At 41.5% G+C, this 123,863-nt stretch overlaps 8 protein-coding genes, 3 long non-coding RNA genes and 1 pseudogene across 17 annotated transcripts in view; 10 read left to right on the top strand and 2 right to left on the bottom strand.

Moving 5' to 3' along the window:
• The first annotated feature begins 6,534 nt into the window (after nucleotides 1–6,534).
• On the top strand, nucleotides 6,535–41,121 carry LOC117477051 (NXPE family member 3-like). The gene is made up of 9 exons (XM_034123764.1): nucleotides 6,535–6,622; nucleotides 7,268–7,339; nucleotides 32,883–33,001; nucleotides 34,408–34,428; nucleotides 36,634–37,077; nucleotides 37,229–37,524; nucleotides 39,739–39,807; nucleotides 40,128–40,336; nucleotides 40,420–41,121. The coding sequence occupies exons 2-9, from the start codon at nucleotides 7,306–7,308 to the stop codon at nucleotides 40,968–40,970; spliced, it is 1,743 nt and encodes a 580-aa protein (XP_033979655.1). The 5' UTR covers nucleotides 6,535–6,622; nucleotides 7,268–7,305; the 3' UTR covers nucleotides 40,971–41,121.
• LOC117477050 (NXPE family member 3-like) lies at nucleotides 7,470–20,462 on the top strand. Of its 2 annotated transcripts, XM_034123762.1 has the most exons (7): nucleotides 7,470–7,576; nucleotides 12,279–12,299; nucleotides 13,203–13,637; nucleotides 13,820–14,115; nucleotides 16,296–16,366; nucleotides 19,482–19,688; nucleotides 19,772–20,462. In XM_034123762.1, the coding sequence occupies exons 1-7, from the start codon at nucleotides 7,496–7,498 to the stop codon at nucleotides 20,320–20,322; spliced, it is 1,662 nt and encodes a 553-aa protein (XP_033979653.1). In that variant the 5' UTR covers nucleotides 7,470–7,495; the 3' UTR covers nucleotides 20,323–20,462. The 2 variants fall into 2 exon arrangements, with proteins under 2 accessions (XP_033979653.1, XP_033979654.1); XM_034123763.1 differs by lacking the exon at nucleotides 12,279–12,299.
• LOC117477052 lies at nucleotides 25,870–28,895 on the bottom strand. 4 transcript variants are annotated; one of them, XR_004555307.1, is made up of 5 exons: nucleotides 28,511–28,895; nucleotides 27,746–27,824; nucleotides 27,557–27,665; nucleotides 27,280–27,368; nucleotides 25,870–26,849 (listed from the first exon to the last, which is right to left on the bottom strand). It is a non-coding gene; the product is annotated as an uncharacterized LOC117477052 (long non-coding RNA). The 4 variants fall into 4 exon arrangements; XR_004555308.1 differs by having other exon boundaries at nucleotides 27,746–27,798; XR_004555310.1 differs by having other exon boundaries at nucleotides 27,746–27,798; nucleotides 28,458–28,518.
• Nucleotides 29,050–32,876, top strand: LOC117477054. The gene is made up of 3 exons (XR_004555312.1): nucleotides 29,050–29,077; nucleotides 31,758–31,939; nucleotides 32,539–32,876. It is a non-coding gene; the product is annotated as an uncharacterized LOC117477054 (long non-coding RNA).
• A 6,083-nt stretch (nucleotides 41,122–47,204) lies between the features above and the next one.
• LOC117477053 lies at nucleotides 47,205–50,948 on the top strand. Its single transcript, XR_004555311.1, has 3 exons — nucleotides 47,205–47,271; nucleotides 48,689–48,709; nucleotides 50,921–50,948. It is a non-coding gene; the product is annotated as an uncharacterized LOC117477053 (long non-coding RNA).
• Nucleotides 50,949–50,992: 44 nt separating this feature from the next.
• On the top strand, nucleotides 50,993–55,627 carry LOC117477010 (annotated as a pseudogene).
• Nucleotides 55,628–60,505: 4,878 nt separating this feature from the next.
• Nucleotides 60,506–69,708, top strand: LOC117477037 (NXPE family member 3-like). The gene is made up of 8 exons (XM_034123748.1): nucleotides 60,506–60,540; nucleotides 61,486–61,604; nucleotides 63,014–63,034; nucleotides 65,237–65,680; nucleotides 65,832–66,127; nucleotides 68,343–68,413; nucleotides 68,734–68,940; nucleotides 69,024–69,708. The coding sequence occupies exons 2-8, from the start codon at nucleotides 61,524–61,526 to the stop codon at nucleotides 69,572–69,574; spliced, it is 1,671 nt and encodes a 556-aa protein (XP_033979639.1). The 5' UTR covers nucleotides 60,506–60,540; nucleotides 61,486–61,523; the 3' UTR covers nucleotides 69,575–69,708.
• Nucleotides 69,709–74,213: 4,505 nt separating this feature from the next.
• LOC117477046 lies at nucleotides 74,214–83,751 on the top strand. The gene is made up of 10 exons (XM_034123758.1): nucleotides 74,214–74,369; nucleotides 74,687–74,912; nucleotides 75,019–75,292; nucleotides 75,382–75,562; nucleotides 75,686–75,760; nucleotides 75,855–76,035; nucleotides 82,192–82,440; nucleotides 82,608–82,779; nucleotides 82,896–83,044; nucleotides 83,281–83,751. The coding sequence occupies exons 6-10, from the start codon at nucleotides 75,882–75,884 to the stop codon at nucleotides 83,526–83,528; spliced, it is 972 nt and encodes a 323-aa protein (XP_033979649.1). The 5' UTR covers nucleotides 74,214–74,369; nucleotides 74,687–74,912; nucleotides 75,019–75,292; nucleotides 75,382–75,562; nucleotides 75,686–75,760; nucleotides 75,855–75,881; the 3' UTR covers nucleotides 83,529–83,751.
• On the top strand, nucleotides 76,511–78,630 carry LOC117477047 (putative nuclease HARBI1). The gene is made up of 2 exons (XM_034123759.1): nucleotides 76,511–77,109; nucleotides 77,899–78,630. Exons 1-2 carry the CDS (start codon nucleotides 76,539–76,541, stop codon nucleotides 78,228–78,230), a joined length of 903 nt encoding a protein of 300 aa, XP_033979650.1. The 5' UTR covers nucleotides 76,511–76,538; the 3' UTR covers nucleotides 78,231–78,630.
• An 11,482-nt stretch (nucleotides 83,752–95,233) lies between the features above and the next one.
• LOC117477042 (P2Y purinoceptor 14) lies at nucleotides 95,234–109,902 on the top strand. The gene is made up of 4 exons (XM_034123752.1): nucleotides 95,234–96,152; nucleotides 98,829–99,088; nucleotides 106,222–106,551; nucleotides 107,690–109,902. The coding sequence occupies exons 1-4, from the start codon at nucleotides 96,033–96,035 to the stop codon at nucleotides 108,048–108,050; spliced, it is 1,071 nt and encodes a 356-aa protein (XP_033979643.1). The 5' UTR covers nucleotides 95,234–96,032; the 3' UTR covers nucleotides 108,051–109,902.
• Nucleotides 109,903–111,011: 1,109 nt separating this feature from the next.
• On the top strand, nucleotides 111,012–120,556 carry gpr171 (G protein-coupled receptor 171). Of its 3 annotated transcripts, none has more exons than XM_034123757.1 (5): nucleotides 111,012–111,135; nucleotides 113,657–113,909; nucleotides 115,575–115,781; nucleotides 117,685–117,813; nucleotides 119,728–120,556. In XM_034123757.1, exons 2-5 carry the CDS (start codon nucleotides 113,751–113,753, stop codon nucleotides 120,280–120,282), a joined length of 1,050 nt encoding a protein of 349 aa, XP_033979648.1. In that variant the 5' UTR covers nucleotides 111,012–111,135; nucleotides 113,657–113,750; the 3' UTR covers nucleotides 120,283–120,556. The 3 variants fall into 3 exon arrangements, with proteins under 3 accessions (XP_033979648.1, XP_033979646.1, XP_033979647.1); XM_034123755.1 differs by having other exon boundaries at nucleotides 115,572–115,781; XM_034123756.1 differs by having other exon boundaries at nucleotides 111,065–111,135; nucleotides 113,748–113,909; nucleotides 115,572–115,781.
• A 2,241-nt stretch (nucleotides 120,557–122,797) lies between these two features.
• LOC117477043 (P2Y purinoceptor 14-like) overlaps nucleotides 122,798–123,863 on the bottom strand; it is a 14,877-nt gene continuing 13,811 nt past the window's right edge. The window contains 2 exon segments of the mRNA XM_034123753.1: nucleotides 122,798–123,089; nucleotides 123,091–123,688. Of these exon segments, the coding sequence (XP_033979644.1) occupies nucleotides 123,027–123,089; nucleotides 123,091–123,688 (661 nt within the window). The 3' untranslated portion in view covers nucleotides 122,798–123,026.

The following is a 123,863-nucleotide window of genomic DNA, read 5'->3' as shown; positions in this document are numbered from 1 at the left end:
CGGTTAGTCAAATCATTCATCACCTCCTCCCTCCCTGAATCTCTGGACCCCCTGCAGTTTGCCTACAGAGCAAACAGGTCCACAGACGACGCCATAGCCCTCACCCTCCACACTGCCCTCTCACACCTGGACCCGAAGAACAGGAACACATATGTGAGAATGCTGTTCATTGACTACAGTTCAGCATTCAACACCTTGTGCCCTCCAAGCTGGCCATCAAGCTCAGAGACCTCAGGCTCAACAGCGCCCTTTGTGACTGGATCCTGAACTTCTTGACGGGCAGACCCAGGCAGTGCGGGTGGGAAATATCACATCCTCCACCCTGATTCTCAACACCGGTGCCCTCAAGGCTGCGTGCTCAGCCCTCTCCTCTACTCCCTGTTCACCCACGACTGCGTGGCCACACACAGCTCCAAACACCATCGTGAAGTTTGCTGATGACACGACCGTCATCGGCCAGATCACAGACGATGACGAGACGGCGTACAGAGAGGAGGTCGAAAACCTGACATCTTGGTGCCAGGAGAACAACCTCCATCTCAACATCAGCAAAACAAAGGAGCTGATTGTGTGGAACAGAAGCAGCAGGGGAGGGGACACGCCCCCATCGCCATCAATGGGACTACGGTGGAGAGAGTCAAAAGCTTCAGGTTCCTTGGGGTCCACATCACTGAGGACCTGACATGGTTCTCTTCACACCACCACCATCACCAAGAAAGCTCGACAGCGGCTCTTCTTCCTCAGCAGGTTGAGGAGGTTCAAAATGGATTCCAGGATACTCTGCAACTTCTACAGGTGCACTATAGAGAGTATCCTCACTGGCAGCATGACGGCCTGGTACGGCAGCTGCCACCGACCTCGATCGTAAGGCTTTACAGAGGGTGGTGTGAAAACTGCACAGCACATCACCAGGACGGAGCTGCATCCATGGAGGACCTTTACTCCCAGCGGCTCAGGAAGAAATCACTACGGATTATCAAAGACCCCCCATCACTCCCAGCCACAAACTGTTCTTTCTGTTGCCGTCTGGCAGACGTTACCGCAGCATCCTGGCAAGGACAAGAAGATTCGGAGGACAGTTTCTTCCGCGGGCAGTGAGACTGTTAAAAATTGAACTGTTGAAACAACTTCAAACATTCATCTGCTACTCAGTAGTATGTATCTAATACCTAATATATATATAATATCATTCCAATAACTTGTATATAGACTCATACTGCACTATTCCACATCATAACTTTATTTCATTTTTATAACTATTATTATTTTTGTATTGCTCATGCTCTTATTGTTATTATGTTATGTTATTATGTTGCATTGTTGGAGAAGCCTGTGACATAAGATTTTCAACTGCATAATTACTCTGTAGCTATGTCAGATTGACAATAAAGAACCTTGAACCTTGAACCTTGAACCATGAGGAAGCATGAAAAGCCTCACGATCTCAGAGTAGGGAGGAAAATAAAAAGTGTTCATCGGTTCAAAGCCTCAATCAGGTTCATGTTCTGGGGTTTTGATGTGGCTAGAGTAGGTAACCTGTGATTTAGGATTCAAAAAAGCCCAGCTAGCTGACGTATTGCAACAAATTGCATAGTGACAATAAATTAGCTCACATCAACTGGTAGCTAGCTATGTGTGTGTAGCATGAAGGGGCTACAGATTTATTTTCGTTTTGTAACCCTCTCGTGTAAAATGATAAATACATTAGCTAAACCCAAACTTAGCTTTCATCAAAGATTCTTAATGAGAGGTTGAAAACCGTCTCTGCTTTCATGGAAACCCCAGAAACTGGTTGACGGCTGCTGTTCTTTACTGTATGGTTAGTATAATCCATGTAGGGTCCAGTTATTTGTATGGGCCAGTGTTAGGTAAGTGCTGGTTTTGTACCCTACATCTATGTTAAGCTGTTCAACGTTCTACTAACACTATTTTATGTAGTTATAATATAATAATAAGATAATAAATTGAGACAGCTGAGAGAGCTGAAGTAAAAAGATATGATTCTAAACTGTATTGAAGTAAACATGTATTATTTGAATTGTATTTTAGTGAACATGTATTGTTTGAACTGTTTTAAGTAATCACATATATAGAAATGATATTCTCACTTACAACTCACTGACCCAGAGATCCTGTTTCACACACACCTCCTTTTCACCAGCGCACACACATGTTCTTCTCAAGGTCCTTATGGACATCATTATATTTGTGCACAAAGGTTTAATTGTATGAGAAAGAATAGTTTATGTGAAAAACTCCCATGAGAAAGTAAGGGAGTGGATATCGGGGCAGAGATAAGATTGACTTTGACCTTGTGAAACTTCAGAATCTCACGTTCTGGTCAGAACTCTGATTCGCTGTATTGAACCCGACCAGGAGTGAATCCAACCAGTAAAAACACCTGGGGGATGTGAGCAGCTCATACAGCTCCTCCTCACGGACTCTCTCATTCGCTTTGGAGTAAAAGGGGAAGGGAAAAGACAACACATCTCCGCCCCAAAATATGATTATGAATACTGTTGTTTTTTAATGTAAAATGCTTTCTTGTTTGGTGAGTTGGCAGGTCCCGATATCTGTGTCCGCATCGCATCACAAACCTGAAGTCAATTTCTTCTTGTTTGATGAGTTGGCGGGTCCCGACACCTTTATCCGCATCGCATCACAAACCTGAAGTCCGGAGTACTCTGTATAACCTGTATATGTGTTTGGTTTCCTACCAGTAAACTCAGATAATTGTTATAACTTTTGATTCCGGTGTTTTCAATTCCTTTCTTTATTTAATAGAGATCAGCCTCATTCAACGAACGGCGCGGAGGGGGGGGCTATCAGCCACCAGATAGGTGTTCTGCTCCAACAGAGCTTATCTGTTTGAATGTCCTTAAATTACAGTATTCCAAACAGCAGAACTTCTGTGTATGTGATGTGACTGATAACCTGACATGGTTTAGCCTTTTCCCACACCTACTACTTGCCTGATCAGCCTGCTCTCAGCTTTCTCATTTTTCTGTGTTGTATTGAAGCAGTGTTCTAAATGTAAAATGACTGGCATTTTGTTTTAATGTGTAGATTGTCTTTGAGAACTGCTCACCCGTGGAGATTGCAGTGGCAAAGTGTTCCTGTGTAGCTGGAACAGCACTCTGCAACCACAATGTTGCACTGCTGTTCCAGACCGCACACTACTCCACACTCAACCTGGCTGCTGTACCCCCTGTCCTCAGCTGCACTGAAACAGAGCAGCGATGGCACAAGCCAAGAACCATGGTAAGTACAGTATGTGTTCACAACCAATCCACGGTTTAATGAGTATTTCCTTTGTGCCAAGAGCTGATCTAGTATGTTGCATCAATGACCATTTCAATTAATTTGACAATTCTTTTTTGTAATTAATAGGGTGTGAAACCAGGCAGAGTGAGTGACATGGTGTTCATTTCCACTAAGCCAAAGCAGTTTACAGTTGCTGACGGTGTAAGGTAATATCTATTGTCCTAAGTAATTGTATGTAGCCTGCAACAACTTTGTGATTGTTGTCTGAGTGTAAAATTGTTCTTAAAGTCCTAATTATTATATAAACATGTTCAAAGGAGTACATGTTACAAGGCCGTGCGGGGGCAGCTGCCAGACCCAGATGTCCTCAAAGTCAGCGAGGTATACAAGGACTTCTCAGCAGACATCGCACCCCTGATCACCACCATGGCTATAAGTGTGGACGTGCCACTGGTTAACTCCACCTTTGGAAAAGTTCAGGAAGGTAGCCCTATCTCATACCAGCATCCACTACCTCTTAGCCGGGTTATCGTGCGTCACCCAGATGCCCCTCCACCACCACCTCTACCTGTGGATGGCTATAGGCTGGAGCCTACCACCTTTGAGTTTGTGTGCAGTCACCAACAGCACCTCCATCTACTGTCACTTGCGACAACATTGCTCATGGCAAGGAAAATCGAGGTGGCCACAAGGGAGCAGAGCGACAGTGTGGAATGGCACCGTGTTAGGAGGCCAAGAATAACTTCTTCCCGTTTCAGGGAAGTATGCCATGTTCGAGGTCAGAGTTCGGCTGAAAACTTGGCACAACGGATTCGGAAGGGAGTGGCGCAAACGGCGTCAATGAAGAGGGGACTGGCACTGGAACCGGTTGCCATCCAGGAATACTGCCGGATTAAAAACACCAATTACTGGCCGTGTGGGTTTGTCATTCACCCAGATGCCCTCTGGTTAGGGTCATCTCCTGACGGTCTGGTGTTTGACCCAACTGAGAGCCCACCTTTTGGACTTGTTGAAATAAAATGCCCAAATGCAAAAGGTTATGTGGACTGTAGCTACTTAAAAATGCAAAGTGGCACATTAAAACTGAAGCAGTCTCATAGCTACTATTGGCAGGTGCAAGGCCAGCTCCTACTCACAGGGATGGAGTGGTGCGATTTTGTCGTTTTTGCAGAGGAGGATATCCTTATACAGCGTATCTGCAGAGACTGCGAGGTGGCTACAACCATTAGGGAGAAGGGAGATTATTTTTATTTTTATTTTTACATGGACTGATATGCACTACACTACATTAGTGTACCACACTACATCACACTACATTACTGATCTAACATGAATATTTTCCTGTATATAGTTCTTTCAATTGCTAAAACCAGAACCAAGTGTGTTCTATAAGTCAAAAAGATCCTTTAGTCAAAGGACCTATGTGAGGAAGAAAGGGGTGTTTATTGGCAGACATTTAATGTCATATGACGTTATTCATTAACAAAAGTTGTGGATGCTAACTAACTTATCTTGCATTGATCTGTTCATCTGTTACATAAACTAGCATTACTTAAATATGCAGAGACTAATTGAAATGTTTAAATATGTATTTTTTTCCCCCGATATAACATCAACCTATGTTTTGTAAAAGTGTATTAAATGAATCTGTAAAATGTTATCATATTGTGGATTTATTATATTATGTATTGTCCTATGTTATTTTTGTGTGCATTTGTTTTGAGGTTATAATTCATTAGTACCTAAACATAGTATGGTATGACTGCTTTTTGTAATGACCACAATGAAATACACAAGTGGTTTGGGAGCAAGAAATCTTTTAATCATTGCTGCCCAGGCTTGCCCATGCTTTCACCAGTGGTCCGTTCTGGTAGTTGACCAGGAAGCAAGCCACATTGAAAAGCTCCTCAATGCTTCCACACACAGACAGTGGTATGGCTTTGTCAAAGAGTTTGTTCTCTTTGACCCTTCTGATGCACCTCTCCACATGGACCCTCAGACGTGCAATGGATTGAGTCTGCCTGACATCCTCCAGGGAGGATGTCAGGCAGACTAACTATCCATTATGTAGTTAGGCAATACTAACTATCCATTTTCAATCCAACTATTTTTCTTTTTGTATTACTTTTACTATCTGTATTATTATTATGTTGCATTGTTGGAGAAGCCTGTGACATAAGATTTTCAACGACATAATTACTCTGTGGCTATGTTCGTTTGACAATAAAGAACCTTGAACCTTGAACAAGGACAGGGAGTCATTTTTGACGAGACACAACATTTATGCCAAGCGCACAAAATGTAAATACCATTATTGTTGTTTCTTAACATAATTTGTTTCAGTATTTAAAATGTTATTAATTTACACAGACTAACAAACAGATTTCACTTGAGGGGGGGGGGGCAGTTATTTAATGACAGGGGCACAATCAATGCGGGACATAAAGAGACAAAGACAGTGTTCAACATGATTCGTTTTTGTATAAAGTCATAGCGCACATAAGCTTAAAATACCATCATTGGTAACAGGAACAGTTTCAAACATTTATTAAATGACATTATGAAAAGCAAAAAGCGTTCTTGTTAACCTCAGCTAGCTACAGCACAACGCTACCTAAAACGCTACAAGTTTAATACATCTCTGTACATTTTAAAGTTTCCCCTCTGTCTGTCTCCTCGTTGAAAATGTCAATAATCATTCTGAAACTGACTTTATTAACCACGTTAATGCTGCTGTGTGCACAATTTGGAAAACACCTTATATTAAGGTATACATGTGAGCCTTTATCTAGTTATTTATTAGCACGTACATAAAGCATATTGGCTATTTATCCATCATTATAAAGCACTCATTTAGGGCATTCTTCCCCCAATAACCTCATAAATACTGCCTTTTGATAATAAATAAGAAGTTATTCTGCATTAATTAGGAGCCTTGCCATGTTTGACACCTATAAGGTGGTAGTACTAGAAGAATAGGGTGTCATTCTCCCTTTATTCATAGTTTATTAACAAAAAACTGTATAAATAGAGTCCTCTTTCCTCATTTCAGCAAATTACAAGAGAAAATGGCAAACATGCTTTCAGTAACCAAACAACGTCACGTGTGTGTGTGTGTGTGTGTGTGTGTGTGTGTGTGTGTGTGTGTGTGTGTGTGTGTGTGTGTGATGCAGGGGGGCGGGGCCTGTGTGTTTGTAGAGTAAGGAACAGGAAAACAACCACACATCATCTACAGCTTCCTCATGATCTGCACCAAAACCTCGAATCAAACGCAGCCTGAAGACCTGAGGGGGGGGGGGGGACCGAGACCTCAGGGGGTCAACACGTGGTCTGAGGACCTGTGAGGGGACGCCTGAAGGTAAGGGCTCATTCAGGCTTTATTTCAGTGTAATCTTGTTAAATATCAGACAGGATGCTGGTTCCTCCATCACACTCACGACTAAAAGAAGTGTTACTCACTGAATTCATCCTAAACGCCTTCAAACTTTACATTTCAAAATCTGCTTCCTCAACATTGTTATTTTAACTTCAGGTCACTGTGGCACACATAATCATATGTCAAGATGATTGGAGGTTTCTGGCTCAAATGCACTTTGGGAATGACCTTTCCCTTTAAATGTATACATCCTCAAACTGAAACCTGTGATTCTTTTAAAATATTAAAAGCAAACTAATATTTCGTCCCGCAGATTAAACCTGGAGACTTTAATGCTGATTGAAGCTGCTTTACATTTTTAAGGGTGACTCTGAAACATCTCCAGGAACTACAAAGTAAAAATAGCTTTTACTGCAACTTGTATTAATGTTCAATGTCCTAAAAAGGCTTGATGATACAATGAAGTTGATACACTTATATATACATATACAAATATATATTTCACAGTAAATCTACCGGCCTCTAAGAAAGCAGATGTGACGCTGTTACAACATTTCCTGATTCACTACTTCCTATTGCAGTAATATTTTTTACGTGACCACATATTTGCATTTCTGTCTGTTGCAGTAAAGTTCTCTGTCTGTGACCTCCCGCCTGCTGTCTGCATGTCAGCTCCCACACGACACAAATCCAACGCGCGTCAGTTCCTGATGTGTTCCATAAAATGACTTTATCTTTTTCTAATTATAATTTATTCTATGATTACATTTTGTATTAACCTGGCATAAATGTTTTATCCTTTAATCCTGTACCAAAGGAAGTGGTCACAATGTCAGGCTGGAGCTGGACAATATCATGAAGGAATCATCTTTTAAAGGAAGAAGATGTTTCACCATCGTTCTCCTTCTGCTCATGGCTTTCTTAATATTCTTCCAGGTGAGAACTGTTATCTGGGATCACTAATAGGGTTGACTTATTGTGACATGTTTAACATTAGTCCGATGTCATCTGTGGAAGCCGTAATACTGTAACAAGTACGACCAATCATCTGAGCCGGCCCGGCTAAAATAACTGGATGGCCTACCTGCCTGTCAGCCTTCCATCTGTGCACAAACTTATCTGGTGCCCTCATTGGTCATGTGCGCGTTCGTGTGTGTTGGAGGAGGGGCTCTATAAGGAAGTGGCAGATTTTCTCCGGTTGTGTATTTTCAAATTCTAGCGATCTCGAGCCGGTTTCTCAAACTTACCTACCCCACCTTTAACACGAATTCAAAATTAAAACCTATAATTGCACACTAAAACCAATATTTCAAAAAAAGAACAATTTCACATAAACCTCTGGTTTTTACTGGGGCTGGGGCGGTTGGGGGGGGGGGGGGGGGTGCGCCATAGTTTATGGGCGCTGTATACAATATAGGCGTAGTTCTGTTAGTATAAGATAATGAGATGTACTTTGTTGATCCAAAATCGGGGAATTGTGTTGTTATGAAATTTAAAAATATATATTTCTTTAATTTCTAACTTTTTTTTCTCCCCAATTTTTGGCGCCCCCGATGGGTTGATGCGCCCTTAGCATTCGCCTAGACTGCCTATGCCAAGGGCCGGCCCTGCACACAGTTAGTGTAAAAGAAACAGATGATGTCTAAATGATGCTACACGTATACTTCAACAACAACAACAGCGCATAAATATGAGAGGATACATTTTTCTGAAATATAGGTACTGCAAAATACATTCAGCTATTTATTCTTTACATATTATGTTATTCAATTGGAATAAAAAAGCTTATTGCTTTGGGGGCGTGTGGTGTGGTGTGGTGTGGTGTTCGGATCAGGGGGTCACAGGTTCAAACCCCACTGCAGTCAGCATCAAATCAAATCAAGTTTTATTTATAAAGCACATTTAAAAGCGATTTTTGGTCGAGCCAAAGTGCTGTACATGTAATAAAAACACATTACTACAATCACAATAAAAGACAATAAATTACAACAGATATATAAAAAACACTGACAAGAAGGCCAGGGAGAAGAAGTGTGTTTTTAGTGTAGATTTAAAAACCCCTAGGGTCTGGGCCGACCTCACATGGAGGGGCAGAGTGTTCCAGAGCCTAGGGCCAGCTGCTGCGAAGGCTCTGTGCCCTCTGGTTTTAAGCCTGGTCTTAGGCACTACCAGCAGCAGCTGGTCAGCAGACCTTAAAGCTCTGGCTGGGGTGTAGCGCTGGAGGAGTTCTGCTATATTGGCCGGAGCCAGCCCATTTAGTGCTTTAAAAACAAATAAAAGGATTTTAAAATCAATTCTGAACCGAATTGGAAGCCAGTGTAGTGAGGCCAGAATTGGGGTGATGTGGTCACGCTTTTTGTGGCCAGTCAGCAAATGTGCAGCTGCGTTTTGGACTAGCTGCAGGCGTTTAATAGAGGCCTGGTCCATACCCACATACAGAGCGTTGCAGTAATCCAGTCTTGAGGTAACAAAGGCGTTAATAACCCTTTCTAAGTCTTTAAAAGATAAATACGACTTGGTTTTGGCCAATAGTCTTATTTAAAAAAAGCAGGATTTGACTACGGTGCTGACCTGCTTGCCGAATTTAAAAGTGCTAGTGAAGGTCACTCCAAGGTTCATGACAGAGGGGAGGATGTTTTTATTGAGAGAGCCCAGAATATCAACCTGGGAGGCTGGAGGTTGGGGTCCAAAAAAGATGACCTCAGTCTTGCTCTCGTTGAGGTTTAGAAAGTCTTTGCTCAGCCAGGATTTTACCTCTGTTAAGCAGTCCATCAACTGCTGTAGTGAGTGTGTGACATTTGCTTTGAGAGGCAGATATATCTGTACATCATCGGCGTAGCAGTGGAAGGGAATATTGTGTTTAGTGAGAATTGAACCTAGGGGCAGTATGTACAGTAGAAAGAGGATGGGGCCCAGAATAGAGCCTTGGGGAACCCCACAGGTAAGAGGGGCTTTGGCAGAGGAGAAGGCACCTAGCTGCACTGAGAAGCTACGGTCTGTCAGGTAGGACCTGAACCATGCAAGGGCAGAGCCTGTGATGCCAGCGGACTGTTTGAACCGCGACAACAGGATGCTATGGTCCACAGTGTCAAAGGCAGCTGTCAGGTCTAACAGCACCAAGACAGCTGGGCTACCTGAGTCGGCGGCTAGGAGCAGATCATTAAAAACTCTTAAAAGGGCTGTTTCAGTGCTGTGCATGGGTTTGAAGCCAGACTGATACTTTTCATGGATTCCATGCATGGTTAAGAGAGACTGCAACTGGGCGTAGACTACTCGCTCCAGGGCTTTAGATAAAAAAGGTAGCTGGGAGATGGGCCTAAAATGTGCGAGAATGGAGGGGTCGAGATTTTTCTTTTTAAGGAGTGGCTTAACCACGGCATGTTTGAAGGCAGCTGGGACACATCCTGAGCTAAGAGAGGTATTTATAAGTAATAAAATACTTGCACCAACTGATTCTAAAACATCTCTGAGAAGGCGAGAGGGAATGCTGTCTGAGGTGCAGTTTGTCGGCCGCAGGTGCTTGACTACATCCGAGAGAGAAGAGAGGGATACAGGCTCAAAGTGGTCGAGGACAGCAGGGCACAGAAAAGGAGCAGGATCTGGGGTAGCACTAGTGTGGGCTAGCCTAAGAGCAGATACTTTTTCAATAAAAAATGTAAGAAACTTATCACAGAGAGTAGTCGATGGGACAATAGAAGAAACATCACAGGGATTAATGATAGAGTTGAGGACATTAAAAAGAACCTGAGGTTTATGGCTGTTTTTGGAGATTAACAGAGAAATGTGCTCTGTTTTGGCTGCTTTGACTGCCGTCTGGTAGTCAGAAAGGCAAGCACGAAGGATTTCTAGGGAGACATGGAGTTTATCCTTTTTCCATTTTCTCTCTGCACGCCTGCAAGCGCGTCTGAGAGCACGAGTACAGTCATTGAGCCACGGCTCTGAGAGAACTTTGGTGCGTCTAAGCGTAAAAGGAGCAACAGAATCCAGTATTAGGGTACATGTCGAGTCAAACATGGAGATAAGCTCATCAGCATTAAAAGCACAGTTCACCTCTAATTTACAGATCGGAGAAGCATTAAAAACATCAGAGAACTGTGAGGTAGTCAAGGGGTTAATCGAACGCAGAAGACGCGCAGGGGCACGCTATTCGACTCCTGCGGAAGGGATGGAGGTTGTAAACAGAACCGGTAAATGGTCTGAGATACGCGTTGCTGCACATATTTCATCCACAGATACAGACAGTCCAAACGATAATACTAAGTCCAAAGTGTGTCCTTTTTCGTGTGTTGGGCCAGCCACGGACTGAACGAGACCAAAAGAATCAAGGAGATTTAAAAAGTCCCTAACCAGAGGTTTGGACTCGCAACACACATGGACATTGAAGTCTCCGGAGATCAAAACACGATCATATTTCACCATGATCCCGGACAGAAAGTCAGAAAAGTCATTTATGAAATCCTTATTGCAATTTGGCGGACGATACACGACTGCGCAGAGTATAGGCGAGGCCGGGTTCAGTTCAAAAAGCTGCAACTCAAAGCTAGCATAGCTAGTTACAGGGTGAAGCAATCGGCATTGGAGGCTAGCTCTAAACACTGATGCTATGCCCCGACAATGGCCGGTGGTACGCGGGGAGCAATGTACAGTCAGGAGGAAGAAGTTCAGAGAACGGTGTATACTCGCCAGCGTGGACCCAGGTCTCCATCATAAACATAAAATCCAGTTCACGAGAGGTGAAGAAGTCGTTTAGCAGGAACGTTTTGTTTGCTATCGACCTAGTGTTTAGCAAAGCCATGCAAAGTTTTCGCTCCGGGCTTGCCGAAGGTGTAATGCGTCTCAGCTGACGAAGATGTGCGTGTTGAACGCCGCGCGGGCCAGGAGCAGTCAGTCGGGCAGGAGGAGCTGTCAGCGGGCACAGCAGAGGCCGCAGCTCCGGAAAAACAGGGCGAATCCACCGAACCCTCACATGGCGTGCAGCGGGAGGGCCATGACATCCAAGGCGTGGATAAGTCCCAGAAGAAGCCGTCAGGTATGCCTTAAGATGGACCAGTGCACCACCACGCTTTCCCCGTCGTCTAAAGCGCTTTCAGCGAGGCAGGATGCAGGGCAACCAGCGCAGGTAGGCGGGAATATCCGACAGTAGAGGGGGGGGCGACGATTTATGATTGCCAGATGTAGGTTTGGGCAGCAATATAAACTCCAGTGAGGGTCTGAGGTGGAGGAGAGCTTGGCGATCGTAGACGAGCAGAGCAGAGACATTCTGACAAACATAAAACAAAAACAGGATAGCTAAAGGCAGAGAGCTGAGGGAGCGGCGAGCCGACACAGGCGCCATCTTCCCACACACTGGTCACAGCTGTACGGTCTCTCAAGGCAACTCAAAGTGCGTCACCAAGCATGTCGTTGTGTCCCTGGGCAAGGCACTTCACCCCAAATTGCTCCTGTGGGGATTGTCCACAGTATTCAGTATGTTAGTCCCTTTGGATAAAAGCGTCTAACAAGTGACATGTAATAATAATAATATTGTTTAATGAATAGATAATATAAAATCTATAAAATTCAAATTTCTGAACTGCAGGAATGAATTGAATTCCAGAAATGTTTTATATTTGGCTAAAACTAATGTTTCCTTTTTCAGCTTAACATATGGGACACATTGGTGAGTTATTTTTGGATTTGTGTTGTGCATGAGCCATCCACAGTGTATGTTATATGTTTGAGTGTAATGTGTTGCTGATTAGAAAAAAGCATCAGATTTTCTGCTCAAACCAACATTAAAGTGCAGACACACGGAGAACATCAGATCATTTATCTACAATCACAGTTGATGGCAATTGCACGAGGCATTACAGGGGTAGAAGAGATGCAAATCCAAAGGATTATTCTTTGTTCAGATTTAAGTTCAGCAATAATGCCACTTCATTACATCTCATCGTAGGCAGGATATTGTGAATGACATTCATGAAACACCATAAAGATGAAGAAATAGAAATATCGAGATAACATTTATGTGGATAACATCATACAGAGGAATGAAGGGAAATGAAAATGTGACACATTAGCCAAGCAGTCTCTTAAACACGAGTAAATAATCAACATTGCACTCAGTAAATCTAAGGCAAATAACATAGTGACAAATAGAACATCATTAAGGAGTGGCAACACAATTGGGACAAAAGAAACACAAGAAGACACCTATATGCACTGCAGCCAAAAATCAGTCAGGACCCTTAAAAGAACCATCAATTTGGAAAATGTGTTATCAAGGCTTATATTAGGACATACTAGACTGAACAAAACATTACATTATTCATAAGGAAAACATCTTTCTGGATTATATGAACACTGCCAGGTTGAGGAATCCGTAGAACATGTAATTCTGCAGTTTGCCAAATACAAATCAAGAAAGAGAAACTTTGAAGACAGAAATCAGGAAGCCTGGAATGGAGCAAACATTACACAACAACACCTCTTATCAACCCCCTTAACAAATATTCATAGATTTGCTGCATTTGTTTGACGTATCTACGTAAACTTCTCTCTGTCTCTCAACCCCTTCAAGTTTCAGCCTAAAATGAGCTCCACCATCTTCTACTCGAAAGCTACTACTGAAGTCCGCAGCATCTGCAACTTCCCACCATTGTCCCCTAAGGATGCTCTGGAGGAACGCCTGCTACTAGAATCTGTTGCTTGGCCTGAAACTCCTGCATTGCAATCTCCTCTTTCCCTGGAGCTGACCAGTGATCCAGCTCACAGCTCTTTCACCATTCTCCCAGCGAGAGGAGGAGGACAATGGCACGTAGGGGATCAGCTGGAAGTTAGCATCATCATCTCTGACTTCAAGGGACAACCCAAGAAGTCTGGGGGGGACTTTTTATTTGCCCGGCTGCACAACCTAAGGCTTGGTGCAGGTGTAGCTGGGAAAGTGGTGGACCATCTCAATGGGAGCTACTCTGCTGTCTTTCCTTTACTCTGGGAAGGAGCAGCTCAGGTTGAGGTGATGCTTAAAACTATCTTTTTCTATGTGATTTTGCTGTAGGCGTGTCATTTGTCTTCCAACTGATTACTCACAAAGCCCCACCCCCTTTTAACTAATGTTGATACGACTTTCAGACAAAAGCAGAGTCTAGCCACCAATTGTACATTTTCAACAAAAACTCTTGTTTTCTATCCAATCAGGTGACGCTAGTTCATCCCAGTGAAGCTATCACAGTGCTGAACAGGTTGACGAGTGAACAACCTGACAGGGTATTTTTCATAAGCCTCTTTCTCTCAGGCTCACACTCTGAAACCACCATCTGTAACATCTGCCTGCGTCAAACCAAGCAGCCAATCTGCGACTTCACCGACCCTCGAACCGGCGACCCTTGGTTCTGCTACAAGCCAAAGAACATGAACTGTGATGCAAGGATCGCCCACAGCAGTGTAGGATACAAACAAACGCTCAAGGCCAAGGAGGATGAGCTCTTTCAAGGGTAAGGAAGCAAAGAGACTGGTCATTTGTGTGACTTCTTATAAATACATACATCATGTGTTACCTATTTATCTCCTTGCCTTGAAGTTTCAGAAGTTTGTCAGTACAGGCAGTTTAGATTCAAAGTAGGGGTGTAACGGTTCACAAACATTTCGGTTTGGTACGTACCTCGGTTTTTAGGTCACGGTTCGGTACGTTTTCGGTACAGCAGAAAAAATGATCACAAAACATAAACAATTTTTTGGGGGTTTTTAATTATTATTAAACTGTGAATAATGTATTCACTCAAATAAATACAAAATATAATAAAATAAACATTAAGGTGCAGCATTTCGATGAACTTAAATCATCTGTATTTGAACTTTACTGTACTAGTACTCACAAAACATAAAATATTTGTTTTGGGTTTTTAATTATTATTAACCTCTTCTACACCGCACCCCCGATACCGGGGGGAAAAATGCGTCATCTGCAGGAAACAGCGTCTGAGGGCATCTTAATATTCAATAAACTATGAATGTTTTATATCCATGGAACGGGAAGAAACTCAGCTAACTGATCTTTTTTTTTTTTTTAAACCCACAAAGCTAGCGTTGAGCCTATGAATTAGCCACGAGCGAAAAATGCTAACAGAGTGTTGCACAGAAACTCACTCATAACACCCTTATTACTTATCATAGCTGCACGTCCAACCCACGATCTGATCGTGAGATGACACAGAATCGATGGGTATATACATCATCACTCCATGATAAGAACTCGCGAAGCTATTAACAAGAACAGACATCAAAACATGTGGCGCTGGGTAGCTACAAATGGCAAAATGGCTCACCTTGGTCGTTGTCTGGTCAAAAGTGGTCTTCAAAGGCATTACAACAATAAAAACGCTGCTGAAGTTAATCCATAGGTTAATCCAATGTGTCTGTGTCCCTTTGAAATGATTTCTGATAATCCATCAGCAATAAACCTGCTTTTCCGTTTCCAGATGTCAGAGCGAGAGATAGGTTCACTCTGATGCAAACCTGCATGCGCAAAGCCCCCACTTTTTTTCTTTTACCATGTGTGTGTATGGGGTATACAGTCAAAAAGAGATGTCAATCACCAAAATCGACCAATGGGTTCCAGAGAAACGGTAAAACCCCCATTTCCACCCAAATCACCTCAGAGGTGGAGTTTTCTTTGCTAAACCTCTCTAAAAAGGTAAAATGTCACTTGTTTTGCATCAATCTTGATACAAAGTACTTATTATATGTTGTACTTTGGATTCCTAAAGCTTTTAGTCTACCTTACCATCATCCAAGGGTAGTTTTCACTATAAGTAAAAAATAATTTTTCAAAGTATGCCTCTCGTCCAATGAAACGACTTGGTCGCTCTATGACGCGTTGAACCCAATGTGAGCAAATGACACTGAACGCTGCGACGCAGCACCTGAGATTACTTCCAAAAAGTTTTTCACGTTCTCAATTTTTTACGTTTAACGTTATATTCGTTTGGTACGTGTACCGAACCGAAGGGACCATACCGAATATTTTCGGTACGAATACGTATACCGTTACACCCCTGATTAAAAGATAATATAAATGTAACCACTCAGTCTGAATTATAGTTGACCTTCATGTTTGATAGGATATAAATCTGGATTTTCTGTTTCAATTTGATAATGTTGTTTATCTGTACACATAACATCTACACATGTCTGTACCTCCTCGGAGAAGTAACCTTTCTCTCATTCTCCCCAAGGTTCTTCTATTTGTTTCCTTTAATCCCTCAATTGTGCGGTTTTTTTGGGAATTTTTCCTTGTGCGCTGCGAGTGTGTGAGGACAGAGGGCGTTGTGTGCTCCAGAATACACTCTGTAAAGCAAATGAGACAAATGTGTGATATTTTGATTATTTTATCAATTCATAGTATTTATAGACAGCTTTGCAAATACAAATAATGCCGTAAGGCTTAGTTCTAAGGTGTGAACCTTCCAAGTTCACACAAGGAAAATGTAGGGTGGCAAAAGCTACAGCAAAAGACCCCTTATATCAATATAATGAAGATAAGATACAGCATGAAAAGTAGACCTTCTAAACTGTTTACCCCAGGTAAACCTCCATGCCATTCCACAACCATGTAGAAAAGCTGCATTTGGGATATTAATGTTTATTGTAGTATTGTGTGTGTGCTTTTCTTCAGTCGTGTCAACTTGAAAGTCTGCATTCCGGCTTCAGGACCTGCCGGTGTCACTGTTTTACCAAAAAAGGAAGGTAAGGAATGCATTTATCACTGAATTCACGATCTAATGTGCTCCATGTACAGATGATGAAAGTGTAGGTGTCACGATCTGTCTGTGTTGTGTTTTGTCTTGTCTTTTTCTGTCTTTGGTTTCCTGTTTTGTTTTGAAAAGTGTTCATCCCCGTCTTGCCTGTTGCTTCCTGTCTCTGTGTTCCCTCCTGCCTGATTGCCCGATTGTGTTCACCTGGTGCCCCTGTGTTTTCTCCTCCCTCCTCACCTGTGTCTTGTTTGTGTGATTGGTCTTGTGTGTATTTTAGTTCTGGTTTTTCTGTCTGTCATGGTTGGTTCCTTGTTCGTATTTGACTGTGTGTCACAGGGTAGTGTTCTATTGTCTACTTTGTACCTTGGATTAAAGGAATATTCTTGGAAATCTGCATTTGGGTCCTGCCTGCTTCACTCAACCCTGACAGAAGGAACCAACCAGAAATGGGCCCAGCAGATCCATTTGAGGTGGATTTACAAAATGTTACCTTTTCTTTGGCTTGCTGCTATGGTAGGTGGAGGGGAGCGTCCAGTGTTCAGCAGAAAGAGGCTGCTCTGGCAGAGGCTCACCAGGTGGCAACAGTGGATCCATCTTTAGTTAAGTTCTTACCTGACTGGATTTTGGATTTCCTTTCGACGTGTGATTCCCGGCCTGCTAGCCCCAGGCATGCTAGCCCCCTGCCTCCCAACTCCCAACCTGACACCATACATCTCGGTGTGTTCCGTCTGGAGTCAACCCCTGCTTCTTCCCCATTTCCTGCTCCTGTCCAGGAGCCGTTCTCGGGCACTCGTCTGGCTTTTGGAGGTCCACGGAGCCTCCAAAAGGCTCCTAAGAGAAGGAGTCGCAAGTCCAGGCTAGCAGCCCGAGCCCCAGAAGCCATGCTTTGGGCTCCAGTACAGGCCCCAGCAGCCATGGTTCCGGCTCCAGAACCGGCCCACACAGCCATGGTTCCGGCTCCAGAACCGGCCCATACAGCCATGGTTCCAGCCCCAGTTCTGGCCCCAGCAGCCATGGTTCCAGCCTCAATTCTGGCCCCAGCAGCCATGGTTCCGGCTCCAGAACCGGCCCACACAGCCATGGTTCCGGCTCCAGAACCGGCCCATACAGCCATGGTTCCAGCCCCAGTTCTGGCCCCAGCAGCCATGGTTCCGGCCTCTGTTCCGGTCCAGCACGCCATTTCTCTTCAGGGAAATCTTCTGGGCCAACATGAGCAGATGATGCGAGCCTTAGCTGAAAGCAATCAGTCCTTGGCTCTACACATGTCAAACCTTGCTGCTCAGGTCTCAACTTGGACGTCTTCTGCTGCATTTCCTGCCTCCTCCAATCCACCTGTGGATTCCACTCCAGCCCCTCGTGTCCTGTCGGTGGTCCGGCCGACTCCAGCATCTCGTCACCTGTTGGCTCTCCGGCCGACGCCAGCCCCCCGTATCCTGTTGGCTCTACGGCCGACGCCTACCCCATGTCCTGTCCCATTGGAGGTCCCGCCGACTACTCTTCTGCCGGGGGTCCTGCCAACCCTATGTCCTGTCCCGTTGGAGGTCCTGCCGACTACTCTTCTGCCGGGGGTCCTGCCAACCATATGTCCTGTGCCGTTGGAGGTCCCGCCGACTACTCTCCTGCCGGGGGTCTTGCCAACTACATGTCCTGTCCCATTGGGGGTCCCACCGACTACTCTTCTGCCGGGGGTCCTGCCAACCCTATGTCCTGTGCCGTTGGAGGTCCCGCCGACTACTCTTCTGCCGGGGGTCCTGCCAACCCTATGTCCTGTGCCGTTGGGGGTTCCGCTGAGGGTCCTGCCAACTCCACGTCCAGTATCGTTGGAGATCCTGCCAACACCTGTTCCGCTGTGGGCCCTGCCAACCCCAGATTCTGTCCTGTTGGGGGTCCCGCCGACACCTGCTCCACCAGGTTTCCTGCCAACACAATATCCTGTCCTGTTGGGGGTTCCGCCGACTCGTGCTACGCCGGGGGTCCTGCCAGTTCCATGTTCTGTTCCGTTGGGGGTCCTGCCGACACCTGTCCCGCCGGGGGTCCTGCCAGCTCCATGTTCTGTTCCGTTGGGGGTCCTGCCGACACCTGTCCCGCCGGGGGTCCTGCCAGCTACATGTTCTGTTCCGTTGGGGGTCCCGCCGACACCTGTCCCGCCGGGGGTCCTGCCAACTCTGTGTCCTGTTCCGTTGGGGGTTCAGTCGACACCAGCCTTTGCTCTCATGCCCGGCCCCCTGAGTTTGCCCGCTGTGGTCTTCGCCCTTTTTTTAACTCTGCCTTGCCCCCGGGCCGTCCGCCCGAGACCCCCTCCTTGATCTCTGCCTTGCCCCCGGGCCGTCCGCCCGAGACCCCTTCCGGGTCCTCCGCTGTGCCCCTGGGCTGTCAGCCCAAACCCGTCCTCCAGACCCCCTCCACCCACCCTGCTGGAATTTTTTGGACTTTTGGGGACTTTTTGGGACGTCTGGGATCCGTCCCTTGAGGGGGGGGGTACTGTCACGATCTGTCTGTGTTGTGTTTTGTCTTGTCTTTTTCTGTCTTTGGTTTCCTGTTTTGTTTTGAAAAGTGTTCACCCCCGTCTTGCCTGTTGCTTCCTGTGTCTGTGTTCCCTCCTGCCTGATTGCCCGATTGTGTTCACCTGGTGCCCCTGTGTTTTCTCCTCCCTCCTCACCTGTGTCTTGTTTGTGTGATTGGTCTTGTGTGTATTTTAGTTCTGGTTTTTCTGTCTGTCATGGTTGGTTCCTTGTTTGTCTTTGACTGTGTCACACGGTAGTGTTCTGTCTTCTACTTTGTTACCTTGGATTAAAGGAATTATCTTGGAAATCTGCATTTGGGTCCTGCCTGCTTCACTCAACCCTGACAGTAGGGGCAGAACAAAACAACAACTCTTTCTTTTGGGATCATTCTTCTGTTGAGAGATGTATTTAGCAGGCCAATTTGACAGGAGCAAAGGGAGCATGGAGCTCTCAGCTCAAACTTTGTCAACACGGCACAGCTGTTACAGTGTCTCTCAGGAGTAAGGCCATAAAATGTTCATACATTCAGTCTATATCTTGATTTGGTTAAGGTCAGTAACAAACGTAAAACAACCCCCTTATTATCCTTCAACTTTCTCTCAGGTCAACCAGAGGTGGAGAGCAGCATTGTGAACTTTCAAGCCTCTGGCTATTACTACCAGGGTTTATGGCGAGCACTAGATGGCACCACAGTTCGCCAATTCACCGGCGCATCTGCCATCACTCAGTGTCTAAAAGACAAAGTGGTCCACCTGTATGGAGACTCTACCATCAGGCAGTGGTTTGAGTTCCTCAACGCAGCACTACCAGGTAACTAATCCACAGGGATTTCCGGCAACAGTTTCATTATGTTCACACTGCATCTTAATCTGTTTCCTCTGTAATACCTTTAGATCTTAAGGAGTCTAACCTGGGCAGCTCGAGGCAAAATGGACCTTTCCTGGCCTTAGACTATGAAAACAAAATCATGGTGACTTTCCGCCTCCATGGTCCTCCTCTCCGTTTTATTGGCTCAAATGAAGAAATTCGTTACATAGCCAATGAACTAGATGACTTAATCGGGGCTCCCAACACTGTTGTCGTTTTTGGCATCTGGGCTCACTTTGGTTCTTTCCCCATCGAGGTGTACATCCGGCGGCTACAAAGGATCCGCAGTGCGGTGGTACGGCTGTTGGACAGGGCTCCAAAAACGGTGATCATCATCAGGACTGCAAACCCCAAAGCTTTGTGGCTTGATGTGGTGATAAACAACAGCGACTGGTTCTCGGTGCAGTGTGATAAGGTGCTAAGAGCCATATTTAAAGGACTGAATGTTCATCTGATTGATGCCTGGGAGATGGTCCTTGCTCACCACCTGCCAAACAGCTTCCACCCACAACCTCCTATTATTAAGAATATGATGGATGTTCTCTTCTCCTACACATGTCCTCAAAAAGGCAGATAGATAATAATAATAATACATTTCATTTATCAAGCAATTCAACAATTACGCCAATTGTAGTGTATATCATATTCTTTGCAAGCTCTTGCCAATCCGCGGGCCTTGAGTTTGACACCCCTGGTCTAAACAATAGATTGATGTTTTCAAATGTTTTTTTAATAAATGAAGCTCAGCGCAAGTTCTTTCAGGAAGGCTGGGTATATATATACATTCACTCATCAGCTCATCACAGCGTTCTCTTTAACCTATTACATTTCACCTCATTCTCCAGCAGCCAATCACTGTGCTGCAGCCAAACTTTAAAATAGTTATCCTCTCTCCTGCAGTCAGCTGTGACTTCAGGTTTTCATGCCGCCCGCCTCCTCCACATCCACCTCCTTTCAGAATCAAAATCAGAATACCTTTTGTTAGTCCCACAAAGGGGAAATTTGAGTAGTTACAGCAGAAAAAGAGCCAGAGACAGCTTAATGTTACATATGTTACATATTTTACATGCACCTGTTGAGCCCCACGGACCCGCCAAAGGGGCCGAAACCACAACATCTGCAAGCAACAGTGTCTGAGGGCTTCTTAAGATTTAATAAACTATGAATGTTTCATATCCATGTAACGGGAAGAAACTCAGCTAACTGATGATATGAACCATTTTTAGCAAAGAAAACACAAGACTAACGCTGAGCCTCTGAATTAGCCCTGAGCGAAAAAATGCTAACGCTGTTAGCACAGAACTCACGGTATAAAACCCTTATTACTTATCGTAAATGCAAATCCAAACCGTCGATTAGCATTGTGAGAAGACACAGAATCGATAGGTATCAGTATCATCACTCCATGATCAAAACTCGCGACATGAGAAACAAAAACAGACATCACAACACGTGGCATTAGGTAGACAACACGGCACATTTCTTACCTTAGCTGTTGTTCTGATCAAAAGTTGTCTTCAATGGCATTAAAACGATAAAAACGCTGCTGAAGGTTAATCCATAGGTTAATCCAATGTGTCTGTGTCACTTTGAAATGATTTCTGATAATCCATCAGCAATAAACCTAGTTTTCAGTTTTCAGATTTCAGAGCGTAAAATAGGTTTTGCTTAGCCCCCACTTCTCAATAGTAACGTTGGTGTGTATGTAGAAATTCCCCTTCGATTCTATTGGCTCTAACGGTTCAAAAGAGATACTATAATTTTCGAGCCTGAGACCTGAAAAACAGGCTTGGGGCTTATCAGGTTAAAAAAGTACTAAGTTATGATATAATACAAAATATAATACTTTTTTTTTTTTTTTAAGTAAAAAGTTACATCATTTTCAAAATACACATCCTGTAACAGTTCTCAGGATTTAGCTGCCAGGTATATATTACACATCATATCCAGTGCCAGGAGAGCTAATCCAAAGACCTCATCACACCTCCTCTTCATCCCTTTTCCTCCAAATCCAGATCTTCAGCATTATCACCAATATCTAGACCAGGGGTGGGGAACCTTTTTCCTCTCAAGGGCCATTTCAATTTTGTCAACATCCTCCGAGGGCCGTACAGATTATTGACCTCTGCTTAAAAAATTAAAACCACAGCCCATTCATTTGGCCTTTCTTTCATGCTGTGCAAAGAAAAAGCAACCTCTTAATCCAGATATCTTACCATGACTCGCGCATGCATGCACGTGCACGGTGTGGCATGACCACCCAAACAGAAAGATATGGACACAAGATGTGTGCAAAATTATTTAGTTTCCTATCCATGTGAACATGATTTAAGTGGGGGGGGACCTAACCTCCTCTAGGGGGGTCCGGGGGCATGCTCCCCCGGGGAGATATTTTTTTTAATGTTGAAGTTAAAAGCATCAATCTGGTGCACTGAGAGCAACATTAGGAGATCTATGGATACATCTCTCAACATCCATATGAAACAGAACTGTAAGCAGATTTTCTTTATGAATATTTTACAAATCACTGCTCTGTCAAACTGTATTCTTTATTTTACTGTCATATAGTATTTTATACCTGTTTACTTTATTCTCTTATTTTTTTATAACTATAATGATCATATAAAGATGTGCCTTTACCTCACTGGTTGGAGAAAAAGCTTCTTATATTCGTTAGCATAGCTAGCTAACCAGATGCTAATAACAACAAAGTTATTGACTGTATGATCAGTATGACAGATGAGCAGATCGCCACTGGGCTTTCAACTAAAGACACAGCCACGCAGAAACTGCGGCATGTGTACGGCTCCTTATGGGTACGCCGGAGCCGCATTCTGGTGCTCTCCGTCAGAACTGCACCCCTGTCAGACGAGACATATACCATGTGATGACACGTTAGGCTCGTGTTGTGTTCAAGGACCCTGACCTTGGCCAGGAAAAACAGGCACTCGTTTGTTTTTTGTTTTTTGTTTGTTTTTTGTTTTTTGCGTGTGTTTATAAATGAACTCGAGGGCCGTACCAAATGGTCTCGTGGGCCGTATACGGCCCGGGGGCCGGAGGTTCCCCACCCCTGGTCTACACCCTATATGCTCACGGCTGCATTTTCCCCTTTTTATATACGATTTCAGGATCGGGTTCTAATCGCCAAAGACTTAACACTCAATAAATGTTCTTTAAAGAAAATGAAGTCTCTCCTGATTGAACTCAAGTTGAGAGGTATAACAAATTATAATACCAGCCTTAATATTAAATTACATCCAACTTAACTTCAAAAGTCATACTGTATATTCATAAAAATATACCTCAGAAGATTTGAATGTGTTTTTAAGGAACAGAAACCGGTTATTTTGATGAGGATGTTTATCAAAGTATTGGTGTAACACTGTTAATGTATTACACATAAACAAGATGCTGTTTTGTCATCAGAATTGGGTTCTGGTCTGGTTCAGTGTCTCTGGTTCCTCTGTAGGTCTGAGAGTCTCTCCTGACGACAGAAACTGACTGCAGAACAGCTGCTGAAATCAGTTCAGTGTGTTCACCATCACACACACATCTGTCTCAAACTCAGACACAATAAATGTTTCTGATTCCATCCCTACGGCTAACATCACTTTTTAAACTAACAAATAAATAAAATGTCTCCATTTACATTTGCTTGTTCTATATTTAGCTGTCTTGTGTAGGTTCAGAGAAACGTGTGATGTTCTTCGGGGTAACGGTGTGTTTCCTCTGGTCTCCTGTGGTGCCTTGTATCCTCTTTGAGCAGCGTCAGTGTTTGCTGCCATGAACAGATTCTGAATCCAGTTTGAAGCCACATGTTTACCATATGCAGTGTGGTATGCAATAATCAGAAATACTTTCTTTGTTTTGATTCAAAAGATGACGTATTGTTTTTATAATGGTACGAAACATCTGAAAACCAATTGCCTTCTTTAGCTTCCTCTTGAATAATACTGTAATGTTATAAATGTAAAACTTTTTCTTCTAATGTTTCTGAATATTTTGAATAAAATATTTTCTTTTTATTCTGAGGCTGAGCTTTTGTTTTGTCATAAAGTAAAACTAGCACCAGAATCACTTCACACATCTTCTAACACCCCCCCTACTGGTTATACTACTACATATATTTTGAAGGATTAAATGCTAAAACATATTTGTGGAGAATATTCAATAACTCCACAGTGAAGTGCTAACAACAACACTTGGATGCTCTCCTTTTGGTTATAGTTCAACACTTATTTTGAACATTTAACATTATTATGGTGGTTTTTAAATAATAAATGAGTCCCCTGTTGGACAGTTGTGTGTCACGTTAAATGTGATAAAATACAAATTTCTTCTGTATTTTATTTCAACATTTATTTATTATTTTAATGTATTTATTAATACATATATTTATGCATTTATGTTTCTATCAGTTTATACTTATGCCATGTTCTGTCCTCCATTCTAACCCCTTCACTGCTGTTCAATCCACCTTTAGTTCCACATCAGTTATTAGATTGGGTTTCACATGTTAGATTATTAACCCTTAACCTCTTAAGCACGGCGGTCCCCCCATTGGACCCCTCCCACCGTTTTGTTTTCGAGATAATGTCTCAGGGCTTCTTAACATTTATGAAACTATTAATGTGTAGCACCAGATTAACGGGAAGAATCTCAGCTAACTGAAGATATGAACCATTTTTATCAAAACAAAACACAAGTCTCATAAGAAGGGTCTAAATGACCCCTGAGCGAAAACATTCTAACGCACTGCGGCACACAATTCAAGATAAAGATACCCTTATTACTTATCGTAGCTGCACATACAATATAGCCGATTAAAGCTGAGACTCCACTGATTATTTACGTATAGTATCATCACTGAGCGATCCGAACTTGCGACAGGGGAAGCAAACACAGACATCACAACACGTACCTTTACGGAGCTTTTACGGCAGATCGTCTCACCGTAGCTGTCAATTAGGTCAAAAGACGTGTTCAATGGCATTAAAACGAAAAAAAAAAAATCTACAACTGTTGATCCATAGGTTGATAATGTACCTGTGCCTTTTCAAAAATTATTTATAATCCATAATTCCATTTTTTATGTAAAATCGGAGCGGAAAAGTTAGCTGCTAATGGTAGCCACCAGAGTGTATGCAGCTTCCGGTTTTGGTAACGCGTCACTCTCACTCCTTATTTGTTAACGTTTTGGTGTGTATAGAACTTTCCCTCGATTCCATTGGCTCTAGCGGTTATAAAGAGATTTCATTCATCAAAATCGAGCAAGGGGGGCCAGAGATAGGTCAAATCCACCCAAATGACCCCAGAAGTGGAGTTTTTTGGCTAAATCTCTCTAAAAAGGTCAAATTTCACTTGTTTTGCATCAATCTTGATACAGGGTACTTATTATATGTTGTACTTTGGATTCCTAAAGCTTTTAGTCTACTAACCCATCATCCAAGGGTAGTTTTCACTATAAGTAAAAAATAATTTTTGGACGGACACTATAATTTACAGTTTTTTACTATGTAAAATCTGAATTTTCTTTAAAATAAAAAACATCTATATTGATTCTGACTTTTCTACATCCAACTCACAGGTTTATCATTACTTTGAGAATAAAGATTATTAATTTAACCCTTTTAGAAGGGAAGATATGGTCATTTGTTCTGGGAATGTCATTTTCGAGCCTGAGACCTGAAAAACAGGCTCAGGGCTTAAGAGGTTAAATGTATAAACCCATCCTTTGTATCAGTGATGAAGATAAGGGAGGCCTAATTCCAAACCACACCCAATCCCCCTCCGTCTGAAGTCACACTCACAGCTGAACGAGGCCCCCTCCTTTCAGACGGAGGGTGTAAATTAAGCGGCAAGCATTGGAGCAAACTCCCCTCTCTGGCAGCAACAGGGAATACTGTAACTTGTTGTAACAACGGTTTCAAATCAGCATCTCTTGGATAAAAAAAGAAAATTTAAAATCAAACTCCAAAAATCTTTAATTGTGTTGTCTTGTCTTTTTTGTAAAGTTCTTTTAGTTTTAAAACCTGATGTTTATAAGCTTCTTATTTGTTTTCAACAGTCTGTAAATATACACAACTTGATAATATATTCAACACATTTACCATTTTCTAGACTAAACACAGGTATGATCCTGAGTTAAAAACAATACGAGGGAACAGGAAGTTGTTAACATCTGTATGAAGATATTAAACATCTATCTTGTTGTTCAGTAAATGTTGGAACTGTTTGTAAGCAGCGTGTTTCCTGACGGACACACACACGTTGGTCGGTCAGGTGGAGCAGCAGGTGAAGTCAGGTGATGCAGACTCTCTTGATAAAACACTCCCCCTCCACACTCGTTGGTTTGGAACTGCACTTAAAGGTCTCCTATTGTACTATTTGTAAGCATATATTATAGGTCTCAGATATAAAAAACATGTCTCTGAAGGGTTTTGCTAACCCTCTGGTAGAGTAGCAGTGTATCTGGATTTTCCTGCTGGCTCTCTCTCCTTCTACAGAGTCTCCTCTGACACACTGGTCCACCTCCACACCTTCAGAACCACATTCACTGAACCTCTCTATGCTGGGTTTGGGTCAGGGTACTCGTTATGTGTTGATTCCTCTTCGGTGTCTCTGTGTCCTCTGCAGGTCTGAGAGTCAACATTTTCACACTTATATATACATATGCTGATATACTATGTAACATTTCTAAATTAAATTACTTTTGTCTTTCCTACGTTACGTACGTTTATGTATGTAGCACATTCAAAGACAGCACATTTTTGAATAAAGTGATTCACAAAGAGATCAAATAAAAGTCATGGAAAAGAAGACCTGGTCCTATGAACTCATGTACCCAGCCAGAAGAACGATGTAATAACAAGTTTCAACAGGTTGCTCTTGTTAGCGCAACACAGAGAGTAAGAAATCCACTATTCCGTCGAAAACCCATCACACGTTTAGAATGAGAAAAAGATTGTCTGAGACCACCCACCAACACGACTCAAATGACTCGTATGATCCGGATCTCTTCAATGACTGACTCAGAAGACCCTGAGTCCGTAAAAGGATCCGGATTTGCCATCTCTAGTTTGATGTGGGCTGGCATGATCCTTTCTGCAGCGATGAATAAAGAAAACAAAGAAAACATTTTTAATAATAGTAATGATGGTAACAACAATAATATTAGTATAACTATTTATAGCACTTACACAATTGCAAAGTGATTCTCACAACAAAAATAAAGAACCAAACAATATCAACAATAAAAAAACAAATGATTATAGGAATGTTAAGAGACAAAGAAATTATAAACATTCTGAGAGGCCGACTACAAAAGGTAGACTCAATGGCTCTTGATGACATCAATGAGCAGTCCCAATACATGCTGTATAAAAAGAAATAGAATAAGTCCAGATTTCTTCTATTTTGTGTTGGATGATTTGATTTATTGATTGCTGATGGATGTATATATATAGGGTTTATTCAACAGCAGTAAAGCATTAAGTTGCTAAATGAACGTACACTGAACTGTAAAACAACTTACCACTATTTAGGAAAGGCTCTGATCAGGAGAGTTGACTAGTAGGACAGCAAAGAGGGGGTGTCATGTACAACCATTGGTAGATGTTACACCTGCAAGAAAGATAAGGAAATAAGAGAAGACAGGAGGACAAACATCCACTTAAGTAAAAGACCAAATCATGTCAAGCTTTAACCTGAGCCGGTTTTTTCAGTCTTTACAATGCACTGTTGGAAAATACCTTCCAAAGGCTAAATTCAAACTCAATACCATAAATAACTGGGTACCAAAGTGCTTTTACCTGAGAGAACACGTTCCACACGGAGCAGCAACCATCCACCTCGGCCTTTTGCTGCATATCATCTCCTCCCTCTCCACTGTTTCCATTAGATCTCTACTGTCCCATAAAACTGAAATTCCCCAAAAAATCATATTAACAAAGTTAAAAACAATAACTTGCTTTTGGCATTGAAATGGATTAGAATCTCACCTTTTTCCTGGATGTCAGGAAGGCCAGGAAGTCGTTCCCTTCAAGTCCGCAACCTGTCATAGGGGTTCAAATGCAAAGCCTGAACGATGACAAGAGCGAGACTTACATTTTACAATTATATTTTTAATTCATACCAGAGCAGTGTGTACATAGGCCCTGTACGACATGCAAAGAACAGATCAAATCCCCTGACAGACTCACACACTTTGGTGATGTCCTCATCTGATAATGTTTAATTTTTTAGCAGCAAAGTAACATTACTCAAAGTATATGTCGGACCCAACTAATTTACAGTATGTTTTGCATCTCCTCAACAATGGTCTGTATCATTGAGTAGAAAAAAACACACATTTGTAAGAAAAGTTTACAATGAAGCACAAAAACCCTCTTTGTATTAAGCGAGCTGCCACACAAAGTACAGCTTAACATGCTAACCTTTGGTAGAGAGCTACAGTTAGCTAACCTAATGTTCAACACAACACCTCTAATGGCATTACATTGACGATTTTAAACAAAACGTAACTCTCTCAACTTGTAAGATAACGTTAAGTTAACTTACCCTTAAATAACTACATCACGTTTTTCAGGGGAAACACAAACTGCAGAAAATGTTAGCTGCTAACTGTTGTTAGTTAAGACAGCTAGCCTCCTAGCAAACATATAATAAGGTTAAGTTAACATTAACGTAACGTTGTAAGAAAGCAAAACGAACCTTCGAGAAAGCTTTTACTCTCAGACTTGGTGGAATTGTGTAGTGTTGCTTACCTCCAGAAGGACTTTTGGCGCGTTTCCCAGTAGACAGAGCTGTCAGAGCGGTGCCTCTCAGAAGAGCAGCCGCTGGGCGGAGTCACAGAAACGTTCAACTGATCTTCACTCCTCAACCGTGCCAGTCAGCGCCATATGGTGCCAGTCAAAAACAAACCGCTTTGTTTCAACCACTGCTGTCTCGCCGTTCCCCCGTGTCCCGCCCTCTCTGTCTGTCTGTGTCTGTTTCAGTTTCGCCAGCAAGACTGCTGGTAGACCAGCATAAATACCAGCTTCACCACCAGTTTAACTACCAGGGTAACAGAGGTTGAAGAAGTACTCTAATCCTTCACAGTCTCCATTACAGAAAGTTACTAAAGTATAATTACTGAAGTATTATCTCAAATATCCCAGACTCTCACTTCTGTCTGGTGTGAATGTGTGAAAGCAGATAGGGGGAGAAGGGAGTAAGTTGAGCCACACCCTGTAACCAGGCAACGCCTTATAGTTGTTATCACGTGACCAGACATTATGCAAGCTTCTCCCATTTCTCATTGCCTGTGAAAGAGAGATGCTCATTCTGGTCTGGTCAGTAAACATTTTTACGTTTTTTGCTTGTCAAAGTAAATTTTCTAGATGTCAGCTATATCGGCTGTCATGTCAAAAAAAAGGTTTAAACAAATATATTGTATATGTTGATGTGTTAGCAGCGTATTAAACCATGTGAGTCATTAAGCTAAAGATGACTCTGAATTTTAATGCTAGGCTATTTTTTCTAAAATGGTGGCTATGGGGTGAACCATGGGCGTTGGGGTAAGTTGAGCCAGTTTTTCAATGGAGAAATTAATGAAAGTAGGCCAAGTTGATAATAAGAGCTCATTGTAGGCTACATTTAAAGTTGAATTTACCTGTGTTTGATTGGTAAGATGGATGAAATTGTATCACCAGTCCATTTGTATGATTACTTTTCCTTTTATTAACATGTTAAAAAAAAATCAATCAATTCAATCGAAATTTATATTAAAAGTATTTGAAAAACTAAACTTGTATTTGGTTTGTTATTTATTGTTTAAAGTTACCTTTAAGATTTTTTGTAGGTATGCCCAGGTTTGAACAGGTATGCCCAAGTTTGAACAGTGGATCAATTTACCCCCTGACCTGGATCAACTTACCCCTAACCCGGGGCAAGTTGAGCCACAAGACTTTTTTTTAGAAGTCATATTTTCACTGCTCTTGATCAAATATTAATTCTTATCATTGCCATTGATAGGAGACATCCTGAATTATAGGTGTGTGCTTTCATTTTTACTATGTGTCATTTCTCCTTGCTTAGAGGACAGCATAACTAAAAAATGGCTCAATTTACCCCACTCTCCCCTACGATAAAACTGATCTGAGACACTGACAGATTAGACCAGGGGTCGGCAACCCCTGGCACGCGTGCCAGCATTGGCACGCGGCACCGTAGCCAGTGGCACACTAGGAATAAGTCGAATAAGTGTGCAAAATATTTAAATTGTATTTTCGGATCCTGAACGAGACCGCCGCCAGAGCGCGTCTCCCCGTTACCTGCAGAAGGAAGCCATGCACGCAACGCAGCCCCGCTCTCTTTAACTCCAGGTGACTTTCTGCCGCTTTCCTCCGTGGTGCAGTGCTGATCGTTTCACCACGGAAGAAAGCACTTCACAAATTGCAGTACCCATAAGGAGCTTTACAAATGTCGCAGTTTTTTGCGTGGCTGTGTGTGTCTTTAGTTGAAAGCCCAGTGGCGATCTGCTCATCTCTCATTGAAATAATATGCTACAAAGGGGCGGACTGGCCATCTGTGTGTTGAACTTTCCTGTCGGCTCCCAGACCGTAGTCGAGGAGGGCAGAAGCAACGAGCTTCAGGTTCAATAACCCACTTTAGCTTAAATGACTGGAGAGAGGCGAGCTCTTCTTGGAAGGCCGTTGCATTTATTTAGCTGTTCTTCTGTTTCACAAAATACTTCACAGACCTCTGCTTTTCTGCTGCCTCGTTTCACTTCCAGAAACATACACACACGCACACGCCAAACCCCTCTCTCTCTCTCTTAAAGGGACAGCGATCTCATCTCACTCTGCATGACCCTAATATCATAACATGTGTGTTCTGGAGAATCACAGAACGGACGATCGTCCTCGCCCCCCCCGCCCTCCTGTTGATAGATCACGAGCGTCAAGCTCCTCAACATCCTCAACACCCCCCCCCCCCCCCCCGTTGATAATTCTCGATCGTTGGCACGCTGATAATTTCTTTTTTTTTAAATGGCACTTCATATCAAAAAGGTTGCCGACCCCTGGATTAGACTATAAAAACCAACCCAGTCTCACGGCATTTCGTGTTATAGTCTCGAAATAAATGTAATCTATTGATTCGTGTTCACCAACACGATTTTCACCTTTTTTTCGTGTCACACAGAACGATTTTAAAAGCAATGTATTTCTATTGGTAGTATGTTTCGTGCCTGCACCACGTCTTTTTATCCAGTCGGGTCTTGGAATACCAGAAGCTGTGGGGTTCATAAAAACATGTTCTTACTCAATATCTTACCCTGAGCCTAACCCTTTTATTTTAAATTGTATAATGTCGGAGTTTTTTTGCCATCCACGAGGAAAATAAATGGCTCAGAGCCTCAGAATACTGACATCTGTATTTTTTGTCATCTTTTTTTCCTTCTAATTTGTTATTATTTGGTGCAGGCACGAAACATACTACCAATAGAAATACAATGCTTCTAAAATCGTTCTGTGTCAGAATACTGAAATCTGTATTTTTTTTAAATCTGTTTTTCCTTCCAATTTGTTATTATTTACATTGCTTTTAAAATCGTTCTGTGTGACACGAAAAAAATTGCGAAATCGTGTTGGTGAACACGAATCAATAGATTAATTTCGTGACTATAACACGAAATTCCGTGAGACTATGTTGACTGAGCATGCTTTGCTCATTATAAGGATGTTTGACACCTATAAGGTGGTAGTACTACAAGAAAAGGGTGTCATTCTCCCTTTATTCATAGTTTATTAACTAAATACTGTATAAATAGAGTCCTCTTTCCTCATTTCAGCAAATTACAAGAGAAAGTGGCAAACATGCTTTCAGTAACCAAACAACGTCACGTGTGTGTGTGTGTGTGTGTGTGTGTGTGTGTGTGTGTGTGTGTGTGTGTGTGTGTGTGTGTGTGTGTGTGTGTGTGTGTGTGTGTGTGTGTGTGTGTGTGTGTGTGTGTGTGTGTGTGTGATGCAGGGGGGCGGGGCCTGTGTGTTTGTAGAGTAAGAAACAGGAAGTCAACCACACATCATCTACAGCTTCCTCATGATCTGCACCAAAACCTCGAATCAAACGCAGCCTGAAGACCTGGGGGGGGGGGGACCCAGACCTCAGGGGGTCAACACGTGGTCTGAGGACCTGTGAGGGGACGCCTGAAGGTAAGGGCTCATTCAGGCTTTATTTCAGTGTAATCTTGTTAAATATCAGACAGGATGCTGGTTCCTCCGTCACACTCACGACTAAAAGAAGTGTTACTCACTGAATTCATCCTAAACGCCTTCAAACTTTACATTTCAAAATCTGCTTCCTCAACATTGTTATTTTAACTTCAGGTCACTGTGGCACACATAATCATATGTCAAGATGATTGGAGGTTTCTGGCTCAAATGCACTTTGGGAATTACCTTTCCCTTTAAATGTATACATCCTCAAACTGAAACCTGTGATTCTTTTAAAATATTAAAAGCAAACAAATATTTTGTCCCGCAGATTAAACCTGGAGACTTTAATACTGATTGAAGCTGCTTTACATTTTTAAAGGTGACTCTGAAACATCTCCAGGAACTACAAAGTAAAAATAGCTTTTACTGCAACTTGTATTAATGTTCAATGTCCTAAAAAGGCTTGATGATACAATGAAGTTGATACACTTATATATACATATACAAATATATATTTCACAGTAAATCTACCGGCCTCTAAGAAAGCAGATGTGACGCTGTTACAACGTTTCCTGATTCACTACTTCCTGTTGCAGTAAAGTGCTCTGTCTGTGCCCTCCCGCCTGCTGTCTGCATGTCAGCTCCCACACGACACAATCTGCCGATATCTGTTTTTCTTATGTCTGTTTGTTTTAATCTGTGTCTATGTTGTTGTCAGTGACGTATTGTCTTATCTTTTTAAATGCCTTTGTGATGTGCTGCAACCCATTTTCCACTCGGGGACAAATAAACGAAACTACTACTACTACAAATCCAACGCGCGTCAGTTCCTGATGTGTTCCATAAAATGACTTTATCTTTTTCTAATTATAATTTATTCTATGATTACATTTTGTATTAACCTGGCATAAATGTTTTATCCTTTAATCCTGTACCAAAGGAAGTGGTCACAGTGTCAGGCTGGAGCTGGACAATATCATGAAGGAATCATCTTTTAAAGGAAGAACATGTTTCACCATCGTTCTCCTTCTGCTCATGGCTTTCTTAATATTCTTCCAGGTGAGAACTGTTATCTGGGATCACTAATAGGGTTGACTTATTGTGACATGTTTAACATTAGTCCGATTGGTTTAGGAGACAGGCCCTATGCAGGGACACAGACAAACATGAGGGCCCTGACCAATTTGCTGCCCTAGGCAAGATTTTAGCTGGCGCCACATACAGAGCGTTGTCCGGGATTTTTTTACCATGATCCCGGACAGAAAGTCAGAAAAGTCATTTATGAAATCCTTATTGCAATTTGGCGGACGATACACGACTGCGCAGAGTATAGGCGAGGCCGGGTTCAGTTCAAAAAGCTGCAACTCAAAGCTAGCATAGCTAGTTACAGGGTGAAGCAATCGGCATTGGAGGCTAGCTCTAAACACTGATGCTATGCCCCGACAATGGCCGGTGGTACGCGGGGAGCAATGTACAGTCAGGAGGAAGAAGTTCAGAGAACGGTGTATACTCGCCAGCGTGGACCCAGGTCTCCATCATAAACATAAAATCCAGTTCACGAGAGGTGAAGAAGTCGTTTAGCAGGAACGTTTTGTTTGTTATCGACCTAACATTTAGCAAAGCCATGCAAAGTTTTCGCTCCGGGCTTGCTGAAGGTGTAGTGCGTCTCAGCTGACGAAGATGTGCGTGTTGAACGCCGCGCGGGCCGGGAGCAGTCAGTCGGGCAGGAGGAGCTGTCAGCGGGCCCAGCAGAGGCCGCAGCTCCGGAAAAACAGGGCGAATCCACCGAACCCTCACATGGCGTGCAGCGGGAGGGCCATGACATCCGAGGCGTGGATAAGTCCCAGAAGAAGCCGTCAGGTATGCCTTAAGATGGACCAGTGCACCACCACGCTTTCCCCGTCGTCTAAAGCGCTTTCGGCGAGGCAGGATGCAGGGCAACCGGCGCAGGTAGGCGGGAATATCCGACAGTAGAGGGGGGGGCGACGATTTATGATTGCCAGATGTAGATTTGGGCAGCAATATAAACTCCAGTGAGGGTCTGAGGTGGAGGAGAGCTTGGCGATCGTAGACGAGCAGAGCAGAGACATTCTGACAAACATAAAACAAAAACAGGATAGCTAAAGGCAGAGAGCTGAGGGAGCGGCGAGCCGACACAGGCGCCATCTTCCCACACACTGGTCACAGCTGTACGGTCTCTCAAGGCAACTCAAAGTGCGTCACCAAGCATGTCGTTGTGTCCCTGAGACACTTCACCCCAAATTGCTCCTGTGGGGATTGTCCACAGTATTCAGTATGTTAGTCGCTTTGGATAAAAGCGTCTAACAAGTGACATGTAATAATAATAATATTGTTTAATGTATAGATAATATAAAATCCATAAAATTCCAATTTCTGAACTGCAGGAATGAATTGAATTCCAGAAATGTTTTATATTTGGCTAAAACTAATGTTTCCTTTTTCAGCTTAACATATGGGACACATTGGTGAGTTATTTTTGGATGTGTATTGTGCATGAGCCATCCACAGTGTATGTTATATGTTTGAGTGTAATGTGTTGCTGATTAAAAAAAGCATCAGATTTTCTGCTCAAACCAACATTAAAGTGCAGACACACGGAGAACATCAGATCATTTATCTACAATCACAGTCGAGTTGATGGCAATTGCACGAGGCATTACAGGGGTAGAAGAGATGCAAATCCAAAGGATTATTCTTTGTTCAGATTTAAGTTCAGCAATAATGCCACTTCATTACATCTCATCGTAGGCAGGATATTGTGAATGACATTTATGAAACACCATAAAGATGAAGAAATAGAAATATCGAGATAACATTTATGTGGATAACATCATACAGAGGAATGAAGGGAAATGAAAATGTGACACATTAGCCAAGCAGTCTCTTAAACACGAGTAAATAATCAACATTGCACTCAGTAAATCTAAGGCAAATACAGAGTGACAAATAGAACATCATTAACCTCTTAAGCACGGCGGTCCCCCCATTGGACCCCTCCCACCGTTTTGTTTTCGAGATAATGTCTCAGGGCTTCTTAACATTTATGAAACTATTAATGTGTAGCACCAGATTAACGGGAAGAATCTCAGCTAACTGAAGATATGAACCATTTTTACCAAAACAAAACACAAGTCTCATAAGAAGCGTCTAAATGACCCCTGAGTGAAAAAATTCTAACGCACTGCGGCACACAATTCAAGATAAAGATACCCTTATTACTTATCGTAGCTGCACATACAATATAGCTGATTAAAGCTGAGACTCAACTGATTATTTAGGTATAGTATCATCACTGAGCGATCCGAACTTGCGACAGGGGAAGCAAACACAGACATCACAACACGTACCTTTACGGAGCTTTTACGGCAGATCGTCTCACCGTAGCTGTCAATTAGGTCAAAAGACGTGTTCAATGGCATTAAAACGAAAAAAAAAAAAATGCTACAACTGTTGATCCATAGGTTGATAATGTACCTGTGCCTTTTAAAAAATGATTTATAATCCATAATTCCATTTTTTTATGTAAAAATCGGAGCGGAAAAGTTAGCTGCTAATGGTAGCCACCAGAGTGTATGCAGCTTCCGGTTTTGGTAACGCGTCACTCTCACTCCTTATTTGTTAACGTGTTGGTGTGTATATAACTTTCCCTCGATTCCCTTGGCTCTAGCGGTTATAAAGAGATTTCATTCATCAAAATCGAGCAAGGGGGGCCAGAGATAGGTCAAATCCACCCAAATGACCCCAGAAGTGGGGTTTTTTTGGCTAAATCTCTCTAAAAAGGTCACATTTCACTTGTTTTGCATCAATCTTGATACAGGGTACATATTATATGTTGTACTTTGGATTCCTAAAGCTTTTAGTCTACTAACCCATCATCCAAGGGTAGTTTTCACTATAAGTAAAAAATAATTTTTGGACGGACACTATAATTTACAGTTTTTTACTATGTAAAATCTGAATTTTCTTTAAAATAAAAAACATCTATATTGATTCTGACTTTTCTACATCCAACTCACAGGTTTATCATTACTTTGAGAACAAAGATTATTAATTTAACCCTTTTAGAAGGGAAGATATGGTCATTTGTTCTGGGAATGTCATTTTCGAGCCTGAGACCTGAAAAACAGGCTCAGGGCTTAACAGGTTAAGGAGTCACATTGACACATTAGCCAAGCAGTCTCTTAAACACGAGTAAATAATCAACATTGCACTCAGTAAATCTAAGGCAAATAACAAATATGAAAAATAGAACATCATTAAGGAGTGGCAACACAATTGGGACAAAAGAAACACAAGAAGACACCTATATGCACTGCAGCCAAAAATCAGTCAGGACACTTAAAAGAACCATCAATTTGGATAATGTGTTATCAAGGCTTATATTAGGACATACTAGAGTGAACAAAACATGACATTATTCATAAGAAAAACATCTTTCTGGATGATATGAACACTGCCAGGTTGAGGAATCCGTAGAACATGTAATTCTGCAGTTTGCCAAACACAAATCAAGAAAGAGAAACTTTGAAGACAGAAATCAGGAAGCCTGGAATGGAGCAAACATTACACAACAACATCTCTTATCAACCCCCTTAACAAATATTCATAGATTTGCTGCATTTGTTTGACGTATCTACGTAAACTTCTCTCTGTCTCTCAACCCCTTCAAGTTTCAGCCTAAAATGAGCTCCACCATCATCTACCCAAAAGCTCCTACTGAACCTCCCAAAGTCCGCAGCATCTGCAACTTCCCACCATTGTCCCCTAAGGATGCTCTGGAGGAACGCCTGCTACTAGAATCTGTTGCTTGGCCTGAAACTCCTGCATTGCCATCTCCTCTTTCCCTGGAGCTGACCAGTGATCCAGCTCACAGCTCTTTCACCATTCTCCCAGCGAGAGGAGGAGGACAGTGGCACGTAGGGGATCAGCTGGAAGTTAGCATCAGCATCTCTGACTTCAAGGGACAACCCAAGAAGTCTGGGGGGGACTTTTTATTTGCCCGGCTGCACAACCTAACGCTTGGTGCAGGTGTAGCTGGGAAAGTGGTGGACCATCTCAATGGGAGCTACTCTGCTGTCTTTCCTTTACTCTGGGAAGGAGCAGCTCAGGTTGAGGTGATGCTTAAAACTATCTTTTTCTATGTGATTTTGCTGTAGGCGTGTCATTTGTCTTCCAACTGATTACTCACAAAGCCCCACCCCCTTTTAACTAATGTTGATAAGACTTTTTATTTCAGACAAAAACTCTTGTTTTCTATCCAATCAGGTGACGCTAGTTCATCCCAGTGAAGCTATCACAGTGCTGAACAGGTTGACGAGTGAGGAACCTGACAGGGTATTTTTCATAAGCCTCTTTCGCTCAGGCTCACACTCTGAAACCACCATCTGTAACATCTGCCTGCGTCAAACCAAGCAGCCAATCTGCGACTTCACCGACCCTCGAACCGGCGATCCTTGGTTCTGCTACAAGCCAAAGAACATGAGCTGTGATGCAAGGATCGCCCACAGCACTGTAGGATACAAACAAACGCTCAAGGCCAAGGAGGATGAGCTCTTTCAAGGGTAAGGAAGCAAAGAGACTGGTCATTTGTGTGACTTCTTATAAATACATACATCATGTGTTACCTATTTATCTCCTTGCCTTGAAGTTTCAGAAGTTTGTCAGTACAGGCAGTTTAGATTAAAAGTAGGGGTGTAATGGTTCACAAACATTTCGGTTTGGTACGTACCTCGGTTTTTAGGTCACGGTTCGGTACGTTTTCGGTACAGCAGAAAAAAGGATCACAAAACATAAACAATTTTTTGGGGGTTTTTAATTATTATTAAACTGTGAATAATGTATTCACTCAAATAAATACAAAATATAATAAAATAAACATTAAGGTGCAGCATTTCGATGAACTTAAATCATCTGTATTTGAACTTTACTGTACTAGTACTCACAAAACATAAAATATTTGTTTTGGGTTTTTAATTATTATTAACCTCTTCTACACCGCACCCCCGATACCGGGGGGAAAAACGCGTCATCTGCAGGAAACAGCGTCTGAGGGCATCTTAATATTCAATAAACTATGAATGTTTTATATCCATGTAACGGGAAGAAACTCAGCTAACTGACCTTTTTTTTTTTTTTTTTTTTTTAAACCCACAAAGCTAGCGTTGAGCCTATGAATTAGCCACGAGCGAAAAATGCTAACGGAGTGTTGCACAGAAACTCACTCATAACACCCTTATTACTTTTCGTAGCTGCACGTCCAACCCATCGATCTGATCGTGAGATGACACAGAATCGATGGGTATATACATCATCACTCCATGATAAGAACTCGCAAAGCTATTAACAAGAACAGACATCAAAACATGTGGCGCTAGGTAGCTAAAACAGCAAAATGGCTCACCTTGGTCGTTGTCTGGTCAAAACTGGTCTTCAATGGCATTACAACGATAAAAACGCTGCTGAAGTTAATCCTTAGGTTAATCCAATGTGTCTGTGTCCCTTTTAAATGATTTCTGATAATCCATAAGCAATAAACCTGCTTTTCCGTTTCCAGATGTCAGAGCGAGAGATAGGTCCACTCTGATGCAAACCTGCATGCGCAAAGCCCCCACCTTTTTTTCTTTTACCATGTGTGTGTATGGGGAAATTCCCCTTAGATTCTATTGGCTCTAACGGTCAAAAAGAGATGTCAATCACCAAAATCGACTAATGGGTTCCAGAGAAACGGTAAAACCCCCATTTCCACCCAAATCACCTCAGAGGTGGAGTTTTCTTTGCTAAACCTCTCTAAAAAGGTAAAATGTCACTTGTTTTGCATCAATCTTGATACAAAGTACTTATTATATGTTGTACTTTGGATTCCTAAAGCTTTTAGTCTACTAACCCATCATCCAAGGGTAGTTTTCACTATAAGTAAAAATAATTTTTCAAAGTATGCCTCTCGTCCAATGAAACGACTTGGTCGCTCTATGACGCGTTGAACCCAATGTGAGCAAATGACACTGAACGCGGCGACGCAGCACCTGAGATTACTTCCAAAAAGTTGTTCACGTTCTCAATTTTTTACGTTTAACGTTATATTCGTTTGGTACGTGTACCGAACCGAAGGGACCATACCGAATATTTTCGGTACGAATACGTATACCGTTACACCCCTGATTAAAAGATAATATAAATGTAACCACTCAGTCTGAATTATAGTTGACCTTCATGTTTGATAGGATATAAATCTGGATTTTCTGTTTCAATTTGATAATGTTGTTTATCTGTACACATAACATCTACACATGTCTGTACCTCCTCGGAGAAGTAACCTTTCTCTCATTCTCCCCGAGGTTCTTCTATTTGTTTCCTTTAATCCCTCAATTGTGCGTTTTTTGGGGAATTTTTCCTTGTGCGCTGCGAGTGTGTGAGGACAGAGGGCGTTGTGTGCTCCAGAATACACTCTGTAAAGCAAATGAGACAAATGTGTGATATTTTGATTATTTTATCAATTCATAGTATTTATAGACAGCTTTGGTCAAATACAAATTATGCCGTAAGGCTTAGTTCTAAGGTGTGAACCTTCCAAGTTCACACAAGGAAAATGTAGGGTGGCAAAAGCTGCAGCAAAAGACCCCTTATATCAATATAATGAAGATAAGATACAGCATGAAAAGTAGACCTTCTAAACTGTTTACCCCAGGTAAACCTCCATGCCATTCCACAACCATGTAGAAAAGCTGCATTTGGGATATTAATGTTTATTGTAGTATTGTGTGTGTGCTTTTCTTCAGTCGTGTCAACTTGAAAGTCTGCATTCCGGCTTCAGGACCTGCCGGTGTCACTGTTTTACCAAAAAGGAAGGTAAGGAATGCATTTATCACTGAATTCATGATCTAATGTGCTCCATGTACAGATGATGAAAGTGTAGGGGCAGAAAAAAACAACAACTCTGTCTTTTGGGATCATTCTTCTGTTGAGAGATGTATTTAGCAGGCCAATTTGACAGGAGCAAAGGGAGCATGGAGCTCTCAGCTCAAACTTTGTCAACAAGGCACAGCTGTTGCAGTGTCTCTCAGGAGTAAGGCCATAAAATGTTCATACATTCAGTCTATACCTTGATTTGGTTAAGGTCAGTAACAAACGTAAAACAACCCCCCCTATTATCCTTCAACTTTCTCTCAGGTCAACCAGAGGTGGAGAGCAGCATTGTGAACTTTCAAGCCTCTGGCTATTACTACCAGGGTTTATGGCGAGCACTAGATGGCACCAAAGTTCGCCAATTCACCGGCGCATCTGCCATCACTCAGTGTCTAAAAGGCAAAGTGGTCCACCTGTATGGAGACTCTACCATCAGGCAGTGGTTTGAGTTCCTCAACGCAGCACTACCAGGTAACTAATCCACAGGGATTTCCGGCAACAGTTTCATTATGTTCACACTGCATCTTAATCTGTTTCCTCTGTAATACCTTTAGATCTTAAGGAGTTTAACCTGGGCAGCTCGAGGCAAAATGGACCTTTCCTGGCCTTAGACTATGAAAACAAAATCATGGTGACTTTCCGCCTCCATGGTCCTCCTCTCCGTTTTATTGGCTCAAATGAAGAAATTCGTTACATAGCCAATGAACTAGATGACTTAATCGGGGCTCCCAACACTGTTGTCGTTTTTGGCATCTGGGCTCACTTTGGTTCTTTCCCCATCGAGGTGTACATCCGGCGGCTACAAAGGATCCGCAGTGCGGTGGTACGGCTGTTGGACAGGGCTCCAAAAACGGTGATCATCATCAGGACTGCAAACCCCAAAGCTTTGTGGCTGGATGTGGTGATAAACAACAGTGACTGGTTCTCGGTGCAGTGTGATAAGGTGCTAAGAGCCATATTTAAAGGACTGAATGTTCATCTGATTGATGCCTGGGAGATGGTCCTTGCTCACCACCTGCCAAACAGCCTCCACCCACAACCTCCTATTATTAAGAATATGATGGATGTTCTCTTCTCCTACACATGTCCTCAAAAAGGCAGATAGATAATAATAATAATACATTTCATTTATCAAGCAATTCAACAATTACGCCAATTGTAGTGTATATTATATTCTTTGCAAGCTCTTGCCAATCCGCGGGCCTTGAGTTTGACACCCCTGGTCTAAACAATAGATTGATGTTTTCAAATGTTTTTTTAATAAATGAAGCTCAGCGCAAGTTCTTTCAGGAAGGCTGGGTATATATATACATTCACTCATCAGCTCATCACAGCGTTCTCTTTAACCTATTACATTTCACCTCATTCTCCATCAGCCAATCACTGTGCTGCAGCCAAACTTTAAAATAGTTATCCTCTCTCCTGCAGTCAGCTGTGACTTCAGGTTTTCATGCCGCCCGCCTCCTCCACATCCACCTCCTTTCAGAATCAAAATCGGAATACCTTTGTTAGTCCCACAAAGGGGAAATTTGAGTAGTTACAGCAGAAAAAGAGCCAGAGACAGCTTAATGTTACATATGTTACATATTTTACATGCACCTGTTGAGCCCCACGGACCCGCCAAAGGGGCCGAAACCACAACATCTGCAAGCAACAGTGTCTGAGGGCTTCTTAAGATTTAATAAACTATGAATGTTTCATATCCATGTAACGGGAAGAAACTCAGCTAACTGATGATATGAACCATTTTTAGCAAAAAAAACACAAGACTAACGCTGAGCCTCTGAATTAGCCCTGAGCGAAAAAATGCTAACGCTGTTAGCACAGAACTCACGGTATAAAACCCTTATTACTTATCGTAAATGCAAATCCAACCCATCGATTAGCATCGTGAGAAGACACAGAATCGATAGGTATCAGTATCATCACTCCATGATCAAAACTCGCGACATGAGAAACAAAAACAGACATCACAACACGTGGCATTAGGTAGACAACACGGCACATTTCTTACCTTAGCTGTTGTTCTGATCAAAAGTTGTCTTTAATGGCATTAAAACGATAAAAACGCTGCTAAAGGTTAATCCATAGGTTAATCCAATGTGTCTGTGTCACTTTGAAATGATTTCTGATAATCCATCAGCAATAAACCTAGTTTTCAGTTTTCAGATTTCAGAGCGTACGATAGGTTTTGCTTAGCCCCCACTTCTCAATAGTAACGTTGGTGTGTATGTAGACATTCCCCTTCGATTCTATTGGCTCTAACGGTTCAAAAGAGATGTCATTCATCAAAATCGACCAATGGGTTCCAGAGAAACGGCAAATACGCCCAGATCAGCCCAAATGACCCCAGAGGTGGAGTTTTCTTTGCTAAATCTCTCTAAAAAGGTCAAATGTCACTTGTTTGGCATCAATCTTGATACCAGGTACTTATTATATGTTGTACTTTGGATTCCTAAAGCTTTTAGTCTACTAACCCATCATCCAAGGGTCGTTTTCACTATAAGTAAAACATATTTTTTGGACGGACACTATAATTTACATTTTTTTACTATGTTCAATCTGAATTTACTTTAAAATAAAAAACATCTATATTGATTCTGACTTTTCTACATCCAACTCACAGGTTTATCATTGCTTTGAGAAAAAAGATTATTAATTTACCCCTTTTAGAAGGGAAGTTATTGTCATTTTTTGTGGAAATTTCATTTTCGAGACCTGAAAAACAGGCTTGGGGCCTAACAGGTTAAAAAGTTCTAAGTTATGATATAATACAAAATATAATACTTTTTTTTTCAATATCTAGACCAGGGGTGGGGAACCTTTTTCCTCTCAAGGGCCATTTCAATTTTGTCAACATCCTCCGAGGGCCGTACAGATTATTGACCTCTGCTTAAAAAATTAAAACCACAGCCCATTCATTTGGCCTTTCTTTCATGCTCTGCAAAGAAAAAGCAACCTCTTAATCCAGATATCTCACCATGACTCGCGCATGCATTCACGTGCACGGTGTGGCATGACCACCAAAACAGAAAGATATGGACACAAGATGTGTGCAAAATTATTTAGTTTCCTATCCATGTGAACATGATTTAAGTGGGAGGGGGACCCAACCTCCTCTAGGGGGGTCCGGGGGCATGCTCCCCCGGGGAGATATTTTTTTTTTAATGTTGAAGTTAAAAGCATCAATCTGGTGCACTGAGAGCAACATTAGGAGATCTATGGAAACATCTCTCAACATCCATATGAAACAGAACTGTAAGCAGATTTTCTTTATGAATATTTTACAAATCACTGCTCTGTCAAACTGTATTCTTTATTTTACTGTCATATAGTATTTTATACCTGTTTACTTTATTCTCTTATTTTTTGATAACTATAATGATCATATAAAGATGTGCCTTTACCTCACTGGTTGGAGAAAAAGCTTCTTATATTCGTTAGCATAGCTAGCTAACCAGATGCTAATAACAACAAAGTTATTGACTGTATGATCAGTATGACAGATGAGCAGATCTCCACTGGGCTTTCAGCTAAAGACACAGCCACGCAGAAACTGCGGCATGTGTACGGCTCCTTATGGGTACGCCGGAGCCGCATTCTGGTGCTCTCCGTCAGAACTGCACCCCTGTCAGACGAGACATATACCATGTGATGACACGTTAGGCTCGTGTTGTGTTCAAGGACCCTGACCTTGGCCAGGAAAAACAGGCACTCGTTTGTTTGTTTTTTGTGAATGAAAGTAGGCCAAGTTGATAATAAGAGCTCATTGTAGGCTACATTTAAAGTTGAATTTACCTGTGTTTGATTGGTAAGATGGATGAAATTGTATCACCAGTCCATTTGTATGATTACTTTTCCTTTTATTAACATGTTAAAAAAAAATCAATCAATTCAATCGAAATTTATATTAAAAGTATTTGAAAAACTAAACTTGTATTTGGTTTGTTATTTATTGTTTAAAGTTACCTTAAGATTTTTTGTAGGTATGCCCAGGTTTGAACAGGTATGCCCAAGTTTGAACAGTGGATCAATTTACCCCCCTGACCTGGATCAACCTACCCCTAACCCGGGGCAAGTTGAGCCACAAGACTTTTTTTTAGAAGTCATATTTTCACTGCTCTTGATCAAATATTAATTCTTATCATTGCCATTGATAGGAGACATCCTGAATTATAGGTGTGTGCTTTCATTTTTACTATGTGTCATTTCTCCTTGCTTAGAGGACAGCATAACTAAAAAATGGCTCAATTTACCCCACTCTCCCCTACGATAAAACTGATCTGAGACACTGACAGATTAGACCAGGGGTCGGCAACCCCTGGCACGCGTGCCAGCATTGGCACGCGGCACCGTAGCCAGTGGCACACTAGGAATAAGTCGAATAAGTGTGCAAAATATTTAAATTGTATTTTCGGATCCTGAACGAGACCGCCGCCAGAGCGCGTCTCCCCGTTACCTGCAGAAGGAAGCCATGCACGCAACGCAGCCCCGCTCTCTTTAACTCCAGGTGACTTTCTGCCGCTTTCCTCCGTGGTGCAGTGCTGATCGTTTCACCACGGAAGAAAGCACTTCACAAATTGCAGTACCCATAAGGAGCTTTACAAATGTCGCAGTTTTTGCGTGGCTGTGTGTGTCTTTAGTTGAAAGCCCAGTGGCGATCTGCTCATCTCTCATTGAAATAATATGCTACAAAGGGGCGGACTGGCCATCTGTGTGTTGAACTTTCCTGTCGGCTCCCAGACCGTAGTCGAGGAGGGCAGAAGCAACGAGCTTCAGGTTCAATAACCCACTTTAGCTTAAATGACTGGAGAGAGGCGAGCTCTTCTTGGAAGGCCGTTGCATTTATTTAGCTGTTCTTCTGTTTCACAAAATACTTCACAGACCTCTGCTTTTCTGCTGCCTCGTTTCACTTCCAGAAACATACACACACGCACACGCCAAACCCCTCTCTCTCTCTCTTAAAGGGACAGCGATCTCATCTCACTCTGCATGACCCTAATATCATAACATGTGTGTTCTGGAGAATCACAGAACGGACGATCGTCCTCGCCCCCCCCCGCCCTCCTGTTGATAGATCACGAGCGTCAAGCCCCCCAACATCCCCAACACCCCCCCCCCCCCCCCCGTTGATAATTCTCGATCGTTGGCACGCTGATAATTTCTTTTTTTTTAAATGGCACTTCATATCAAAAAGGTTGCCGACCCCTGGATTAGACTATAAAAACCAACCCAGTCTCACGGCATTTCGTGTTATAGTCTCGAAATAAATGTAATCTATTGATTCGTGTTCACCAACACGATTTTCACCTTTTTTTCGTGTCACACAGAACGATTTTAAAAGCAATGTATTTCTATTGGTAGTATGTTTCGTGCCTGCACCACGTCTTTTTATCCAGTCGGGTCTTGGAATACCAGAAGCTGTGGGGTTCATAAAAACATGTTCTTACTCAATATCTTACCCTGAGCCTAACCCTTTTATTTTAAATTGTATAATGTCGGAGTTTTTTTGCCATCCACGAGGAAAATAAATGGCTCAGAGCCTCAGTATACTGACATCTGTATTTTTTGTCATCTTTTTTTCCTTCTAATTTGTTATTATTTGGTGCAGGCACGAAACATACTACCAATAGAAATACAATGCTTCTAAAATCGTTCTGTGTCAGAATACTGAAATCTGTATTTTTTTTAAATCTGTTTTTCCTTCCAATTTGTTATTATTTACATTGCTTTTAAAATCGTTCTGTGTGACACGAAAAAAATTGCGAATCGTGTTGGTGAACACGAATCAATAGATTAATTTCGTGACTATAACACGAAATTCCGTGAGACTATGTTGACTGAGCATGCTTTGCTCATTATAAGGATGTTTGACACCTATAAGGTGGTAGTACTACAAGAAAAGGGTGTCATTCTCCCTTTATTCATAGTTTATTAACTAAATACTGTATAAATAGAGTCCTCTTTCCTCATTTCAGCAAATTACAAGAGAAAGTGGCAAACATGCTTTCAGTAACCAAACAACGTCACGTGTGTGTGTGTGTGTGTGTGTGTTGTGTGTGTGTGTGTGTGTGTGTGTGTGTGTGTGTGTGTGTGGTGTGTGTGTGTGTGTGTGTGTGTGTGTGTGTGTGTGTGTGTGTGTGTGTGTGTGTGATGCAGGGGGGCGGGGCCTGTGTGTTTGTAGAGTAAGAAACAGGAAGTCAACCACACATCATCTACAGCTTCCTCATGATCTGCCACCAAAACCTCGAATCAAACGCAGCCCTGAAGACCTGAGGGGGGGGGGGACCCAGACCTCAGGGGGTCAACACGTGGTCTGAGGACCTGTGAGGGGACGCCTGAAGGTAAGGGCTCATTCAGGCTTTATTTCAGTGTAATCTTGTTAAATATCAGACAGGATGCTGGTTCCTCCGTCACACTCACGACTAAAAGAAGTGTTACTCACTGAATTCATCCTAAACGCCTTCAAACTTTACATTTCAAAATCTGCTTCCTCAACATTGTTATTTTAACTTCAGGTCACTGTGGCACACATAATCATATGTCAAGATGATTGGAGGTTTCTGGCTCAAATGCACTTTGGGAATTACCTTTCCCTTTAAATGTATACATCCTCAAACTGAAACCTGTGATTCTTTTAAAATATTAAAAGCAAACAAATATTTTGTCCCGCAGATTAAACCTGGAGACTTTAATACTGATTGAAGCTGCTTTACATTTTTAAAGGTGACTCTGAAACATCTCCAGGAACTACAAAGTAAAAATAGCTTTACTGCAACTTGTATTAATGTTCAATGTCCTAAAAAGGCTTGATGATACAATGAAGTTGATACACTTATATATACATATACAAATATATATTTCACAGTAAATCTACCGGCCTCTAAGAAAGCAGATGTGACGCTGTTACAACGTTTCCTGATTCACTACTTCCTGTTGCAGTAAAGTGCTCTGTCTGTGCCCTCCCGCCTGCTGTCTGCATGTCAGCTCCCACACGACACAATCTGCCGATATCTGTTTTTCTTATGTCTGTTTGTTTTAATCTGTGTCTATGTTGTTGTCAGTGACGTATTGTCTTATCTTTTTAAATGCCTTTGTGATGTGCTGCAACCCATTTTCCACTCGGGGACAAATAAACGAAACTACTACTACTACAAATCCAACGCGCGTCAGTTCCTGATGTGTTCCATAAAATGACTTTATCTTTTTCTAATTATAATTTATTCTATGATTACATTTTGTATTAACCTGGCATAAATGTTTTATCCTTTAATCCTGTACCAAAGGAAGTGGTCACAGTGTCAGGCTGGAGCTGGACAATATCATGAAGGAATCATCTTTTTAAAGGAAGAACATGTTTCACCATCGTTCTCCTTCTGCTCATGGCTTTCTTAATATTCTTCCAGGTGAGAACTGTTATCTGGGATCACTAATAGGGTTGACTTATTGTGACATGTTTAACATTAGTCCGATTGGTTTAGGAGACAGGCCCTATGCAGGGACACAGACAAACATGAGGGCCTGACCAATTTGCTGCCCTAGGCAAGATTTTAGCTGGCGCCACATACAGAGCGTTGTCCGGGATTTTTTTACCATGATCCCGGACAGAAAGTCAGAAAAGTCATTATGAAATCCTTATTGCAATTTGGCGGACGATACACCGACTGCGCAGAGTATAGGCGAGGCCGGGTTCAGTTCAAAAAGCTGCAACTCAAAGCTAGCATAGCTAGTTACAGGGTGAAGCAATCGGCATTGGAGGCTAGCTCTAAACACTGATGCTATGCCCCGACAATGGCCGGTGGTACGCGGGGAGCAATGTACAGTCAGGAGGAAGAAGTTCAGAGAACGGTGTATACTCGCAGCGTGGACCCAGGTCTCCATCATAAACATAAATCCAGTTCACGAGAGGTGAAGAAGTCGTTTAGCAGGAACGTTTTGTTTTGTTATCGACCTAACATTTAGCAAAGCCATGCAAAGTTTTCGCTCCGGGCTTGCTGAAGGTGTAGTGCGTCTCAGCTGACGAAGATGTTGCGTGTTGAACGCCGCGCGGGCCGGGAGCAGTCAGTCGGGCAGGAGGAGCTGTCAGCGGGCCCAGCAGAGGCCGCAGCTCCGGAAAAAACAGGGGAATCCACCGAACCCTCACATGGCGTGCAGCGTGGAGGGGCCATGACATCCGAGGCGTGGATAAGTCCCAGAAGAAGCCGTCAGGTATGCCTAAGATGGAACCAGTTGCACCACCACGCTTTCCCCGTGCGTCTAAAGCGCTTTCGGCGAGGCAGGATGCAGGGCAACCGGCGCAGGTAGGCGGGAATCTCCGCGACAGTAGTAGGGGTGGGGGGGCCTACCGATTTATGATTGCCAGATGTAGATTGGGCAGCAATATAAACTCCAGTGAGGGTCTGATGGTGGAGGAGAGCTTTGGCGATCGTAGGACGAGCAGAGCAGAGACATTCTGACAAACATAAACAAAACAGGATAGCCTAAAGGCAGAGAGCTGAGGGAGCGGCGAGCCGACACAGGCGCCATCTTCCCCACCACTGGTCCAGCTGTACGGTCTCTCAAGGGCAACTCAAAGTGCGTCACCAAGCATGTCGTTGTGTCCCTGAGACACTTCACCCCAAATTGCTCCTGTGGGGATTGTCCACAGTATTCAGTATGTTAGTCGCTTTGGATAAAGCGTCTAACAAGTGACATGTAATAATAATAATATTGTTTAATGTATAGATAATATAAAATCCATAAAATTCCAATTTCTGAACTGCAGGAATGAATTGAATTCCAGAAATGTTTTATATTGGCTAAAACTAATGTTTCCTTTTTCAGCTTAACATATGGGACACATTGGTGAGTTATTTTTGGATGTGTATTGTGCATGAGCCATCCACAGTGTATGTTATATGTTTGAGGTGTAATGTGTTGCTGATTAAAAAAAGCATCAGATTTTCTGCTCAAACCAACATTAAAGTGCAGACACACGGAGAACATCAGATCATTTATCTACAATCACAGTCGAGTTGATGGCAATTGCACGAGGCATTACAGGGGTAGAAGAGATGCAAATCCAAAGGATTATTCTTTGTTCAGATTTAAGTTCAGCAATAATGCCACTTCATTACATCTCATCGTAGGCAGGATATTGTGAATGACATTTATGAAACACCATAAAGATGAAGAAATAGAAATATCGAGATAACATTTATGTGGATAACATCATACAGAGGAATGAAGGGAAATGAAAATGTGACACATTAGCCAAGCAGTCTCTTAAACACGAGTAAATAATCAACATTGCACTCAGTAAATCTAAGGCAAATACAGAGTGACAAATAGAACATCATTAACCTCTTAAGCACGGCGGTCCCCCCATTGGACCCCTCCCACCGTTTTGTTTTCGAGGATAATGTCTCAGGGCTTCTTAACATTTATGAAACTATTAATGTGTAGCACCAGATTAACGGGAAGAATCTCAGCTAACTGAAGATATGAACCATTTTTACCAAAACAAAACACAAGTCTCATAAGAAGCGTCTAAATGACCCCTGAGTGAAAAAATTCTAACGCCTGCGCACACAATTCAAGATAAAGATACCCTTATTACTTATCGTAGCTGCACATACAATATAGCTGATTAAAGCTGAGACTCAACTGATTATTTAGGTATAGTATCATCACTGAGCGATCCGAACTTGCGACAGGGGAAGCAAACACAGACATCACAACACGTACCTTTACGGAGCTTTTACGGCAGATCGTCTCACCGTAGCTGTCAATTAGGTCAAAAGACGTGTTCAATGGCATTAAAACGAAAAAAAAAAAAATGCTACCAACTGTTGATCCATAGGTTGATAATGTACCTGTGCCTTTTAAAAAATGATTTATAATCCATAATTCCATTTTTTTATGTAAAAATCGGAGCGGGAAAAGTTAGCTGCTAATGGTAGCCACCAGAGTGTATGCAGCTTCCGGTTTTGGTAACGCGTCACTCTCACTCCTAGTTGTTAAACGTGTTGGTGTGTATATACTTTCCCTCGATTCCCTTGGCTCTAGCGGTTTATAAGAGATTTCATTCATCAAAATCGAGCAAGGGGGGCCAGAGATAGGTCAAATCCACCCAAATGACCCAGAAGTGGGGTTTTTTGGCTAAAATCTCTCTAAAAAGGTCACATTTCACTTGTTTTGCATTCATCTTGATACAGGGTACATATTATATGTTTGTACTTTGGATTCCTAAAGCTTTTAGTCTACTAACCCATCATCCAGGGTAGTTTTCACTATCAGTAAAAAATAATTTTTGGACGGGACACTATAATTTACGTTTTTTACTATGTAAATCTGAATTTTCTTTAAAATAAAAAACATCTATATTGATTCTGGACTTTCTACATCCAACTCACAGGTTTATCATTACTTTGAGAACAAAGATTATTAATTTAACCCTTTTAGAAGGGAAGATATGGTCATTTGTTCTGGAATGTCATTTTGCGAGCCTGAGACCTGAAAAAACAGGCTCAGGGCTTAACAGGTTAAGGAGTCACCATTGACACATTAGCCAGCAGTCTCTTAACACGAGTAAATAATCAACATTGCACTCAGTAAATCTAAGGCAAAATAACAAATATGAAAAATAGAACATCATTAAGGAGTGGCAACACAATTGGGACAAAAGAAACACAAGAAGACACCTATATGCACTGCAGCCAAAAATCAGTCAGGACACTTAAAAGAACCATCAATTTGGATAATGTGTTATCAAGGCTTATATTAGGACATACTAGAGTGAACAAAACATGACATTATTCATAAGAAAAACATCTTTCTGGATGATATGAACACTGCCAGGTTGAGGAATCCGTAGATAGAACATGTAATTCCTGCAGTTTGCCAAACACAATCAAGAAAGAGAAACTTTGAAGACAGAAATCAGGAAGCCTGGAATGGAGCAAACATTACACAACAACATCTCTTATCAACCCCCCCTTAACAAATATTCATAGATTTGCTGCATTTTGTTTGACGTATCTACGTAAACTTCTCTCTGTCTCCAACCCCTTCAAGTTTCAGCCTAAAATGAGCTCCACCATCTCTACCCAAAGCTCCTACTGAACCTCCCACAAGTCCGCAGGCAATATGCAATTTCCACCATTGTCCCCTAAGGATGCCTCTGAGGAACGCCATGCTACTAGAATCTGTTGCTTGGCCTGAAACTCCTGCATTGCCATCTCCTCTTTCCCTGGAGCTGACCAGTGATCCAGCTCACAGCTCTTTCACCATTCTCCCAGCGGAGAGGAGGAGGACAGTGGCACGTAGGGGATCAGCTGGAAGTTAGCATCAGCTCTCTGACTTCAAGGGACAACCCAAGAAGTCTGGGGGGACTTTTATTTGCCACGGCTGCACAACCTAAGGCTTGGTGCAGGTGTTAGCTGGGAAAGTGGTGGACCATCTCAATGGGAGCTACTCTGCTGTCTTTCCTTTACTCTGGGAAGGAGCAAGCTCAGGTTGAGGTGATGCTTAAAACTATATTTTTCTATGTGATTTTGCTGTAGGCGTGTCATTTGTCTTCCAACTGATTACTCACAAAGCCCCCACCCCCTTTTAACTAATGTTGATAAGACTTTTTATTTCAGACAAAAACTCTTGTTTTTCTATCCAATCAGGTGACGCTAGTTTCATCCCAGTGAAGCTATCACAGTGCTGAACAGGTTGACGAGTGAGGCAACCTGACAGGGTATTTTTCAATAAGCCTCTTTCGCTCAGGCTCACACTCTGAAACCACCATCTGTACATCTGCCTGCGTCAAACCAAGGCAGCCAATCTGCGACTTCACCGACCCTCGAACCGGCGATTCCTTGGTTCTGCTACAAGCCAAAGAACATGAGCTGTGATGCAAGGATCGCCCACAGCACTGTAGGATACAAACAAACGCTCAAGGCCAAGGAGGATGAGCTCTTTCAAGGGTAAGGAAGCAAAGAGACTGGTCATTGTGTGACTTCTTATAAATACATACCATCATGTGTTACCTATTTATCTCCTTGCCTTGAAGTTTCAGAAGTTGTCAGTACAGGCAGTTTAGATTAAAAGTAGGGGTGTAATGGTTCACAAACATTGCGGTTGGTACGTACCTCGGTTTTTAGGTCACGGTTCGGTACAGCAGAAAAAAGGATCACAAAACATAAACAATTTTTTGGGGGGTTTTTAATTATTATTAAACTGTGAATAATGTATTCACTCAAATAAATACAAAATATAATAAAATAAACATTAAGGTGCAGCATTTCGATGAACTTAAATCATCTGTATTTGAACTTTACTGTACTAGTACTCACAAAACATAAAATATTGTTTTGGGTTTTTAATTATTATTAACCTCTTCTACACCGCACCCCCGATACCGGGGGGAAAAACGCGTCATCTGCAGGAAACAGCGTCTGAGGGCATCTTAATATTCAATAAACTATGAATGTTTTATATCCATGTAACGGAAGAAACTCAGCTAACTGACCTTTTTTTTTTTTTTTGTTTTTTTTAAAACCCCACAAAGCTAGCGTTGAGCCTATGAATTAGCCACGAGCGAAAAATGCTAACGGAGTGTTGCACAGAAACTCAACTCATAAACACCCTTATTTACTTTTCGTAGCTGCACGTCCAACCCATCGATCTGATCGTGAGATGACACAGAATCGATGGGTATATACATCATCACTCCATGATAAGAACTCGCAAAGCTATTAACAAGAACAGACATCAAAACATGTGGCGCTAGGTAGCCTAAAACAGCAAAATGGCTCACCTTGGTCGTTGTCTGGTCAAAACTGGTCTTCAATGGCATTACAACGATAAAAACGCTGCTGAAAGTTAATCCTTAGGTTAATCCAATGTGTCTGTGTCCCTTTTAAATGATTTCTGATAATCCATTAAGCAATAAACCTGCTTTTCCGTTTCCAGATGTCAAGAGCGAGAGATAGGTCCACTCTGATGCAAACCTGCATGCGCAAAGCCCCCACCTTTTTTTCTTTTAACCATGTGTGTGTATGGGGAAATTCCCCTTAGAATTCTATTGGCTCTAACGGTCAAAAAGAGATGTCAATCACCAAAATCGACTAATGGGTTCCAGAGAAACGGTAATAACCCCCATTTCCATCCCAAATCACCTCAGAGGTGGAGTTTTCTTTGCTAAACCTCCTCTAAAAAGGTTAAAATGTCACTTGTTTTGCATCAATCTTGATACAAAGTAACTTATTATATGTTGTACTGTGGATTCCTAAAGCTTTTAGTCTACTAACCCATCATCCAAGGGTAGTTTTCACTATAAGTAAAAATAATTTTTCAAAGTATGCCTCTCGTCCAATGAAACGACTTGGTCGCTCTATGACGCGTTGAACCCAATGTGAGCAAATGACACTGAACGCGGCGACGCAGCACCTGAGATTACTTCCAAAAAGTTGTTCACGTTCTCAATTTTTTACGTTTAACGTTATATTCGTTTGGTACGTGTACCGAACCGAAGGGACCATACCGAATATTTTCGGTACGAATACGTATACCGTTACACCCCCTGATAAAAGATAAGATAAATGTAACCACTCAGTCTGAATTATAGTTGACCTTCATGTTTGATAGGATATAAATCTGGATTTCTTGTTTCAATTTGATAATGTGTTTATCTGTACACATAACATCTACACATGTCTGTACCTCCTCGGAGAAGTAACCTTTCTCTCATTCTCCCCTAGGTTCTTCTATTTGTTTCCTTTAATCCTCAATTGGTGCCGTTTTTGGGGGAATTTTTCCTTGTAGCGCTGCGAGTGTGTTGGGTGACGACATAGGGCGTTGTGTGCTCCGAATACACTCTGTAAGCAAATGAGACAAATGTGTGATATTTTGATTATTTTATCAATTCATAGTATTTATAGACAGCTTTGGTCAAATACCCAAATTATGCGTAAGGCTTAGTTCTAAGGTGTGAACCTTCCAAGTTCACACAAGGAAAATGTATGGTGGCAAAAGCTGCAGCAAAAGACCCCTTATATCACTATAATGAAGATAAGATACAGCATGAAAAGTAGACCTTCTAAACTGTTTACCCCAGGTAACCTCCATGCCATTCCACAACCATGTAGAAAAGCTGCATTTGGGATATTAATGTTTATTGTAGTATTGTGTGTGTGCTTTTCTTCAGTCGTGTCAACTTGAAAGTCATGCATTCCGGCTTCAGGACCTGCCGGTGTCACTGTTTTAAAACAAACCAAAAAAGGAAGGTAAGGAATGCATTTATCACTGAATTCACTGAATCTAATGGGCTCCATGTACAGATGATGAAAGTGTAGGGGCAGAAAAAAACAACACTCTTTCTTTTGGGTATCATTCTTCTGTTGAGAGATGTATTTAGCAGGCCAATTTGACAGGAGCAAAGGGAGCATGGAGCTCTCAGCTCAACTTTGTCAACCACGGCACAGCTGTTGGCAGTGTCTCTCAGGAAGTAAGGCCATAAAATGTTCATACATTCAGTCTATACCTTGATTTGGTTAAGGTCAGTAAACAAACGTAAAACAAGCCCCCTTATTATCCTTCAACTTTCTCTCAGGTCAACCAGAGGTGGAGAGCAGCATTGTGAACTTTCAAGCCTCTGGCTATTACTACCAGGGTTTATGGCGAGCACTAGATGGCACTCAAAGTTTCGCCAATTCACCGGCGCATCGCCATCACTCAGTGTCTAAAAAGGCAAAGTGGTCCACCCTGTTGGAGACTCTACCATCAGGACAGTGGTTATTGAGTTCCTCAACGCAGCACTCTACCAGGTAACTAATCCACAGGGATTTCGGCAACAGTTTCATTATTTTCACACTGCATCTAATTCTGTTTCCTCTGTAATACCTTTAGATCTTAAGGAGTTTAACCTGGGCAGCTCGAGGCAAAATGGACCTTTCCTGGCCTTAGACTATGAAAACAAATCATGGTGACTTTCCGCCTCCATGGTCCTCCTCTCCGTTTTATTGGCTCAAATGAAGAAATTCGTTACATAGCCAATGAACTAGATGACTTAATCGGGGCCTCCCAACACTGTTGTCGTTTTTGGCATCTGGGCTCACTTTGGTTCTTTCCCCATCGAGGTGTACATCCGGCGGGCTACAAAGGATCCGCAGTGCGGTGGTACGGCTGTTGGACAGGGCTCCAAAAACGGTGATCATCATCAGGACTGCAAACCCCAAAGCTTTGTGGCTGGATGTGGTGATAAACAACAGTGACTGGTTCTCGGTTGCAGTGTGATAAGGTGCTAAGAGCCATATTTAAAGGACTGAATGTTCATCTGATTGATGCCTGGGAGATGGTCCTTGCTCACCACCTGCCAAACAGCCTCCACCCACAACCTCCTATTATTAAGAATATGATGGATGTTCTCTTCTCCTACACATGTCCTCAAAGGCAGATAGATAATAATAATAATACATTTCATTTATCAAGCAATTCAACAATTACGCCAATTGTAGTGTATATTATATTCTTTGCAAGCTCTTGCCAATCCGCGGGCCTTGAGTTGACACCCCTGGTCTAAACAATAGATTGATGTTTTCAAATGTTTTTTTAATAAATGAAGCTCAGCGCAAGTTCTTTCAGGAAGGCTGGGTTATATATATACATTCACTCATCAGCTCATCAACAGCGTTCTCTTTAACCTATTACATTTCACCTCATTCTCCATCAGCAATCACTGTGCTGCAGCCAAACTTTTAAAATAGTTATCCTCTCTCCTGCAGTCAGCTGTGACTTCAGGTTTTCATGCCGCCCCGCCTCCTCCACACTCCACCTCCTTTCAGAATCAAAATCGGAATACCTTTGTTAGTCCCACAAAGGGGAATTTGAGTAGTTACAGCAGAAAAAGAGCCAGAGACAGCCTTAATGTTACATATGTTACATATTTTACATGCACCTGTTGAGCCCCACGGACCCGCCAAAGGGGCCGAAACCCACAAACATCTGCAAGCAAACAGTGTCTGAGGGCTTCTTAAGATTTAATAAACTATGAATGTTTCATATCCATGTCACGGAAGAAACTCAGCTAACTGATGATATGAACCATTTTTAGCAAAAAAAACACAAGACTAACGCTGAGCCTCTGAATTAGCCCTGAGCGAAAAAATGCTAACGCTGTTAGCACAGAACTCACGGTATAAAACCCTTATTACTTATCGTAAATGCAAATCCAACCCATCGATTAGCATCGTGAGAAGACACAGAATCGATAGGTATCAGTATCATCACTCCATGATCAAAACTCGCGACATGAGAAACAAAACAGACATCACAACACGTTGCATTAGGTAGGACAACACGGCACATTTCTTACCTTAGCTGTTGTTCTGATCAAAGTTGTCTTAATGGCATTAAAACGATAAAAACGCTGCTAAAGGTTAATCCTAGGTTAATCCAAGTGGTCTGTGTCACTTTGAAATGATTTCTGATAATCCATCAGCAATAAACCTAGTTTTCAGTTTTCAGATTTCAGAGCGTACGATAGGTTTTGCTTAGCCCCCACTTCTCAATAGTAACGTTGGTGTGTATGTAGACATTCCCCTTCGATTCTATTGGCTCTAACGGTTCAAAAGAGATGTCATTCATCAAAATCGACCAATGGGTTCCAGAAGAAACGGCAAATTACGCCCCAGATCAGCCCAAATGACCCCAGAGGTGGAGTTTTTCTTTGCTAAATCTCTCTAAAAAGGTCAAATGTCACTTGTTTGGCATCAATCTTGATACCAGGTACTTATTATATGTTGTACTTTGGATTCCTAAAGCTTTTAGTCTACTAACCCATCATCCAAGGGTCGTTTTCACTATAAGTAAAACATATTTTTTGGACGGACACTATAATTTACATTTTTTTACTATGTTCAATCTGAATTTACTTTAAAATAAAAAACATCTATATTGATTCTGACTTTTCTACATCCAACTCACAGGTTTATCATTGCTTTGAGAAAAAGATTATTAATTTACCCCTTTTAGAAGGGAAGTTATTGTCATTTTTTGTGGAAATTTCATTTTCGAGACCTGAAAAACAGGCTTGGGGCCTAACAGGTTAAAAAAGTTCTAAGTTATGATATAATACAAAATATAATACTTTTTTTTCAATATCTAGACCAGGGGTGGGGAACCTTTTTCCTCTCAAGGGCCATTTCAATTTTGTCAACATCCTCCGAGGGCCGTACAGATTATTGACCTCTGCTTAAAAAATTAAAACCACAGCCCATTCATTTGGCCTTTCTTTCATGCTCTGCAAAGAAAAAGCAACCTCTTAATCCAGATATCTCACCATGACTCGCGCATGCATTCACGTGCACGGTGTGGCATGACCACCAAAACAGAAAGATATGGACACAAGATGTGTGCAAAATTATTTAGTTTCCTATCCATGTGAACATGATTTAAGTGGGAGGGGGACCCAACCTCCTCTAGGGGGTCCGGGGGCATGCTCCCCCGGGGAGATATTTTTTTTTAATGTTGAAGTTTAAAAGCATCAATCTGGTGCACTGAGAGCAACATTAGGAGATCTATGGAAACATCTCTCAACATCCATATGAAACAGAACTGTAAGCAGATTTTCTTTATGAATATTTTACAAATCACTGCTCTGTCAAACTGTATTCTTTATTTTACTGTCATATAGTATTTTATACCTGTTTACTTTATTCTCTTATTTTTTGATAACTATAATGATCATATAAAGATGTGCCTTTACCTCACTGGTTGGAGAAAAAGCTTCTTATATTCGTTAGCATAGCTAGCTAACCAGATGCTAATAACAACAAAGTTATTGACTGTATGATCAGTATGACAGATGAGCAGATCTCCACTGGGCTTTCAGCTAAGACACAGCCACGCAGAAACTGCGGCATGTGTACGGCTCCTTATGGGTACGCCGGAGCCGCATTCTGGTGCTCTCCGTCAGAACTGCACCCCTGTCAGACGAGACATATACCATGTGATGACACGTTAGGCTCGTGTTGTGTTCAAGGACCCTGACCTTGGCCAGGAAAAACAGGCACTCGTTTGTTTGTTTTTTGTGAATGAAAAGTAGGCCAAGTTGATAATAAGAGCTCATTGTAGGCTACATTTAAAGTTGAATTTACCTGTGTTTGATTGGTAAGATGGATGAAATTGTATCACCAGTCCATTTGTATGATTACTTTCCTTTTATTAACATGTTAAAAAAAAATCAATCAATTCAATCGAAATTTATATTAAAAGTATTTGAAAACTAAACTTGTATTTGGTTTGTTATTTATTGTTTAAAGTTACCTTTAAGATTTTTTGTAGGTATGCCCAGGTTTGAACAGGTATGCCCAAGTTTGAACAGTGGATCAATTTACCCCCTGACCTGGATCAACCTACCCCTAACCCGGGGCAAGTTGAGCCACAAGACTTTTTTTTAGAAGTCATATTTTCACTGCTCTTGATCAAATATTAATTCTTATCATTGCCATTGATAGGAGACATCCTGAATTATAGGTGTGTGCTTTCATTTTTACTATGTGTCATTTCTCCTTGCTTAGAGGACAGCATAACTAAAAAATGGCTCAATTTACCCCACTCTCCCCTACGATAAAACTGATCTGAGACACTGACAGATTAGACCAGGGGTCGGCAACCCCTGGCACGCGTGCCAGCATTGGCACGCGGCACCGTAGCCAGTGGCACACTAGGAATAAGTCGAATAAGTGTGCAAAATATTTAAATTGTATTTTCGGATCCTGAACGAGACCGCCGCCAGAGCGCGTCTCCCCGTTACCTGCAGAAGGAAGCCATGCACGCAACGCAGCCCCGCTCTCTTTAACTCCAGGTGACTTTCTGCCGCTTTCCTCCGTGGTGCAGTGCTGATCGTTTCACCACGGAAGAAAGCACTTCACAAATTGCAGTACCCATAAGGAGCTTTACAAATGTCGCAGTTTTTGCGTGGCTGTGTGTGTCTTTAGTTGAAAGCCCAGTGGCGATCTGCTCATCTCTCATTGAAATAATATGCTACAAAGGGGCGGACTGGCCATCTGTGTGTTGAACTTTCCTGTCGGCTCCCAGACCGTAGTCGAGGAGGGCAGAAGCAACGAGCTTCAGGTTCAATAACCCACTTTAGCTTAAATGACTGGAGAGAGGCGAGCTCTTCTTGGAAGGCCGTTGCATTTATTTAGCTGTTCTTCTGTTTCACAAAATACTTCACAGACCTCTGCTTTTCTGCTGCCTCGTTTCACTTCCAGAAACATACACACACGCACACGCCAAACCCCTCTCTCTCCTCTCTTAAAGGGGACAGCGATCTCATCTCACTCTGCATGACCCTAATATCATAACATGTGTGTTCTGGAGAATCACAGAACGGACGATCGTCCTCGCCCCCCCGCCCTCCTGTTGATAGATCACGAGCGTCAAGCTCCTCAACATCCTCAACACCCCCCCCCCCCCCCCCCCCGTTGATAATTCTCGATCGTTGGCACGCTGATAATTTCTTTTTTTTTAAATGGCACTTCATATCAAAAAGGTTGCCGACCCCTGGATTAGACTATAAAAACCAACCCAGTCTCACGGCATTTCGTGTTATAGTCTCGAAATAAATGTAATCTATTGATTCGTGTTCACCAACACGATTTTCACCTTTTTTTCGTGTCACACAGAACGATTTTAAAAGCAATGTATTTCTATTGGTAGTATGTTTCGTGCCTGCACCACGTCTTTTTATCCAGTCGGGTCTTGGAATACCAGAAGCTGTGGGGTTCATAAAAACATGTTCTTACTCAATATCTTACCCTGAGCCTAACCCTTTTATTTTAAATTGTATAATGTCGGAGTTTTTTTTGCCATCCACGAGGAAAATAAATGGCTCAGAGCCTCAGTATACTGACATCTGTATTTTTTGTCATCTTTTTTTCCTTCTAATTTGTTATTATTTGGTGCAGGCACGAAACATACTACCAATAGAAATACAATGCTTCTAAAATCGTTCTGTGTCAGAATACTGAAATCTGTATTTTTTTTAAATCTGTTTTTCCTTCCAATTTGTTATTATTTACATTGCTTTTAAAATCGTTCTGTGTGACACGAAAAAAAATTGCGAAATCGTGTTGGTGAACACGAATCAATAGATTAATTTCGTGACTATAACACGAAATTCCGTGAGACTATGTTGACTGAGCATGCTTTGCTCATTATAAGGATGTTTGACACCTATAAGGTGGTAGTACTACAAGAAAAGGGTGTCATTCTCCCTTTATTCATAGTTTATTAACTAAATACTGTATAAATAGAGTCCTCTTTCCTCATTTCAGCAAATTACAAGAGAAAGTGGCAAACATGCTTTCAGTAACCAAACAACGTCACGTGTGTGTGTGTGTGTGTGTGTGTGTGTGTGTGTGTGTGTGTGTGTGTGTGTGTGTGTGTGTGTGTGTGTGTGTGTGTGTGTGTGTGTGTGTGTGTGTGTGTGTGTGTGTGTGTGTGTGTGTGATGCAGGGGGGGCGGGGCCTGTGTGTTTGTAGAGTAAGAAACAGGAAGTCAACCACACATCATCTACAGCTTCCTCATGATCTGCACCAAAACCTCGAATCAAACGCAGCCTGAAGACCTGAGGGGGGGGGGGACCCAGACCTCAGGGGGGTCAACACGTGGTCTGAGGACCTGTGAGGGGACGCCTGAAGGTAAGGGCTCATTCAGGCTTTATTTCAGTGTAATCTTGTTAAATATCAGACAGGATGCTGGTTCCTCCGTCACACTCACGACTAAAAGAAGTGTTACTCACTGAATTCATCCTAAACGCCTTCAAACTTTACATTTCAAAATCTGCTTCCTCAACATTGTTATTTTAACTTCAGGTCACTGTGGCACACATAATCATATGTCAAGATGATTGGAGGTTTCTGGCTCAAATGCACTTTGGGGAATTACCTTTCCCTTTAAATGTATACATCCTCAAACTGAAACCTGTGATTCTTTTAAAATATTAAAAGCAAACAAATATTTTGTCCCGCAGATTAAACCTGGAGACTTTAATACTGATTGAAGCTGCTTTACATTTTTAAAGGTGACTCTGAAACATCTCCAGGAACTACAAAGTAAAAATAGCTTTTACTGCAACTTGTATTAATGTTCAATGTCCTAAAAAGGCTTGATGATACAATGAAGTTGATACACTTATATATACATATACAAATATATATTTCACAGTAAATCTACCGGCCTCTAAGAAAGCAGATGTGACGCTGTTACAACGTTTCCTGATTCACTACTTCCTGTTGCAGTAAAGTGCTCTGTCTGTGCCCTCCCGCCTGCTGTCTGCATGTCAGCTCCCCACACGACACAATCTGCCGATATCTGTTTTTCTTATGTCTGTTTGTTTTAATCTGTGTCTATGTTGTTGTCAGTGACGTATTGTCTTATCTTTTTAAATGCCTTTGTGATGTGCTGCAACCCATTTTCCACTCGGGGACAAATAAACGAAACTACTACTACTACAAATCCAACGCGCGTCAGTTCCTGATGTGTTCCATAAAATGACTTTATCTTTTTCTAATTATAATTTATTCTATGATTACATTTTGTATTAACCTGGCATAAATGTTTTATCCTTTAATCCTGTACCAAAGGAAGTGGTCACAGTGTCAGGCTGGAGCTGGACAATATCATGAAGGAATCATCTTTTAAAGGAAGAACATGTTTCACCATCGTTCTCCTTCTGCTCATGGCTTTCTTAATATTCTTCCAGGTGAGAACTGTTATCTGGGATCACTAATAGGGTTGACTTATTGTGACATGTTTAACATTAGTCCGATTGGTTTAGGAGACAGGCCCTATGCAGGGACACAGACAAACATGAGGGCCCTGACCAATTTGCTGCCCTAGGCAAGATTTTAGCTGGCGCCACATACAGAGCGTTGTCCGGGATTTTTTTACCATGATCCCGGACAGAAAGTCAGAAAAGTCATTTATGAAATCCTTATTGCAATTTGGCGGACGATACACGACTGCGCAGAGTATAGGCGAGGCCGGGTTCAGTTCAAAAAGCTGCAACTCAAAGCTAGCATAGCTAGTTACAGGGTGAAGCAATCGGCATTGGAGGCTAGCTCTAAACACTGATGCTATGCCCCGACAATGGCCGGTGGTACGCGGGGAGCAATGTACAGTCAGGAGGAAGAAGTTCAGAGAACGGTGTATACTCGCCAGCGTGGACCCAGGTCTCCATCATAAACATAAAATCCAGTTCACGAGAGGTGAAGAAGTCGTTTAGCAGGAACGTTTTGTTTGTTATCGACCTAACATTTAGCAAAGCCATGCAAAGTTTTCGCTCCGGGCTTGCTGAAGGTGTAGTGCGTCTCAGCTGACGAAGATGTGCGTGTTGAACGCCGCGCGGGCCGGGAGCAGTCAGTCGGGCAGGAGGAGCTGTCCAGCGGGCCCAGCAGAGGCCGCAGCTCCGGAAAAACAGGGCGAATCCACCGAACCCTCACATGGCGTGCAGCGGGGAGGGCCATGACATCCGAGGCGTGGATAAGTCCCAGAAGAAGCCGTCAGGTATGCCTTAAGATGGACCAGTGCACCACCACGCTTTCCCCGTCGTCTAAAGCGCTTTCGGCGAGGCAGGATGCAGGGCAACCGGCGCAGGTAGGCGGGAATATCCGACAGTAGAGGGGGGGGGCGACGATTTATGATTGCCAGATGTAGATTTGGGCAGCAATATAAACTCCAGTGAGGGTCTGAGGTGGAGGAGAGCTTGGCGATCGTAGACGAGCAGAGCAGAGACATTCTGACAAACATAAAACAAAAACAGGATAGCTAAAGGCAGAGAGCTGAGGGAGCGGCGAGCCGACACAGGCGCCATCTTCCCACACACTGGTCACAGCTGTACGGTCTCTCAAGGCAACTCAAAGTGCGTCACCAAGCATGTCGTTGTGTCCCTGAGACACTTCACCCCAAATTGCTCCTGTGGGGATTGTCCACAGTATTCAGTATGTTAGTCGCTTTGGATAAAAGCGTCTAACAAGTGACATGTAATAATAATAATATTGTTTAATGTATAGATAATATAAAATCCATAAAATTCCAATTTCTGAACTGCAGGAATGAATTGAATTCCAGAAATGTTTTATATTTGGCTAAAACTAATGTTTCCTTTTTCAGCTTAACATATGGGACACATTGGTGAGTTATTTTTGGATGTGTATTGTGCATGAGCCATCCACAGTGTATGTTATATGTTTGAGTGTAATGTGTTGCTGATTAAAAAAAGCATCAGATTTTCTGCTCAAACCAACATTAAAGTGCAGACACACGGAGAACATCAGATCATTTATCTACAATCACAGTCGAGTTGATGGCAATTGCACGAGGCATTACAGGGGTAGAAGAGATGCAAATCCAAAGGATTATTCTTTGTTCAGATTTAAGTTCAGCAATAATGCCACTTCATTACATCTCATCGTAGGCAGGATATTGTGAATGACATTTATGAAACACCATAAAGATGAAGAAATAGAAATATCGAGATAACATTTATGTGGATAACATCATACAGAGGAATGAAGGGAAATGAAAATGTGACACATTAGCCAAGCAGTCTCTTAAACACGAGTAAATAATCAACATTGCACTCAGTAAATCTAAGGCAAATACAGAGTGACAAATAGAACATCATTAACCTCTTAAGCACGGCGGTCCCCCCATTGGACCCCTCCCACCGTTTTGTTTTCGAGATAATGTCTCAGGGCTTCTTAACATTTATGAAACTATTAATGTGTAGCACCAGATTAACGGGAAGAATCTCAGCTAACTGAAGATATGAACCATTTTTACCAAAACAAAACACAAGTCTCATAAGAAGCGTCTAAATGACCCCTGAGTGAAAAAATTCTAACGCACTGCGGCACACAATTCAAGATAAAGATACCCTTATTACTTATCGTAGCTGCACATACAATATAGCTGATTAAAGCTGAGACTCAACTGATTATTTAGGTATAGTATCATCACTGAGCGATCCGAACTTGCGACAGGGGAAGCAAACACAGACATCACAACACGTACCTTTACGGAGCTTTTACGGCAGATCGTCTCACCGTAGCTGTCAATTAGGTCAAAAGACGTGTTCAATGGCATTAAAACGAAAAAAAAAAAATGCTACAACTGTTGATCCATAGGTTGATAATGTACCTGTGCCTTTTAAAAAATGATTTATAATCCATAATTCCATTTTTTTATGTAAAAATCGGAGCGGAAAAGTTAGCTGCTAATGGTAGCCACCAGAGTGTATGCAGCTTCCGGTTTTGGTAACGCGTCACTCTCACTCCTTATTTGTTAACGTGTTGGTGTGTATATAACTTTCCCTCGATTCCCTTGGCTCTAGCGGTTATAAAGAGATTTCATTCATCAAAATCGAGCAAGGGGGGCCAGAGATAGGTCAAATCCACCCAAATGACCCCAGAAGTGGGGTTTTTTTGGCTAAATCTCTCTAAAAAGGTCACATTTCACTTGTTTTGCATCAATCTTGATACAGGGTACATATTATATGTTGTACTTTGGATTCCTAAAGCTTTAGTCTACTAACCCATCATCCAAGGGTAGTTTTCACTATAAGTAAAAAATAATTTTTGGACGGACACTATAATTTACAGTTTTTTACTATGTAAAATCTGAATTTTCTTTAAAATAAAAAACATCTATATTGATTCTGACTTTTCTACATCCAACTCACAGGTTTATCATTACTTTGAGAACAAAGATTATTAATTTAACCCTTTTAGAAGGGAAGATATGGTCATTTGTTCTGGGAATGTCATTTTCGAGCCTGAGACCTGAAAAACAGGCTCAGGGCTTAACAGGTTAAGGAGTCACATTGACACATTAGCCAAGCAGTCTCTTAAACACGAGTAAATAATCAACATTGCACTCAGTAAATCTAAGGCAAATAACAAATATGAAAAATAGAACATCATTAAGGAGTGGCAACACAATTGGGACAAAAGAAACACAAGAAGACACCTATATGCACTGCAGCCAAAAATCAGTCAGGACACTTAAAAGAACCATCAATTTGGATATGTGTTATCAAGGCTTATATTAGGACATACTAGAGTGAACAAAACATGACATTATTCATAAGAAAAACATCTTTCTGGATGATATGAACACTGCCAGGTTGAGGAATCCGTAGAACATGTAATTCTGCAGTTTGCCAAACACAAATCAAGAAAGAGAAACTTTGAAGACAGAAATCAGGAAGCCTGGAATGGAGCAAACATTACACAACAACATCTCTTATCAACCCCCTTAACAAATATTCATAGATTTGCTGCATTTGTTTGACGTATCTACGTAAACTTCTCTCTGTCTCTCAACCCCTTCAAGTTTCAGCCTAAAATGAGCTCCACCATCATCTACCCAAAAGCTCCTACTGAACCTCCCAAAGTCCGCAGCATCTGCAACTTCCCACCATTGTCCCCTAAGGATGCTCTGGAGGAACGCCTGCTACTAGAATCTGTTGCTTGGCCTGAAACTCCTGCATTGCCATCTCCTCTTTCCCTGGAGCTGACCAGTGATCCAGCTCACAGCTCTTTCACCATTCTCCCAGCGAGAGGAGGAGGACAGTGGCACGTAGGGGATCAGCTGGAAGTTAGCATCAGCATCTCTGACTTCAAGGGACAACCCAAGAAGTCTGGGGGGGACTTTTTATTTGCCCGGCTGCACAACCTAACGCTTGGTGCAGGTGTAGCTGGGAAAGTGGTGGACCATCTCAATGGGAGCTACTCTGCTGTCTTTCCTTTACTCTGGGAAGGAGCAGCTCAGGTTGAGGTGATGCTTAAAACTATCTTTTTCTATGTGATTTTGCTGTAGGCGTGTCATTTGTCTTCCAACTGATTACTCACAAAGCCCCACCCCCTTTTAACTAATGTTGATAAGACTTTTTATTTCAGACAAAAACTCTTGTTTTCTATCCAATCAGGTGACGCTAGTTCATCCCAGTGAAGCTATCACAGTGCTGAACAGGTTGACGAGTGAGGAACCTGACAGGGTATTTTTCATAAGCCTCTTTCGCTCAGGCTCACACTCTGAAACCACCATCTGTAACATCTGCCTGCGTCAAACCAAGCAGCCAATCTGCGACTTCACCGACCCTCGAACCGGCGATCCTTGGTTCTGCTACAAGCCAAAGAACATGAGCTGTGATGCAAGGATCGCCCACAGCACTGTAGGATACAAACAAACGCTCAAGGCCAAGGAGGATGAGCTCTTTCAAGGGTAAGGAAGCAAAGAGACTGGTCATTTGTGTGACTTCTTATAAATACATACATCATGTGTTACCTATTTATCTCCTTGCCTTGAAGTTTCAGAAGTTTGTCAGTACAGGCAGTTTAGATTAAAAGTAGGGGTGTAATGGTTCACAAACATTTCGGTTTGGTACGTACCTCGGTTTTTAGGTCACGGTTCGGTACGTTTTCGGTACAGCAGAAAAAAGGATCACAAAACATAAACAATTTTTTGGGGGTTTTTAATTATTATTAAACTGTGAATAATGTATTCACTCAAATAAATACAAAATATAATAAAATAAACATTAAGGTGCAGCATTTCGATGAACTTAAATCATCTGTATTTGAACTTTACTGTACTAGTACTCACAAAACATAAAATATTTGTTTTGGGTTTTTAATTATTATTAACCTCTTCTACACCGCACCCCCGATACCGGGGGGAAAAACGCGTCATCTGCAGGAAACAGCGTCTGAGGGCATCTTAATATTCAATAAACTATGAATGTTTTATATCCATGTAACGGGAAGAAACTCAGCTAACTGACCTTTTTTTTTTTTTTTTTTTTTTAAACCCACAAAGCTAGCGTTGAGCCTATGAATTAGCCACGAGCGAAAAATGCTAACGGAGTGTTGCACAGAAACTCACTCATAACACCCTTATTACTTTTCGTAGCTGCACGTCCAACCCATCGATCTGATCGTGAGATGACACAGAATCGATGGGTATATACATCATCACTCCATGATAAGAACTCGCAAAGCTATTAACAAGAACAGACATCAAAACATGTGGCGCTAGGTAGCTAAAACAGCAAAATGGCTCACCTTGGTCGTTGTCTGGTCAAAACTGGTCTTCAATGGCATTACAACGATAAAAACGCTGCTGAAGTTAATCCTTAGGTTAATCCAATGTGTCTGTGTCCCTTTTAAATGATTTCTGATAATCCATAAGCAATAAACCTGCTTTTCCGTTTCCAGATGTCAGAGCGAGAGATAGGTCCACTCTGATGCAAACCTGCATGCGCAAAGCCCCCACCTTTTTTTCTTTTACCATGTGTGTGTATGGGGAAATTCCCCTTAGATTCTATTGGCTCTAACGGTCAAAAAGAGATGTCAATCACCAAAATCGACTAATGGGTTCCAGAGAAACGGTAAAACCCCCATTTCCACCCAAATCACCTCAGAGGTGGAGTTTTCTTTGCTAAACCTCTCTAAAAAGGTAAAATGTCACTTGTTTTGCATCAATCTTGATACAAAGTACTTATTATATGTTGTACTTTGGATTCCTAAAGCTTTTAGTCTACTAACCCATCATCCAAGGGTAGTTTTCACTATAAGTAAAAAATAATTTTTCAAAGTATGCCTCTCGTCCAATGAAACGACTTGGTCGCTCTATGACGCGTTGAACCCAATGTGAGCAAATGACACTGAACGCGGCGACGCAGCACCTGAGATTACTTCCAAAAAGTTGTTCACGTTCTCAATTTTTTACGTTTAACGTTATATTCGTTTGGTACGTGTACCGAACCGAAGGGACCATACCGAATATTTTCGGTACGAATACGTATACCGTTACACCCCTGATTAAAAGATAATATAAATGTAACCACTCAGTCTGAATTATAGTTGACCTTCATGTTTGATAGGATATAAATCTGGATTTTCTGTTTCAATTTGATAATGTTGTTTATCTGTACACATAACATCTACACATGTCTGTACCTCCTCGGAGAAGTAACCTTTCTCTCATTCTCCCCGAGGTTCTTCTATTTGTTTCCTTTAATCCCTCAATTGTGCGTTTTTTGGGGAATTTTTCCTTGTGCGCTGCGAGTGTGTGAGGACAGAGGGCGTTGTGTGCTCCAGAATACACTCTGTAAAGCAAATGAGACAAATGTGTGATATTTTGATTATTTTATCAATTCATAGTATTTATAGACAGCTTTGGTCAAATACAAATTATGCCGTAAGGCTTAGTTCTAAGGTGTGAACCTTCCAAGTTCACACAAGGAAAATGTAGGGTGGCAAAAGCTGCAGCAAAAGACCCCTTATATCAATATAATGAAGATAAGATACAGCATGAAAAGTAGACCTTCTAAACTGTTTACCCCAGGTAAACCTCCATGCCATTCCACAACCATGTAGAAAAGCTGCATTTGGGATATTAATGTTTATTGTAGTATTGTGTGTGTGCTTTTCTTCAGTCGTGTCAACTTGAAAGTCTGCATTCCGGCTTCAGGACCTGCCGGTGTCACTGTTTTACCAAAAAAGGAAGGTAAGGAATGCATTTATCACTGAATTCATGATCTAATGTGCTCCATGTACAGATGATGAAAGTGTAGGGGCAGAAAAAAACAACAACTCTGTCTTTTGGGATCATTCTTCTGTTGAGAGATGTATTTAGCAGGCCAATTTGACAGGAGCAAAGGGAGCATGGAGCTCTCAGCTCAAACTTTGTCAACAAGGCACAGCTGTTGCAGTGTCTCTCAGGAGTAAGGCCATAAAATGTTCATACATTCAGTCTATACCTTGATTTGGTTAAGGTCAGTAACAAACGTAAAACAACCCCCCTATTATCCTTCAACTTTCTCTCAGGTCAACCAGAGGTGGAGAGCAGCATTGTGAACTTTCAAGCCTCTGGCTATTACTACCAGGGTTTATGGCGAGCACTAGATGGCACCAAAGTTCGCCAATTCACCGGCGCATCTGCCATCACTCAGTGTCTAAAAGGCAAAGTGGTCCACCTGTATGGAGACTCTACCATCAGGCAGTGGTTTGAGTTCCTCAACGCAGCACTACCAGGTAACTAATCCACAGGGATTTCCGGCAACAGTTTCATTATGTTCACACTGCATCTTAATCTGTTTCCTCTGTAATACCTTTAGATCTTAAGGAGTTTAACCTGGGCAGCTCGAGGCAAAATGGACCTTTCCTGGCCTTAGACTATGAAAACAAAATCATGGTGACTTTCCGCCTCCATGGTCCTCCTCTCCGTTTTATTGGCTCAAATGAAGAAATTCGTTACATAGCCAATGAACTAGATGACTTAATCGGGGCTCCCAACACTGTTGTCGTTTTTGGCATCTGGGCTCACTTTGGTTCTTTCCCCATCGAGGTGTACATCCGGCGGCTACAAAGGATCCGCAGTGCGGTGGTACGGCTGTTGGACAGGGCTCCAAAAACGGTGATCATCATCAGGACTGCAAACCCCAAAGCTTTGTGGCTGGATGTGGTGATAAACAACAGTGACTGGTTCTCGGTGCAGTGTGATAAGGTGCTAAGAGCCATATTTAAAGGACTGAATGTTCATCTGATTGATGCCTGGGAGATGGTCCTTGCTCACCACCTGCCAAACAGCCTCCACCCACAACCTCCTATTATTAAGAATATGATGGATGTTCTCTTCTCCTACACATGTCCTCAAAAAGGCAGATAGATAATAATAATAATACATTTCATTTATCAAGCAATTCAACAATTACGCCAATTGTAGTGTATATTATATTCTTTGCAAGCTCTTGCCAATCCGCGGGCCTTGAGTTTGACACCCCTGGTCTAAACAATAGATTGATGTTTTCAAATGTTTTTTTTAATAAATGAAGCTCAGCGCAAGTTCTTTCAGGAAGGCTGGGTATATATATACATTCACTCATCAGCTCATCACAGCGTTCTCTTTAACCTATTACATTTCACCTCATTCTCCATCAGCCAATCACTGTGCTGCAGCCAAACTTTAAAATAGTTATCCTCTCTCCTGCAGTCAGCTGTGACTTCAGGTTTTCATGCCGCCCGCCTCCTCCACATCCACCTCCTTTCAGAATCAAAATCGGAATACCTTTGTTAGTCCCACAAAGGGGAAATTTGAGTAGTTACAGCAGAAAAAGAGCCAGAGACAGCTTAATGTTACATATGTTACATATTTTACATGCACCTGTTGAGCCCCACGGACCCGCCAAAGGGGCCGAAACCACAACATCTGCAAGCAACAGTGTCTGAGGGCTTCTTAAGATTTAATAAACTATGAATGTTTCATATCCATGTAACGGGAAGAAACTCAGCTAACTGATGATATGAACCATTTTTAGCAAAAAAAACACAAGACTAACGCTGAGCCTCTGAATTAGCCCTGAGCGAAAAAATGCTAACGCTGTTAGCACAGAACTCACGGTATAAAACCCTTATTACTTATCGTAAATGCAAATCCAACCCATCGATTAGCATCGTGAGAAGACACAGAATCGATAGGTATCAGTATCATCACTCCATGATCAAAACTCGCGACATGAGAAACAAAAACAGACATCACAACACGTGGCATTAGGTAGACAACACGGCACATTTCTTACCTTAGCTGTTGTTCTGATCAAAAGTTGTCTTTAATGGCATTAAAACGATAAAAACGCTGCTAAAGGTTAATCCATAGGTTAATCCAATGTGTCTGTGTCACTTTGAAATGATTTCTGATAATCCATCAGCAATAAACCTAGTTTTCAGTTTTCAGATTTCAGAGCGTACGATAGGTTTTGCTTAGCCCCCACTTCTCAATAGTAACGTTGGTGTGTATGTAGACATTCCCCTTCGATTCTATTGGCTCTAACGGTTCAAAAGAGATGTCATTCATCAAAATCGACCAATGGGTTCCAGAGAAACGGCAAATACGCCCAGATCAGCCCAAATGACCCCAGAGGTGGAGTTTTCTTTGCTAAATCTCTCTAAAAAGGTCAAATGTCACTTGTTTGGCATCAATCTTGATACCAGGTACTTATTATATGTTGTACTTTGGATTCCTAAAGCTTTTAGTCTACTAACCCATCATCCAAGGGTCGTTTTCACTATAAGTAAAACATATTTTTTGGACGGACACTATAATTTACATTTTTTTACTATGTTCAATCTGAATTTACTTTAAAATAAAAAACATCTATATTGATTCTGACTTTTCTACATCCAACTCACAGGTTTATCATTGCTTTGAGAAAAAAGATTATTAATTTACCCCTTTTAGAAGGGAAGTTATTGTCATTTTTTGTGGAAATTTCATTTTCGAGACCTGAAAAACAGGCTTGGGGCCTAACAGGTTAAAAAAGTTCTAAGTTATGATATAATACAAAATATAATACTTTTTTTTCAATATCTAGACCAGGGGTGGGGAACCTTTTTCCTCTCAAGGGCCATTTCAATTTTGTCAACATCCTCCGAGGGCCGTACAGATTATTGACCTCTGCTTAAAAAATTAAAACCACAGCCCATTCATTTGGCCTTTCTTTCATGCTCTGCAAAGAAAAAGCAACCTCTTAATCCAGATATCTCACCATGACTCGCGCATGCATTCACGTGCACGGTGTGGCATGACCACCAAAACAGAAAGATATGGACACAAGATGTGTGCAAAATTATTTAGTTTCCTATCCATGTGAACATGATTTAAGTGGGAGGGGGACCCAACCTCCTCTAGGGGGGTCCGGGGGCATGCTCCCCCGGGGAGATATTTTTTTTTAATGTTGAAGTTAAAAGCATCAATCTGGTGCACTGAGAGCAACATTAGGAGATCTATGGAAACATCTCTCAACATCCATATGAAACAGAACTGTAAGCAGATTTTCTTTATGAATATTTTACAAATCACTGCTCTGTCAAACTGTATTCTTTATTTTACTGTCATATAGTATTTTATACCTGTTTACTTTATTCTCTTATTTTTTGATAACTATAATGATCATATAAAGATGTGCCTTTACCTCACTGGTTGGAGAAAAAGCTTCTTATATTCGTTAGCATAGCTAGCTAACCAGATGCTAATAACAACAAAGTTATTGACTGTATGATCAGTATGACAGATGAGCAGATCTCCACTGGGCTTTCAACTAAAGACACAGCCACGCAGAAACTGCGGCATGTGTACGGCTCCTTATGGGTACGCCGGAGCCGCATTCTGGTGCTCTCCGTCAGAACTGCACCCCTGTCAGACGAGACATATACCATGTGATGACACGTTAGGCTCGTGTTGTGTTCAAGGACCCTGACCTTGGCCAGGAAAAACAGGCACTCGTTTGTTTGTTTTTTGTTTTTTGCGTGTGTTAAAAAAAATAAAATAAAAAGATAATTAACTCGAGGGCCGTACCAAATGGTCTCGTGGGCCGTATACGGCCCGGGGGCCGGAGGTTCCCCACCCCTGGTCTAGACCCTATGTGCTCACGGCTGCATTTCACCCTTTTTATATATGATTTCAGGATCGGGTTCTAATCGCCAAAGACTTAACACTTATCATATGGCATGTGTCAATAAATGTTCTTTAAAGAAAATGAAGTCTCTCCTGATTGAACTCAAGTTGAGAGGTATAACAAATTATAATACCAGCCTTAATATTAAATTACATCCAACTTAACTTCAAAAGTCATACTGTATATTCATAAAAATATACCTCAGAAGATTTGAATGTGTTTTTTAAGGAACAGAAACCGGTTATTTTGATGAGGATGTTTATCAAAGTATTGCTGTAACACTGTTAATGTATTACATATAAACAAGATGCTGTTTTGTCATCAGAATTGGGTTCTGGTCTGGTTCAGTGTCTCTGGTTCCTCAGTGTCTCTGGTTCCTCAGTGTCTCTGGTTCCTCAGTGTCTCTGGTTCCTCAGGTCTGACAGTCTCTCCTCAGTGTCTCTGGTTCCTCTGCAGGTCTGAGAGTCTCTCCTGACGACAGAAACTGACTGCAGAACAGCTGCTGAAATCAGTTCAGTGTGTTCACCATCACACACACATCTGTCTCAAACTCAGACACAATAAATGTTTCTGATTCCATCCATATGGCTAACATCATACTTACAAATATATAAAATTTCTACATTTTCATTTGCTTGTTCTATATTTAGTTGTCTTGTGTAGGTTCAGAGAAACGTGTGATGTTCTTCGGGGTAACGGTGTGTTTCCTCTGGTCTCCTGTGGTGCCTTGTATCCTCTTTGAGCAGCGTCAGTGTTTGCTGCCATAAACTGATTCTGAATCCAGTTTGAAGCCACATGTTTACCAAATGCAGTGTGGTATGCAATAATCAGAAATACTTTCTTTGTTTTGATTCAAAAGATGACGTATTGTTTTTATAATGGTACGAAACATCTGAAAACCAATTGCCTTCTTTAGCTTCCTCTTGAATAATACTGTAATGTTATAAATATAAAACTGTGATATTTTTCTTCTAATGTTTCTGAATATTTTGAATAAAATATTTTCTAGACAGTATTCTCCGGGTGATTTAGCGTACATTATAGCTTGAGCTATAAGCTACAAGCGTGTAAACTACACAAACAACAATGCTATATTTTGTTTGGACCCACAACCTGTGAGTTTGCATTGTTATTTGTGTATTTATCAAACAATCAGCAGATCGCCTTACATGTTCCTCATCGCTGGATATTGTCTGCATTCACACACAAAATAGTCATAGACAGTATTCTCCGGGTGATTTACCGTATAGCTTGAGCTATAAGCTACAAGCTACAAGCTACCAAGCTACACAACAACGAGGCTATATATATATGGCGTAACGACCGTGCCAGCTACAATGATTTGAGCAGACTACCCATATAAGATTGCAATTGTAAACATGTTGTTGATAGCCTAATATGAACCACTATCTGTTGTTCATAGTATAGTATAGCATATTACACTGAACAACTAGCCAACGTAGATTAGCATTGTAATCCAGCTGGCAAACTGACGAACATCAAACAACTAAGTTTCAATAATATTTTGTGATTTGCACTTCATTTCGTTAGGAATGTCTCCCAGAAAGTGTTGCTTTTAGGAAATTGACTGTTTTCATCGGATACAAAATTAATTTTATGAATGTTATTTGTATCTTTCTTAGAGTACATCACAGCAGGACCCCGGTAAACACCACCGCTCCAGTACAGTCGGATGCCAAACAGACCGTACAAAGACTGTTTCTGTGGGAACTCTACAGAGGGCTGAGACACGGTCTGTGGGAACTCTACAGAGGGCTGAGACACGGTCTGTGGGAACTCTACAGAGGGCTGAGACACGGTCTGTGGGAACTCTACAGAGAGCTGAGACACGGTCTGTGGGAACTCTACAGAGGGCTGAGACACGGTCTGTGGGAACTCTACAGAGGGCTGAGACACGGTCTGTGGGAACACAGACAGTGGAATTGAAAGTGTCAGTTGCTACACAGTTGTCCCGTGGAACACTGAAGTCGGCACACGTGAGGAGCAAAGGTATAACATAACATAACACTGACATTGACTGTATTTTTCATTTGAGATACCTTAATTGTGCTTTTATTACATGTACAGCACTTTGGCTCGAACAAAATCGTTTTTAAATGTGCTCTATAAATAAAACTGTATTTGATATTATTGTTTATCACTGAAATACTGTTATGTGGACTACAGGAAATACAGTGCTTTGTGTAGTTCATTCTAAATATTTCATGAATTACTGTCAGATGTACACAAGTTGTTGGCCTTTTAAAATGTATTAGTGTATTATATAATGTACAAAGTATTTATGCATTTTTCCCTTTTATTAACAGGCATCCAGGCCACGGTTTCTTTCCAAAGTGTTTGCACTGAAACTTCCACCTACCCAGATTTCCCTTTGGCCTCTACACCAATAAAGGGCCCAGGACTGGGACCTAGGAAGAGACCTCGACTGGAGTTGGAGGAGGAACAAGGAGAGACTTCAACTGAATTTGAAGAGACTCTGGATTCGAGTTACCACCCTGATGATTCTGTACTTGCAGAAGAATCTGACGTATCGTAAGTTTGATATATTGGGCATACATTACTATTACTGTACTTCAGAGTTGAAAAAAAGAATATTGGAAATCTAACATGTATTGTTAATTTTGTTTTGTTACATTAGACTTCAGACACGATCCACGCACAGTGAAGCAAAGTACATTGTGTTTGAAAGCTGCCTCGGACAGCTGTTTGAAAAATGTCCGGTGTGTAAGAGAGACTGTGATGTCCAAAGACGAAAACTGGGGACTTTTGTGGCGTTCACACAGCGTTGTCCAAGCTGCAGTTACCTCAGACAATGGGAGAGCCAGCCCGTCGTCGGAAGTACCCCGGTTGGCAACTTACAATTATCCGCTGCTACATACTTCAGTGGTGGTTCCTTCTTCCAACTACAAAAGGTATTTTACCATCTAACATCCATAGCATATTAAAATTGACAGCAGTGGACTTTTTCAAAAACGTTTCCTCTTTTTCTATGTATTCATAGATATGCAGAGCCATGCAGCTGGAGATCTTCCAGTATGAGACCTTCAGGAGGCATGCTAGGAATTACCTGGAGCCTGCTATTATCCACAAGTGGAAGACTGATCAGCTGAAGATTTTCCAGCAACTACACCACCAGGGGGGAAATGTCACAGTTGCAGGAGATATGAGAGCAGACTCTCCAGGTAAGCAGAAACAGACAAGACAGTCTAGTGCCAGAGTTACTGGTGTATATTACAATTCATCTAAGTTATCCATTGACATTCTGTTGAAAAGCTTTGAAACCTCCTTTATTATATTATCTTCAGGGCACTCAGCGAAGTTCGGAAGCTACACACTCATGCAAGGGAAGCAATACCATTGTGGACTTCCAGCTTGTTCAGGTGTGAATCTCTTTCTGGGTGTTATCATTTTATGCTTACTGGCTGTTGATGCATGTTTCAGTGTATTTATGCCCTATTTCTTATTCACCAACAGAGCAATGAAGTAGGTGGTAGTTATCACATGGAAAAGGAGGGACTGAAAAGATGCCTAGATCATCTGGAGTCAAACAATTTGGCGGTTGAGTACATTGTGACTGACCGTCATCCACAGATCCAGAAGTTTCTGAGGGAACGCAACATAGAACAATTCTATGATGTGTGGCACTTTGAAAAAGGTATTTATCCCTATATGTTTGAATGGAAGAATACAAAATCAGAGACACTGTCCTTTGTTCAGATATTCCTTTGTTTTACTATGCAATTTATCCTGAGCTTCTAATCAGCAGCAGACATGACATCATGTCTGGATAGATTGTATTATTGAAAACTGTCTGCCAGACCACTTGATCACAGCCCCTTTTGTCATTGTAAATTCAATTTCACTCACTACTCTCAGGCGCCGTTTAGACGAGGATAAAACGGCTTGTATCTGCATAGTTTCGCGTGCGTATAGCCCTATTATTTAGACGAGGCCGATAGAAACTGACCACACAAACGATAACGGGTCCCAAGGTGGATAGATTTGCAAACAAAACGCTCTGGGGGGTCAACCGAGTCCGTTTAATCGCCTCTATACGAATATTGCCTGAAAAAATAACGACAGCCCCGCCTCTTCGCACCTCTTCCCACCTCTCCCCCGCCTCATTGCTGATTTGTTTCTACAACAACAACAACAAGAATGGCGGATCACAGGGTTGCTGTTGTGCTCCAGACGCTACTGACCATGATTAATATGTTAGTGCTACAACTACGGTGCTTCTACGACAACCACAAGCAACTAGTGGACATGAAGAACCACATACACGACATGTGGCTAAATCCACCGCGGAGAACAACCAGAAGGGCGACCAGGAGAAAGTTTTGGGTAAGACCGGGCAGAACTAGCAGTTGGTGGGACAATTTTGTCAATGGCGTTGTCGTGGACGATGAATGGAGGGAGAACTTCCGCATGTCCAAAGCCTCTGTCGTTGCCCTGACTGAAGAACTGCGCCCATATATCGAGAAGAAAACTACAAACATGAGGGCGCCAATTGATCCACTGAAAAGGGTTGCTGCGGTTCTTTATTACCTGAGCGACGAGGGAAGGCTACGGAAGACTGCTAACGCCTTCGGAGTTTCCCGCCCGTCTTTGTCCCTCATTATTAGGGAGACATGCAGAGCGATCACCATCCACCTGGGTCCAAAATACATCAAGCTGCCTTTTACTGAGCCCGAGACCGCGGATCTGGTTGAGGGGTTCCATTGTACACATGGCATTAGTGATGGGAATTATGGCTCTTTGAAGGGAGCCGGATCTTATGGCTCCGTTCCTTTCAAAGAGCCGTTCAAAAGAGCCGTTCAAAAGAGCCGTTTTTTTAAGGTTACTAGGTTTATCTGCAAAATAATCACCAGGATAATGATTGACTGTATTGCCAGACCTAATGTCAATAATCGGCATTGTAAACATGACACAAGGTGGCGCCATATCCATGTCATCATGTCAGTGAATGTACTTTGAATTTACCCTCTGTATGTGTTAAGTAAATAAAGTTGCCTTGCCTTGAATGAAATTCATGCAACTCTTAATATTAGATACTGTGTTTTTAAGTGGCGATGGAGATTATTTGTTGACCCTGCTTTAAAGGATATTTTGCCTTTACAAATGGTGCGCTTTATCACTGCCTGGGTTTTGGTTGAAGTGAATCCAAATGCTGCTGCGTTTTCGCGTTTGGCTCATTTACCATCCGAAAAACACGTTGTCTACCTGTCCTGTACCACTTGTTATGACTTCTCTCTCTCGCGTATTCCGTTAAGACCCACCCCATCTCACTCCTCGTGCTGAAACCTACCAAACAGAGTAGGGGCGGATCTTCACAGAATACGTTTGGGGAACAAAATCAAGCTTTTTAAAAGGCGAGTGGATTTTGGCAGGCAGTGAGTGCGGACCAACGATTGAACGATAACAAGAACGGCTCTCACAAAGTAGGACTCGGTTCCCCTCGTTCGTACCAAAGAGCCGTTCAAAAGAATCGGCTCGTTCGCGACCGACACATCACTACATGGCATGCCACAATGTTTAGGAGCAGTGGACGGAACCCACATCGAAATCAAGCAGCCATCTAACGACTCCACTAGTTACATCAACAGGAAAGGAAAATATTCCTTTAATGTACAGGCTGTCTGTGATTACAGGTACCGATTCATGGATGTCGTGGTAAAGTGGCCTGGGAGTGTGCATGATGCACGGGTCTTTGCTAATTCCAAGCTAAACATGTACTTAAAAACTGGAAAGATCCCTGCTCTGAAAAAACAGATTGTGGACGAAGAGGAGGCCATACCATGTATGTACATAGACTGTACATTTTTTTTAAAGGTGTTTATTAAGATGTGATAAACATTCTTTGTTACATTCCCTGTCCTCACTGTGCAGCTCCTTCAGCGACAGGCTGCTGTACAATATTCATATACCTGGCTAGGTATATGTACCTGGCTGCTAAATCTGAGGACTGTTACAGGATTTTTTGTATTATATCCTAACTGTTTTTAGTACTTTTTAATGCATGTCACATGTGTGAAACTAAGCAAATAACTATGTGATTCTCCAATGTCAAAAGTGTGAAACTAAAAATAAAATTGGCTGCAACCACTTCCAGACTTTCTTTGAACTTAATGTGCAACAAATGTCATCATCCTCATGAATGAAGTTATATGGCCCATTCTACCGAGTCAGGTTGTCCATATATATTTTGTACCGTATTTATTTACACATATAGTAAAAGAACCGTACATTTTTATATGGTATTTTCAGACTGTATTGGCCACTAGCGAAACATAGTACATACACTGTAGTAAAAAACTATTATATTAACCTGTTAAGATTGTGTTACCTTCCCTTCTCTAAATAGTATTTTAACCAATATTTGAGGATTTTCAGTAAAAGTAATATAAGCAAATGTTGAATCAAAGTTGAATTTATACAATTCATAAAAATCATAATGCAAACTTTCTTTGTGAAATGCATAATACTGATCATATTGATTCCAGAGATGAAATAGAAGGGAATGAGGCTATAATGGGTAATTTTTTTGGTATTTTGAGCAAAACACTTCATAGACATGTTTTTTATATATCTGAGACTATAATATATGCCTAACAATAGTTTGGGCTTTACCATTAAGGCCCAATGTGACATATCACAGTTCAGATATTTGACACTAGGGGGGGGTTACTTTTCATAAATGTGGTGTATTTAGTCAAAATTAGGTTTACAAGGTGAAAAGGACTTACAGCCTCCCACACACTGATATAGATATCTCACTGACTGTAATGAGGGAGAAGGAAAGAGAGTGAGGAGAGTGCTTGCGGAGTACATTGACCCTTACATGAAAGACAAGACTGTTCTTTTATTTTAATAAGGTTTTTTATTAATAACATTATTTATAAATGTGTACACAGTAAAAGGGAAAAAAATACCTTTGCTAGCTAAAAAAAAAAGGCTTAAAAAAAAAGTGATTCTCCATTTGTACAAAGTCTGGTGGAGTTAAAAATAAAAATGTTTACAGACTTCCTTTGACCAAAAAGTGCTGTGAAAAAAAAAGAAGCTCACTGCTTTACTGCTCCTCCTCATCCAGTGACCGCCTGAATGAATATGGAGGAGATTGTTGCTGTGGGGTGTGTGGTACAGAGGGGTTTAATCTTGGTGTGGCCGTGTGTGGCCTTCGGGGTGGGTATGAGGGCACCTGGAAGTGTCCATATCCACTGTTGTTAGTATGAACTTGCATGAACTGGCTCATCAGGGAAAGGCCATTCTGTACAGTCACATTAATGTTGTCCATGGTGTTGTTCATACGATCCATGCTGGCTGCGCTGCGGCTGGTTGCTTCCTCCATTAAGTCCAACATCCGGCTTTTTAATCGCAGCTCTTCCTGCACCGCATGTTCAGCTGGAAGCTTCCTCTTCATGCGGTCACTTCTGTGGCCGTCCAGCCGTGCCTATAATAAACCAGAGAAAGTTTGAATTAATACACAATAGGACCATAGCCACCAGATAACAGAACACAAAAGGCATGTTGTGAAATAGCTCTCAATACATTTTACAAATAAAACAGCTCTAAATACTTTCTAATTTTACCAAGCTTAAACCGGTTCAGTTTTTCAGTGGAAGGTACTGCATCATAGTATATAGCAAGCCCTTTAAGATTGAAATCATGAACATACCTGGAGCAGATCCCTGCGATGACTCACAACCGCAGCAGTTGGCAGTAGTGATGTGTCGGTCGCGAACGAGCCGGCTCAAAGAGCCGGCTCTTTTAAGTGAACGACGGGAGCCGGCTCGCGCCCGCGAACGAGCCGTTTTTTTTTGTTATTTTGTTGTTAAGTAATACAAGACAGAATGATATGATGATCTCCGCGCTACAGCTGCTCCGTGCATGCATGCAGTGACATGTAATATCCAAGGATTAGAGACTGTTGGATGCTGCTGTACTGAGCATTGCAATATATTTATTTTCACTATGTCATTTATTTATGATTATCCTTGGGCTCAGCAAAGATTTGATGTCAGCTGTTGCTGTCTTTTTTTCTATAGTTAATACTGAAATAGAGCCCTGCTGTTTAGTCAGGGCCTTTTCTTTAAATATAATTTTAAAATGTCGATACAGTAGCCCCTTTATTTAAATGTCTATGCTTAAGTTTTTATCTCAATCTCAATCTTTATTTATTTATATAGCACATTTAAAACAACCTTCAGTTGACCAAAGTGCTGTACAGGCAATACATATTAAATAACACAATGGGAGTACAATAATAAAACAATAATTAAAAACATGATAAAAAGCACAATAACTAGAAAAATATTTAAAAAAAACACATACAAATGTAAAAATGTAATGTTCAACTAGTATTAAAAGCCAGTGCAAAGAGGTGAGTTTTTAGCTGAGATTTAAAAAGTTCAATAGACTCAGCAGTCCGGATATGTACTGGGAGGCTGTTCCACAGTCTAGGAGCTGCAACACTGAAAGCCTTGTCACCTCGGGTTTTTTATAGGTGTTGCTATCTGCTTTGTGTAGCGTGGTTCAAGCAAGTCAGTGCATTCATTGGGTGGTATCAGAGAGATACAAGGGTCTGTAAATGCAATGAAAACTGGCCACAGCAAATAATTGATATTAAACATGTAATTTTTACTTTTGAATACTTCAGTACAAAGGATGTATTGAATAATTTAAGTGATATGTGTACACATATAAATCATGAGTCAAAACAGGGCTACATTTGATTGAATTATAAAAGGTATAATATGTAGTAAACTGAAGAGCCGTTTGGGAGCCGAAAGAGCCGGCTCTTCTTGGTGAGCCGAGCCAAATGATCCGGCTCACCAAGAAGAGCCGGAATTCCCATCACTAGTTGGCAGAGTTCCGTTGGATCTACTCGACTCTGGCAAATCCGTGGAATGCTCCAAACTCGGGGATGAACTTGGTCCGGGCGACGACTCTTCCATGTCGAACAAGTCCCCTTGTACCTGTTTTAGTTTCGCTGTAAGCTGGCCCTGTGAAATTGTGTTCTTCTCGTGAGGGAAATCTTTTTCAGTCGGGGTCCTCGGATATTGCGCCTGAAATAAGTCGGCTATCTCCGTATATTTAGGCTTGCAGGACTCCCAGTCTACATTATCCTGTATTTTTGTCGTCTTATACTCAAGTGTTACACTTAAAAGAAGTTCCACCTCGTCGTCGGACCACGAAAATAGCTCCTTTCTTGCGCGAATAACAGCCATCTTCGTTTGTTTGTTTTGTTTGTGCCTCACACACATCCGGGGGGGATCTTACTCGCTGCTTTTGGTGTATTTTGTGGCGGAAGTTACAGCGCCACTTACTGTCCCGCCATATGTACTACAGCTTTCGAGCGGTCTCGTGTGGAAGTACAGCGCCACTTACAGTCCCAGCATATGTACTACAGAGTTTCCAGCGGCCTCGTTTGAACAGACACGTTAAATGAAACAAATGCATGTGAACGGAAGACTTTTTTGAATACGAATACTGTGCATAAAACGCTAATGGCCTCGTGTGAGTGGGGCCTTAGGATAATGTGAGTACTCTTTAGAATGGGAATTTACAGTGATGTGTATATGAATATGTATGGGGGTTTCCTGGGCTGGCTATTAAATGCTTTCAGACAGAAGGGTGTGTCCCTGACCATTGTCAGGCAATTATCATATGGTTGCAATTAACATGCTGTGCTTACCCTTCTGTCTGCCCCCACCCTTCTTTCCACCACACCCTTGAATATTGTCCATCACAGCACATCATTTACACACTATGGCTTGAATATTCACTTGTGCATGTGTTTTCTTTTTATCAGGTTTGTCCAAGAAACTTGTGAAACTTTCACAGAACAAGGACTGCAAGTTGTTGAAGAGGTGGCTGCACAGCATAAAAAACCATGTATACTGGAGTGCGACGAGCACAACCTCGGGGCCGGAGAAGGTGGCAAGGTGGACGTCAGTCGTCAACCACCTACAAAACATTCACGTGCACGACGACCCCCTATTCCCCAAGTGTGAACATCCTGAAAGAGCCACAACAGATGCAAATAAATGGCTAAAACCTGGTAAGTTCAATATTTATAAAACAATTGGAAATAACAAGTGAGAAATTTAACACTTCACTTCCTTCATAATATCAACAATATTGAATGTAAATATAACATTGTTGTTATGGAAAATGATAGTTGTAATGTTCTAATGGGATGTTGATGTTTTTGTAATTTCACTCAAGATTCAATAACACTCCACAAAGTTGAGAAAATACTCAACAACACGAGAGTTCTCAAAGATGTGAAAAAGCTAAGCCATCACTACCAGACCTCATCGCTGGAGTCCTTCCACAGCTTGATTCTGCGTTTTGCCCCCAAAAATGTGGTTTTCCCCTTCATGGGAATGTTGTGCAGGTAATACACTGTATAATTTATTCTGTAGCATCTTATAACACAGTCACTGTTTAGTGGCATGAGGGTTTTATTCTGTCATAACACAAAGTGTCCCATTTTATTTTGCAATTCTATAGGTTGTGTCTAGCAGCCATGCATCACAATGAGAATGCTGACCGTGAGCAAGCCACAACAGCTGCAGGACTACCTGTGTACAAATTGGCCTATCCAAAAGCAAGGAGGGGAGAATGTACCGCAAAGCCTGTAAAGAAGGACCCTACATACAGTAAGTTGTCAAATATTTTTGTTTTTATTAAAAACATAACTTACATTTTAAATTATTATTGCACAAAGTACCAATGAACTGGCCAGATATATGGAGAACCGGGATGACTGGAAGCAACGATGGAGGGCTCGTCTGAGGACGACCTAGAGAGATAGCCACACTGAATTATATGTACAATGAAAGAATAAAAGAAAAATACAAATAATAAATTATTATATGAATGTTATATTTTTCAGTGTACGTGGGTGAGCTGATGAGGCTGGTGTTTGAGGAAGTATTTGAGGATCCAACACCCTTTGTGGAGGAGATGAATAAAATCCCCATCCCAAAGGACCTGTCTACTCAATTTGACAGGCCCTCAAAGGAGGAAGTAGTAGCCCGCCATGTCTCACGTTTTAGTCAAGGGGTGGTCGGAAGCCAACATACTGTCCTGCCAGATCAGGAAACTCCCGGCGTATCCGGCGGACAACACATGACGGGATGACCACTCTGATGCCTCATCCTAAGAAGCCCCAGCACCAGCTTACAAAGCTGCGATAGGCAAGATGCCGAAAACGCCTATAAGAGGAGGAATGGATGATAAGATATATGTGCTGTCCTGTTTTTCACCCTTACCCTCTGGCTGCTTGAAACACTGATTTTCCCCACAGGTCCATCTTATCTTATACAGTGTATATATGTATATCAATCATCATTTTGTACATTTCTAGAAATAAAGTTTGATAGAAATACTTGGTAGCCTTTCTTCCCTGAATGATGTGCTCCTAGATAGCATATCATTCATATATAGCAAACCATGATTTGATTTTTCATCAAATACAGTAGTAGTTTATTACAGGTAAAAATAACTTACACTCCTTCTGTTCTACGCCTCAAAGGTCCATAATCAAACCTATAAATGTTATGGAGGTTCTGCAGGGTGTATGGATTGAAACAGTTTGGCTCTAGTCCGGGGTGGTCAACCATGCACACAATAGGTTCTGGGACTTGCATCATTCGTGTTGCAACCTATAGGAAGATAAGATATTTGTAACATAACACGTTTAGCAATTAACTCCAAATATGGCGAGGTTTACAAAATAAACATTCAATTACTATAGAATAAATAAAAGGGCATATAATAGTCTATTGACTTGACAAGTATGTAGGCCTATGGTGTATATAATGTTGTGTGCTACTGTTGGTGTTTTTGTTGTATCTGTCACCATACTTGCCAACCTTGAGACCTCGGAAATCGGGAGCATTACTAAAAAGACGCGCTACCATGGAAACCAAACAATTGTGTAGCTGTATTACAGTCCGAGTGGAAACAGTCCAGGGTAAATCTGATTTTGTCAGAAATCGGGAGAAATATGACCCCGGGAGGAAACCGGGAGAGGGCTATGAAATCGGCAGTCTCCCGCGAAAAGTATGTCTGTTACCTTTCTAATTTCCCTGCAACAGACGTTTTCCACTTCGGTTGGCATGACTGCGCAGTTTCCACACGTGCACCTACATAACAGCAGTTGTCGGTACAGTTTGGTTTGTCAGCGAAACAAACTTTGTAGTTGTAGATAAACGATGCAGTTCTAACATTACATCTGAAATGTAAGAGCTATACAAAATTAAAACTTTCCACTGTGAAACCGCCTGCTCCAGTCTAGTTTGGGACGGTGGATCAGGTCCATCACGGTCCGTCTCACTTTCAGGATCGGACTCCGGTTCAAACATGTACGGCTCTACTGACGCCATTTGAAAACTGATGCTCAGAGCCGAAAACACAGTGTTAGACATGGGCGGAGCCTCTCTGGTGGTTGACTAATCAGAACAGAGTGGCCGAGCTGACCAATCGGAGCACACTAGGCTCACAGGGAGGGGGGGGCAGGAGCACAATCAAGCCGTTTTGCACAGAGAGTGAATACTGCTGCATACACATACTATACAGAGATGCTGTATGCGAAACCAATGTGAGTTTGGAAAATTGCACAGTATAAATCTATTTTAGTATACCTCAACAATGTAATTATGATCAGTGGAAATGGCCATGACATGGGCCCTTTAAGGGATATACACTGTGGCCCTAAAGCAACTGCTCCATTATCTGTATCAAATGCACACATTGATGTAAATAAAAATAGAAAGTACTACAAATAAACTGGAATTCATTTACATCTTAAATTGTTAATATATATACACAAAAAAAGGTTTACAAATATCCAACCTTCAAATTGGCTTTTTTAAATCAACACTGCTCTGCACACTTGCTAAAGAACATTTGTGTGGAAATCTCAATTCATTTGTAGGGCTGCGTGAGTATGGCCAAAAGTATGGGAGTAAATGTCACTGTAAACTATTTAATCATCACCAAATTCTGTGTTATTATGACCGATCATAACTCATTTACAACACATTTAGCATGGTGTACAGGGCCGGTTTTTGGCATAGGCGACATAGGTGGTCGTTTAGGGCGCCAGATCTGGGGGGGGCGCTGCGCTGGCAGCTCTGTGAGGGAAAAAAACATTTTTGACTGTTTGGGCTCATCCTAATTTTCGGCCTTGATGTAACAACATTCATAATTAAGTAAATGTAACACCCTTTTCACCCCGGTTACACTTTTCATTTGCCCTGTACGATGGGTAAGTGATGAAAGTGGGGGGTGTTGGCTTATCAGGCGCCCGCAGCTCACAGCCAAAGTGGGCGTGGGAGCGAGCGAGAGAGATAAATGCAATTCATGTAAACAAATATTTCCAAGGCACTTCTTTATAATTATTTGGATGAACAGGTTTGAAATAATTTCAATGTATACTATAGGACAGTAAACCAAAAATATCATTTAAAACTTGAGAGATAAAAAAATATGCATAAATAAATGTTAACTAGGTAAAATAAGATATGAATGAACAACAAAAATAAAATAAGTTACATTTATTTGTTATTGGCTATGGTAGGTTATTGGTTATGTTCACATATTTGGTTATTAAAATGTAAACCGATCTGGCCAGCTAAAATCTCGCCTAGGGCAGCAAATTGGTTAGAACCGGCCCTGATGGTGTAGGAAACGGGCTCCGTGTTACAAGACGGGTCGGGGGTTTGGCGGTACCGCTGCAGACTCTCTGCACACACACACACACACACACACAAACACACACACACACACACACACACACACACACACACACACACACACACGCACGCACACACACACACACACACATACACACACACGCACGCACACACACACACACCGCTGCAGACTCTCTGCACGAAGGAGCCGCGGTGCTGCAGCTCCTGTTCGGAGCCGAGACACACGTTCACTAAGCGGAAAAACTATATCCTGTCACAGAGATCTGCTATTTTAAAGTAAAGTCAACACATATTGACCCTAAATAAAGTCTATATTAAGAACGAGAGATGTTTTAGTTTAACATATGGCTTAAACCAGTGTTGTAGTCAAGTCACCAATTCACGAGTCCAAGTCACTCTCGAGTCACCACTCTTCGAGTCCGAGTCCAAGTCCGAGTCACCAAGGGAGAGTCGTAGTCGAGTCCGAGTCCAAGTCCGAGTCACCCAAGGAGTGTCCGAGTCGAGTCCGAGTCCGAGTCATCATTACCTGTGTTCGAGTCCGAGTCCAAGTCCGAGTCACCCAAGGAGTGTCCGAGTCGAGTCCGAGTCCGAGTCATCATTACCTGTGTTCGAGTCTGAGTCCAAGTCCGAGTCACCTAAGAAGAGTCCAAGTCAAGTCCGAGTCACAAGTCTTCATGTATTAATCTTCGTGGATATATGTGTTGAAATGTAGCTGCTCCTCTACATTGCTTTCATCCTGTCATGTTATACTAATCTGTCTATTGAACTGCTGTGAAGCGAGTTTGGCTACAATTCTTGTAATAGGTGCTATACAAATATAAAGCTTATTACTAATATTAATATTATTATTATTATTATATATAAATAAACTATGTTTAAAATGAGTTACCTTTTAGAGAAGTGATTATATTTGTATGCCAATATTTTCCTATGGTAAAGTTTTCGTTTTGCACTTTTATTTTGATAGTAATAAGATCGGGACTCTTATTTTGAAGGAACTTTTACCGGTTAAATCGGTTTACTGATAAAGATTTAGCCCCAGAAAGCACATGGCTACTTAGCATGCAAAATGACGTCATTCTGCATGTTAAGTAGCCGTGTGCTTTCGTGTTATCGGCTGAATCTTTATTTATTGATTAGATCACGTTACTCTGATGATAGTGTTCAAGACAGCCTATATGTCTGAACTCGATGTTTAGAGTAATGTGTTACGGAGCCTTCTCTTCAATATTGTTTCCACATAGAGCATTTTGCGCTGCTCTTTTCCAATGTCGAAGCAGAATGTGTGAAAGCATACAGCACGATGCGGGGTGTGTCTCTAGACATCTTTAGACTGGAATAGCGGGGCCCAGTACGTGAACTCGCCTCGCAGCCGGTGCACACGCCAGGATAGAGGACATCAGACTCCATAGAAAACTTGCTCGAGTCCGAGTCCGAGTCCAAGTCGGAGCGTCAATGTACAAGTCGAGTCCGAGTCATCGTGGGGGGGAAAATGTACGAGTCCGAGTCCGAGTCCAAGTCAGCGTACGCGATAATTCACGAGTCCGAGTCCGAGTCCAAGTCATCGTGTGCGAGAATTCACGAGTCCAAGTCCGAGTCGCGTCAATCAGTGCGCGAGTCCGAGTCGAGTCACGAGTCCCGAAAATCGGCACTCGAGTCCGACTCGAGTCCGAGTCCAGGACTCGAGTACTCCATCTCTGGCTTAAACAAATGACAAATGAGCGAGGGTGATGACGTCAGAGCATCAACCCGGACAGCCCCGGCCCAATTTAACCGTCAGGGTTCTCGTTTTGTGTTGATTCCTCTTCGGTGTCTCTGTGTCCTCTGCAGGTCTGAGAGTCAACATGTTCACACTTATGTATACTATTAGAAGTATTCGATGTTCTCGCGCCCAGGAGAGGAGCTTAGAATGAAGAGACTAATGGAGTCTCCGAAAAGGTTCAAATTGGTTGAGTTTAATTAAATGGCACGATGATACAACAAGCAGAGGTTAAGAGGAGAGACAGAGCAGCTGTTGCCTCGCCGGGGTGAAGGGGTGAAGGGGTGAAGTCCCGTCGTGAAGAAGAAGTAGAAGTGCTCTCCAGAGCCCCCCCACCTCTCTCTATATCTCAGTGGTGACCCCTCCTCATCGATGGTGGGCGGTGACGTAGGGAGGGAACTTCCCTCCTCTTTCTCATTGTCTTAGTTTCTCTGATTAGGTCATCTCTCTGAGAGTGAATCTTAAATGTATGTGTGATCAATAGACGCTTTTTAGGGGGTGAGGTTTTGCCTACTGTGTCTGTGTATATCTCACTGTCTTGTAGGGTGAGATGGTTTTGTATACAGTGACAGAGGGGGTATCAGCTGCTATGACAAAGCTTACTGTGCGTTTAACCTAAATTACGTCATTGAATATTGATTTTAATTTCTAACAATACATATACTGATATACTATGTAACATTTCTAAATTAAATTACTTTTGTCTTTCCTACGTTACGTATATGTTTATTTATGTAGCACATTCAAAGACAGCACATTTTGAATAAAGTGATTCACAAAGAGATCAAATAAAAGTCATGGAAAAGAAGACCTGGTCCTATGAACTCATGTACCCTTCATCGATTCCCAATGTGTTTTCTAAATGTATTATATGATATTACAACACACTCTCACTCCCTAAGCGTCCAGGAGCGACGCTTGGTCAGGGTCCCGTGGCGTCCAGTTGTGACGCGCCGAGGCTCCTTCAGCTTCATAAACGGACGCAAAGAGCTTTCAACTGATTGCAATGTATTTCCATCGGCGTCGGTATTTGACGCTTAGGGAAGCACGGCGTTCGTTTGTGTCGGAGGCTGTTAAAGGCAATGTGAGCGTCCATTCCCATTGGATAACGGAGAATTGTACACCCGGAAGTAAGTATTCCCCTTACTGTCGATTGATTTGACAGTGATATCTGCACTACTCATCAACTCAAAAACACCAGATTATCTTGTTAATTAAACGACATTGATAGGTTTTAGTGTGTGTTCAATGCTTTTGTCACGTTTTCCCCTTCAATTCTGAGAAACAAGTCGTTTTCTATGAGTTTTGGATGGCCGAAGACATTACATTACCCACAATCCTCTGTAGCAACCATAGACTGTATACAACAATTAAATAATACATTATTCCAAGTGTGCTTGCTTTTCTCTTTGAAAGTCATCACATAACGGCATTGTAATACACGTTTCGGCTGCATTAAATATGACATATCTGCCGTAGTTAACTATGTATAGAGCCCTGATGACAAGACTTCTAGACAAACAGGAACTGCCGCCAAAACTGAAAACTTGACGTGGATCTTAAATATATAAGCAATTAAACAACATCTTACATTTCTTTTCACACAATACGTCTCCTTGCAGTATCAACACTAATTCGGCTGACTTTTATATTTGATCCAATTGGTAGATAGGCTATATTTAGCTATAACGGTACACAGCTGATAGAAAGGGACACCTACTGGTTAAAGCACGTTATTGCATTTTATCATTTTATTATTAGATATTGATAGGAGGATGTGCAAAACAGACAAACTAATAAGGCTTTATTTAAACATTAAAGAATGGTTTAGGTTAAGGTCTTCTTTTGAATAAGAAAAAAGCTTTGGGGGTATAGAAGATGAATATGGAGGGATGCAACCCTCTTTGATGGTCACACATGCAGAGCACACAGCACACACAGTGAAATGTGTATCTACAGATAAATATTAAGCCTGACAAAGTACTTAACGTCTAATATATTGCTTTCCTGCAATGTTAACTATGTTTAAGCACTTATTTTAACTGATATTATACATATGTATTACACTCTTATAAGATGTATGTAGATAGTATAAGAAATGTGCAGAATATGACAATGTAATGGTGGAGGAACACACATATTGATAGATGTCTTGTAATGCACTGTTGAGGAACCTGCGACCCAAGTTTTTCATTCATTGCATAACTACACCGTAGTTGTGTATATGATATGTCAATAAACCTTTGAAAATCTTGAAATCTTGAATGGGATGTGCAAAATAGTCATTATATACAGTCTTTAATTAACTATTAGTAGAGAATAACGATGAGTAAAGAATATACTTTATAGGGATCCTATTAATATCTAATAATTCAATGATAAAATGTAATAACGTGCTTTAACCAGTAGGTGTCCCTTTCTATCAGCTGTGCACGTTATGGCTAAATACAGCATATCTACCAATTGGATCAAATATAAAAGTCAGCCGAATTAGTGTTGATACTGCAAGGAGACGTATTGTGTGAAAAGAAATGTAAGATGTTGTTTAATTGCTTATATATTTAAGATCCACGTCAAGTTTTCAGTTTTGGCGGCAGTTCCTGTTTGTCTAGAAGTCTTGTCATCAGGGCTCTATAAATAGAGTTAACTACGGCAGATATGTCATATTTAATGCAGCCGAAACGTGTATTACAATGCCGTTATGTGATGACTTTCAAAGAGAAAAGCAAGAACACTCGGAATAATGTATTATTTAATTGTTTTATACAGTCTATGGTTGCTACAGAGGATTGTGGGTAATGTCATGTCTTCGGCCATCCAAAACTCATAGAAAACGACTTGTTTCTCAGAATTGAAGGGGAAAACGTGACAAAAGCATTGAACACACACTAAAACCTATCAATGTCGTTTAATTAACAAGATAATCTGGTGTTTTTGAGTTGATGAGTAGTGCAGATATCACTGTCAAATCAATCGACAGTAAGGGGAATACTTACTTCCGGGTGTACAATCCTCCGTTATCCAATGGGAATGGACGCTCACATTGCCTTTAACAGCCTCCGACACAAACGAATGCCGTGCTTCCCTAAGCGTCAAATACCGACGCCGATGGGAATACATTGCAATCAGTTGAAAGCTCTTTGCGTCCGTTTATGAAGCTGAAGGAGCCTCGGCGCGTCACAACTGGACGCCACGGGACCCTGACCAAGCGTCGCTCCTGGACGTTTATGAAGTGAGAGTGTGTTGGATATTAACACGTTCCTTTACGATACCAATTCATCTGTTACTGATAAATAATTTAGGGTTATTAATTATCAATACATATATTTGGTGCCCTCTGTGAGGCCCAATGTGAAGCAGAGTTTTTACGTAATTTGTTTTTTTAGATACACAATGGAAACATTTGTGCACAAAATGTCAGAAACTGTTGCAAGGAAGTTCTTCCATCAGCACGGTCTGGACTTGGCTGAAGCTGCTGTCTGCAGGTCGACAATTTGATGTCCTTGTGGTCATGTGACCCTAAAGAGTCCTGACGTTGTTTGTGTGGAATAAGGAGGGCAACGCAGGACCTGTGGAGGAGAACTGTAGGCCCAGATGCTTTGGCACAAGCAATAACGGAGAAAGGGAAGGGAGATTGACGGGGAGAAAACAAGAAGAATTCAAAGAAATGGCGAGGAGGAGGAGAAACTGTTTTTGGAGCTTTTCTTTCTGACGTGTTTAGATATTAATCTCATCTTCTGTTTTTCACTATAGGAAGCAGGTTAGCCTAGCTTAGCATAGTGACTGCAAACAGAGGGAAACAGCTAGCCTGTAACTAAGTCCATTTATTTTACATTTCTGAGGTACTTTACATGAGTTTTTCTGCTGTACCTTATACTGCTCACCCTGCACTATATACCTGACCGTTTTAGATACTTTGCAGATTGAGATTAAGTTTAATAAAATACATTATAGAATATTTTTTCATGTATTATTTCAGGTTAAGATAAAACTGCATTGGTTCCTTCGTACCATTCTGGCAGAATTTAAAGGGGACCTATCATGCAAAATGCACTTTTGTACGTCTTTTCTACATGAATATGTGTCCCCGGTGTTCCAGGGAACTCACCAAGTGTCAGAAAACACAACCCTCTCTATTTTCCTCCATCCCCAAATCTCTAAAAAAGGGGCTGCAACGGATCTGATAAAAACTGATCCAGATTTGAACACTGTCCTGACGTCAGGAGGAGACAGCCACGGCCATTGCCGTTTGAAAGCGCTGGAGACGCTGTAGTACATATGCCAGGCCTGTAAGTGGCGCTGTAGTCTGCCACAAAAGCAGCGAAGAAGACTTGGTTACCATGGTTACCCTTCTGTTTATTCTCCGCTGTGGCTTTCTTTCTCCCTCCCCGAGGCAAGCGTTTGCTCCCGCTGCTTTAATTCAATGCAATCCCTCCCCGTCGAGGCAAGCACTGTAATTCTCTCCGGTTAGTCCACCAGCAGATGACAAACACCCACCTCTCCGCCTCTTCCAAGGAACGAGGGGACCGTGCGGCAGAGTTTCAGTTTCAGTTTCTTTCACCGGTCAAGATGTCCGTTAAAGTTTAAATCTTCCGGACAAAATTAGAAAAGTGCCGGTCAAATGTCTTCTTTGTTATTTATTGAGCTTTAAAACAAATGAATAACGACTCTATATAATAAAACACGGAGGACGGAGATCTCTTTTTCTCCCCCTCTTCTGACAGCCCAGCAGCTGATCAGAGCACGTCTCCCCTCTCCTGCAGGGGGCCGTGGTCAGCAGAATCAGACCCGTAGACAGCAAAGAGCACATAGAGCGAAATGAGGCATGGCTAAAATGCATGATCTGTTTGGTATTTTGAAAACAGAAACGTATAAATATACCTTATATAGGTATGGCCCTACAATATATCATTTAAATATAGCATGATAGGTTTCCTTTAAAGTGAAAACGACTAAATAGCTGTTTTATATAATTGATCAGTGCTTCACAAAGACTCCTCCAGTGGCACAGTTTGGTAAATACAGGTATAGAATTAGAGGACGAATATAGTAATGGTTAAATAAATTGCAGTTGAACAGAATTAAAGACCAGACCTCCTCTATTTATGGACTTGCTCTGCAAAATTGGTTAAACGTCTTCTTTCTTTACACCCTGTGGACAAAAACTCCTTATTTTCTACCAACAAAATATATTTGTGTCAATAAAAATATGTTTTTTTGAGCATTTATTGATGAAATATTATTGGAAAGGCAATGATTGTCATGTATTTGATGTTATAGTCTTTATTAAACAAGGACCATGCATCAAAAACATTATTCTTGAAAGAGAAGAGATGCCAGATTAAAACTAATTTCCATCTGCAGCCACTGATATAAATCCATGTAGACGCAGGAAAGGGGATTACATATCAACTATATGCAAAGAGGGCTTAAGAAAAACATGTATTTGGATGTACTTTTGATCACTTTATATCCCTCAAAGCAAATAACTGTTATTAAAAGTAATTCTTAACCCTAACCCTATCATTCTGCTAACATGTACAATATTACAATCACCATAAAACTATTGGAGGAATTCAGGTTAAAGTACTTCATGTCTCCTTGTTTGCTGATGGTGAAAGACTGAAACAACGCTGACTCACTGTGAGTTAATATCAGAGTCAGGATCTAATTTTAGAGTTTTTTTATTGCAAAACCAAGGACACACACACACACACACACACACACACACACACACACACACACACACATACACACACACACACACACACACACACACACACACATACACACACACACACACACACACACACACACACACACACACACACACACACAGTCCAGATGTTTCATACACAGGTCACACACAACAGACAGCATCATGATTCTTTAAAGATGTTTTACAAATAGTTTGGTAGTCGTTAAATAATATTATATGTTAAATGTTTTATTATGTGAAACAATAAACTGTAAATAGAAACTGTAGTAACGTAATCAAAAGTTAATATGTATTGTCTCCTATCAGATGTCATAAATATATATGTATTCATGATAAGATTATGGAACAATTACAAAATAAAGCTTAACTTATAATTCATAAAAACATATTAATCATCATCTAATTATTTGTTCATTTTGTTGTAAAATATGAAACACTGATCTCTGCTGCCTCCTGCTGGTGAAACACAGACATGCACACTGAGCTCCTTTTAATATTCATTCACCATTTCTGTTTACTTTCCTTTAAGTCAGTCGTTGGTTAATTAAAAACAACATATCTGTGTTTGAATGAATCCTATACAACAATACAGACGGTCTAAATATATATGTGGAGGCGTGTGGCGCAGTGGACTAGTGCGTTGGGCAAGACGCTTCACCCCAAATTGCTCCTGTGGGGATTGTCCACAGTATTGAGTATGTAAGTCGCTTTGGATAAAAGCGTCTAACACGTAACATGTAATGTAATGTAATGTAATGTAATGTAATGTACAGATGAACTCTTGAAGAATAGGGTTGCTCTCAGGAATCCAAAAGACATTTGGTGCATTAAAAACATCTTAAAACGTGTTTATCTGCATATTTGAAGACGTTGAAAGGCATTATTGTAGGTTTTCAGTTTCTCTAGCATTCTAGTATTTGTGTAGTATCTCTTAAAGAAATCAAAACGAAATTAATACCAACAACACTTATTCTAAAAGTGGGGCAGGAACGACTTAAAAAATGTCTCGGGTGTTAAATAGTTTAAATTTAGTCTTCAAAATTCATTTTAAAACAATCAAAATAAAATATATAATGTTCTATTATATCTTTACTGCCATCTGGTGGTCACTGTGTGTATCGCATGATCAATTTAAACACGAGTGTAATTACATACAGTGACCACCAGGGGGCGGAATAATAAAACATGGCGTACAAAACAGCACAGTAACTTTCAAAATAAAACTATAATGCAAATAAATTAATAAAAACGAATTATTATGTTCTTATTAAAAAATTAATAAGAACATGTGCACACTGCTCCAACTTTAAAAAATCAATAGAAATAAATAAAGCTATGTTTATATATTGAACAGAACATGTGAATCTTTGCTGCATCTACTTTGCATAAATGGGGAAACAGCTGTGTGTGTGTGTGTGTGTGTGTGTGTGTGTGTGTGTGTGTGTGTGTGTGTGTGTGTGTGTGTGTGTGTGTGTGTGTGTGTGTGTGTGTGTGTGTGTGTGTGTGTGTGTGTGTGTGTGTGTGTGTGTGTGTGTGTGTGTGTGTGTGTGTGTGTGTGTGTGTGTGTGTCCTGGCCGTAGCAGGAAGTCAGAAGTTGTTCTCATTAGAGACTCTCACAGCGACAGGTGAGTACTGCAGGTATTTCTGCTCTGTGTTCTTGTATGATATTAATATAATATTAAACCTTTATTATACTGTATAAAACTGTATAAATGTTATTTACATACTCACAAACATAGGAGTTGTTCTGGATGGTCAATGTGTGTATATGTGTGTGTTGAGTCTGTCTATCTGCTGTGGTTACACACATGTGGAAGTGTTCAGATATTTTACTGAAGTATTTATACAGCAATGGAAATATACAGCAGCACTATGACAAGAATAATACAATAAAATATGTATTGTTATGGAAAGGGGATGAGAGGTAGCTTGTGTACAAATGTGCACATTATTTGGAGGGTTGTGCAGAACTGGCAATACTTCAATGAAATAAATAAGTGCATAGTGTGCTTAAAGGGTTAAGTACCTACAACTCAAGTCAAGTACAGTACTAAAAGTACCTCTTCAAACTGTTGAATAGATAACCTATACAATAATACAAAAATCAATAAACACTAATTACCATTTAAAAGAGAGTGTTGCTAATACAACTGTTAAATACATAATTGAAATATAAACCTATAATACAAAGACTAAAAGAGTCACTTAAAGGAAGTGTTGCAAATAAAAAACTAAGCTAAAGAGATGTGTCTTCAGCTGTTGTGTAAAAATGCACCTCTTCACTCTGGGTCTTTACGTGACCTGGCAGAGGGTTTAATAGCGTCTGCGTGCTGCTGAGGTTTCTATACTTCCCGTATCAGCTCTCACCAGTTCCTCCATGCAGACATGGTATTTGAATAACTTCTCAGCACACATTGTATTTGTGTTCCCCTCTGTGATCCAGAAACATGAGCGACCAGGTGAGTCCGTCCTTCAACCAGAGCTCAGGGAACGAGTCGACTGCCTGCGACCAGGTGGACACGTCGGCACGCCTCTTCTTCCTGCTGGGACACAGCCTGGTGTTCCTGGTGAGTCCCTTTCCATGTCTTATTTCTATTGTTATTATAAGACAGTAATATTAAATCAATCAGTCAATCAATCAATGTTTATTTATATAGCCCAATATCACAAATGTTACATTTGTCTCAGTGGACTTCACAGGTTGTACAGAGTATCAGTATGACAATACGACACCCTCTATCCTTAGACCCTCACATCGTACAAGGAAACACTTCCAGAGAAAAACCCCACAGTTTAAAGGAACATGGGAGAAACCTCAGGGAGAGCAGCAGAGGAGGGATCCCTCTCCCAGGACGGACAGACGTGCAATAGATGCCGTGTGTAAATCGAAAAGATAATACATTTACAACATAGGTAGACCGAATGTTTGGAAATGCATGTGTCTATAATAAAAAGATGAATCCACGAGGATGTCAACAATCCTGTGGGAGCCATCAGGGAAGTAGTATGATGAGAGTCAGGCAGGACCACAGTGACAGGTTCAGCCACGACTCGAAGTCCAGGACTCAGATCAGGACTCAGGACTCAGGATCAGCCACGACTCAGGATCCCAGCGTAGATAGACACCAAAAAGAAATTTGGGGGAAGCTGGGTTATTTGGAACTTGAGAGTAGGTACAGACAGACAGAAGGAAGAAGTAATAAATTAAACATTTATTATACTGTATAAAACTGTATAAATGTTATTTACATGTATAATCACAGATATAGGAGTTGTTATGGATTTGTGGGGGAAACTTCTGAAGCTATTGGAGTCAGGACTCAGAGAGACACGAAGAGAGCTGGAGCTTTGATGGCAAACACTGACGGTTTATTTGGAGCTTCGGCCGGAGAATTCACAAGACATGTCACGGGCCACGGGTTGACCACAGGTTGAAACGCCACAATCAATTCTGAAGTAACCTCCTGTAGCTCCAGGTTTGAACTAGTTCAGAGTGTAATAATCAACATTCTTCAATAGATAGACTAAGCAGCTGAGGACAATGAATCACATTTGTTGTCGCTTATGGCTCGGGGTCATCTACACCCCGAGAAGGATGTGTTCCAGGTGTCCCACAACAATAACTATCTCTGACCGAGAGTTGCCCGGTCCCAAACTGGTAACAACAACACAATGCTAGGGAAGCCCCTCCTTAAGGGAGATAGCGGCTGATCAATGCTGGGCATCTGCGTCAGAGGGCGAAAGGTAAACGTGTGTACAGAATGATTCCCTGACAGATGGAACATGTGTATATATTTGTGTTTGTTGAGTCTATCTGCTGTGGTTACACACATGTGGAAGTGTTCAGATATTTTACTGAAGTATTAATACAGCAATGGAAATATACAGCAGCACGAGTTGTACCACTAAATAAAGTAAATAAACGTTGGTATTGCGATTGTCATGTAGATGGAGTATCAGTAGTAAAAGTACACAAGTATTATTATCTTCAATGTCGGGAGGAGTACTCAGATCCTTCATTAAAGTTCAAATACAATGGTCTTAAAATACTACACATAAAAGTCCTGATTTCCAAATTGTACTGAAGTAAAAGTAGAAAAGTATTAGCGTGAAAATGTACTTTAAAGTACAACAAGTAAAAGTACTTGTTATGCAGATTTTTATAAATAACATGTATGTTGTTTTTATGATTACTATTATTTATTTATTTTAATTTTAATTATTATTATTATTATTTTTATAAATAAATATATATTGTTATATAAGTTGTATTAATAATTTTATTATTATTTTTATTCATAACATGCATATTGTTTTTATTATTATACTTATTATTAGATATATAAATATATATATATTTTTTTGTATTCATCCCAAGAAGGGAAATTGTTTTGTTATGTTATTATTATTACTATTTATTTACTTTTTGTTTATTTATTTTCATTTTATATGTCGTTAGGTTTTGTTAACATGCTTTGAAAGGTGCATATTATTTTTGTGTTTTTTTTAATATTGAGATTTTTATAAATGTCATTGAGTTTAGTGAAATCTCATGTTCTGTGAAATGCAGTTTTCTCTTCTTCAAAATGTGGATAATTTTTCTGAAATGTCATGATATGTTGTTGGGTTTTGAGAAATGTCGTTGGGTTCCCGCCGGCGGGGGCAGACGCAACATCTTGCAAGAAACAGCGTCTCAGGGCTTCTTAACATTTAACAACATATTAATGATGCATACCCACTTAACGGGAAGAAACTCAGCTAACTGACGATATGAACCATTTTTACCTAAACAGAACACAATTCCAACACCAAGCGTCTAAATCGTCTAAAATTAAACAGAGCTAACGCTACATTAGCACATAACTGGCAAAAGCGATCTTTTCTACTTCATGCTATCTGCACAAACGACATATCATATGAAAGCTGAGATTCCACAGATTCCATTGGTATAAGCCTCATCACTGAGGCCTGAAAAATAGGCCCAGGGTTTAACAGGGAGATGTCGTTGGGTTTTAAGGTTTTAAGACATTTTGTTGGGTTTTTTAGAAATGTCGTTGGGTTTTGCGAAATGTTTTTGAGTTTGTGAAAGGTGCAGTTTAGTTTTGTGGTTTTTGAATGCTGACATTTTGGGAAATCTCATGTTCTCTGAAATGCTGTTTTCTCTTTCGCAAAATGAAATTTTCTCTTTTGTGAAATGTCATGATATTTTGCACACATCAAGCGTTTCCCCCCCTCTCCTGCAGGTGGGGTTGCTCCTGAACGGCTTCACACTGAAGGTGTATTTCTGCCGCGCGCAGCAGCAGCAGTCCAGCAGCGTCACCGTCTACCTGAAGAACCTGGTGGCTGCAGACTTCCTGATCAGCCTCTGCCTGCCGCTCCGGATCCTGAACTACTCCAGGACCTCGGTCCACATCCACCTCGTCTACTGCAACTTCGGGGCGTCCGCCTTCTACCTCAACATGTACGCCAGCATCTTGTTCATGGGCTACATCGCAGCCAACAGGTAGGACTGAGCTCAGGGGGGTCACAATCATTTTAGTTCAGGTCCTCATACAGACGAATCTGATCTCAAGTGGGCCGGACCAGTGAAATCCCAGCATAATAACCTAAGATTCATACTAATAAATGTCAGCAACTTGTTGTTATTTCCCAGAATAAAGACTGTACCAGCACCTCTAAATCTCACTAATACCAGTTTTAAATGTCAGTGTGTTTCAGAATAAAAGTCTCACGGTGCGTTTGACGTACAGCTGAAGCACCTTAGTCATAACCAGGTGTTAAAGTAATGTAATAGTTTCATCAAAATTAAGAAGGGAACAGCATGTGGTTGGATGAGCTCTGCATGATATTGAGGTCAGGATACCACAGCGGTTCTTCTACCAGAACGACTGCTCTACTTTAGTTTAGCTGCTTCCTGATTTTGTCACTAAAACACTTTTGTCGTCAAAACAGTTCACGTAACAGAGGTTGAAGAAGTACTCTAATTCTTCACAGTCTCCATTACAGACAGTTACTCAAGTATAAGTACTGAAGAATTATCTCAAATATCCCAGACTCTCACTTCTGTCTGGTGTGAATGTGTGAAAGCAGATACGATAAAACTGATCTGAGACACTGACAGATTAGACGATAAAAAGGTGGTCTCTACAGCTGCACTGAGCATGCTTTGTTCATTATAAGGATGTGGTAGATGTATTTTTAAAGCTTCAGGATGTGGTTTTCTAATGAAGACTATACATGCTACAGGAAGAAGATGCTTGGTTTAGCAGCATGCAGTTTAAAGTCTGACCAGAGTTTCTCAGAGAAAGAGTTGTGCTGGTGCACGGTCACATGACTTCACGTCAGCACCGCTAAGCTAAAGGTGGCTAATGTTGGGCTATAAAGGAACTACAGCACGGTCACATGACTTCACGTCAGCACCGCTAAGCTAAAGGTGGCTAATGTTGGGCTATAAAGGAACTACAGCACGGTCACATGACTTCACGTCAACACCGCTAAGCTAAAGGCGGCTAATGTTGGGCTATAAAGGAACTACAGCACGGTCACATGACTTCACGTCAGCACCGCTAAGCTAAAGGTGGCTAATGTTGGGCTATAAAGGAACTACAGCACGGTCACATGACTTCACGTCAACACCGCTAAGCTAAAGGCGGCTAATGTTGGGCTATAAAGGAACTACAGCACGGTCACATGACTTCACGTCAACACCGCTAAGCTAAAGGCGGCTAATGTTGGGCTATAAAGTAACTACAGCACGGTCACATGAATTCACGTCACCACCGCTAAGCTAAAGTTAGCTAATGTTGGGCTATAAAGGAACTACAGCACGGTCACATGACTTCACGTCAGCACCGCTAAGCTAAAGGCGGCTAATGTTGGGCTATAAAGTAACTACAGCACGGTCACATGAATTCACGTCACCACCGCTAAGCTAAAGGCGGCTAATGTTGGGCGTGATGACGTTTAGTAGTCTCATTTAGACACTTGTTAGCAACCACAGTTTTTAAATTCACCAGTGGGGTATTTACTGATGTATTTTATCTTGTAAAACTAAACGTAAAATCAGCTTGTTTTAACCACAGACATTATTTCAGGCTTCTAAGCAAAACCACGTTCAGAAAACCATTGTCTTCCAGACTAGGGAACTGAAAGTGCTCAAATGCTGACTCCTGTCACAGCTTTAAGACTTGTTGCTGCTCCACTCCACATTGTCGGTTTTATGCAACCCAGTCTCACGGCATTTCGTGTTATAGTCACAACATTTAATCTATTGATTCGTGTTCACCAACACGACTTTCCCCTTTTTTTCGTGTCACACAGAACGATTTTAAAAGCAATGTATTTCTATTGGTAGTATGTTTCGTGCCTGCACCACGTCTTCTTGTCCGGTCGGGTCTTGGAAGACCGGAAGCTGTGTGGTTCATAAAAACATGTTCTTACTCATTATCAAGCCACGATTATTGATTTTATTTTAAATCGTATAATGTCGTACTTTTTTTGCCGTCCGCGAGGAAAAGAAGTGGCTCAGAGCCTCAGAATACTGAAATCTGTATTTTTTAAATCTTTTTTTCCTTCTATTTTGTTATTCTTTTCTAAATAACACACTGTTATTTACTCAACAATAACACACAATTATCCTTGTTTTTATTTATTTGTTTAATTCTATAATCTCTGGCTTTTTTGCCGTCCGTCAGGAAGTGAATTTCAAAATAAAATAACCGGAAACAGATACAAACCCACTGAACTGATTACCCAAGATCCTCAGCTATGTTTGAAGCTCGGTGATTGGATTGTTTAGCCGCAATGCACGTTGGGATATGGTGTTAAAGGAGAGGTGTCATGCTTTTCCGGTTATTACCTGTCCCCTTGTGTGTTATGAAGGTTTTTATGCATGTAAACGGTGTGCAGAGTCAAAACCCTCAAAGTACACCCTGTAGGGAGTAAAACTCTAACACAGAAAATACCTCCCCAAAACGCCTCGTTGGAGATACTTCATTTTCCATTTCGTTCCGGGTACGGCATGATGTCAAGCCGTACCCGGAACGAAATGGACCAATCCGTGGAGCCGTTATGTTACGTCCGCGGAGCCGTTACGTTAAGCCCCCGCTGATTGGTCCAAATTGACCAATCCACGGACTTCCTCACACACACATCTGTGTGCAGGGAGCAGGCAGCTCTGCTGATTTCTCCTCCCTGGCTGCAGGCTGATAACAGACAGTTGGGATCGCGGCGAAATTCTCTCTGCAGACCCATTCTCTCTGCAGACCCATTCTCTCTGCAGACCCATTCTCTCTGCAGACCCATTCTCTCTGCAGACCCATTCTCTCTGCAGACCCATTCTCTCTGCAGACCCATTCTCTCCGCAGACCCATTCTCTCCGCAGACCCATTCTCTCCGCAGACCCATTCTCTCTGCAGACCCATTCTCTCTGCAGACCCATTCTCTCTGCAGACCCATTCTCTCTGCAGACCCATTCTCACAGCGTTTATCAACCTTTTTCTTACTCAATATCAAGCCACACTTATTGTTTTTACTTCGGCTGTGACTTTGTGTGTGCTCAGGATGAGTTTGGCTGTGTTTTGCTATGTATCCTAAACAAGGAAGCAACACCTCCACGGAGCTCAGCGCGATTCACAACGTCCCGACCAATCAGAGCACACTGTGCTCACAGGGAGGGTGGGGGCTGGAGCTATTGGAGCTACAACGAGCCGTTAAAGGCAGAGAGTGAAATTCAGTGAATACACGTAGTTTACAGAGATGCTGTTTGAGAAACCAATGTGAGTTTGGAGAGATGCTGTATGAGAAACCAATGTGAGTTTGGAAAAATGCACAATATAAATCTATTTTAGTATACCTCAACAATGGAATTATGATCAGTGGAAATGGCCATGACACCTCTCCTTTAATGCGATATGAAATCCGAAAAAAATAAAAATTAAAAAATGTTTATTTCGAGTGCGATTGCTTTTCTCTTTGAAAGTCATCACATAACGGCATTGTAATACACGGTTCGGCTGCATTACATATTACACATCTGCCTTAGTTCTTTATTTATAGAGCCCTGATAAGAAGACTTCTGGACAAACAGGAAGCACTGCCACCAAAACTGAAAACGTGACGTGGATCATAAATATATCAGCAATTACACAACATTTTCCATTTCTCTTCACACAATACGTCTCCTTGCAGTATCAATACTAATTCGGCTGACTTTTATATTTGATCCAATTGGTAAATAGGTTATATTTACACCATAACGGTGCACAGCTGATATAAAAGGAAGTTTTTAACGATATTACTGATTTTTTTTTAATATAAGAATGTAAATACTGAGTTGAGAGAATAGTCAGGGGATTTGGGTGATGGGAGATACATCTATGGAATCACAATTTCAATAGCTACCATTAAATGACGGATATACCTTTCTGTCTGTGATGTTTTACAAATCAGATATTAATGTGTAGAAGTAAAACATGTGAAATAATATAGCAATATCCTGTACAATTATGTAAAAACATGAATAAAACTACTAATCTTCAGATGTTATACATACATAAGTGTCCTACACTAATAATACAAAGTTATTATGGCATTGTATGCTGTGTGTACCTTGTGTGCACCGCCTAGTGGTTAAAGCACGTTATTGAATAATTGTTTTAATATGTTATATTTGATGAAAAAATATTAAGAGTACATACTGTCATAGGGGGAAAGTAGAAGGTCAATGATAGAAATATAGAATATAAAAAATCAAGAAGATACTGTAAGTGATCTCTACAATAAAACAGTTTAGTGCCTGATGTATAAAGATATTAATATGAGGATGTGCAAAACAGAAAAACGAATTAACCTTTATTTAAACATTAAATAATACTTTAGATTAAGGTCTTCTTTTGAATAAGAAAAAAGCTTTGGGGGTATCTACAGATAAATATTAAGCCTGACAAAGTACTTAACGTCTAATATATTGCTTTCCTGCAATGTTAACTGTGTTGAAGCACTTACAGTATTTTAACTGATATTATACACATTAATTATACTCTTATGTATGTAGATAGTATAAGAAATGTGCAGAATATGACAGTTTAATGGTGGAGGTATACACACATATTGATAGATGTCTTGTAATGCACTGTTGAGGAACCTGTGACCCAAGTTTTTCATTCATTGCATAACTAAACTGTAGTTGTGTATATGATATGTCAATAAACCTTAGAAAATCTTGAAATCTTGAAAGGGATGTGCAAAATAGCCATTATATACCGTTTTTAATGAACTATTAGTAGAGAACAACTAGTAATGAATATACTTTATAGAGATCTGCAGATAAATGTTTAGTCTTCTCAAGCACCAACTAATATCTCTCCTGATTGTTGGCACTTGACAATCACCTTCACTGAATTTTACTCAGGTGTAACTAAAGTCTGCTTTAAGGGTTGTTTATATTTCACATCATTAATCAGAATCTGCAAAGTAACTAAAATAAATGTAGTGGAGTAAAAATACCAGGTTAACCTCTGAATTGTAGTGGAGTAGAATTACAAAGTGACAATGAGCTGGCATGTGGGTATATATTAATGCTGCCCATTATGGACACAAGCGATTTTCACCCATTTATTAATTATATGTTTTACATTTGATAACACCAATGTGTTTAATACTGGCAACTTCTAATTGTGGAAAAAACGGAAACGTTCCCAGTAGAGACGTCCCATAGAACATTTTGCAAAACACAATAGCCAACATGTGTAGTTCTGGGGGGGGGGGGGGCTGGTCCTGTTCGAGTCCAGTTGTGGATAGTCTGCCGTGGTTTCGTTCCATTTCAAAGTGCTGTTTGACGCTCGGCGTAACCTTGGCGCACTGCCACTCCAACATCCAATCCCAGAGCTTGAAGATTAATCACGGGGTTTGTCAAGCAAAGGGACTGTAGTCCCAAACGATAGCTGAGGATTATGGGTAGTGTAGTGTCTTCGGCCATCATAAACTCCGATTTATTTTCCGGATTTCATATCGCATTAACACCATATCCCAACTTGCATTGCGGCTAAAACATCCAATCACGAGCTTCAACCATAGCTGAGGATCTTGGGTAATCAGTTCAGTGGGTATGTATCGCAATGATGCTCGAAATGTCCCATATAGGCCTACGTCTGTTTCCTGTTACTTTATTTTGAAATTCACTTCCTGACGGACGGCAAAAACGCCCGAGATTATAGAATTAAACAAATAAATAAAAACAAGGATAATTGTGTGTTATTGTTGAGTAAATAACAGTGTGTTATTTAGAAAAGAATAACGAATTAGAAGGAAAAAAAGATTTTAAAAATACAGATTTCAGTATTCTGAGGCTCTGAGCCATTTCTTTTCTTCACGGACGGCAAAAAAAGTCCGACATTATACGATTTAAAATAAAGACAATAATCGTGACTTGATATTGAGTAAGAACATGTTTTTATGAACCCCACAGCTTCTGGTCTTCCAAGACCCGACCGGACAAAATGACGTGTTGCAGGCACGAAACATACTACCAATAGAAATACGTTGCTTTTAAAATCGTTCTGTGTGACACGAAAAAAAAAAAGGGGAAAGTCGTGTTGGTGAACACGAATCAATAGATTAAATGTGGTGACTATAACATGAAATGCCGTGAGACTGGGTTGTTTTATGTGAGAATGTTTTGGTTAAGATTCATCTTGTGTCTCCAGGTATCTGAAGATCGTCCATTCGTTAGGCAGTATTTACTGACGTGTGTTATGCCGAGAACTAAACGTTTGATCATCTTGTGTTAACCACAGACCTTATTTAAGGCTTCTAACCAAAGTGCTCAAATACTGACTCCTGTCATGGCTTTAAAGTGTATTTATATGTGTTGTGTACAAGAAAGAAGCAAAAATCCTTTAAGTTGACAAAACGGCTTTGTTTCAATGAAATACCGTCAAAATCACAAAGTGCAATTAAAGGTGGGGTCGGTAAGTTTGAGAAACCGGCTCGAGATACACTTTTTGTTATATTCCATGGAATGCTCTTAACATCCCGATAGCAATGAATATCTGAAGTGCTTTGACAAAAAATCCATAAAAAATGTCATCTGTGGAAGCTGTAGTACTGTAAAAAGCACGACCAATCATCTGAGCCGGCCCGGCTAAAATAACTGGATGGCCTACCTGCCTGTCAGCCTTCCATCTGTGCACAAACTTATCTCGTGCCCTCATTGGTCATGTGCGCGTATTTTCAAATTCTACGCACTCAAGCTGGTTTCTCCAAAATTACCTACCCCACCTTTAAGAGTCACATTCTTAACGAAAATGTACCCACACAAAATACTTCATTTTCTAATTTTAAGCTTTTATCCATAAAAGTGTATCTTTCAGTAACTTTTTGAGAGAATTAAGCACAAATCTGTCAAATGTTCAAAACTGCATTGTCTCCCTGCCTTAAAAACACAAACTGCCAACAAAGAAACGCAATTCCTTGTGCTTCATATTCTACCAGTTGAAAAGTGTTGCATGTATTAAAGTGTATTTATAAGTGTTGTGGACAAGAAAGAAGCAAAAATCCTTTAAGACGTGTTGCTGCACTCTACATTGTTGCTTTTATGTGAGGATGTTTTGGTAAAGATTCATCTTGTGTCTCCAGGTATCTGAAGATCGTCCACCCGTTAGGAACCCACATCTTTCAGACGGTGCGAGCCGCCCACATCATCTCCACGCTCACCTGGCTCTTCCTCCTGGCCCCGGTGATCACCTACGCCACCCTCTCTCTCCTCAGCCAGAAACCCTCATCCCCCGTCCCTCTGAGCCTGGGCTGCGACGCCCTGCACAGCCAACTGCTCAGCACCGTCTACAAGGTCATCCACTCCTGCTCCGTGTTGGTCTTCCTGCTCGTCCTCGTCTCGCTGATCTTCTTCTACCACAGCACCTCCCGCCGTTTGTCTCTGGCGCAGAAGAGACAGCCGGCGTCCTCAAGGTAGAGGTGGGAAGTAGTGGAGTACAAACAATATCAGGATCCATGTATTTGTGATACTCTCCAGAATGGAAGGAGTCATCACATACAGAGCATCAACTAGTTCCTGAACAGTGTCCTTCACATGCTGATATCCAAGAGAGGGAGTTACACAGTCACAAGATGGAGGAATAGAAAGCAGTATTCAATGTTTACTTCAGATTAGCTCCACGTCAGAAATGATCATGCTTGTCATATGTCTATCTCCATAGAGGCTGAATCATCATGTTAATCACATAGCTATCATATGCCTCAAACAGTCCTGATGCTCTTCTAGGTAATCATACATCCTGTCATGTTCACAGCTACAGTTGGGATACCTTTGTTATCATGTTACTCTCATATTGTTGATGTTGTTCAGCATGGAAACATTCATTAGCTAACAATGACATTATTGTTCTATTAATATAAAGGGAGGTCAGGTACTCTTTAAAACAGCTGGTAGTTATGGGGACTTTTTACTTAAAGGGGACCTATCATGCAAAATGCACTTTTGTACGTCTTTTCTACATGAATATGTGTCCCCGGTGTTCCAGGGAACTCACCAAGTGTCAGAAAACACAACCCTCTCTATTTTCCTCCATACCCAAATCTCTAAAAAAGGGGCTGCAACGGATCTGATAAAAACTGATCCAGATTTGAACACTGTCCTGACGTCAGGACGGTGGCGCTACGGCTATTGGGCCAACTCCACCAATCAGGAGGAGACAGCCACGGCCATTGCCGTTCGAAAGCGCTGGAGACGCTGTAGTACATATGCCAGGCCAGTAGATGGTGCTGTTCTCACTGAATCAGCCCTTGCAAAAACAGAGCTAGAAATTGTCCAATTGAGCGAAATGAGGCATGGCTAAAATGCATGATCTGTTTGGTATTTTGAAAAAAAAAAAGTATAAATATGCCTTATATAGGTAGGTCCTACACTATATTATTCAAATATAGCATGATAGGTCCACTTTAAGTACATTTCAAAGCCCATACTTCTTTACTTTTACTTGAGTAAAGAACTTTAGTCAGTACTTCTACTTTTACAATTTTTAAACACGAGTATCTGTACTTCTACTTCAGTAAAGGATGTGTGTACTTTTGCCCTCTCTGCCTCCAGCTCCAAGAAGCTGGCTAAGTCTCGCAGAAACATGCTGGTTCTGGTGAGCGTGTTCTTCGTCTGCTTCGTCCCGTACCACCTCGTGCGTCTTCCCTACGCCTTCCTGAGGAAGCGCTGCTCCTGGAGCCAGACCTTCTTCTACCTGAAGGAGGTGACCGTCCTGCTGTCGGTGCTCAACGTCTGCTTGGATCCGCTCATCTACTTCATCTTCTGCAAGGCCTTCAGGGCGCAGCTGAACCTGAAGAGGGCGTTCAGACTCACACAGGCCACCGAGAGGAGGAGCAGCGACGGGAGGATGAGCATCAGATTCAACAGGACGACGTCGCTCACAACCACCACCAGGCAGAATAGCTTGCTGTAGCTTACACACACTAACACTCAGTGGTGGTTCTAGATCGATTTCACTGGTGGGGGTCATGTTTATTTAATGAGATGGGCACGCTCAATGCGGGACAAAAGAGACAAAGGCAGTGTTATTGTCACGAACTTGAAACTCAAGGTAGCACTCAAATGCACGACTCCAGGAGACAGAGTTCAAGTCAAGACAATGTTGAAAATGATTAGTTTTTGTATAAAGTCATAGCGTATAGCATCTTAAAATACCATCATTGGTGTTTTTACCAGGAACAGTTTCAAACATTTATTAAATTACGTTATGAAAAGCAAAAAGCGTTCTTGTTAACCTCAGCTAGCTACAGCACAACGCTACCTAAGACTGTATTATCATTATAGATGCTTCTTTTGAAAGGGTGCCACAGGGGGGTCAAAGCTCATTGTTACGGAAACACTGGCCACCGTTTCCCCCCCCCATAGAACCGCCTATGCTAAAACTAAAAAACAATCACATTACAACTGCAAAATATGTGCAGAGTCGGTATATCGTCACATCGTCACATCGTCATATCGTCATATCGCGGTCGAAGCGACTTGTCAACGTGGCATTTTTGTAGAAAAGATGTCGGACTTTAGGCTTTAATCCGTCTTGTGGTCGGATGTTTCATGTGTTCGTAAGTAAGTGTTTCGTGCACTCCTGTTGTCATATTTAGTGGCAGCTGATTTTGTTATAGAAAGGTCCATCCATTCATCTTGTAGGAGTTCAAGTTATAGAAAGTTATTTGTTCAAGAAAGTCAGGTAATGGTATATCAGTAAACTAAGCATGAACATACCGAAGCATTTCACAGCTAAGCTTTTCTCAGGACAGGAAAACAGACACATTAAAAAAAGTACTTGTCTACTCCAATTAGATGTTGCATGGAGTGTTATGAAGAAGACATATTTCTGCAGACCAAAGGACTTTTCAGTTCTCTCAATCGCACATAGAATCTTTTATTTTTACCGGCCTCTATGTATGGTTTATAAGATATGCAAAAGGGAAGAAGAACTGTGAGTTAAATATATCAGAGCAGAGCCTGTATCACTATTTAAAACCACTATACATACCCTGCCTGTACATTGACAGCATGTTTTTATCATATTCAGAGGGTATACTGTCATTATTGAACCTGGCCCTCCACTTGTTATCGTATCTTTGCACCTTCTTTGTTCTGCGGTCAGAAAAACTGCACATTTATCAGTCTGATCTGCATTTGTTTGCAACGTGCAGTGTGCCAATGTGCTCTGTTTCACAAAAATGAGATTGTATCTGCTGAGGAAAAGGGCTTGCACAATGATTCCTTTGTAAAGAGACAGAGCGGCTGTTCAATGTGTTCGTTCACAGAAAAACTTCTGAGGACGATACAGGTCGAAAATAAACATATTATTAAAACCAGATCCATGGTTTGAGACCTGCTAGTCAATAATCTCAGAGTTGCATTAACAAGATATCTTTAAGACGTGGTTTACGGGACGTGTTGATATTACGACAGGTTAGTCACTCAGGTTTTTACCGTGAAAACCGTCTTCTTGTTTATCTTCCTCAGAGATCTGAACAGTGCCGAGGCGTCTGAGCGGCAGTCTGCTCACAAGCCTGAAGTTTCCTATAAATATGTAAAGAAGAAGTTATATCTGTATTGTTTGACCTTTTATATTTCAATAAAAGATATCATGTTACAATGTTTTTGTTTAGAGCAAGATGATGAGTTATTAACCGGGATAGAAAGGAAGTTTATTTATGTTATAGTGTTCTATAAAAAGATGGCTTTTCACTTTACCATCTATTGTGGTTATTTGTTGTATTTGTTTGTATTTGCACTTATTAAAAAACATGTTGGTATTTGTAGTTGTATTGACCTTTTACTTGTACCTGTGTTTGTTAATCTCTTAATGTCATACTGTATCTCACACACTGGTGCTCTGTGTTTCCCCTCACACCCCACACACGGAAATTCAAGTTTAATACATCTCTGTACATTTTAAAGTGTCCCCTCTGTCTGTCTCCTCGTTCAAAATGTCAATAATCATTCTGAAACTGACTTTATTAATCAAGTTAATGCTGCTGTGTGCACAATTTGGAAAACACCTTATATTAAGGTATACATGTGAGCCTTTATCTAGTTGTGTATTAGCACGTACATAAAGCATATTGGCTATTTATCCATCATTATAAAGCACTAATTTAGGGCATTCTTCCCCCAATAACCTCATAAATACTGCCTTTTGATAATAAATAAGAAGTTATTCTGCATTAATTAGGAGCTTTGCCATGTTTGACACCTATAAGGTGGTAGTACTAGAAGAAAAGGGTGTCATTCTCCCTTTATTCATAGTTTATTAACAAAATACTGTATAAATAGAGTCCTCTTTCCTCATTTCAGCAAATTACAAGAGAAGATGGCAAACATGCTTTCAGTAACCAAACAACGTCACGTGTGTGTGTGTGTGTGTGTGTGTGTGTGTGTGTGTGTGTGTGTGTGTGTGTGTGTGTGTGTGTGTGTGTGTGTGTGTGTGTGTGTTTGTGTGTGTGTGTTGCAGGGGGGCGGGGCTTGTGGTCAGCTGTGTGTGTGTGTGTGTGTGTGTGTGTGTGTGTGTGTGTGTGTGATGCAGGGGGGCGGGGCTTGTGGTCAGCTGTGTGTGTGTGTGTGTGTGTGTGTGTGTGTGTGTGTGTGTGTGTGTGTGTGTGTGATGCAGGGGAGCGGGGCTTGTGGTCAGCTGTGTGTGTGTGTGTGTGTGTGTGTGTGTGTGTGTGTGTGTGTGTGTGTGTGTGTGTGTGTGTGTGTGTGGGATGCAGGGGGGCGGGGCTTGTGGTCAGCTGTGTGTGTGTGTGTGTGTGTGTGTGTGTGTGTGTGTGTGTGTGTGTGTGTGTGTGTGTGTGACGCAGGGGGGCGGGGCCTGTGTGTTTGTAGAGTAAGAAACAGGAAGTCAACCACACATCATCTACAGCTTCCTCATGATCTGCACCAAAACCTTGAATCAAACGCAGCCTGAAGACCTGAGGGGGGGGGGGGGAGGGACCCAGACCTCAGGGGGTCAACACGTGGTCTGAGGACCTGTGAGGGGACGCCTGAAGGTAAGGGCTCATTCAGGCTTTATTTCAGTGTAATCTTGTTAAATATCAGACAGGATGCTGGTTCCTCCGTCACACTCACGACTAAAATAAGAAGAAGTGTTGCTCACTGAATTCATCCTAAACGTCTTCAAACTTTACATTTCAAAATCTGCTTTCTCAACATTGTTGTTTTAACTTCAGGTCACTGTGGCACACATAATCATATGTCAAGATGATTGGAGGTTTCTGGCTCAAATGCACTTTGGGAATGACCTTTCCCTTTAAATGTGTACATCCTCAAACTGAAACCTGTGATTCTTTTAAAATATTAAAAGCAAACAAATATTTCGTCCCGCAGATTAAACCTGGAGACTTTAATGCTGATTGAAGCTGCTTTACATTTTCAACAAAGCCAAAACTCAATGGATTGATGGAGAAAATAGTCATTAGATGAATCCTTAATGTTCCACTTTAGCCAATAAAATCCAGAGTTTACAAAAAGCACGTCTAATACATGATATACACTAATAATAACAATACTTTTCTGATGATAAAACGTGATAAATGCTGGACTTTTACTCGTACAAATATGGAAGTTTTAGTATGTTTACTGCTGTAAAGTCTGTACTGTTGACATTTAGAAACTGTGCACTAAATCGATTTGCCTGTCCTGTGCCTGTACTGCTGTAACCTGATGCTATCCTGTTGCTATCTAATTGGTTGGTTTTAATTAGCATATCCTATATTTGCAGGCTCTCAAATCATGTTTAGGGGTTTAGACTCTGAAACATCTCCAGGAACTACAAAGTAAAAATAGCTCTTGAAGGCTTGATGATACAATGAAGTTGATACCTTTTACTTATATGCAAATATATATTTCTCAGTAAATCTACCGGCCTCTAAGAAAGCAGATGTGACACTATTTTGGTGATTTATATTCTGGTTGAATGAGTCAACGTTTCCTGATTCACAGCTTCCTGTTGCAGTAGAAGTTTTTTATGTGACCACAGATTTGCATTTCTGTCTGTCACCTCCCGCCTGCTGTCTGCATGTCAGCTCCCACACCAAACTAATCCAACGCACCTCTGTTCCTGATGTGTTCACAGCCAATGTAGAAGTGACTTAAACCTGCATTCTGTCCAACATCCAGCAGGGGGCGACTGGTTTTTAAGAGAAATCTAAATGTGTCAATGAGAAAATTAGCAGATTTCTAACTTGATTTATTCCCTCAGTAAACATTTTAAAATTAGTTTAATGAACATCATGCTGTATTGCAGAAGACTTTAAACTACAGATCAAAACCATAAACTCTTCAGGAAATAGTTTACTAAAGTAATAAATAAAGTGAGAAGCATGGTCATTTCTTCATAGACGTCTACACCAGTGGTTCTCAAATGGGGGTACGCGGACCCCTAGGGGTACGTTGGAGTACTGCAGGGGGTACGTGAGATTTATTTTATGTTAATGAAAAAAAAAAACATAATTAATGCATTTAAACAAACTACTAATAGTAGATTAACTACTTTATTCAAAAGTTTACAGTAATTCTGGATAATAAAATGGGAAAAGTAAACGGGGTGCTCTCTTTTCCTCTCCCTCTCCTGACAGCCCGTCAGTATCAGTCTCATGCAGCTCACTGAACCTGTAATAAGTGACCCGACAGTAAAGAATACATATATGTATAACTAGTTTAGCTAGTTCCAGAGTAGATAAACTAGCTAAGTGTGTTAGGTCTAACTCTTAGTGTATTTTGCTCGGCTCAACGGTCCGTCACAGCGGCGGAGCTGTGATCATGCAGAGCTGCGTGTTCTCCGTCAGCAGCAGCTGATCTGCTCTCTGATCTCTCTCTCGCGTCCGGTTAGACTTCACTCGCGTTTATGTCCAAATCTATCAGATCTAGCTAGTTCTAGTTAATTATATGACTGCCTGCTTTTCAAAGGACCTAAACAATAAGCGTTGCTTGACAACGGCGTGTGGCCGCAAAGTATCGCGCAGCATTATGCATATGTTTATATGAGGGGTCAAAATCCCATGCTCATAAAATGCTCATATATTTTTTTCTCTTCATTCCCCACGCCTCAAAATAAATAAATATACAAATATACCAATTTTAGGAAAAGTAACGAAGTTTGAGCAGTGTGGGTTTTATATTAACAGAGTTACACATATTTCAAAACGCAAAGTGTAATAACTGCAGTTTGCCTGCCTGTCAGAATGACAAAGATCCTCAGTGAAGCACAAGCCCATGTTTCTCACTACATTGTAAGTCTCTAATATCCAGCAGGGGGCCTCTGATTGTGTAGACTCTACACAATCAGAGGCCCCCTGCTGGATATTAGAGAGAATGCAGGTTCAATGCACTACTGTCAGATGTTGATTCAAAACTCTGCATCAGAAAAAAACACAAATACAGCAATTATGTGTTTTAACTTTGACAGAAAAATCTAGTGTTAATGTAGAAACCAATTTAGATTAAGAAACCCAATTAGCTCAACGTTTTTAAGCTCTTTAAAGTGATTTAAAGTATGTTTCCTTCACACAGGCCTCTCCTTGTTTTCCACCTGAAAACCCAACGTCTTCCTCAGCTTTAGCTCAAATATAAACCCTGAGCTCTGGGTGCTTCTGGTCTGCAGACGATGGCGCCTCCTTCCTCCAACTCCAGTGATGGAGGAGAACAATGCATCGTGAACGACCAGATGGGACCCTTCACCGTCCTCTACACCCTCGTCTTCATCATCAGCGTTCCTGGAAACCTGCTGTCTGTGTGGATCTTCATCCGCAGCCGCAGAGTCAAGGTACACTTAGAAATAGTCATGGAAAGGTAGTGGAAAAAGGTCCTGACATGAGATCAGATGAACTTACATGAAGACCCTTGTAGCTCCAGCCTCTTCTTTCAATGGATTCCAATGAGAAGCGAGTGTGGTGTCCGGACATTTAAGTTAAGTTAATATATAGAGTGGTGCAGGAACGAGTCCTAAAACCAGGAAATTAGTCAGCATTTCAAACCTTCCTGTTCCCTCGTCTCAGAGCCAATGGGATCTCTCCATAGGATTTGGTAAAATAGCTGAAAGAAGGTCTGTGGTTGAGACACATTGAAGAGACGGATCACGTTTTGTTCTACGACATTAAATCCATCAGCAGTGACCCCACTGGTGATTTCTGAAGAGTTGACGTGTCTGAAAAACGATGGTTGTTACCAAGTGGCTGAATAGGACTACAGAAGTTGTGGAGGACGTTGTACGTCATTACGCCGAACACGTAAACACTCCTCTAAGTTTGTTTGCCCTGTTCTGCTTGAAAGCAAGTTCCTGCCTCCTGCTAACTGTTCAAACAAACGCTTCAACTCGTACCATTTAGAATCTGTATGTTTGAATATGGATCTTAAAGTGGACCTATCATGCTATATTTGAATAATATAGTGTAGGACCATACCTATATAAGGCATATTTATACTTTTTTTTTTCAAAATACCAAACAGATCATGCATTTTAGCCATGCCTCATTTTGCTCAATTTGCACTTTTTTAGCTCTGTTTTTGCAAGGGCTGATTCTGTGAGAACAGCACCATCTACAGGCCTGGCATATGTACTACAGCGTCTCCAGCGCTTTCGAACCGCAATGGCCGTGGCTGTCTCCTCCTGATTGGTGGAGTTGGCCCAATAGCCGTAGCGCCACCGTCCTGACGTCAGGACAGTGTTCAAATCTGGATCAGTTTTTATCAGATCCGTTGCAGCCCCTTTTTTAGAGATTTGGGTATGGAGGAAAATAGAGAGGGTTGTGTTTTCTGACACTTGGTGAGTTCCCTGGAACACCGGGGACACATATTCATGTAGAAAAGACGTACAGTGTGTTCCAGTTCATCTTGTCTCGTGATGCTAAGTCTGCGGTCCATTTAGCATTTTTTTATCCTCAAGTTCTCAGCTTTTTATCCTCAAAGTCAGCGTTTTGTGTTTGTGCATTTCTATCCTCCCTCCATATAGTTGTACCTGGTGGTGTTCATTTGAGTCCTGAGTCTTTTGTCAATCGTAACACCGAGTGCGCGCTGTGGGAAGCTACCACCTCCAGAAAAACCGAAGCGCCCAGTGTTTTCTTCTTTTTCTGAGTGCTGCCTTTTTTTCTGCTCCTGGTTGAAAATAATTAGAACTTTTCAGAAAAGCACTGGTTTATAATTGTTAGGAAAAAATCTCACTTGACACCGGTTTGAGCTTCAATATCAACATCTCTGCTTATAATCCCTGAGCTGCCCTTTGTGTGGTTGTGTATTTAAAGGTGTGTGTGTGTGTGTGTGTGTGTGTGTGTGTGTGTGTGTGTGTGTGTGTGTGTGTGTGTGTGTGTGTGTGTGTGTGTGTGTGTGTGTGTGTGTGTGTGTGTGTGTGTGTGTGTGTGTGTGTGTGTGTGTGTGTGTGTGTGTGTGTGTGTGTGTGTGTGTGTGTGTGTGTGTGTGTGTGTGTGTGCAGCAGCGCAGCCTCAGTGTGTATCTTCTGAACCTGCTGCTCTCCGACCTCCTGCTGCTCCTCGCCCTCCCCTTTAAGATCCTGAAGGACGGGGGGGCAGCTCCGTGGAGCCTGAAGGTGTTTCACTGCCAGGCCAGCGCCGTCACGCTCTACATCAGCCTGTACGCCTCCATCGCCTTCCTCGCCTTCATCATCACCGACTGCTACCTGCAGGTAACATAACATAACATAACATAAGATAAGATAAGACGTCTCTTGATGATGTTTCTCTGTCTCTCTGTTAGTGTAAACGAATAAAATGTAATCTCATGGTCCTTTCTTAGTTTATGTACAGTACTAGAGACTGAAGCAACACGTCTACATCCAGTTATAACAATACAGCCTCAATGTTTAAGTCTTTAAACGTTTTAAAGAGCTACTATGGTACTAAAACCTGGTTAAAAGAGTGCTTTTAGCAGAAGATCAGATTTTGAGCGTTCACCTCCTCTCACTGACTGCAGGTAAGACTGATGCAACACGTCTACATCCAGCTATAACAAAACAGTTTATATTTTAAAGTCTATTCACACGTAGTTCAAGAGCTCCTGTGTTACTTAAAGTGGACCTATCATGCTATATTTAAATGATATATTGTAGGGCCATACCTATATAAGGTATATTTATACGCTTCTGTTTTCAAAATACCAAACAGATCATGCATTTTAGTCATGCCTCATTTTGCTCAATTTGCACTTTTTTTTTGCTCTGCTCTGCAAGGGCAGATTCAGTGAGAACAGCACCACCTACAGGCCTGGCATATGTACTACAGCGTCTCCAGCGCTTTCGAACGGCAATGGCCGTGGCTGTCTCCTCCTGATTGGTGGAGTTGGCCCAATAGCCGTAGCGCCACCGTCCTGACGTCAGGACAGTGTTCAAATCTGGATCAGTTTTGATCAGATCCGTTGCAGCCCCTTTTTTAGAGATTTGGGTATGGAGGAAAATAGAGAGGGTTGTGTTTTCTGACACTTGGTGAGTTCCCTGGAACACCGGGGACACATATTCATGTAGAAAAGACGTACAAAAGTGCATTTTGCATGATAGGTCCCCTTTAAAGCAGGCTAAGAGAGAGGCAGATATGAATGTGGGTCCTTTACATCTCTAGTTACTCAATCACAGGAAAACCCTAGGACAAAGCTTAATGGTTATTTAATGAAGATTCATGGTTACCTCACTTTCCACAACAAAGGTTCAACACAAAACACAGTGTTGACTAAATACTCCAATTATACTCCAATACTCCAGAAAGAAATGCGTCCAAAAAATTCAATATACAGCGTAGCCGTGTAGCTCAGTGGATGTAGCTGGTGGCCTATTCGGCGTCGCTGTAGTAAGCATGTTCGATTTCAGGCAATATCCTCCCCTATCTCCCCCTTTCAAGTCCACATCTCCAATAAAGAATCCCCCCAAAAATACCGTAAAAAGCATTTATGATGTATAGTGAAATGATGCATTACAAGAAAGAAAAACATCTGTAAAGAATCGTCTTTGGGGTGAAAATACTCTGGCTCTGGTCGGGTTTGCTTCTCAATGTGTGGGGTCCTTTCTGCTGCCTTTAGTTCCACAAAAAAGAGCCGAATGCATTTAAATTAACTCACTAATAATAATAATACATTTTATTTATTAAGGCGCCTTTCAAGGCTCTCAAGGTCGGCGTACAAGGTACACAAAACACAAAACAAAAGTCCAAAAAACTATATAAATATTATGAATGTTTTGTATATGATGTTTTATTATGTATATTTATCATTGTTTTGGTTGATGCCGACTATCATTGTATTATTATGGTGGCGTCACATAGGCGTGGTTTTGGCCCTTTAATAGATGACAGGTGCTCACGATGAGTGGAAGGCAAACATTTGATTAACCGCACGATAGAGACGGCATGGGGAATTCTGGATGAGAAAATGTACCCAAGATGCGCCGTATGGCTTCAAATCTTTTGTTTAAGAGTTTAGAGTTTTGTTTAGTATTCTGTCAGTTTGTCTATAAATAAACTGCGATATCTGATCATTAATGTGGATGCGCTCTGACCGCTCATAACAATGCTATCTGATGGTCTCCCCCCCCCCCGCCTCAGGACTGCACCTCGCTGCGCTCCATGTGGCTGCAGGGGGTGGGCTTCTCCTGGCTGGTGTCTGTGGTGGTCTGGATGCTGCTGCTCCTCATCATGGTGCCAAACATGGCTCTGCCCATTCAGCACGTTCAGGTAACACTACTGCAAAAACTGCTATAGCTACAGCTGCTCCTGAAACTGCTGCAAAAAAAAACTAACGTTAGGCTATAGAGTGGCGAAGTCCCTCCCACTTACTTCCGGGGTATGGGACCTTATTCCGGAAAAGTTATGCATTGAAGTCAATGGGGAGAGAAAACTTATCTTTCGATCCCGTTTGAATTGTGCCATGAATTACACATATGATGTTTGTCAATCTTAAAAAATCATTTCCATGTCAAAAAAGTCACAGTTTGTCGTAAAACTGTTGAAATATAAGACTATGAAAAATACGTAACTAGAAAGACTACAAATCCCAGAGTCGCGTAAGTGATGTCACAATTGTTTTCCTCCACCATTCAGATACCTAAGATCAGCGCAATATAGATAGAATCTATCTATATGGCGCTGGCTAAGATAAGATAACTTTAACAAGATGCCTGTGTGCTTAGTACCAGGTTGTTATTATACCAGCAATGGGTCTTGCTCGTTCTTTCGCTTCCCGTCTGATGAAACGACCAGGAGTGGCTTGATCAAGTTAGCTACCTAGCTAGTAGCTAGCACGTTAGTTAGCATTACAGCCTTGTCATTTTTATTAGCCTTAACATGAAGTAACATTAAGTAACCCAAAATGTTAAACAGTAAGAGTAGTAGTCATATTTCGTGAACCCTTTGAATAGTACTGTCACCGGTGTGATCATTCTATAATACACAATTTAATTCCGGGGGAGAAATGCTAACGCTAACGTTAGCATCGGCGATCTTTTCTACTTCATGCTATCTGCACAAATGGTTGACATTAAACATTAAAACGACCAGGCAGTTCAGAGAGAATCAAAGGAAGGCAGGCAGGCAGCTTTGCATGACATTCTTCAGGACGTGTTTCATTGTGGTGATAGTGAGGGTAGTCAATCGTTTGTTGACAAGACAGTAGTGACGGCCATCTTGGTGACGTGTGTGGTTGACCAGAGATGTAGTTCATTGAGCCTTTCACACAAACAAATGTGTTACTTCACAGTTTTACGACACATTTTAATTTTTTTGACTTGCAAAATTATCTTTTAAATTGACAAACATCATATGTGTAATTCGTGGCACAATTCAAACGGGATCGAAAGATAATCTTTCTCTCTCCATTGACTTCAATGCATAACTTTTCCGAAATAAGGTCCCATGGGGCTCAACCGGAAGGGGAGGGACTTCGCCACTCTATAAAGGAACTACAGCACGGTCACATGACTTCACGTCACCACGCTAAGCTAAAGGCGGCTAATGTTGGGCTATAAAGGAACTACAGCACGGTCACATGACTTCAGGTCACCACCGCTAAGCTAAAGGCGGCTAATGTTGGGCTATAAAGGAACTACAGCACGGTCACATGACTTCACGTCACCACGCTAAGCTAAAGGCGGCTAATGTTGGGCTATAAAGGAACTACAGCACGGTCACATGACTTCAGGTCACCACCGCTAAGCTAAAGGAGGCTAATGTTGGGCTATAAAGGAACTACAGCACGGTCACATGACTTCACGTCACCACCGCTAAGCTAAAGGAGGCTAATGTTGGGCTATAAAAGAACTACAGCACGGTCACATGACTTCACGTCACCACCGCTAAGCTAAAGGCGGCTAATGTTGGGCGTGATGATGTTTAGTCGTCTCATTTAGACACTTGTTAGCAACCGCAGTTTTTAAATTCACCAGTGGGGTAATTACTTACTTATTTTATGTCGTAGAACAAATCGTTAACATTTCTTCAGCTTGTGTTAACTTCAGACCTTATTTCAGGATAACAACCAAAAACATCCAGACCATGGAGACAGGAAATGCTAAAAATGCTAACTCATATCAGGGTTTCAGGACTCATTCCTGCACCACTATAACTATAACTAATGCTTCTCTGTGTGTTTAGGAGCAGCGTTTCCTCAGCTGTTCGTCTCTGAAGAAGGGCATCAGCCTCCACTGGCACGCGTTGACCGTGGTCCTCTGCACAGCGCTGTTCCTGAACGCCTCGTTCTCCGTGCTGCTCTCCAGCTTCCTGGCTCTCCGGAGGCTCCTTGGCAGCTGCAGAGACCCCCTGCTGAGGGCAGATGCCCGGCGGGCGGCGGTCAGCGTGACGGCCGTGGCGTTGGCGTACATCGTGGGCTTCGTTCCGTACCACGTGGTGCGAGCTCCGTACACTCTGACGCAGACTAAAGTCATCACTGAGTGCAGCGTCAGGAGGAAGCTGTTCCTGGGGAAGGAGGCCACGCTGCTGCTGAGCGTCCTGCATCTCTGCTTCGACCCGCTCATCTTCTATTACCTCCATGAGCCTTTCAGACAGACGGTAAGCAACATGATGCCCTGCTGGAGGAAGAAGAGGAGCGAGGAAGAGGAAGAGGAAGAGGAAGAGGGAAAGGCTGCAGAAGAAGAGGCTGCAGAGGGAAAGGCTACAGTCGAACAAGATCTTCAAACTACTTTGATTTGACCTAAAACATGATCTTTATAGACAATATATTTGATCATATTTTTATATTGCTGTGCCTAAATATTCCCCTGAAGGAGTCTTTGTAAAGTACTGACTCTCGAATGGTGGCACCAAGTCTGGCTGCAGTTTTTATATTTCAGTTTGTACTGTATTTAACTCACCAAAAGCACATGATTTAAAGGTCCCCTATTATACTGTTGTTCATCAATATATCACAGGTCTCAGATATATACAGAACATGTCTCTGATTGGCTGAAACACCAAACAGATCATTGCAGCATCCCATAATCCCCTCTGTTTCAGCCCTGTTTCAAAAGTGCTGATTCTGTGTCTGTTGCTTTAAATGCTAATGAGCTGCTGCTGGCCACGCCCCTCTGAGAGATGATTGGTTTAAAGAAACACAATGGTGTTCTAGGAGGAGATTCTGGTGATGCTGTTTATTACACCATGTTTATTGTTCTGCCCTCTGGTGTTCACAGTGTGTAATAACTTAAAGGGGACCTATCATGCAAAATGCACTTTTGTACGTCTTTTCTACATGAATATGTGTCCCCGGTGTTCCAGAGAACTCACCAAGTGTCAGAAAACACAACCCTCTCTATTTTCCTCCATACCCAAATCTCTAAAAAAGGGGCTGCAACGGATCTGATAAAAACTGATCCAGATTTGAACACTGTCCTGACGTCAGGACGGTGGCGCTACGGCTATTGGGCCAACTCCACCAATCAGGAGGAGACAGCCACGGCCATTGCCGTTCGAAAGCACTGGAGACGCTGTAGTACATATGCCAGGCCTGTAGGTGGTGCTGTTCTCACTGAATCTGCCCTTGCAAAAACAGGGGTACAAAAGTGCACATTGAGCGAAATGAGGCATGGCTAAAATGCATGATCTGTTTGGTATTTTCAACAAAAAAAAGTATAAATATGCCTTATATAGGTATGGTCCTACACTATATTATTCAAATATAGCATGATAGGTCCACTTTAAAGTATATTTTGATGTTGTTTTGCTTTTCACAGAGTATTTCTACACTGATGTATTAAAACATTTACTTAGGTAAAATGTACTTCATCCACCACATATTTACTGTACTGTACTGCATTTTTACTACTCATACTTTACACTTCATAAATAAACTGCTTTTATTTAAATGAAGCTGATAATTATTGTGTCCTTTATTGCTGGTACTACATATAACTACTGATACTCACATTTAGAAAGTTCATATTTGAAAGTTACTATGCTACTACTGTATGTCTATTTTAAAACCTTCCAGTGGTCACAATGTTTTATTTTTAGAGAGTTTTATTTTCAAAGTTAGTGCTGTTTTGAACACCATGTTTATTGTTCTGCCCTCTGGTGGTCACAATGTGTAATTGCAGCCATTGCAATTGCTAATGTGATACACACTGTGACCACCAGAGGGCAGTAAAGACATAACAAATTATTATATATTTGAACAAAAATGAATTGGCAACATGTTAAAGACTTTATTAAAAATATTTGACACATTACAATTGTTTCTCGACCCTTTCCCGCTTTTAGCAAATATGTTGTGCTTTTTTTTGTTTTTGTTTAAATGTCAGTATTTATTGCAGTCAGTTGTCTTTCAAGGAACTAATACCATGTTCAGTAGATGTCTGTTTTGAACTGTCATATCTTATAAAGTGCAGTGAGGGTTAAATAAAAAGAAACACCTACATTTAACATTTCAATGGTTGCTCTTCATGTTTTAGATTCTCATTTTGAATGCTTGATTTTTTATTTCTCTATTTTCCTCAGCCTTTTAGGGAGCCTGAATACAAATCATGTATTTGACATTGATTGATTCTCTTAAACCGTTGTTTATATGAAAAATGAATGCCTTAAATATTGACATTAACACTTTTTATACTGTTTTATACCAGCCGGATAACACTTCAGTTTTCTTCAAATGTTGATATGACATAACAGACAATTTAATTATGAAACAAAGAAAGGCACATGGTTGCCCAGTCATCACAATCCTCTTTCATTTCCTCAACTTACTTCCTTTATTCACTTTGCTTCTTCAACAATAAATACATCTGACATCTGCCTACGTACTATATACATGGCATTTACAAATATATACTTATTTACAATTCTACATACATATTTCTGCATTTACATACATTTCTGTCAGTGTGAAAAATATCCATGATCTTATTGAAGCAAAATTAACTTTTGGATGTGTGAGGTAAAATATAGATTGCTTTCCGTGAAAATGTCTTCTTTATAAGATTCTATATTCGACAATATTTACATAAAACTATAGTCTGGTTCAAATAAAGCGTCATTTCCTTTCCTTGTTTCCTCTGTTATTTCATCCTTGTCTTGTCGTCTCTCCTTGTCTCCTTTCCTTTGTTGTCTCTCCTGTTTCCTCCTCTCCTTTCCCTCTATCTATATATCTATCTATCTATGTATATATCTACCTACCTACCTACCTACCTACCTACCTACCTACCTACCTACCTACCTACCTACCTACCTACCTACCTACCTACCTACCTACCTACCTACCTACCTACCTACCTACCTACCTACCTACCTACCTACCTATCTAACAGTTCTTTCAAAAGCTTAAAAACTGTTTCTTTGGCAAGTAAAGGTTGATAGAGCTGGCGATGCTATGCAAAGTAATTTTAAGTCAACGTGGAAGCGCCAAAGAGCGGACGAGGCATACGGTGAATAGCCTCCTATTCTTGTCTCCTCCCCTCCTTCCCTCACCTCCTCTCCTCTACCCCGCCTAGGTTAGTGACGGACTGTCCGGTGGTGAGCGACCCCCCCCCTCCTCCTCCTTCTCCTCCCCGACAGCTTCCTGAGCAGCGACTCCCTGAAGGTGCGGCACATCAGGAAGTAGATGACGGGGTCGAGGCAGACGTTGAATGCGGAGAGGAAGAGCGTGGCCTCCTTCAGCTGGAACAGCCAGAAGCCGGCGTCCTTGCTGAAGCCCGAATCCGCCCTCTGGTTCAAAGTATACGGGATGCGAAGCACGTGGTACGGAACGAAGCAAACGAAAAACACCGCCAGGAGGCTGAAGATGCTGCGTTTGGACTTCCTGCAGGCGTCGCTTTGCTCGCGGCGAACACGTCGATACGAGCTGTACAGATGGCAGGCGATGGAGGCATAGCAAAAGGAGAGCAGGAACAACGTCAGCCAGAAGAGGGCGTTGTTGAAGTAGGCTAGGAAGTGATGCCACTGCAGGCCGAACGGCGTCTTCAGCTCCATGCAGCGCCGCGCGTTCGTCTCGTTTGCAGGATTGCTGGTGAGGACCACGTTGGGCAGGACAGAAAGCAGCATGAAGACCCAGGTGAGCAGCGCCAGAACCCGAGCGAAGTCCACGCTCTGCAGGAGGTGCAGCTTGGAGGCACTGCACCACTTCGACCTGTAGGGAGGGAAAGAAGTATCCTGTAAGGGTTTACAAAGAATGTACCCTACTGAAGAAGCGTTGCAAAAGGTTTAAGCTAAAAAAAGATTAAGTGGTGGAAAGAATGTAGATATGGGTGTAATAACACACCTTGGCCACCATAACAGGAATGGTTGTAAATAAAGGAAGTTAC

This window comes from Trematomus bernacchii, unplaced genomic scaffold, assembly GCF_902827165.1.
Source record: "Trematomus bernacchii unplaced genomic scaffold, fTreBer1.1, whole genome shotgun sequence".
In the NCBI taxonomy this organism is placed as follows: domain Eukaryota; kingdom Metazoa; phylum Chordata; class Actinopteri; order Perciformes; family Nototheniidae; genus Trematomus; species Trematomus bernacchii.
The sequence above is the reverse complement of the archived record's forward strand: the minus strand, read 5'-3'. Positions and strand labels throughout refer to the sequence as shown.

Excerpts from the sequence above, each read along its gene's own strand:
- LOC117477051 (XM_034123764.1), top strand. The coding sequence starts at position 7,306 with ATGTCAGCTCCCACACGACACAAATCCAACGCGC. Across the intron at positions 33,002-34,407 it reads CTTTCTTAATATTCTTCCAG|CTTAACATATGGGACACATT; the intron begins GTGAGAACTGTT and ends TTCCTTTTTCAG. Across the intron at positions 37,078-37,228 it reads AAGGAGCAGCTCAGGTTGAG|GTGACGCTAGTTCATCCCAG; the intron begins GTGATGCTTAAA and ends CTATCCAATCAG.
- LOC117477050 (XM_034123762.1), top strand. The coding sequence starts at position 7,496 with ATGAAGGAATCATCTTTTAAAGGAAGAAGATGTTTCACCATCGTTCTC. Across the intron at positions 12,300-13,202 it reads TTAACATATGGGACACATTG|TTTCAGCCTAAAATGAGCTC; the intron begins GTGAGTTATTTT and ends AACCCCTTCAAG. Across the intron at positions 19,689-19,771 it reads CCTCAACGCAGCACTACCAG|ATCTTAAGGAGTCTAACCTG; the intron begins GTAACTAATCCA and ends TAATACCTTTAG.
- LOC117477037 (XM_034123748.1), top strand. The coding sequence starts at position 61,524 with ATGAAGGAATCATCTTTTAAAGGAAGAACATGTTTCACCATCGTTCTC. Across the intron at positions 61,605-63,013 it reads CTTTCTTAATATTCTTCCAG|CTTAACATATGGGACACATT; the intron begins GTGAGAACTGTT and ends TTCCTTTTTCAG. Across the intron at positions 66,128-68,342 it reads GAGGATGAGCTCTTTCAAGG|TCGTGTCAACTTGAAAGTCT; the intron begins GTAAGGAAGCAA and ends GCTTTTCTTCAG.
- LOC117477046 (XM_034123758.1), top strand. The coding sequence starts at position 75,882 with ATGGAAAAGGAGGGACTGAAAAGATGCCTAGATCATCTGGAGTCAAAC. Across the intron at positions 82,780-82,895 it reads TTCATGGGAATGTTGTGCAG|GTTGTGTCTAGCAGCCATGC; the intron begins GTAATACACTGT and ends GCAATTCTATAG. Across the intron at positions 83,045-83,280 it reads AAAGAAGGACCCTACATACA|TGTACGTGGGTGAGCTGATG; the intron begins GTAAGTTGTCAA and ends TATATTTTTCAG.
- LOC117477047 (XM_034123759.1), top strand. The coding sequence starts at position 76,539 with ATGGCGGATCACAGGGTTGCTGTTGTGCTCCAGACGCTACTGACCATG. Across the intron at positions 77,110-77,898 it reads TGAGGGGTTCCATTGTACAC|ATGGCATGCCACAATGTTTA; the intron begins ATGGCATTAGTG and ends ACACATCACTAC.
- LOC117477042 (XM_034123752.1), top strand. The coding sequence starts at position 96,033 with ATGAGCGACCAGGTGAGTCCGTCCTTCAACCAGAGCTCAGGGAACGAG. Across the intron at positions 96,153-98,828 it reads GACACAGCCTGGTGTTCCTG|GTGGGGTTGCTCCTGAACGG; the intron begins GTGAGTCCCTTT and ends CCTCTCCTGCAG. Across the intron at positions 99,089-106,221 it reads GGCTACATCGCAGCCAACAG|GTATCTGAAGATCGTCCACC; the intron begins GTAGGACTGAGC and ends TTGTGTCTCCAG.
- gpr171 (XM_034123755.1), top strand. The coding sequence starts at position 113,751 with ATGGCGCCTCCTTCCTCCAACTCCAGTGATGGAGGAGAACAATGCATC. Across the intron at positions 115,782-117,684 it reads TCACCGACTGCTACCTGCAG|GACTGCACCTCGCTGCGCTC; the intron begins GTAACATAACAT and ends CCCCCGCCTCAG. Across the intron at positions 117,814-119,727 it reads TGCCCATTCAGCACGTTCAG|GAGCAGCGTTTCCTCAGCTG; the intron begins GTAACACTACTG and ends CTGTGTGTTTAG.